Genomic DNA, 116,027 nt, shown 5'->3' with positions numbered 1-116,027 from the left:
TGTTCCTAGGTGATATAAGAGCTCAGAGTGTGGCACCCAGAGGACCGGGCTAGCGTCAAGCCTGCTTAGAATTAGCTAGAGCTCCAGGGGGTACGTTCCAGCTGCCACAGAGAAGGCAGAGAGCTCACTGGGCTGGCCGGCCTGGGGGCCTTGGAGAAGGAGCAAGATGCTCTGTGTTTGTGGAGAAGTTCTGATGGCATGGAGGAGGGGTTTCTGGGCAAGATCAGGGCCTTGGCTAGGGCGCTGACCTCAGGCTGGGCAACAGGGTGACAGCTGGTGGCCTCCCAGGGGAGGCTGAGAAGACTCGCATGGGCCATGCACCCAGTTGAATCCAGAAGGCCTCAGCCCCAGCTCCGGCTCACCCCTCTAGCACTGGGTGAACCCCAACCACTCACCGCGTCCCTCTGAGCCTCAGTCCTTTTTTCCATAAAAGAGGAATAATTACGTTACCTGCTTTATTTGTGCGAAAGTGCTTTTCAGGTTGTAAATCACTAGACAGATATTAGTGATGGGAAGCCTCTGAGCATTTTTGAGCAGGAGGCGGAAGGATCTGAAGGATGCTTTGGAAAGACCATTCTGTGACCCTGTGCAGAGTGGACTGGAGGAGGGAGAGGTAAAACAGGAAGACCTGTCTTGGCCAAAGAAGATTAAAAGGCAAACATAAGAGGAAGCTGTGGGAACCGAGAAAATGGACGAGAGAGACGTCACATGGGACTCCCAGCCTCCTGGGCCCGTCACGCAGAGCAGCCAGGGAGGATGGAGAGGCGATGACTTGGATTTCTAGCTGGGGCTCCTGGGGAATGCTGGCAACTGTGAGATGGACACGAAGCAGGAGAGGCAACTTTCAGGGGCTGGGGGCAGGAGGACAGGTTGGGTGGGATCGGCCTAAGGGGACATCCAGGCGCAAGGGCCAGCAGGCTTGTGGAAATGGCCCAGGAGACAGTCAGAGCTCCAGCTGGGTCATCTCAATCAAGGTGGCAGTCAAAGCTCTGGGGGAGAAGAGATCACTCGGAGGGAGCATGCAAGAAAAATTGGAATGAAGCCGGCTCTGCCCACGGCACCGGGAAGAACAGCCCGGGGTGGGGGGTTGGCAGGCTAGCAGGTGTTTCAGGAAGAAGGGTGCTGAGTGGTTCAAGCCTGGAGAGCAGCAGTGAAGGATCTGAGGGGGAAGTGGTAGGATTTGGTGACAAGAAGGGGGAGGAGCGGGGGTAGAAGCACCATCTCCAGAGTTAAACGCTGGAGCAGGTAGGGAAAGGGGGGGTCACGGGTGCAGACAAGGCTTTGAAAGAGCTTGGCAGGGAAGAGAATAAAAGATGGACTGTTAGCTGCAGGAGAGTGGGGTCAAAAAGAGGTTGGTTTTAGGCGGGGAGATCTGAGCATGCTCATAGCCTGAGGGAGTGAAGCAGGGGCAAAGAAGAGATGAATCAGAGGGAAGAGAAACTGAGAACAGACCCCACTTGTCAAGGATCCTAAGCGGTTGATGACAGCTGGCTGGGCACAGAGCTCTGGATGCTCACAGACCTGGAGGTACTAGCTTCCACCATCTCCAAGCGCCTCTCCTCCCGCCCCCACTGAGTCTTAAGGGCAGGCCCCTGGGCCTCCTGCCCCAGCCTGTCTCTCCCCCACTCCCCATCCCCCCCCCACCGCCCCCACCAGACACATGGCCAGCAGTTTGCCCTGCCACATTGCACACCGATTAAAGAATTAGCCTTCTCTAGGCACCAGCAACCCCTCATCTGGCAGCCCATGGCCTGGCTCCACCCCTGACCCCAGCCCACAGGGCGCCAGCCATGGATTTCTTGGCTTCTCTGGCCCTGATTGCAGCCAAAGAAGTACCTCTGTGCAGTCCACCTGGCACCCCAACACTGCCTGGAAGATTCCCGAGTCAGCTCCACCACGTAACAGACTCATTAGAGCTCCCTGCACAGCCCACCCCCTCCCGCCATTCTCCCCACCTTCCTGGCCTCCCCAGACACCATCTCAGGAATGCAAGGGCACGTAGCCCCTGCTTCCTCTCCTCACAGTGGGCAGAAGGGGAAATCAAGGCAGGGGAGCTCCTGTGGCTTCCGTTGTAGGTTAGGCAGGGTGGCATCCAGACTCCCTAATGCTTCCTATCCCTTCCCAACATCCAACAGTGCCTTGCCCCTCAAGAAAGAGAAGTATGCCCATTACCTTCTGTATGTTCAGAGAGGGAGAAGAGGGCCATGAGGATTGGGGGAAAGAGGGAAGGAGGGGCAGAAGAAGAGTTTCTAGATTAAATTCAGAACACCCAGTTGCATTTTTTAAACAGCTTTATGGATGTGTAACTTACCTATCATAAAGTGCACCCACTTAAAGTGTACAACTCAACGATGTTTCAGCATAATTACAGAATTGTGCTGCCATCACCATCATTTAATTTGAGAACATTTCCATCACCTTCCAAAAAAACCTTGCACCCATTAGCGGTCACTGCCTGACCCCTATCCTCTCTTACTCAGACCCAGGCAGTTACTAATCTGCTTGCTGTCTCCATGGGGTTTCCTGTTCTGGAGCCTCCATATGAACGGAACCATCCAACGTGTGGTCCTTTGTGGCTGGCTTCTTTCACTTGGCATAATGTCTTCCGAGTTCCCCTGTATACTACATGTGTCCTTTTGAGGACTGCGTAATAGTCCAGCGAGCGTCTGTACCACACTGTGTTGATCCACTCATCAGTTGATGGACATTTGGGTGGTGTCCACTTTGAGGCTATTACAAATAAGGCTGCTGTGAAATTCGTGTATGAGTTTTTGTGTGAACATGTGTTCTCACTTGTTTTGGGGAGATGCAGACAGAAGGAGGGGCCGGACCACATGCCTGGACCTTTGTCTCATCTATCCGAGGTATTGTCCTGCTGTCTGGTGCAGAACACAGAGGCTCGGAGGGAGGCCTGGGACCACCAAAGGCTGGTACTGAAACATGAGCTCAGGCCTCCCATTCCTGGTCCAGGTTCTTTGCAACACATCACGACGAGCCCCTCTCAGTCTGCGGTCCACCCAAGGGAACAAAACATCCGGAATTTGAAAAGCAGTATAACCAGTGTGAACAGTCACCTTGTCACGCTGAATTCCTCATCAGGTGCTTTGGGGACTGCGTCCAGGGGTGGGGGGTTGCCGGCTGAAGCTGAGGCTTCTTGGAAGGAGCGAGGTGGAAAGCCAGCCACACACACAGGCTTCCACTGTGATGGTCTGATGGAAGACCCGCCCAGCAGGGATGGGAGCCAGGAGCCCAACCACTAGGCAACGACTCCATCACACTGCAGCATCCAAACGGGGCCACATTCCTGGGAAAAGAACAGACAAGAGACCTTTGAAAAATCTCAGGCTTGGCCACAGCTTCTGGCTTCAGCCCATTCTCTCAGCTCCAGTCTTACCCTGATTTTAAGCAGAACTCTAAATGCTAGTCGGGGATTACTCCGTTCACATTTGCCTTGCCCCTCTGCCCTGAGCCCAAGTCCCTGTCACCAGAGAGCCCTGGGGTGTGAAAGGTCTTTGCACTAAGTGCATTTTCCTAAAGTCAGGGGGAGAGGTGGGCTGTGGCCTGGGCTCCCTGCCTCCTCTGCGGGCCCACCCTAAAGTCCCAAATTCCAGGCCAGAGGAATAAACAGGAGCTTGCTGGACGTGTCCACCTACCCCCAAGAGCCACCCACTCTATCTGGTCAGGGGCTTGGGAGGCACAGAGGAGCCCTCCAGTTGCCAAGCTTTTCCATTTTTACCACTGTCCATGGCCCACAAGTTAGACAGGCTTCATCCAGGACTAAAAATGGGTTTCTAGTGCCTAGGAGAGTTCAAGAAACATTTATTGAATGCTGAATGAGCAGAATAACATAGTACAAGAGAACAAGAAGAAAGTCTAGCAATGGTTTATTGTCTAGAACTCATTTAACTCTGATAGCATTGCTGATGAGTAAGTATAATTATTTTCCCATTTCTCAGACCAGGAAACTGAGGCTAGGGTGGTGTGTGGATCTGCGGACCCATAGCAACCGGAGCCAGAAGAAGCCGCCCCGCTCAGGGCCGTTGCCTGGGCCTCGGGCTCCCCCTGCTGGCCGGACGGAAGTCTGGGCCTGGGGCGAGGAGCTGGCCAGGGCCGGCCCCCACTCCCGCAGCTCCCGCTCCCAACCCCAGCCCGCTCTGGGCGGGATTCCTGAGGCTGGGAGAAGGAGCCATATCTGGGGTCAGGGGTAGGGCGACTCGCAGGTGCACTGCGCCAGGCGTCAGGTGAGATGTTCCACCGGCAGAGTGCACCAGGCCAGAGGGAGACGAAGTCCCTGCACCACCCCCCAGCCCCCCCCCCCCCGACCCCCGGAGTCTTTGTCTTTGTCTTGCCCATACGGAAAGCTGTAAGACCAAGGGGGGCTGGGGTCTAGGAATGCCAGCAAACCTGCCCACCCAGAGGGAATGGAGAGACTCCTATCTCCTGATGCTCAACCCAAAGTGCTGGGTTCCCTTTTTTCCAGGCCAAGTCTCCTAAACCAGCCCAAAGGGATGGGATTGCTCCTATTTGGAAAAAAACTCCATAGAAAAGGATTTTCTAGCTTCCTTTACCTTCCACCCTACCTCATCTGACTGCTCTCAGTTCTGACAATGAAAAAGGCTCACTTAGGCCCATCCACCTCTTGCTCCTTCTGGAAAGGGGGACTGCTGGCTCTCAGCTGAGCAATTTGTTCATTCAGTCCTCCTCAAAGGTTATGAGTCTGGTCTCTTGTGTCAAGCAAATTTGACATCAGATCTTACTTCTGTCCCTTCAAAGTCAAAGTGTCTGACTTTGAGCACATTACTTAACCAAGAAGCCTCAGTTTTCTCACCTGTAAAAATGGAAGTTACGGTACTTTCACAGCGGGCTGTTGGAAGGGTACAGTGATAAATTACAAAATCAAAAGCCCTGTGCATACAGTAAGTGTTCTGTAAATGTTACTAATAATCATCACTATATTCACAGTTCTCTTACCTTTCCTACTCTTTCACTTAACTAAAGAGAAATGGGGTGAGGTGTGCCGTAGGCAGATGGCAGTTCTGGGCAGAAAAGCATGGACTGTCCTGTCATGTGTTCGTGACTTCCCAACCTGGTCACCTCCTCGTGCTTCTATCCCTTGTCTGCAAGGGGCGGGCGGGGCAACTGCTTTCCTCCCCCGCCCCGGCCCTGACCCAGCCAAAGGCCTGGCACAGCTGCTGGAATGGTCCAAATGCCTCGGGTTTAGGGCTAGGTAGAGGACAGCTGGGGATGGGGGAGGAGGGTAAAGGGGCAGAAAAGGAACACTCTCCTCCCTCACCATGTCCACTCATCCTGCTGCTCCCTAAGCCTTTCAGGTCAGCCTGGGACCTCTGACCTCCCTCCCTCCCGGGTGGGCAGGAGGAATTCTCCCCCTTTCCCTCCCTTAACCCCTGCCCTCTCATGCCTCCTCTGCGTGGCGGAACCCACCCACCCCAGCCCACCCCCATACCCCTGCTCCCTCTCCCGCCCACGTGCCGCCCAGCTGTCCCCAGCCTGGAGCTGGGCACTCCGCCTGCCTGCACCACTCATGAATCGCCAGCATTCACACTCTGGCCCCAAAGCCTCCACCTGTTCCCCTCGGTCTGAGCAGCAAGGCTGTGTGGCCCCATCTGTCGTCCTCCATCCAGGATTCAGTGCAAGAGACTACACTTCAAAACCCTCAGCTTCCACCTGCTGGGATGGGGGTGGGGAGGACTGGCTGAGAGGCAAGGACTGAGTCAGGGGCATCCTCATCTCTTGGGAGAGCTTCCCCACCCTGGGCCCACCAGTACTGTCTGAAACAACCTACATACCAATGTGGGGGGGGAGGTGAGCAAAAAGCCCACTCTTCCCAAAAGGACATTTGCATATTTAACAGCATACTCTTATCACGTTCCATTTCTTCCCGGACAGCGCCTGAATCCGGGCTGGTCAGTGTACAATGCAAACAGAAAGACACAGCGGTGGCGACATTCATTTAATTAATTTTTTTGTTATACAAGCAATATGTGAATACATTTTCCTTGATTAAAACAAAAATGAAACCACTGCAGTTCAGGCTCCGATTCCCTTTGATCGGTCCCCCAAATCCACACCTTTTCTCCTAAACAGAGAGGTGATCACTGTTACCAGCATGTCTGTATATATCCATAGAAAATATAAGGTACTATCATGTGGGTTTGGGTTTTGCTGTTATTTTTTTATATAAATTGTAACTACAAATATTCTGCAACTAAATTCACTAAAAAAAAAAAAAGGCTTATCTACCTAAGTTGGTACATACAGGTCTACAACAATATCTTTATATTTTTTAGATTTTATTTATTTATTGAGAGAGAGTGTGTGAGAGTGCACAAGGAGGGGGAGCAGAAGGCAGAGGGAGAAGCAGGCTCCCCGCTGAGCAAGGAGCCAAATGTGGGACTCGATCCCAGGACACTGGGATCATGACCTGAGCCGAAGGCAGACGCTTACCCAACTGAGCCACCCAGGCATCCCCACAACAATCTCTTTAAATGATACATAATATTCTGAGCATGGACATATCATGGTTTATTTAGCTATTTCCCTATCAATAGACATTCAGGTCATCTCTCTTTTTCTTCCATTACAAACATTGTGTCCCTGTCATAGGCTTGAGCCTTCTCTCATAGTCCTGCCTAATCCTATGTTCCTACCCCTTGTGGGCAAGAAGGTTTACCATTTACAGTTTTAAGGGTACAAAAATAGCAAAAGTGACCTTGGGAGCATTTTATAACCAATTTGTAGTAATTTTTTCCCCCAAATCCTGGGTTCTGGTAAGATGATTTCCATATCCACTTGGGGGCAAATTACTGTTCTAGGAGACAGCTGTGGTCAAGGAGGTAGAAGGAGACATGGGAGAGAGTGAAGAGAGGAGAAAGTGAAGAAAAGTGAACAGGGAGGAACAAGGAAAAGAATTTTGTAAAAGATCCTGTGTATTACGGCACGCTCTGCAACAGGGAAAAACTGGAACCGTCCAGCAGAAAGGAAACAGTTAAGTAAAACTTGGCGTATCTATTCTACGGAATATTATGCAGCCATTAAAACAATAATTATGAAGACTCTGTAGGAGCATGGAAAATGCTTCTGATATTAAGTTAAAAAGTAGACTACAAAATTAAAACTGCATTATGATTACAACTCTGCAAAATGATGTGGGCATACAAAGATGGGAAGGGAATCTAAACAAATGAAAACAATCGGATTTGTTGTGGAGGCAGAATTGTGGGTACACTATTATTATCACTTATTTCCATTATCATTGCTATAATATTGTTTTGTGCAATATATGATTAATGCTAAATAGCAACAGGCAGAAGGAAGGGAAGGAAAATGAATAAAAGAAAAGAAGAAGAGAGGGAGGGAGGAGCGCATGGACGGAGAGATGAGGCAGGGAGGCTGGAGTAAAAGCCCGTGTTCTGGGGGTTGGACCATCTTTAGCAGCCATGTCAGCCACAGTGTCGACTCGGGCTCTTCCTCCAGGGTCTTTGGGCTGAAAGCAGTTTTCACTGCACACAGATGTACACCTCCCCCCTGCTGCCCTCCAGTATTTTTTAAAGCTTACCAAGGAGTTAGGAATCCCAAGCTCAGGATTCTAAGGGACTCGAGCTTAGCAGGTAGGGAGAGAGGGGGGCATAGATACGTAAGTAATGACAATCAACAAATGCTCAACCAGAGATCTAATTCTGTGAAGCTGGAGGCTCTAGAGTCCCAGAAGTCCTCACAAGCTGGCTCTCAAAGGATGGCAGGAGATTGGCAGGTAAAGAAAAGGGGGTAGCCTCCCAGGTGGAAGTCACATGTGCAAAGGCAAGGAAACCTAAACACACACACACCCACTGCACATACACTACCATTTAGCCTGGCTAACTATAGGGCTCAGGAGAAACAGAGGCATGTGATGAGACCTTGAATTATTCAAGGTCAAAGAGAAGCACTGCAGTGTTTAATCAGAACAACAGCACACTCTAAGTTGCGCCTTGGACAGATGTCCCTTGAGAGGATGAGGAAAGTGGGCGGGAATAAGCCTAAGTGGAGAGAAGGAACATCAGTTAGGAGGTGACTTTAAGAGTTCTGATGGGAAAGAGCAGGAGCCTCAACTGGGGCAGTTAATGGGACGGGGACAGAGGGATTAACTCAAGAAATTCTTATGTAGAAATGAAAGGACATTATTCATTTATGCAATGAACATCTTTTGAGAATCTGCTATGGCATTGAGCATTCAGAGATGGAAGACAGTCTCTGTCCTCAGAGGGGAAGATGGACAGGGAGAGAGATGGTTCCAGATCGATGTGAAAAGTGATGCAGTAGAGGTAAGCCAGTGAGGGAGAGACCATGAGGGGCCAGGAGCGGATGGGATGTGGGAAGGGAGGGAGGTCCTTTGAGGTCCCCACCTCAGATGTTGGCTGGACAGTAGAGCCTTCAACTGTGTCAGGAAGTGCAGGGCCAGGGGGTGTCTGCAGGCAGATGATGGCTGTGACTTGGACCTCTCACTCTTGCTTTGCTCCTACCCCATTGAGAAGAGCCAAATGTGGCTTAGGCTGCTTCTTGCCTTTCCAGTTGAATGAATCACATGGAAAGCATCTAGAATAGTTCCTGGCACAGAGTAAGTGCCCAACAAATGCTAACTTAAAGAAAACAAGCGAAAAGTGCGGAAACTGAAAACAAGATTCACGCTTAGCAGGCTAGACTTTTTCCATGAGACCAGGGAAAGACTTTGCCCCCCGGTCCCAAAAGGCAGTCCACCAGAGACTTATGACGAAACCAGACCTCAACCTCCCAAGAAGAGGTTGTTAAAAAGAGTGTGGCTATAAACATGCAAAAACAGAGCTCACTACAGATAGCTAGGCAAACAAACAAAAGAAAAGATGGCGGCAGAAGGGGCTCAGCAGTTTAGTCCCATTGAAAGGAGTTTGCATGGCATCATTTGTTTGAGGAGTATGGACCTTGTGCTTTGCAAAAATCACATTCACTGCATGATTCCATGGAGCAAGTCACCAAAACTGTGAATTTTCTTTCTTTGTGGGCTTTTGTTGGTTTATTGGAAGTTTGGAAGAAGATGAAGCAGAGTGTGGAGACATTGTTTATGTTGATGCTCTTGGGTGATGACATCATGGAAACTTGTCGGAAAGATTTACTGAACTGCTTTCCCACCACAGGGAATTAAAAGGCTTTGAAGGACGCAACTCATCAGACCTCAGGCAGCTCACGTGTTACTGATGTGACAAGACCTGTAAACACTCTCATCTTGAAAGTAAAACCCTGGTGATGTATTAGATGGAGGAAGTGCTCACACTGAACATAAGCTGGAACCACAGACAAAGTGACTGACCACTGACCAATTTCTTATTGCTTGACTACTCTGAGTACAGTGAAAGCACCAATGGTAAAGAAATGCAGTGCTGGGGCACCTGGGTGGCTCAGTCGTTAAGCGTCTGCCTTCGGCTCAGGTCATGATCCCCGGGTCCTGGGATCGAGCCCCGCATCGGGCTCCCTGCTCAGCGGGAAGCCTGCTTCTCCCTCTCCCACTCCCCCTGCTTGTGTTCCCTCTCTCGCTGTGTCTCTCTCTGTCAAATAAATAAATAAAATCTTTAAAAAAAAAAAAAAAAAGAAGTGCAGTGCTATCTGATGGGCATGACATCACATTTTAGGAGAAATTCTTGGATTTTGCTAAGTATGAGTTTTGTTTTAAGTTTCTGGAGGGTTTTTTTTTGTGGGGTTTTTTTTGTTTTTTTTTTTTACCTTTTTAAAGTTAACATCTATCGAGTGCTTATATATTCCAGGCACTATTCTTGGTGTCTTATGGGCACTTATTCATACACACTGCACAACAAATCTGTGGGATGGTTTCTAGAATTATTCTCATTTCACGATAATAAAACAGAGACACAGAGAGGTTAAGAAGCAAAACCTTTTAAGTGGGGGAGCCTGGACTCTGACCCTGGCAGTCTGACCACAGTGCTCTTGATCACTTTTCATAAACTAGAGGATAGATCCAAATCATGGAACATCAGCCCCATCAATGGGGCTTCATCTCCAGGGAACTTTTACAATGAAAGTGAATTACGCTCACGAAGAGCACTTACTCCTCCTTGAATTTTAGAATGCACTGGAAAATGCACCTATTGTGTGGTCTAACTCTAGGCGATGTTTGGCTCCATTTCCTTCTTCTCATATAACAACTGAGACTACCCCTGAAACTGTCCCTAGCGATGTATACTTGGGGTCTGTGTTGACACGTGCCTGGACTGAAGGACACTCCACTGCTCCCTTTGTTAAACACCTGTCCTCACGGTCTTCACTGATATTCTCAAAACTGACCCACATCTAGCGTAAGTGCACAGGGGTGTACTTCTGTGTAAACTGTGTTAATTCAGTTTGTACTGCTTCTGTGTGGCTGCTAAAAATCCATACATTTGTTCAGCTAGCTTCACTATTGCTAATAATTTTTTTAAAGTGGTGGGCTTCAGGTTCTAAAGTATAGCAGAGGAGTTTACTGATTGATCCTTTCACTAAAGACAACTAAAAATACTGGATAAAATCACTGAAAACCTCTTTTTACTCTGCCTCATCTACTGTGAGAATGAAGACCATTCTCAGCAAAAGACTGCTGACATTCCAGCAAATGTTGACATCACTCTGATGCGCTGTTACTCTGAAGGGCCCCAGAGGATCCCTGCAAAGGGACTTCGGTCACACTGATGTAGAACTCAGTCTCCTTGGAAAGAAAAAGAAGAGGCTCCGAGCTGACAAATGGTGGGACCTAGAAAAGAGCTGGCTACCATTCGCACTCTCTGTAGTCATGTACAGAACACGATCAAGGGCGTTACACTGGGTTTCCACTACCAGATGAGGTCCGGGTATGCTCACTTCCCCATCAATGTTGTTACTCAGGAGAATGGTTCCCTGGTTGAAACCCAAAATTTCGTGGATGAAAAATATATCCACAGGGTTTGGATGAGGCTAGATGTTGCTTGTTCAGTATCTCAAGCCCAGAAAGATGAGTTAATTCTTGAAGGAAATGACATTGAACTTGTATCAAACTCAGCTATTTTGATTCAGCAAGCCACAACAATTAAAATAAGGATATCAGAACATTTGGGGATGGTATCTATGTTTCTGAGCAGGCTGATGAATAAGATCTAATTTGTCCAGCTACAGAAACAGCAAAGTGCCAGATGACTTTTCAGACTTATTTGTGGTATTTTAAAGACTCAATAAAAGCCATATTGATTTGGGGCTTTTTCTTAAAGCAAACCAAACCAACCAACCAACGAAACAAACAAAAACAACTCTTTTTAAATGCATCAATTGACTAGAAAAGAATGAAAGGTGAATTTGGAAGCCTAAAGTCGTGAAAGCAGGAGCCAGAGAGAATCCTCATACTGATGTCAGCATTTATAATGAGCTTCAACTTTCACAAACCTCACAAGGCATTGGAGGGCTTGTCAAAGGTGAGGAGTCTAATAGGAGTCTGCACTCCCAGCATAAACCTATAAACCTAGAGCCCAAAGATTACAATTTATTATAAGAGTGAATTCAAAATAAATCCATGCTCTACCTACTTGCCAAAATAAATCCATGCTCTACCTCTTTGCACTGAACAGAAGGCAGAAAAACATCTCTCTTGAGAATTAATAACTACCAGCTAGCCATTGTGCAGAGTTGCTGCCCAAATTCACACTACCTGGGTGGCCCAAATAATCACAACCAAGAATTTACTTTTTTGCGATCTTGAGCTGCCAGTGCCCTCAGGTGCCTGGCAGTAGCAAATGAAAAACAGTCCTGGAAGAAAACACCTTCAACCCAGGCACTGGAGAATTTCCACAGGCATAGTTCTAAGAAACATGAGCTTATGGTAAAAACAAATCACAAAACACAAGGAAACAAGACCCCATGAGTGAGGTCCCAGAAGAAAAAAAAAAAAGAAAGCATAGTGGTTCACAGTCCAGGGCAATTTTGCCCTGCAGGGGCTATTTTTGGTTGTCACAACTGGAGAGGGAGAAATGTGTGCTACTGGATCTAGTGTATAGAGACCAGGGATGCTGTTAAACATCCTACAATGCCCAGGACAGCTTCCCACAATAAAGATTTGTCTAGCCCATCATATCAACAGTGTCAAGGTCGAGAAGCCCTGAGACAAAAGAATCAAACCTCCAAAGCTTCTGTTTTGGAATTATCAGAAATAGTATATGCAATAAGTAAAAGTGCAGACTTGAAGACATTTAACATATGAGTAAAGAACAAGGGAGTGTATTGTCAAGCAGATTTGAAGAAGAATCAAAAAAATTCTCAAAATGAATTAAGTAAAACAACTGAAATTTTAAAATTAGTGGAACAACCATTCTGGAAAATAGCTTTGAATTATCTAGCAAAATTGAAGATATACACAATCTGTGACCCAACAAGTTCATTCCTAGTATATAGCCTAGAGAAACTCCTACATGTGTGCTCCAGCATACATATACAATGGTGTATACATGTACAAATACATATGCCAATGTTCTTAGCAGCATTGTTAAAAGTGGTTCCTCCTCAAAAAGGGGGAAGAACCAACCCAACAAAATAGAGTGAAAATGCATAATATATTCATACAATAGACTACCTCACAGCAGTGAAAGTAAATGAACCATTGGTACAAACATGGATTAACTTTCAAACAGCATGTTGAATGAAAGAAGCAAGACTCCAAATATATACAGATTATTAAAGAGAACAAACAAAAATGGACAGAGCTGATAAAACTATAAAGAGAAGCAAAGACATTAATTACATTGAAGTCAGAATGGTGGTTACCTCTTGTGGAAGAAGGGGTTAGAGATCATGAAAGGACACACAGGGGCTTCTGGACTATTGGTAATGTTCTATTTCTAGGGTGATTACTTGGAATTTGTTTTATAATTGTTAAGATGTGTGTTTATTTTTTTCACACTTTTCTGAATTGTGTTGCATTTTCCCAATTAAAAAAAAATGTTTTAAAAATGAAGTGGCAGATTTAACAGCAAATTAGACAAAGCTGAAGTGAGAATTATTGTACTGGAAGACAGATCTGAAGAAATTATCCAGAATGCAGTTCAGAGACACAAAGAGATGGAAAGTATGACAGAAAAATTAAGTTGGAATTCTGGAAGACATGAGAGAGAGAAGGAGTGACTTAGTATTTGAAGAGTTAATAGCTGACATTTTCTTAGGACTGAAGAATAGATAACTGATAACCGTCCACTAAATTGGGAAGCCCAGCTAATCACAAGCAGTATAAATAAAAGGTAATCCACACCTAGACCACATCACAGTGAAATTTTCAGAATGCCTCAATTTTTTTTAATTCAAAAGAATGAAAAGATATTAAAAGCAGTCAGAGAGAAAAGATATATAACCTTCAAGTAAAGGACAATTAGACTGACTGCTTTTTTCATCAATAGTAAAAGCCAGAGGACAGTAGAGTTATATCATTAATATACTAAAAAAATAACTCTCATCCTAGAATTATTATTGTTAGTGAAAATATCATCCATGAAAGAGATATAAAAAATTTAATAATTCATAGATTAAAGAGTAAATTATAATGGAAATTAAAAATATTTACAAAGCTTAAAAACAAAAACACTACATGTCAAATTTTTAAAATACAATTAAACTGGCACTTTAGAAGCAAATCATAATCTCAAATGCTTATGTTAGAAAATAAAAAGATTGAAAATTAGGGGCACCTGGGTGGCACAGTCAGTTAAGCGTCCAACTTGATTTCGGCTCAGGTGGTGATCTCAGGGTCGTGAGATGGAGCCCCACATTGGGCTCAGTGCTCAGTACAGAGTCTGCTTAAGTTTCTCTCTCCCTCTGCCCCTACCCCCGCTCTCTCATTCTCTCTCTCTAAAATACATAAATAAATCTTTGGAAAAAAAAGATTAAAAATTAATGTGTTAACCATTCAACTTCAGAAATTTAATAAAGAACAATAGATTAAACTCAAAGAAAGTAGAAGGAAGAAAACAATAAAGATAAGAACCAGGATTAATAAAATAGAAAATAGAATCAATAATGCCAAAAGTGAGCTTTTTTGAAAAGCCTAATAAAATTGATAAAACTCTGGCAAGAATGATAGTGTAAAAAAGAGAAGACACAAAAAAATGAAGAATGAAAAAGGGGACAAAATTACATAGGCTACAAGGATTTTAAAAAGATAGTGAGATATTAAGAAAATTTCTATGTGCAAAATTTTGGAACTTCAGGTGAAATGGAAAAATTTCTAGGAAAATATAATTTACCAAAACTAATCCAAGGAAAAAAATCTGAATAGTCTTGTAACCAATAAGGAAATTGAGTCAGTAGTTTTACCAAAAATTCAAGAAATAAATAATTCCTATCTTAAAAAAAAAGCTCTTCTAAATATATAAAAAGGGGAAAAATCCCCAACTCATTTTACAAGCCTAGCATAACCTTGATACCAAAACCAGATCCAAAAAAGTACGAGAACAAAATTTTATAGGCCATTTTTCTCATGAATATACATGCAAAATCTAAACAAAATATTAGCAAACCAGATATAGCAACATATATAAATATAATACATCTTGACCAAGGGTTTATTCTAGGAATGAATGTTGTTCCATCATTTTTTTAAGAAACCAATTAATGTAATTCACCACATTAACAGATTAAAGGAGATAAATCATCTCACTTGCTACTTAAAAAAACGTTTGATTAGGGGCGCCTGGGTGGCTCAGTCGGTTAAGCGGCTGCCTCCGGCTCAGGTCATGATCCTGGGGTCCTGGGATCGAGCCCCACGTCTGGCTCCCTGCTCAGCGGAGAGCCTGCTTCTCCCTCTCCCTCTGCCTGCCGCTCTGCCTACTTGTGCTCTCTCTCTATCTGTCAAATAAATAAATTTTTTTAAAAATCTTTAAAAAAAAAACATTTGATTAAATATCTGTTCATGATGAAAACTCTTTTAGCACACTAGAAACAGAAGGAAATTGATAAAAGATAACCTTTAAAAAACTCACAGCAAGCACTATATCCTAATGGCGAATCCTTGAAATATTTCCTATAATATCAGGAACAAGAAGAGAATATACATTATCATCCCCTGGAAGTTCTAAGCAAGACACAGAAGATGGGAAAGGAGAAAAGGAAGGGAGGGGAAAGGTTATAAGAATTGATAAGGGATAATCAAAATTGTTATTTTCCACAGATGATAAGATTATCTGTATGACAAATCCTAAAGAATGCACAGATAAGTAATTAGAACAAATTGAAGCATTTTGCAAGGTTACTGACCAAAAATATCAATATACAAAAATCAATTTCACTTAATTTTATTTCCATGAACCATCAAAAACAGATAGAGAATACAAGTTTTAAAATTATGGTCATTCAAAATAACATCAAAACATAAAGTAACTAGGAATACATCTAACAGAAGATTGCAAGTTGTTTATGAAGAAATATTTAAGACTTTATTGGAGAACGTTAAAGAGGAATTATTATTTCATATAACAGTTGTGCAAAACCCACTACATATCAAGTGCTTCTAATGCTTTACAATTATTAACCTACTAATTCCTCATAACCATCCCTATGAGAAAGACATTATTATTATAATCATTGCATTTACAGGTGAGGAAACTAGAAACTATCACAAGGTCATAAATCTATCGAGTGATAGAGCTAGGATTTGAACCCAGGCATTTTAGCCACAGAATCCATGCTCTTAATCTATTATGTTGCCTTTCTTTTAGCAAATTGAATAAATGGAGAGAGACATCTTATTTATAGTTTGGAATACACAAAATTATAAAGATGTCAATTCTCCGTGAAATTGATAGTTTCAATGCAATTCCAATTAAAATCACAGGAGATACTATAGTGGTTCAGGTGCAGCATCTGCCCAGATTTTCAGGTTCACTTGCAATTTCTGAGGCAAATCACATCACTAATGTGACCCATGTAGAAGCCAAGACTGGGCTGCCCCATCTATTAAGCACCTGCTATATTCTAGTCACTGCTCTAGAAACTAGGATACAGTGAAGAACAAGATAGACATTGTCCCTGCGCTTATTGAGTTTTCAATCTGAGGGAGGAGGGACTTTTGCTTCTACTTATAAAAACATAACTGGTATCAGATCATCCCTCACACTGAGAACTTTAAAAGCTAGATAAAATGTTTGAAGGCATGAAGCCATGGCAGCCATCTCGGATGAAGGGCCAAGGTCCTCAGCTGATCCCAACATTCTAAAGACAATTTTCCAAGTAATTTGCCTAAATTGTGCATATGTAAGGCAATGCTTCAAGAAACCAAGTAGAAATTTTGGCAATACTGTGGTTCAGGAGACACAAATTAGAGTTCAGGGGCCCCGGCTTTCAATTTAGCCACTGGAAGAACTAGATCCTAGAAGTAAGGGTAACATGGAAACAGACCAGTCGCAATTGAATCAAGTTAATTTGATCATAATCTATCTGCCTGCCAGAAGAAAATTAAATCCTTATCTGGAGGAAGTTAACATCATCTAGAGCTTCTACAATTCATCAGAAACAGTATCTAGCAATCAATCAAAAATTGGCAACACAAGAGATTGAAAGCCAAGAGGAAAAAAAAAAAAAAAGACCCTTATCCCCAAGAGGAAAACCCAGACCCATATGTGATTCAGATTTGTTATTTACCAGATACAGACTTTAAAATAACTATGATTAACGTATTCAAGAAAACACATTAAAAGATAGTATATTTCAGCAGAGGAATAGAATCTTGAGAGATTCTCTTCTCTTGAAGAGATCCTAGGACTGAAAAATAGAATAACATAACCAACCACAAATAATTTATTTGATGGGTCTAACAGCAGATTTGACAAAGCAAAAGAACGGATTGGTAAACTGGAAGATGAATCAATAGAAAAAAATCAGATTAAAATTAAAATTCACTCTCCCAAAAAGGTGGAAAATGTGTAAGACACATAGTATATGGTTAAAATCCCAATATATGTGTAATTGGTGTGCCAGAAGAAGAGAAAAGAAAGATAAAACAGATGCAGTATTTGAAGAGATACTTCAAATATAAGCATTCCAGGGCACCTGGGTGGCTCAGTCGGTTAAGCATCTGCCTTCGGCTCAGGCCATGATCTCGAGATCCTGAGATTGAGCCCCACATTGGGCTCCCTGCTCAGTGGGGAGTCTGCTTCTCCCTCTCCCTCTGCTCCTCCCCCCTGCTCACGTTCTCTCTCTCTCTCTCTCTCTCCTCTCCTCCTGCCAAATAAATTTTTTTTTTAAATCTTAAAAAAAACAAAAAAAACAAATATAAGTATTCCAAATCCTAGAACTTTCCAAAATGGTAGAGGAGGTGGGTAGGGGGATGGGTGAAATAGATGAAGGGGATGAAGAGTACACTTACCATGATGAGTACAGTGTAATACATAGAATTGTTGAATCACTGTATTGTGCACCTGAAACTAATATAACACTGTATGTTAACTATACCTGAATAAAATACACACACACGGGAAAAAGAGAAATGAAGAAAAAACCCAAAACAACAACAACAAAAATGGAGCCATAGACTCAATAATATCCATACTCCTCCCATGCAAAAAAAAAAAAAAAAAAAGAAATACATCATAGTAAAACTGTAAAACTCCAGTAAAACTGGAGAAAACAAAAACAAAGAGAAAATCTTAAAAGCAGGCACAATAAAAAGACACATTGTTGCAAAGGAGCTAATAGAGTTAGCAAACTCTTCAACAGAAACAATGAAAGCCAGGAGACAATGGAGTAACATCTTTAAAATTCTAAAGACAAATAACTGCAGATTTAGAATTTATAAACAGCAAACACAACTTTGGAGTGACATCAGCAAGGTGGCAGAGTAGGGGACAGCAGGCTTTGTTCCCCCACAAAAAACAACAGACAGCTATCCACAAACAAAAATAGCCCTGGGAGGTCTCAGTAGTCCATTTAGAACCTATAGCAACACCATGAAGCAAAAATAGAAAATACCCACAAAGAAAGATCGCCAGGGACATTGGCTTACCTGACACGTCTGAAGAAGAAGGGTGCGGGCTATCAATATCAGCCATATGGCAATGTTGTCAGGGTCCCCAGTAGCCGGCTCTGTGGGGACACCAGCAGCCTCACACTACAAACGAAACTCAGTTCAGACATAGAGACCTAAACGTGAAAGGTCAAAAAAAAAAAAAAAAACCCACTTCTGGAAGAAAACAGAAAAAAGTATCTTCATGACCTTGTAATAGGCAAAGATTTCCTAAACAGGAACAAAAATCCTTAACTCTAAAGGAAAAGAAGCAAAAAGACAGCTTAAGAGTGAAAAAGGAAACCAGAGTGAGAGAGGATATTTGTCATACTTCTCTCTGACAAGTGACTACTATCAAGAATATGAGGGGCGCCTGCGTGGCTCAGTCAGTTCAGTGTCTGACTCTTGAATTCAGCTCATGTCTCGATCTCAGGGTTGTGAGTTCAAGCCCCACGCTGGGCTCTGTGATGGGCATGGGGCCCACTTTAAAAAAGAAAGAAAGAAAGAAAGAATATGAGGAACTCCTACAATCAATAAGAAAATGATAAACAATCTAATAGAAAAATGGGCAAAGTACTTAAACAGGAATTTCACAAATGAAGAAATATGAATGGCTGATAAATATCTGAAAAAATATTCAACTTTACTAGTCATCAGGGATATGCAAATTTTAACCACAAGAGATGCCACTTTGTTTTATTTTTAAAGATTTTATTTATTTATTTGAGAGAGAGAGAGAGCACAAACGGGGTGGGGGTGGATGGAGGGGCAGAGGGAGAGGGATAAGCAGACTCTGCTGAGCGGGGCCAATCCCGGGACCCTAGGATCATGACCTGAGCAGAAGGCAGACGGTTAACAGACTGAGCCACACAGGCACTCCAAGAGATACCATTTTAATCCCTCCCAATAAACAAACAAAATTTTTAAGTTTGACGATATCACTATTAGTGGAAGTGTAAATTGGTGCAGTCACCTTAGAAAACAGGTTTTACGTTATCTAACAAAGTTAAGACGTATTTACTCTGTGAGGCAACAATTCAATTCCACCGCTTTGTATACACCCTAGAGCAGCTCTTCTGTGGAGAAGAACATCTGTTGCAGTGTAGCTCCCAGAACTCCCAAACTGGGAAAAAAAAAAAATCCATCCTTTCCATCAGCAATAGAATTGAGAAATAAGTTGTGGTATATTCACGCAATGGAATCCTGCACTATAATGAAAGAAAAAGTGAATAGCAACACAACACAACACCGACGAAAGAAGCCAGTCTCAAGAGAAGATGTGTACTTTGATTCCAATGATAAAATATTCAAAAACATATGAAATCAAGCCATGTCTCATTTTGGGATAGAAATGTGATAAAACTGTAAAGAAAAGCAAGGAAATTTTTTTTTTAAGATTTTGTTTATTTACTTGACAGAGAGAGAGAGACAGCGAGAGAGGGAACACAAGCAGGGGGGAGTGGGAGAGGGAGAAACAGGCTTCCCGCTGAGCAGGGAGCCCGACGTGGGGCTCGATCCCAGGACCCTGGGATCATGACCTGAGCCGAAGGCAGACGCTTCACCGACTGAGCCACCCAGGCGCCCTAGAAAAGCAAGGAAATTGTAAGCACAGAATTAATGATGAGGGTTACCTCAGCTCAAGGAGGGAATGGGTAAGATTAGGGAGGCATTCAAAGGCAATACTGCCATGGGCTGTTCCTTCAAACAGCCAGACTGTGAGTGTTTGTTGAATTTTTATTGTTATACATTGTAACTTATAAATATTACTTTCTATTTAGTAAAATGTGATACATTTAACACTTTCTGTATCTCACATCCATATGGATTTCTGATCAATTGGCTTGTGGTGGAAGAAACATGGCTGCCGCTCGCCCAGGTCTCAGCTAAGAAGCAGACCACAGTCACTGATGCTGTCTCCAGGAAGGCCCTGTTGAAATGCTCTTCCTGAGAAAAGGAAGTGTCCTGACCAATATGTTTATATAGTGTGTCAGTCAGCTCAGGCTGCCATGATAAAATACCACAGACAGAGTGGCTCAAACAACAGAAATTTATTTTCTCAGTGTTCTGGAGGCTGGGAGTCCAAGGTCAGGGTGCCAGCATGGTCAGGTTCTGGTGAGGGCCTCCTTCCTGGCTGGCAGACAGCCTCCTTCTGGCTCTGCTCCCATGGCCTTTCCTCAGTGAGTACATATGGAGAGAGGGCAAGCTCTCTGCTGTCTCTACTTAAAAGGGCACTAATCCCATTATGAGGGCCCCACCCCCATGACCTCTTCCGACCCTAAGACTCCATCTCCAAATACCATCACACGAGGTGTTAGGGCTTCAACATCTGAATTTGGAGGGGTGGGGGTGGGACAAAAACAGTCAGTCCATAGCATATAGCCACCCAGATTAGCCAGTTGTTATATTTAGCTAATATTTATTATACCTAGCTAATTATTGCAGGTTGAGAGGGGCCGGGGCACACAGGACTCCTATGTGTTTTTAGGGGGCAGGAATGAGAACAAAGGAAGGGCCCAGGGATTCTCACCTCATCACCCCCACAAGGTTGAGGGTTTGCTTAGCTCTGGGGACTCCAAGAGCCACTGCTTCTGAGCCCCTCTGCTGTAGGGGGGCATCTGCCTCATAGGCCCGGCAGGTTTTCTGTGCACCTTCCAGCCGCCGTGTAGCCGCTGACCCTGCCCGGCCATGGGCGATTCTTTAAATGGGCATTTCCTTCCAAAAGAACCATTCCCCAGAGAGTTCCTCGACATCTGCAATGATGGAGAATTCACACACAGGCTTGGGAAGAGCTTTAAATTCTAAAGCAGAGAAAATAAAAGTCCTGCCAGAAACAGAAGAAGATGGGTAAGGATGGAGACAGGGATCTAGGAAGCTTCTGCTTTTGGGCTCAGTATTGGGGTTTCATAGAACAGATGGCCAGGGGTTATTTATAACTCGCAACAGGCAGAGCTGAGATCCGTGAAATGCCACGGGCTTGTTTGACAATGAATGGGGCCAGGGTAGGGACTGAAACCTCCCTAAGGACTCCTAGAATGCTAGTCTTGTGTGTGTGTGTGTGTGTGTGTGTGTGTGTGTGTGTGTGTTTGGTGGGGCGGGGGAGGGGAACCCATCATGGAAAGTTTCTGGAACCCCAGCCCCATCTCTCAGCTAGGTGAGAAATCCCCCAGAGAACTGCTTTCAGGAATAATGGTCCCACTAATAATAATACATGGGAACTAACACATTATTAGCCGACTGGGCGCCAGGCGCCAAGCTAAGTGTATTATTATGCCCATTTTCCGAATGAGAAAGCTGAGGGTTGGTGAGGGTAAGTAACCAACCGAAGGCCTCATTACTCTAAGCGATGAAGCTCTCTGCCTGGTGCCCCGGCTTGTGTGGGAAGGAGGAGAGGTCAAGGGTCTAGATATCTTCCACTGTCACATCAGCCCGTAGCCACCTAAAGGGGCAAGATCCCAAGGGGCAGAAATCTGGCCCAGGAACTTTGATGGGGTAGACGGGGACAGTGAGCTGGCAGTACCGAAGGGAGGCTCTGGACAACGTGTGTGTACACGCATGCGTGCGTGGTGTGTGTGTACACCCAGGTGATCACTCAGCGGGAGGCAGTGTGATCATACATAGAAGACATTACATGTATATTAAATGACTATTTCCTGGCTCTCAAAGACAAGGCAGGCAGGCTGCTAAAGTCCAATATGGCTTACCCCACTCTACCATCTGTCACCTTAGGCAAGTCACTTCCTCCTCTCTACCTCTCAGTTTTTCCTCTTTAAAACGAGACAGTTGGTCTAAGATTCTTCCCAGCTCTGATCATCTATGCAGCTCTGGTTTCACTGGAGTTAGCAAGTGTGGGGGAGGGGGAGGCTTGGGGTTGTCAGAGGTCAGAAGTCAAGTTTTTGGCTACCCACCCCCCCAGCCAAGAACCAGCCCTGGCAAGGACAGCCAGCAAGAGCAAAGCAAAAGGAAGACAAGTCAGGAGGCTTGTCTCCATCAGCTCCACATGGCAGGGAATAAGGCACAATGAGCATCACTGATCATGCCAACACCCACTCCCAGGGCTACAGGCACTGGGGCCAGGCGTGCCCGCCAACAGGTAGACGGAATGTTCCTAAATTCATGACTCTAGGAGCGAGGCTGTCTGTCTCAGAATAAGCAAATCCCCAGGCAGCTCGATGCAGTTCACCGTTGCTGCAACAGCCCTTCGGAAGGTCGAGGTGTCCAGCCTCCTGCCTCAACCTGTCTACAGTTCTATGCCCCTCTGCATGACATTTTCACTTTTCCCAGTGGGCACCACCAGCACCCAAAGAGCCAGGAATTCACCCCAGTTCACAGAGAATGACATTCAGGTCAGCCCAGAGAAGGAAAAATGACCCGGACTCTCATTCTGTGCCAAAGAAGGGACTTGCTTTGATGACGAGGACTCCACTGTTTAGCTGTTTAGCTCAGCTAATCAGTAAGTATGTAGTGAACATCTACCCGTGCACTTGCTGAATACCTACTGTTTACCCACTGTAAAGAAGAGTTGCTCACCAAGGTCGCCTAAGGCTGGAGCCTGAGATAGGAGACATTCATGGAGGAGACTGTCCACCAACTTTGGAGTTTGCCAGGTTGGGTTCTATTCTTGCCTCCACCTTCTATTAGTACTGTTAACAATTTCTTTTTTTTTTTTTAAGATTTTATTTATTTATTTGACAGAGAGAGACACAGCGAGAGAGGGAACACAAGCAGGAGGAGTGGGAGAGGGAGAAGCAGGCTTCCCGCAGAGGAGGGAGCCCGATGTGGGGCTCGATCCCAGGACCCTGGGATCATGACCTGAGCCAAAAGCAGACGCTTAATGACTGAGCCACCCAGGCGCCCCCGTTAACAAATTTCTTAACCATGACTCCCAGTCTGAAAATTGACGTAATAATACTTACTTCATAGAATTATTGTAGGGACCAAATAGTTTGTGTGTATAAAGCATTTATCACAGTGCCTGGTAAACAGGAAAGTCCTAAATGGTGAGGTAGTTGTTGATGATGACCTAGGAATGACAGTCACATTGTCCCCCTGAGTCAATCCTGCTCTGGACCCAGGGTGCTTCCCCTGACCAGCCAATGCCAACCAGGCAACATGAGATGGAGAAGGCAGCTGCCTCTGGGTTTGGGATTCTAAGAAAACATTGCTCCTCACCCCTGGACCAGGAAGTGTGAGAGCTCATTAGCCAACAAAGGAAACAGTCTCTTTTAAAAATCTGGTTCCAGCCAAGAAAGATGAGAAATAGGCAACTGGAGACTTGGGAAGCCAGACACAGTGTTGGGAAAGCAGCCCTATTGAAAGACAGGGGTGGGGAGTCCAGCCCAGTTGGGGAAGGGTGGGTGCATGAGTTCCTGTCCCAGCCCGAGCTCCTGACCCACCTCCCAAGGCCTCAACTTGCCTATCTATAAATGCAGAAAAGCAAACCATAGGCTGAGAGAAGCCATGGCTAAAAATCCGAAGTCAGGGCTCTATGTCCACTGCAGGGGAGCCAAGATGGAGTGAGGGCATGGAGCATGCGAGTTAGTGAACTCCATCAGTGGTCTGAGGGTGCAAGGCTTGGCACTTTAGGAATGAAAACAGCCTACAGAGGAAAAATCCCTGGGCCTGGGAAGCAAGTCCACTCAACCCCACCCCTACCACCAGGAGGCCATCTGCTTTCAGTCGCAGAAAAGCAAATGGGTCCTGCCTTGGGCTGGCCCAAGCCCCCACAGAGAGGGGAATGCAAACAGGCAGTATTGCTCAGGGAAAACACTCCAGGCACTAGGGCCGGAGGGCAGAACGCAGTGTTCCCACAGCCCGCTATTCGGGGAACGCAGCAGATGGATCTGCCCCAACTACAGGGAAACATTTGGTTTCTTGTCTCACACCAACTTACTGAAGAGGATTGTGAGGAGGGCCCAGGGACAGACAAACAAAAGAGAAGGTCGGGGAAGGGCAGGGAAGCCAAGCCAGGAAGCTAAGTACCAATTTCCTAAGAACCTTCCAGAGGTCTTGAGCAGGGGGTGACAAAATGCCAAAGCTGGGAGGGACCTTCCGGAACACTGAATCCAATCCCCTTGTTTTACAGATCAGGACACGGAGGCCCCTAGAGAAGTCAGCCTAGCACCATGGAAAGAAACTATGGAGTCAGAGACAGGAACTCCTCATTTATAAGCTGTGTGATTTGATGCAGGTTCCTTAACCTCTCTGAGCCTCAGGTTTCCCTTAGTAAAACAGGGACTCTGTCTTCACTCCACATACTTGTGAGAAATGAGGGAGGTAACGTACATAGACCACTTAGCACTGTGTCCAGCGCACAGTAGAGACTCAGCAAATACTAGCTTCCATTTCTCAAGGCCACATAGGAGTTAGCTGCAGAGCTAGGAGTAGAATACAGATGTCCTGACTCTCAACTCAGGGAGGTACACCACATTCCTCATCCCAGCTACAGAAAAGAGTCCATGACAAGACACGCCTATGATGTGCCCTTAAGGGTGGGGTAGGGAGGGGGTGAAGTGATGTTAGAAGGGATTTTCTCATGGCCAAAGCATGGGAATGCATTCCCAAGGGTTCCATTTTGGGAGCTTATATAAGTGTGTGCCTGGGATGGATTAAAGGCTGGGAATGGACTAAATGTCATCTCAATGACCTGTTCAGCCCGCAGATGCTAGAATTCAACTTACCAGAAGCCTGGCTGGTTGCACCACTCCCTAACCCTTGCCCCCAAAAGAAAGGAAACAAACACTCATTCATTCATTCATTCAACAAACATTTACTGAGTATATGATATGCCCGGAGAAACAGGTTTTCTAATTAGCATTTTGTCTGTGAAAGTAAGCCTCCAAGATAGTAAATGAATAAAAGGCCACACAACTAGCAAGCGGCAGCGCAGGATACAATGGCATCTCGGGCTGTTCTTTACCCCATGCCAGCCACATTTCCCATCTTCCGATGGAGAGAAAGGAATAAGGTTGTGCCGAGGGCTGATGACCTCAGTGGTGGACATGGACAGAAGGTTTTGGGATAATTCCTGGCTGGTCCCTTCCTGAGGACAGAAGTAACCCTTGGAGGCTGCCTTGTGACGTCATTCCAAGAGCCGCCCAACTCTCTCTGGGGGCCACCCTGCCCTGGGTAGGAATCTGTCTACGTGGCTCCCTCAACAGGGCCCCTCCCTGCAATATCCTCACCTCCTGGGGGCTCCCCTGGGCCTGCCGCATTCACGTCCCTGTCCTGAGAACAGAGGGGCAAGCAAAGAGGGACATTCAGAGCCTGAGGACACAGACACAGTCCCTGTCTAATGGTAGAGACACATTTTGTGCCCTCGGGGAGCCCCCGGCTCATTAGGGAAGATGCAGCCCCTCTCCCCAGAGGGCTCCCAGGATGATAGAGTGATAGAAAAAAACACTACTGCTGCTCTCAGGGAGCTCCCAGTCTGATGGAGGAGACAAGGACCGAAGGCAGGCTCAGTAATAATAACGGACCTAAATTAACTGAGTAGACACTAAGTGCCAAGCACTTTATAAATATGAACCCATTTAATCTATACAACAATTCCATGAGACAGGTCCTATTTTTATCCTTATTAAAAGAATTCCAAAGTAGAGGCACAGAGAGGTCAAGTCACTTATATAAGGTCACAAAGCTCAAAAGTGACAATGCCAGGATTACAAGCCAGGCAGTCTGGCTCAAGGTCTCCTAAGTAAAAGACCAAGAAAAAGCAAGCCACTGAGCAGTGCTGGACAGTCTGGGGATACTCTGATCACCGTGGATTCCAGGCGACTGGCGACAGTGGGTCTGGTCTGAGAAGGCTGTCCGAGGAGCATAGTGTCTCAGGTCTTGCTTGGAACTGAGTGCCCGGGGATAAAGTTCCAGAAAGGCCTGAAGCAGAGAGCAGGCCCACTGAGATCAGGATGGGGGAGCCAGGATGGGGGCGCCAGGAAGGGGGCACCAGGAGGGGGGCAGTAGAAGTAGGACCCCTGGAAGAGGAAGACCAGGAGCACTTGGAAAGAGTTTGGGTGGAGCACCTGCAAAAGGCCAGTGAGGTTGCCATGGAGAGAGCTGGCTGGGGGCAGGGGAGCCGAATTTGGGTGGGCAAGAGCACAAGGGAACATGCAATGTGAAACTTTCCACACGGAAGGTTCTTGAGCACCAAGCCTGGGGGTGAGACCGGGGATGGGGAGCTGAGAGGAGGCAAGCAACCTGTGAACAGCACAGCCACGCACCCCCACCCCAGGCCCAACAGGGCTCTCCCAGCACAGTGCTATTTGGGGTGTCCATCTCAAATGCTCTAACGAGTTGACTGTTGAAAACATAACTGATTGTGAGCTGGGCTTTGGCATGAGACGGATCTGAGTTTCTGGTCCTGGCTTTATAATTTACCAGCTGCCCACCCTCTCTGGGCTCCGGATCCTCATCTGCAAAATGGTGATAATAGTAATTATTTTGTGGGGATTATTGTGAGGATTAAGTGAGACACAGTTTACCTAGCACTTAGCACAGGGCATGACAGAAAGGGATCAGTAAGTAATGATCCATGGGTTATTTAAAAGTTTAACTTCCAAATATCTGGGGGGATTTTCTAGAAATTTCTGTTACTGGCTTCCAATTTAATTGAATTGCGGTCAGAGCACATGCTCTTTACTATGGTATTTTTAAATCTACTGAGACTTTCAGTGGCCCAGCATATGATCTACCTTGGTCAGTGTTCCATGTGCCACTTGTTACAAACATCAGTTAGCAAATCAATGGAATGAGTGAAGTCTTCTATTTCCATATTAATTTTACCTACTTGTTCTGTGAATTACTGAAAAAGGATCTTTGAAATCTCTAACGAGGGTGCTTGGGTGGTTCAGTCAGTTAACCATCCAACTCTTGATTTCGGCTCAGGTCTTGATCTCAGGGCTGTAAGTTTGAGCCCCATGTTGGGCTCCACGCTGGGCATGGGGCGTACTTAAAAAATAAAAATTTTTCAAAAATGAAATTTCTAACTAAAATTTTGGATTTATCTAGTTTTCCTTTGTAGTTTTATCGTTTTTTGCTTCATCTATTTTGAAGGTCTATTATTAGGTGCACAGACATTCAAAAATTAATATGTCTTATTGATGAACTGACCCCTTTATCATGTACTGTCTCTCTTTATCCCTGGTAATATTTCTTGTTCTGAAATCTACTTTTTCTGGATACAAATACAGCCACTCCACCCTTCTTTTTCTTTTTTTTAAGATTTTTTATTTTAAGTAATCTTTACACCTTAACATGGGGCTCAAACTCACAACCCCGAGATCAAGAGTCACACGATCCACCGACTGAGACAACCAGGCACCCCAATACTTCTTGATTAGTGTTTGCATGGTATGTGTTTTTCCATCATTTTACTCTCAACCTATCTGTCTTTACATGTTAAGTTAATTTCTTGTAGACAGCCTGTAGTTGGATATTGCTTTTTATCCAGTTGTACTATTTACATTTAATGCAGTTATAGATATAGTTGGGGGTAAATCTACCATCTTGCAAATTGTTTTCAATTTGTCCCATCTGCTGTCTGTTCCTCTTTGTCTCTTTTCCTGTCTTCTTGTAGATTAACAGAATATTTTTTTAATATTCCCATTTAACTCTAGTATTGGCTTATTAGCTGTAGGTCTACATTTTATTTTTTAGAAGTTCCTCTAGTGTTAACAATATGCATCTTTAACTTCTCACACTCTACCCTCAAATAATACTATACTTCTTCACATATAATGTAGAAACCTTATAACAGTATAATTCTATTTCCCACCTCCCATTCTCTGTGCTATTGATCTCATACATTCTATTCTTATATTATATACCCTACAGCACAAGGTTACTATTTTCGCCTTAAATAGGCAACTATCTTTTAAAGAAATTTTTAAATTTCTTGGGGGTGGAGTTTAATTCTTTTCATATGACCCACATGCTCAGCACTTCTGATGCTCCTCACTCCTTTCTGCAGATTCAAGTTTCCATCTTGTATCATTTTCCTTCTGCCTAAAGAACTCCCTTTAACATTTATTATAGTAACTATCTCCTGGTGATAAATTCTGCCAGCTATTCTCTGTCTGAAAAAGTCTTTACTTCACTTTCATTCTTGAAAGATATTTTTATTGGATATGGAAGGCTTTTCTTTTCATTTAGCACTTTAAAGATGCTGTTCTATTGTCTTCTGGCCTTCATAGTATCTGATGATAAATCAATATTGATTCTCCTATATATAGTGGGCCTCTTTTTCCTGACTGCTTTTAAAATTTTCTCTTTACCACCAGTTTTTGGAAATTTGATTATGACGTGCCATGGTGCGGTTTTCTTTGTGTTTATCCTTTTGGGGATAAATGATTTAGATTTATGAGTTTATAGTTTTCATCAAATTTGGAAAATTTAGAGCCATTATTTCTTCCAACATTTTTCTGCCCCTTTCTGGTACTTCAATTACCTGTATGTTAGTCTCCTTGATATTGTCCCATGGGTCAGTGAAACTTTTTTTATATATTATTTTTCTCTGTGTTTCATTTTGGATATTTCTATTGCTTTGTATTCAGATTCAGTGAACTTTTTTCTGCAACATCTAATCTGCTATTAATATATAATGTACTGAATGTTTGTGTTCTCCCCAATATTCATATGTTGAAGCCCTTGCCCCCAGTGTGATGGTATTTGGAGACAGGGCTTTGTAGAGGTAATTAGGTCATCAAGGTGAGAGCCTTGTCTGATGGGATTAGCAACCCTTCCAAGAAGAAACACCAGAGAGCTTGATCTCTCTCTATATATACACACGTGCACTGAAGAAAGGCCATGTGAGTACACAGCAAGAAGGCAGCCTTTTGTAAACCAGGAAGAGAGCTCTCACCAGAACCCAACCATGTTGGCACCCTGATCTCAAACTTCCAGCCTCTAGAACTGTGAGAAATAAATTTCTGCTTTCCATTCTGTCTATGGTATTTTGTTAGGCAACAAAAGCAGACTAATCTATAATCCTATCCAGTGAAACTGTAATTCCTTTTTGTATCTTCTAATTCTCTCTTCATTATGTTCATGTTTTTCTTTAAATCCTTAAACATACTGAGCATATTTATAATAGCTCTTTTAATGGCCCTACCTGCTAATTCTATCCTCCCTATCATTTCTGTAAAAAAAAGAAAAAAGATCGATTTACTTATTTGAGAGAGAGAGAGCACACATATGCACACAGGGGGAGGGGCAGAGGGAGAGAATCTTCAAGCAGACTCCCCGCTGAGCGAGGAGCCCAACGCGAGGGCTCCATCCCACGACTCTGAGATCATGACCTGAGCCAAAATCAAGAGTCAGACACTCCACTGACTGAGCCACCCAGGTGCCCCTCTATCTTCCCTATCATTTCTGAATCCATTTCAATTGACTGATTTTTCTCTGTGGGTCACATTGAAATAAAATCTTTAGAGAAGACAAGAGTAAAGGGATTAATAGCACAGGGAGAGTTCCCAAGTTCCTACAGTTAACAGGTGGCAAAACTACCTGCTGTTGCCAGGGAAGACATTATTCATCACCCACATCTTAAAGATAGAAAAATAAAGCCCAGAGCGACTTGGGCTTCAAACCACACAGATTGGGGCTTGGCAGAAGAGATCTTATCCCCCACACCCAGCCACCTGACTTTCTATCGCAGAAGGCTCCCTTTGTATCAGTCTAGAGCCTGGGCCACTCCTGTAGAAACGGAGAAAAAGCTGGATGTCTGAGTTCCACAGAGGGGAATGCAGGGAGGGTCTGCCAGCACATTCTGGGAAGGGGTGGCTGTTGGGAGAGGTATTGGGGAGGAGAAGACAGAGCCAGGAGAAAAGCAAAGGCATCTCCACCCAGGCAGCAGCTGCTCCCAAATATGTCACAACTTGTCAAAGAGGCAGAAATAGAAGCTGTCCATGGAGTGGAAGGGGGTGGGGCAGCTTCTGAACCCACAGGGAGGGCAGAAGGCTTCTGAATCCACAGAGAAGGCAGAAGCGGGGGGGGGGGGGTGGTTACTAGAAAGGAAGGGGGCTAGGTGGGGGGCTAAGTCTGAGGGCAAGTATGACAAATATATGCCAGCCAGTTCTAGGGAGACTGAAATGAGTCCAGAGAACCATCTGGTTGCTTTTCAGTGAGACTGAGTATGGGAGCAGAAGTGGAGATGGGAAAAGGACAAAAAATCCAAGGAAACCTACCCTCTCTGATCCTACAAGTCCATTCTCTAGGGCCAGGCCCAGTTCAAACAACTCTCCAAACAGTCCTACTCTGACCCTATGAGCACTTCCTCCAGACCCACATGCTGAGTCAGAAAAAGAATGTTAACCTCTCAAAGGATCATTTGGATCATTCAGATCAGCATCTTGATTTACAAATGGGGAAACTGGGAACCAGAGAGGAGAAATGACAGCATTGTGCCCTGACCCTTATGCAGGGTTTCTTCTTCCACTTGCCCTTAACTTCCTCACAGTCTTTGTCTTAATCCAGAGCTGAAGGCCCAGCTCACATAGGAACATGGAATACTCATAAGAAATCCTCACCCATTTTTCCAAAGGCCCTCAGGTTCACACGGTCACACACTCTGCTGAAACCTGGTCTGGTTATTTTTAAACCTAGCTCTGTGCTTTGTGTCCAACAATCACCACCCCCATGACCCCCACTCCCTGGGACCCATTCCCTTCCGCCTCCAGGCCCATACCTTCCCCCACCCCAAGGCCAGAGATTCTTGATGAATGAGCCTGGCTCTGAGCTCCAGATTCCAGGCAGGGACGGATTTCCCAGTGGTTATCTGATGCTCAGTCCTCAATGGAAACAATGTGTGGCCTCCGGAGGCCTAGGGCCCCCCTGCTCCTCACCTCTCAGTTGGGGCTCCCATCTGCCTCTAGACCTCTCCTCCTGTCTCAAACCCCCAGGCTTCCCTCGGTCTCCCCAGCCCAGTGTCTCACCCCCTTTTCCTGTCTTCAACTCTCCACGTCTCCTGGACTCTCCATTCGAAGCCTAGAACACCTCCAGTTCCCTCACTGTCTCCCACCTGGAAGGCATGTACTCACGTGAAGCATGTTTCTCACCTGTCAGCCTCAGGGAGGGAAAGGAGACAGCTGGATTCAGCCTCCAGGCCTCAAATCAGGCAGTCCAAGAGCCAAAACCCTTCACACTTCTGATACTGGTGCTCTGTGCACCCTTGGGCAAGTCACATCCCGCCTCTGGGCCTCAGTTTCCCAGTGTGTAGAAGAAAGAAGGTGGACTAGCTAATCCTTAGGCTACCTCCTAGCTCTGACATTCTATGATTCTGTGATGGGTTCTCACCCTGCTGTGAGGTTACTGCTCCCCAAATAATCAAGCTGTTTGGTGTGCCACATTCATGCATCTAGGTCCTAGAAATGTACACACATTCCTGCCACCAACCCCCACCTAATTCTCATCCATAACACCCAGAGACGCAGACTAAGAAAACAAAAAGTGGGGCCTGTTTGGAGAAGCCAGAAGCCCCCACCCTTTCCAGACTCTTCTCCTTTTTGCTTCTCTATTGCCAGGCACTTGAGACTCCAGAATGGGAAACTCGCTTTGATGTTGGCCAAGCAACATGGCAGCCCAGGTGAGCCCACCTGTCAGGTCAGCAGGGACCGGAAGTCAGAGAGTAGGGCTGGGTGTGTAGCAGAGGGGGAAGGAAGGACCCGAGAGGCAGGTGAAGGGGATTTCTGGGCATTCTGAAACCCAACTACTACCATGCAAATGAGATCAGCACAGCATGCAAATAGACAGAATTGAGTTGAGACAGACAGGGTGGGGGCACAAACAGCTTGGCCCTGGAGCCCCAGCCAGGGATAAGGGCTTCCTCTGGAAGGAGCAGGACGGCTGGAGGAGGCTACAGTTGGGGCAGGGGGCCCTGTGTGCCCAAGCCAGCAGGGGTGGGGATTAAGGCCCGACGCCCTGCTGTCAGGTTAGAGCTGATGGATCACCACTGGTGGCCGAGCACAAAGGCTGTTCTGTGCTTGGCACCAATGTGTTCCCATCCATCAGAGGGCAGCCTGCATGGGGTGGACGAGTGTGCAGGGGAGGAAGGCCAAGCCCCTAGATGCGGCTGCTCCACAGCTCAGCTATGAAAGAGGAACAAGGTGGGTAGAGGACCAATTCCCCCATCAGGGTTCTGAGGTCAGAGATGCCTGGGCCACTCTATCTTCTCAGTCCTAGGAGGGTCTGTGCCCCACAGCTAGGCCCTGACATGGTCCTCAGGCCACTTACATGGACAGACATACACAAACACATCTACAGACAGGGCTTCATTGAAACCCAGACACAGAAGATCACCCTAACCTTCCAACTCTGCCCTCACCCTTGGTTAGAGACGAACATCACACACACAAGGTTAAACTCACACCTCCACCAGAGAGTAGGTACTGAGCCTATTTCCTGCTCTCACCCAGGTCCGGCCCCAGCCCCGGGGACTGACGCAGAGTGGGCCCCTAGGAAAATGGGTTCAGCCGAAGAAGGGGCGTAGTTAGTAAATTCTTTCTCTGGATTATAGCATGGCACTTTTTACCAGCTAACACTGCCTACCTTCGTTAGATAACTTCGTGTACTCCTCTTCCTTACTCAACTGTGACTATGCTGCAGGCAGAAAGACCACCTCTTATTCACATCGGTGACCCCAACACCCAGCACAAGGTGTGAAACACATGTTTCTTGATTGAAAGAGTGAGTGAATAAATAGATACACACCTGGGGTAGGGCCAGGTTCTCCCTCCCCCACTCCTGCTCTTCTGGTCCCCTGGAGGCGGTGACAGCCAGGGCAATAGCCTGGGATACAGGCCAGGAGTGGAGAGGACAAAGCAAGGAAAGGGACCGATATTTATCGGGTGTTTCCATGTGCCAGGTGCTCTTTCATTACTACAAAGACCATGGTCCTCTCGCACACAGGCGCACGCACGCCCTCTGCCAGCTGAAACACACTCGCTCTCCTGGCGGAATCCATCCTCCCGCCTCTGAGTGGGTTGCTCGAACCTTCAGCACCTCACTCCTGGATCACTGCTATGGTTTTCTATGGCCTCAGCTTTCGAGTCCACCCATGTCCAGCTGGGCCTCCTCCCATCTTTACAGACTTGTCGAATCGCCTACTTACCGGAAGCCCGAGAGCTGTGCAAACCCTCTGCCCAGAGCCACCTTCCCCTCCTCTCTTCTCATCTAAATCCCACCTGTTCTCCAGGAGCCAGCCCAGCACTCTCCTCCTCCTCAAGCCTTCCCCGGAGACCAGACTTTGGTGATTTTGACTTTCTATAAACTCCCAAAATGCTGGGTTGATGAGCCCACTCATTTGCAATCGATCACGGCCCCCATGTTTCCTGCTGAATTAAAATAGCTCTCTCTTACATTACAGTTTAACATTCACATTTCGGCGTCCATGCTCGCCAACTAGATAGTAAGATCCTGGAAATCAGAACAAGCCCAGCTTTCCTGCTTCCATTTTTAGAGGATGTGAACACCTGTTTAGGGGCAAGACAGATTGTATCCCAAAAGGACCAAACGATGCAATTTTTCGGTTTCCATAGTAACTTCCACATCACTTCTTTCCTCAGGGCTCATAGGACTAGGGTGTAAACCGAGGCAAGGTTTTTCTTTTCTCTTTGCTTGGCGGGATGTGTGTTAGAAATAGCACTTCTTCTTCAGCCCAGCTGGTCAAAGCAGGGTCAAAGCAGAGTTGAGAAACCAGAGCCCCCCCTGCTGCCACATTGGGAAGGCCAAGAACCCAATGAAGACCTCACTGCTTCCCTCAACATGCTTGGGTTTTTTTTATTGCCCAGCTGCGACCCCTCCTCATCTCTGGTCCCTACCCCAAACAGACACCAGCACTTTCCCGGCTCCTCACCATAAACCATGAGCGGCAAGAAAGCTGGCTCCTTCAAGCTCCATATGGGTCTCACCACCCCTGAGAAGTCCTCTCTGAGTCCCCAGCACCATTCCTCCTCCTCTTATTGCCACCGGTTGGAACTTACAACATCAATCTCAAATGTCAAGTGGAGGAGGGATTAGACTTAATCCACAGGACCCTAGAGAAAAAACGGGACCAAAGGATTTTTGGGGAGCACATCACAGTCCAAAATCCAGAAGGCCTCCCTGTGGCCAGAGCTGCACATCAGTGGAACGGGCTGCCCTGTGAGGTCAGCAGCAGCTGGGCAGTGGCCACCCGTGAAGGGGATTCAGGCATCATGGGTTGGGGGGAACTAGGTGACCACTGGGGTCTACTAATGGTCAGGTCCTTGAGGGCAGAGACCCTGCCTGGGGCATCCCTGTAACTCTTCAGCCCTAGGGCTGAGCTTGTTCACTGCTGGTCTCTCAGGCCAGCCCACAGTCTTGGGAGCATTGGTCCTCTCAGACCCCAAACCCTCTGCTGAGAGGTGACCATGGACTGAGAAGCCTGAAGATGTAGTAGTCCTTCCTCCCACCGACATTTGAGACCTACATGCTACGTGTAAAACTGATTGCTTAGACGAGAAGATGCAGAACCACCACACCAGGTGGTCAAGGAGAGGCGAGATTCAAAGTGAGTCTGGAGGGCTCTGCTTTCTCTCCCTCCCACCCCACCCACAGTAAGCAGCCAGGAAGAGCTGGGTGCCCAGATGGGACAGTAAACAGAGTTGAAGAGGCAACACAGAAGGATGGATAAATGATCCAGAGGGAGAGAGGAAGGAGACAGAGGATTTAATAGATCCTGACCTTGCTCCTGCGGGGAAGGTGGCGAGGGGTAGCCTGTAAGTCCTCATTCTTGCTCTGCCCCTGACCAGCTGTGTCAAAGGGAAAACTTCTGACCCCTGCCAAAAGGACCAAAAAATTCTTCTTGCCTCAATTTCCCCCGTTACAGGAGACCTATGAGACCTAAGATGTCCAGGCTGCTTTGGAAACCCAGAAGTCCATGTTCCTTCTCACCCTGGACATTGAGCCCCCAAACACGCCCCGAATTTGAAGTGGTCTCATGCTTCTGATGGATGGATGCTGGTTAAGTGCTGTCAGGAGGCAGGGGGATGGACACATTGACTTCTTCAGTCCCCTTCCAGCCTGAACCCTGCCCTTCCTTTTTCCCTCCCCTCGGCTCCCCCCCCCCACTTCTTTGGGACTAGCAAGGGGAAAGCAGGCAGGCCGCCTGGCTAGGAGTAATTGAAAGGAGCAGATGAGAGGAGAATGTGTGTCCTCCCCCACCTCCCCTGCCCCACGGGGGCTGCTGAGAAATGAAAACTAATCAAATTACACCGACGGCCTCCCTCCCCGTGCACAGGAGCCAGCCCAGGCTGGGGCAGGCAGGCTGGGGGGGGGGGGGCTGGGGGGAGAGGGAAGGGAATCACATCTAATCCACTGTAAACGTCTTGATGTGCAGCAACAGCTTAGGGGGGGCTCAGGTTTCTGCGGCATTGGCTATATTTATCTCTGGTTCCATGCCAGCAGGGAGGGTTTAAATGGCACCCAGCAGTTGGCGTGAGGGGCTGCAGGAGCTTGGGGGCCAGTGGCAGGAACAAGGCTTTTCCGACCCCATGGAGCTCTATGAGACATCCCCCTACTTCTACCAGGAACCCCACTTCTATGACGGGGAGAACTACCTGCCCGTCCACCTCCAGGCCTTCGAGCCGCCAGGCTACGAGCGGACTGAGCTCAGCCTGAGCCCCGAGGCCCGAGGGCCCCTCGAGGACAAGGGGCTGGGGACCCCCGAGCACTGCCTGGGCCAGTGCCTGCCGTGGGCGTGCAAGGTGTGTAAGAGGAAGTCGGTGTCAGTGGACCGGCGGCGTGCGGCCACACTGAGGGAGAAGCGCAGGCTCAAGAAGGTGAATGAGGCCTTCGAGGCCCTGAAGAGGAGCACCCTGCTCAACCCCAACCAGCGGCTGCCCAAGGTGGAGATCCTGCGCAGCGCCATCCAGTACATCGAGCGCCTGCAGGCCCTGCTCAGCTCCCTCAACCAGGAAGAGCGGGACCTCCGCTACCGAGGCGGGGGCGGGCCCCAGCCAGGGGTAAGTGGCTGTCCCACCCAGGTGCCCCAGGGGGAGGGGCACAGGAGGCACCTGGACGGCCTGGGGACCCCTGTGTGGGGCTCGGTCAGAGAGTTGGAGTAGGTGGCAGGTGGGATCTTACAGGGGCCACAGGACCCCCTCCTTTGTCAGAGCTGGGCTGTCCAGTTGACCTCCGGTGTCCCTTTGTCCTTTCAGGCCAAGCTAAAGGCAGTGGGGAGAAGCAGATGTGGAGGGGGGTGGCAGAGGACCGAAGGAGGGATCCAAAAGCAAGTCCAGAGTCAGCCTGGGTGGGAGTGAGAATTAATCCCAGCGCCTGGGGATGGGGCCTGAAAGTGGCCAAGTGCCGCTTTGTAGCCCCCACCCCACACCATCCTGTGTATGTGGCTGAGCAGAGAGAACACCTACCCAGTGTCTCTCCCAGAGCCCCAGCCAGCCTGCACTTGCTTCCTTCACCCTTATCCTCCACCCTTATCCTAGGGTCAGGAAAACCAGGGACCCCTTTATCCTGGGTGTCCTACCAGGACAGAATCACCACCCAGGATGGAGGACAGGAAAGGCCTGGAAGCAGGGGCTCCTGTGGCCAGGCGGGGGCATGAAAGTTGCTGATTGTGAAGATCCTGAGGCTGGGGGTGCCCTGGGCTGGAGGGCTGCAGCTTACATGCCACCCTCCAACCCCACAATGGGAGCTTTTGCTCATTGGAACTGGACAGAGAGACACCACCAAAAATGGCCTGTGCTCTGACCTTGGGCCTTCACCCTGTCTTGCAGGTGCCCAGTGAATGCAGCTCCCACAGCGCCTCCTGCAGTCCAGAGTGGGGCAGCACACTGGAGTTTGGCCCCAACACAGGGGGTAAGTGAGACCCTCACCCTCAGAACTTTGGCTCAACCCCATCAGCCTGTCTCTAGGCCCAGTTGTCTCCTTTTACCTTACTTCTGCTCCAGCCCTCTTCCTTTGGTCTCTCCAGGGAACTGCTGAACCCAGGGCCCCAAATGGTGGGCCGCAAGGCCCTATGCCTCCTCGAGACCTTGACCAGCTAAGGATCAGTCTAGGCCTCCTACAGCTCCCCAGCCCGTGCCTGGGGCCTGACCTTCTCCATGGAGAGGAGAATGTCTCTGCCCCAGGGGTCCCTGGGAATTGCTGAGTCAGTGCAGCACGACTGGGCCAGCAAAGGGCAGTTCCAGTCTCCAGGATATGCCATCCTGGCTCCACCTCGGAGTAGCTGCTTTCAAATTCTAACCCAACTAGGGGAGTTCGGAGAGGAGGCACACGCGTTCAGTGCACACACGCATGGCACTGGGAAAGGCATGGGCTGGGGAGTAGGATTCTTGAGTTTTGTTCACCTATCTGTCTGGGAAAACCTGTGCCAGCCCCAAAGAGCTCACTCCCTGTCCTGGGTCTTGAGACCCCCTTCGTCACCCAGGTAACATCCTCCCCCCTTCTCCTTACAGATCACCTGCTCACAGCTGACCCTACGGATGCTCACAACCTGCACTCTCTCACCTCCATTGTGGACAGCATCACAGTGGAAGATGTCTCTGTGGCCTTTCCAGATGAAACCATACCTAACTGAGACCGTCTGCCAGGCCGGGTGTCCGTGGGACCCCCACACTGGCCACAGATGCCACCACCTCGGCAGCACGGGCTTCCTAAGCCAGGCTGTCCTGATGCCAGAAAGCCAGCCCTGGGGCTGCCAAATGCCAGACTAGCCCCTTCCTCCTCCATATAAGGTTAACTCGCCACCCAGAGAGGGAATGGATGCTCTCATTTAGCTGACTCCTTACAGCAAGGAGCATCCTGTTTCCAGGGAGATAAAGCAGGGGACCAGAGTGCCCCTCGCGTGGGCCCCGTCAGGGGGGCAAACTCAGGAGCTTCCCTTTGTTCATAATGCAGCCAATTCCACCCCCTCAAGAGAAACAGTCTGAGAGCTGAAGACAGTGTCCTGAGCAGGACGGGCTGTGTACATCTCCTGTTCTTGTCTCTTCCCGATGCCAGCGGCTGGGCTGGGCCTGCCCTGAATCGAGGGAGAAGAAAGGGAGAGGAACAATCCTCTGTTCCCAAGTCCCTGGGGGGCCAAGCTTTTGCAGTGAATCCTGGGAACCTTCCAGTGGTTTTATGTTTTGTGTTGTTTGTAAAGCCGCCATCTGACCAAGGTCTCCTGTGCACAAGTTGCCAGGGATAGGCAGGGAGGGGGGCAGGGGCTCTCGGGGTAGTTTCTTTTCTTAACTAAGCATTGTGTGGTTTTGACATTGTTTTGTAATTTTTTTTTTTTTTTTGCTAACTTATTTGGATTTCTTTTTTAAAAAATGAATAAAGACTGGGTGCTAGAAGAGCGTCTGTGATGATGTGGAGGGAGGGGGTGGCCGCCGCTCCTGCCCCTCCCCCTCGGTGGTGCAGACAACCCCCTCAGGTGCCTCCTAAGGACTGGACCTGGTAGGGTTCCAAAAGCAGCTCCAAAAGATAGCTGAGCAGCTATCTTGCTGGTGGTCACCAGGTGCTGGGAACCCTGCTCTTTTTACCACCATGAAGGAAGCTGGGTGTGGTCCACCGGCTGGGTGAAGACCAGATCCACAAACACCTCGAGATCCAGAGGAAAGCCTGGCCAGCATTCTGTGGCACGCTTCCTTACTCATGGGCACTGCAACAGTCTATGTGCTCCGTCTTAAATCCCAAGAGGTCCAGTCCCTTCCAACTAATGAACATGCTCTCTGGCCAGCACTCATCCCACCACCAGCAGGCGGGGTTGTAGAGTGGGAATTTGTGGGTTTCCCCTCCCTAATCCCTGCCTCTCCTCTGGTGTGACATTACCAGGGGCCCTGCAGGAAAGTGGGAGGTGAATAAATCAGCGTGATTGAGGTCAGACACTGTCCATTCCCTGCAGGCCAACCAGCATGTCCCCCTCGCCACACCCTTCCATCTCTCCAGGCTGAAGGGGATCCTGGCCCCCTGCCCACAGTTCAGAGGATGAAGGCAGTTCTGCTGGGGGCAGAGGGAGGGCCTCACAAAGAACAATCAAAGGAAGAGAAGCTGGGGTTCTCTTCATGGGATGCTGTATCTTCCAACTACTGGCTGAAGGGAGAAGGTGGGTGGAAAATTGAGAAGATTCTGGACATAAATTACATAAGGACTAGCTGGGGAGATAGCAGGAGCTAGAATTTGAATGGACCATGAACATCTACTAAAAATTTTATTAACTCCAACTGCTTTAGGCTGAATTTGTCTGATTTCTTACAAATTATAAGTTTCAGAATCATTACAGAAGTCTGGGGATTCGGAGCGTGATACATTCTAGCCCCCACCCAATTCTTCCGGGCCCCTGTTTGGGACTTCGCCCAGTTTAACCTTCCAGGCTCTGGGACCCATTCTGCACTTGCTCTGGGCTTAGCGGGACCATCTCTCCCATATCTGCCCTCCAGACTTGCTCCTGAAGAGGGCTGTCAACTCCCCACTCCCAGAAACTCTGCCTAAGGAAGAGAAGGAGGAAGCCCCAGAGTAGGCTCACAGACCAAGGTAAGGGTGCAGAAGGGAGCAGCCCCCCCGCCCCGGGGCCTATTTGTCTCCAACAACCAGTCAGGGTTAGGCCTATTGGGAGTCACAGACTGGCTTCATCTGCCCTATCTGTGGGGTTTTCTTCTTGAGTCTGTGTCCCTGTGTTTACAGTCTCACCTTCTTGGAAGGGCCGGAGAGGAATACCTATGTCATTTGCATGACTCTTAGCTCCCCCTGACTCACTGCCCTTGGAGATGAGGAGATCCCCACAAGCCTGGGTGCAACACCTTGGCTCTCAAGTCTACATTCACTCCCTTACTATCCACTAAAAACACTAAACTACACATTCAAAGGGGGGGGGTCTGCTCCCCTCAAGTTCATTTCCTCTGTCCCTGGTGCCTCCCAAGCTCCTAGGTGGATACAATCCCACCACCTTCAGTTGCCCTGCTTCTCACTGGGGAGCTAGGGGCAGTAAAGGACAAGCGTACTCGTCTCTACTACACAGCTGATAGGCTCTGGAGTGGCTGACATATTTTCTAAGTTTATTCTTCTTCACTCATCACGTCAATTGGAAACTGAGGTTCATATTCCTAACCTGGTTAGAATGAACAGTCCTCAGTAATGGCCATCAGGGTCAACTGTTCCTGATCATTGTCAGGGGTGGCCATTGTCTACCTATTTTTTCTTTGGTCTTTAAGTCCTTAAGCTTCCCACCAGAGCGACAAGCTGCTGGGATCTCAAAGGTGTGAACAGCAAACTTTGCCAAATGGAAGCCCAACCTCACCCATTATTTGCACAGAATAAACGACTGTCATCAAAGCACTGAGCCTTTCCTAAAATAAATGCTTAGCCTTCACAATTAAATTACAGATAAGACTCCAATTAATGAATAATGAGTGGTAGTTCTTTAGGGAAATTAGCTTAAATCCGGTCGCCAGTGGAAGTACCTGCAATAAATCAAACCGGGTTAATCAAATGTTACCTAATAATGGACTTTACGTCCTCTAGAACGTAAAGATAAGAATTACTGGGAATTGGCATCCCAGTTGTCAGTGTGTAAATAGGAACTTCTTAGAGTGTTTAGCTAATTAGCGTGAACTGCAGACTGCTTCCAGTACTATTTGTTGCTTCAAGTACCATTGGTTGCTTAGGTATCCAACTTCTCAAGGTCATCTATCTGGTCAGCTGGAAAACGATTTCAGTGATGCCGGTATAGTAGCTGGTAGGAACACCTGGAGAAGGAGGTGGAGGGGGGACAATGGAAGGTGAGAGGAGAGGAGCCCCCTCAAATCAGGCGTCTGTTGCATGGATAGAACCCTATCACCAACATGTCACATCCCTTGGACTTGTCTGACTTCCTGGCTTCTGGGCTCCAGGCTGGAGCTGAGGTGCCCGGTGGTGCACCAAAGCTCAAGAAGGACTGAAGGTTCCAGGTTTGGCTGGGGTCTTGGCTAAGGACCCATAGGCCAGGCCTGGGTGGGAACCCCAAATCTCCACCCCATGGCAATTCTGGCTTTGCCTCTCCTCCCAGCCACAGGCAACCACCAGACACAGACTCTGCCTCTCACTCTGCCTGGAACATTCCTAAGGGAGGCAAAGGAAAGTGCTCTAGAAAAGAAATCTAGAATCTTCTTTCTTTTCTACAAACGCTAACAGAAACATGATGTTGGGGTCTCATCTCAAGTTCAGCATGTCTATAACTAAACTCACATTTCCACGTACGCTCGCTCCTTCCACATTCCCCATCCCAGTGGATGGCAACACTGGGAAACAGTTTTCAATCCAAAAAAAAAGTTTTTCTGGATTCTTTCAGATCTCATCCTGTAGCTAGCTGGTCACCACGGCTGGTCAATTCTACCTCCGTGGAGTGGGTGGGAAGGGACCCCCAGAGGCTTGCAGGCACTAGGCCAGCACCTTCCCTCCTCTGTGTGCCCTTCCTGGGTCACAGGTTGCCTTGTCTTGCTCCCATCCTGTCACCTGTGCCCATGGACCCTGCCACCCTGTGCCATCAGTGTTTGGGACAGTGGTAGCCCTGGAAAGGATTTGGTGTATTATGCTGCTCTCAAGGAATCCACAATTTAGGTGAGCAGAAGAAACGTAGTCCACAGAAGCCAAGTGCCACATGAGTGTGGGTTTGGGAAAGGGAGCTGGGGCAGGGGGGCCAAGGGGCAGAGGCTTGAGCTCACTTAAAACAGAAGCAAATAAAAGAGAGAGAGAGAGAAGCAAGTAACATTTGGTAGGCAGTCCTGGCGTTGGGTCAGAAGTTCTAACATACATATTGTAGTAAAAGGACAAGCACTGCAGTCAGAAGACTTAGCTTGGGAACCTACATCTGTCTCTCACCAGCTGTGTGGTCTGAGCCTTACAATTTCCTGTTCTGCAAAACAGCCAAGATAACACATCTCAGGGCTGTGAGGATTAAATGAGCTAATACATTGAGCATGCTTAAACGGTATCTGGCACATAATAGTTCCCAATAAATTTTACCTTAATAATAATCCTCCTAAAAACCCTCTGAGATAAGGTTGATTCATTTATTCACTCGAGTGTGTCCATCTAGGGACCCGAAGATCAATAAGACAGACCCAAGGGCCTTCCTCACAGCCCCCTGTGGGAACGGACGAGGAGAAAGGCTGCCTAGCATGGTGGGGTGCAGAGTGCCAGGGAGCAAAGGGTCGTTGCTTATCTAATTCGGCTGGGGAGGGCCTGGTCATGCCTCCCAGGTGATGCTCCAAGTGGGTCTGGAAGGTTCGTTGCTGCAAAGGGAAGGCGAGAGGCACTCGTGTTGCCTTCTGGTGATGGGGCTGAGGGACCGACGTTTCTGAGTTTGGTGGACTCAGACTGGTGAGTGAGGGGGCGCCAGAGCCAAGTCACAGGCAGCCCGTCACGCTACATGGAGGGGGTGGGCCTCTGATTGACAGGCAGAGGGGGCTGCTGCAGCGTGAGCCGAGGGGTGATCTGAGCAGGGGCCGTGGAGGGGCAGTGGCCCTGGGAGCCTTGTGAAAGGCCAGGAGGAGGGCGGAGCTGGACCAGGTGAGTAGAGAGGAAGAAGAGGAAGAAATCAAGCCCAGCATCAGGGCTCCTCACTCCTTTTCCTAATTCCCTTGGCACAAGCAACCTAAACATCAGCCTTTCTAGCAATCCCATAGTTAGGTAAGTAAACAGAAGGTTCCGGACTTTATGTCTTTAAAACTCGGATGTTTACTTCCCAGAGGACTGTGGAGGAAGCTGGACAGGTCAGCTGAGCTCTAAGTTTAAAAAAAAAAAAAGACCAGAGCCATGTGTAGGTTGTCTTAAAACCAGGCTGTTTATTGATACGTACACACCCACACTCACACTCATCCACACCCGCACACCCATTCCTGATGCACTGAGCCGGTACAGTACTGAGAAGGGAACCGACAAGATACAGGAGGCTGGTGAGGGGGGTTCGGGGCACTGGCGACTCTCCAAAACTACACTGACTGTGAGGCAAGGGAGACACCAGGATAACAGCCTTCCATCACTGTATCACGAATTCTCTTGTCCGTCACCTCCCTGCAATACTCCCCAGGATGCCCTGAATAGACCCAGGTACATGGCCAACCATGACGGGGTGAAGTTGTGGAGGAAAAGCTGGGGCTGAATCTCCCACTTGGCCAGTCCATCAAAAGTGCCCGGATGCAGACAGAGGGCCTGGTGGTCCCCAACTCCACCAATCTTAGGAAACTGGGGTTTCTCCATAATCCTAATATCCATTACCCAGGGATAGGGGCCTTTTCTCTCCATCCAACTCATTTGCTGCTCAAGAACGCCTCCAGCTCCGTTCGCAGCAGCCTGCTGGGCAGCGAGGGCCAGGAACAATGAGGGAGAATCAGAGCAGCTGACTGCCGTGCCCACACCTGGGGAGCCCCCTCGGCCCCACCACGGGTGGACCTCTTCTCTACTGAAAAACAGCAGAAGGCTCCAAGCCCTGGCACCTCCAAGCCCTGGCATCGCTCCATCACTCCTTCTGGCCAGGGTGCTCTGACCCACTATCCCACCTGCTAGCCGAGCCCCTGCCCAGAACCCAAGTCGATCAGGTTGCAAACCAGCTGCTCAGCCACCGGTAGGAAGGCTCGGCCCCGGCGCTTCTCCAGGAAACCTGCTCCAGATACTCTTCCTCTCCTCTCACTGGGGTCCATCACCTCACCCTGAACTTGGGTCCCAACACTTCCAGGCATTTTGGCAGGATGAGGAAGTGGCTAAGGAGGAGGGGTTTCTTGGGAATGACATTCCGACAAAACCGGGACCTCTATCCCTAAGCCCCGGTTGCCACCAAGCAGCTGAGGAAAGCAATTAAAATGATGGAGGCTGGGGGGGGGGGGGTCTCCGGAATTTCTGGAGGAGGCAGTCCCTGCACACCAAAAGAGCCCTGAACAAGGAGTGGGAGATTTAAGGGCAAGCAGGAGAGTGATGGCCTTCACCAACATTGGATTTCCTGGACCTGGGATAAGACTCACGGAAGGGGAAGCTTTATTTTCTTCCCAAGAGATCAGGGGAAGAGAGCCTCACACTACCTTTTCCCAAATCTGATTTGGAGGTCAATGTATCTTCAATCCACCCATCGTGTATATTCTTAGGGGCTGGATTACTAAAGAGGTAGGGCAGAGGAGGACAGCAGGGAAGGAATACTGGGAGCAGAGTGGTCAGTGCCTGGGTAGTTCTCTTCTGCCCCAGAGCCAAGACCCCACACAAGCCCCCAGCCCTGCCCCAACAGCAGCTCTCCCGTACACCTTATGGCTGGGGCAGGACAGGACGCATTCCCCCTGCCTTTGGAGCTTCACACTAACACAGGCCATTGGCTCTCCGTCTAGCTGGCCGGCCTGCACCTCTCCCTGGGCGGGAGGGTTGAGAGTTTCCCCATCCTTAACCTTGGCTCAAAGCTCAGGGGGCCATTTTTCTCAGATTTTTCCCCAAATCACGTTTGGGATTCATCTTAAGCAAGGGCCTGGAATCACCACCTTAGCCTTCCTCCTCCCCCAGCCTCACCATCCTGAGAGAGAACGGGGCCTTCTGCAGCGCCTCCCAGCCCCCAAAGAGGTCCTGGACACAGGAGCTGCCCTTGTGGAGATGAGGTGGGAAAGGGGTGACGCTGGGAGTGCCGAAACCAGATGTCAGACAGCTGGGATGTGCACAGGGACCGGAAGGCCCAAGAGCCTGAGCAAGGCAGAGTCTGAAGTGCCATTTTCTTGGAAGGGCCATCCCCAGCCCTTGGCACATGTCCCGGTCTCTGGTGCAGGTCGCAGTCCAGACCAGGCCAGGTCCCGAAGAAGGAGGGTGAAGTCACACCCGGCCCTGGGCTACTGCTGTCCTGTCCCTTCTGCAGAATCCCAAGCACGGACAACTTGGACACCCAGCCACAGCCACAAGAGACTTACAAAGGACACACGGTGGGACTCAGGGTAGTGGGATGCCGAGGGGGTGGACGAGTATATTCTGAGATCCAGGGCAACTGGAAAGTCACCGACGAGACTAGGAGCCGTGAGAGGACGGGGAACGAGCAGGAGGGGCCAGGGCCAGCTGAGCCTGTGAAACCCAGCCGGAGGACGCTGGCCCTGGGGGCCGTGGCTAGTCCCGAAAGGCGGAGAGCATGTGTCCGTAGAGATAGTGGGAGCGAGCTGAGAGAGAGAGAGAGGGAGAGAGAGAGGCATTGCGCCGTGAGCGGGGAGTCGTCCCGGGGGGCCAGGGGGTGCAGAGGCGTGAGCGCAAGCTTGCAAGCGCCAGGCGCCCCGGCAGCGGCGGAAGCAGAGGGGGGCAGGCCGGGCGGGAGGCAGCGCGCGCGAGCAGCGGCGGGGGGGGGGGGCGTGCGGCGGGGGGGCGGGGCGTGCGGCCCGGGCCCCGCCCACTTACCCCGCACCACGGGCACACCCCCGCGAGGGCCGGGGCGGGAGGGGGGGGGTCAGCAGGAGTAGGTCCGAACCGTGGAGGGCTCCAGTCTCGGCGCCCCCGCCGTCCCGGCTGGGAGGAGTCGGCGGCCGCGGGAGAACACAGGGCGGCGGTTAGTGCGCGCGCTCCGGGGGCCCGCCCCGCCGGCCCGCCCGCCGGCCCGGCGGCAGCGTTAGTGCAGCGGCGCCCGCAGGCCCCTCCGGCGGCCCGTCACTCACCCTCCGGCGTGATCTTCTTGGGCGGCGCGGGCGGGGGCTGCAGCGGCCCCAGGCTGGCCACGCGGAAGGCGGCCGGGAGCGTCTCCGCCGAGGCGCCGAGCAGGCCGCCGTGCGGCTCCCGCGGCCGGAAGCGCTTCCTCCAGGACGGCGCGCGCCGGAACACCTTGTCCTCGCCCTGCACGCGACACGCGGAGGCCCTCACTCCCTGCCCGCGCGAAGGGCCCTGGCGGCCGCTTCCAGGGGTGCCACTCCCGGCCCGCCCGAGGGCGGGGGGCTGGGGGGGAGGGTCACCTCCCCTTTCGGGCTGAAGGAGACGACTCCCAGGGGCCCCTGCAGGCTCCGAGACTCCCCGCCTCCAGGTGGGGTGGCGTCCCCGCTGGTCCGACCTGTCACCATCCTGCAGCATCCTGGAACTGTTGCCCTGCCCAGCCCCGTCATCTCAACCCGGCCTGCGGAGGCCCACTGGCCTTTCAAGTATCCCCCCCCCCCCCCAGCCTCATGCCATGGGAAGTGGGCAGCGGCCAGCCCCCCCCCCCCGCCCCCCACGCCTCCTGCCTTCACTCTGGCTTCGGCCCGGTGCGCTGGAAGTGCACCCGGCCAGGAGTCGGGAGACCCGGCTGCCATTTTACTAGCTCCGTGTCCCTGGGCAAGTTAAGGGACCTCTCTGAGCTTCCGTTTCTGTAAAATAGGAAGGACATCATCTGCCTTATCTCTTTCTCAGGCTGCCTATCCCTAATGGGATCGAGTGAGAGCACCTAGTGACAGTGATGGGTCAGGTGGCTGGCCGATCAGAGGCAGGCTCCTCCAAAGGCCTCTGCCATCTACCAGCTGAGTCTCCAAACTCTCTCTGCCAAAGGGCACCCAGAGCCATAACCCTACAGGACGCCCCTCTGCACAGGCTTCCCCAGCCCACCCTGAGGAGCCCACTTCCACCCTGCTTGGCAGCCATGTCTAATCTCCCCCACCCCCAAGCCAACCCCTGTGTTCTCAGAACTGGTGCAGGCAGAGAGCTGCCAGAGGAACAAGGGACACTAACCCACCAGTTCTTGCCTCAACAACCCCTCCCAGCCCCAAGCCCTTGGGGTTTGCTGCTTGGGCCCTGCGGAGGCCAAACGCTCCTATCACTTCTCGGCACCATGTGCCTCTGTCCCAGCACCCACCCTAGTATCATTTTTTCATGTACTTATGAGATTATTTCATTAAGCTCTCCCTCTCCTTCTCCCTCCACTCCCTCAACTCTCTCCCTCTCACTTTTTTTTTTTTTTTTTTTTAAGATTTTATTTATTTATTTGAGAGAGAGAGAGAATGAGAGACAGAGAGCATGAGAGGGAGGAGGGTCAGAGGGAGAAGCAGACTCCCTGCCGAGCAGGGAGCCTGATGCGGGACTCGATCCTGGGACTCCAGGATCATGACCTGAGCCGAAGGCAGTCGCTTAACCAACTGAGCCACCCAGGCGCCCTCCCTCTCACTTTCAAATTCTGTGCTCCACAGGACAGAGACCATGATCTTTTTTGTTCCAACCAGTGTATCCCCAGCCCCAAAGGTAGTGCCTGGGAAAATTGTACGCACTCAGTAAATATTTGTTAAATGAATGGATGGCAGCTGGCTTCCTATGCAGGCATCCCATCTGTGAGTTCATCAGGAACTTTCCTCATCATTTCTGTCCGCTCCATGATCCTGCCCTTAACCTAGCCCAGAGTGCTTTCCCTTTCTCTCTCTCTCTCCCTCCCTCCCTGCTTCCTTCCCCCTCTCTCTCTTTTCATTTCCACCTTCTGCCAACCCTAAGACTTGTGTCTGTATCGCTTGTCCCCTAAAAGATATCCTTCCTGCTCCTCTCCTCTTTTCCCTGGAGTCCTGCTCTCCGTGTAGGGGGAGAATTCGATGCAACCCTCCAGGGCCTTGAAGCTAGAGAGGGGAAACTGAGAACCAGAATTGACAGAGGAAACAGTTCAAGAGACCAGCTCAAGGTTGCTGATGCTGTTAGATGGCTGGACAGGAAGCAGGCTCCCTGGATCTCTGACCTCCCCTGCACCCACCACCACCAAATCCCACCTTATTCCCAGAACCTGGCCTTCGACTTTGAGCTTCCTGCAAGAACCAGTCCTCTGCAGCCCCACACCTAGCTGCATCCCAGAAATCCCTCTGTGCTGCCAAGATGACATCATCTACTCAATAACCCCACCCCAGTGTCTGAAGCCAGAGAGGCTGGGTAGCTCTACATGCTTCCGGGAGGCAGCAGGATGTGGGGGAGAGAAGAGGAATCAGATACACTTTCACCCATCCCTGCTCTGCCGTGCATCGGCGTGTGACAGTAGGGAGGTTACCTCTTTGAGCTTAGCTCCTCATCAGTCAGTCCAATGGGATAATAACCCGTCCCACATGATGAGTGTGAGCATAAAATGAGATGTCTGTCACCACTATACCCCTCTGCCTAGGCCAATGCCTGGCCCAGAGTAGGCCTTCAAAGAATATTTTTGTAAGGATGGAAGGAATAAATAGCTTTCTAATTAGAAAGCACCACACTAAGATATATAGGCATCATTTTTCCAAGCAGCATCAAAGAAAGCTAAGATCCTAGGTGTGTGGAGAATAAGAGGAGGGTTCCACGTAGCAGGGGCATTGGGAAAATTAAGATCTCTGGGAGTGGGGATAGCTGGTGGGGTCTGGCAATTTATCTCCTTGACAGGAATACATACACACACACACACACACACACGTAAATTATGTGTGTGTGTAAATAACACACTCCAAATTTCAAGGTACCTCTGTGAAGAAAATACCCCTCCACAAATTCTGTGTATTCCTGAGTGTGTCCTATCTACTGAAGCAGAACAATCATTCCACAAAGGTGGACTTTAGCCCTGTTAAACCCGATGGAGAAAGACTAATTGATTCGTAGGTAACACTAATGGGGTCCCAAAAAAGAGGCCCAAAAGTCTAAACAGAGGCATTGGTCAGGGCAGGGGTGTGTAGAAAGGGACGCTACACAGACCTTGGAGAGCAGAAGAAACAGATCTGATTGAAGATGGAAACATTAAAAATAAATAATCTGGGCTCTTTTTTTAACTTGTTTGGAGCCAAGGCAACCAAGCCTGACCAGATAGGTAAAGGCACGCAAGGCTGGTGATGGGAAAGTGGGGGGAGGGAGGAGGGGAGGGGGAGGAGGAGGAGGGCTGAGGAGGGGGCTGCCTCCTCAGGAGACAGGTACCTTTGGGCAGGCATCTCCAGTGGGAGCATTACAGCTCAGGACATCCGGACATTTAGGACAGCCTAAACTCAGGGAAAGGCCTGACGAAACCCAGGGGAAAAGGCTGGTTTTTCACTGGCCAGGGGGGCCAGGAGAGGAGGACCTTAACTTGGCTTGTAGGTAACTCAAGAGTAGAACTGGAGAGGAAACTGCACTGATAAACATCTGGACCAGCGTGTCAAACCGCACAGCTGAACCAGCAAGCAGACCCTTCTTTTAAGGACCTCAGCATAACGCCGACCTCCGAACAACCACGCTCTGACAGATGGGAATCCTGAGAAGCAGGCTGGAGTCATGCTGTGCCAAGAGCACTGAGAGATGGGGTCTGAGAAACGAAGAAAAAGGTGTGATCCCAAAGAGATGGCCTTTGGGGGGAACCTTCAATCCTGTGTGGTTAGGAGGGCAGTGGGGCACAGAGTTGGAAGATGCTAGAAGTATAACACATAAGAGCCTTTAGTTTTTGTACAAGGAGTTTCATGGAGACTTCCCTAGGCCTATTGTTAGGTCTGGCCCTGCCCCTCCCCACCCCGAACTCCCTGACTTCATCCCCAACCCCTCCAGCTCTCCTCCCTTAGGCCACCCCACCAATCATCAGCCCAAGGAAAGCACAACTCATGGATTTCAACCCAGCGAACCAACAATGCCCAAATCCCAGAGGCCCCTAATTCACAGCCAAGTACTCACATCATCCAGCTTCCGGTCTGTGCCCAAGGCCAACAGGTTGTTGAACTCTCTTTCCATCACCTGGCGTGCCTGGAGTCCACAGGGTGAGACACGGAGAGATAGGAGGGGTATAGTTAATGACCTCTATGCCATCTTGCTCCTGTTAGGATTCTTTCATATGGAGCACATTAGAAAACTGTAATTTGAACAAAGTAGGACCACAGAATGCATGGATGTGCAGGATTCACTTACTGGGGGAAAGCCCCATATTCTGTCTATACGAGAAAATCATGCATTCCTATCTTTCTGGAGGGGTAAATAAGCATGTAGACCACGGAAAATAAGGATTTAATTTATTTAGATTAAAGAAACATATTTCATAAGGCTCCACATCAAAAATTTAAGCCAGGAGGACTGCTCAGTCATAGATGTTGGTGGCCCTTGGGCTGACTAGTGCCTATAGGCCTTGACTCAGCCTCCCAGGAGCCTCACTCAGCAGGAGATTTGGGAAATGCCAGGAACAACAACGTTTTCGAAACTGCCACCAGGTATTTTTAACCATTGTTGATGAAGAATTCCACGCTGGGTCAGCTCCCACTTCCTCTAAGAGCTGAGCTAAATGGACCAGTCAGGAAAACCAGAAAGGTTAGCAAGCACCAGAGAGGTCCCCGCCAGCTCTTTGCAGATGCACGGCTAGCCGCAAAACCCGGGCACATTTAGAGACAGGAGACCAACGACAGAGAAGAACAAGCCCATTTCTGGGTGGAAAATGTTAACCCCAGAGCTTCGGAAGGCCTGCCTCCTAAGTGATGGGAAAGGAGAAGCACAGTCAATTTCCAAGTATCCGGATGACACTGCCCCTCGGGGCAGTGAGAGGTGAAGCTGACGCAAACTTCAGCAACGTCCCCCCAGGCTGTGGGAGCGGGCGAGAAAGCAGAGGAGGTCGGAGATGGGCACGTACAGAAAACCTCATGGGGGGCAGGGGACCTCAGCTCTTAGAGAACAGGGGATCTGTGCCCTCCATTCTAACTGGTTTGGAGGGGTCACCGCAGAGGGCCTATGGGACACACTGGCCCTGCGTGCTGCCCGACACCTCCAAAAGGCCAACGCGCCCCCCGGAATTACGAGACAACACCGCCAACCCTCACCCAAGCCAACACGCATCTGCTCCCGGAATAGCTTGTGCGGCTCTGGCGGCTGAATTTCAAGAGCCCTGACAGCTGCAAACAGTCCAGACAAGGGCGGCTAAAATGATCAGGGCACGGAGGCGCGTCTATATGAGGAAAGCCTAAAAGAATTAAGACCATTCTGTCTGGAGGGACAAAGGCTTGGGCCCCGAGGCAACACAATCAGCGTCGATGAAATGACCAAAGGTGAGGCCGGGTCAAACCCAGTCAGTGAGGAGGAGGCGGTGCCCTTCCGTCCCCAGCGGGAGCCTGACGGGAGGCACGTTCAGGACAAATAAAATCGGAAAGTACTTTGCACAACGAGAGTCCATTGCCCACGGGAAGTTAGAAAGGCCAAACATATAAATAGGTTCTAGAGAGTTTAGCTATAGTCTTGGATGACAGCTCCATAATAATTATGAAATGTAACTTAAGGAGATGTCTCATCTTTTAAGCTGGTGACAGGGAGACAAACCCCTGGCACGGAGAGGCTCGGGGCTGTGTTATTTGGTATGTTTAGCTTTCTCAAGCCTGGGAGCCCAGGAGCAGATCCTTAGGGTGGGAGACAAAGGAGACAGTGGGCTCTCTGATCACCTCAGACCTCGGGGCTAGTTCTCCTCTAAGAAAAGTCGGGTCAGAAAAGCAGGGTGAGGAAAAGGCGCAGAGTGTCAAAGGCAAAGATGGGGTCGGGGGAGAGAAAGGGTGCCCACGGCAGGGAGGGGATGAACACAGTGTTGTGGGCGTGGGCTGGGTGGGCTCTGTATGTCAAGGACACTGGTTCCCTGGGCAGCTTGGTTATGCACCGGGACCACTTGGGAGGTTTGAGGCCATTGTGATTCCCCTCTGAGACAGGCCCTAGAATGGTCCCCCAACAAATCCATAAACCCGTGTATGTGAGCAGGAGAGAGCGGGAGAGTGGGGCAGAGGGGGAGCCTGAGATTGAGACTGATTGATGACAAGGATGCCCACCTGGGTATTCTGCGTGGGGATCTGGAGGACCAGGGCCAGCGTGTTGTGGTCAAAGTTCTCATCCAGGGCCAGCAGGGCCCCATGCACACCGCTCTCCTGCAGGTTTCCTGCGTAATCCCGCAGCCCAATGGACTGGACCCAGTGAACCACCTGGTCGTTGGTCCAGACAAGCACATCTGGAGGGCAGAACAAGAAAAGAGGCAGGAAGAGGCAAGAGGTTTGGCCACGCCCCCTCCGGGGACAGATATGGGGCTCCCTGGAACCAGAGTGCCAGTCTACCCTGCTTTCTGTCTTCGGTCTGTCTTCCCTGGCACCTGGGCTCCTAGAGAACAAGCCCCACTTCCCTCCATCCCTGCCAGCCGATAGGACCCAAGGCCAGGCCGTCAGGCTCCCAGCTTTCTCCCCAGAGCCCTTGCCTGGGCCCTCTCCTGCCCCCAGGCTGGAACGGTCCTCTTATTTTTCCACCTTTGAAGGGTCTTCTAAGACTTGTCTCTCTTTCCTGCCCAATGCCACCCAGATCACCAAGTTCCATGAGCACTTTCCCATACCAGTCTCTAGCGCTAGTAATCCTAGGGGATTCACTGCATTTGTCCAGTCGGTGGCCATCGTTGGGGGGGGGGGGGCGGTTACAGCTGACTGGGCAGGGACTGTTTCTTCTCCACCAGATGGCAACATCCTTTGGGCATGGACTATGTCTGCCTCATCACACAGACTGGGGCTGAGTCTTCCCTCTTGGGTTTGGAGCTTCCCTGAGGCACAGAATGCCTCCTCTCCCTGCCACTCACCCAGGGCAGGGAACAGCAAGGTAGGAGCCTGCTCCCCCAAGGCTGCTCCATGCCTTTCAGAGGAGGCCCGCTGAGCTTGACCAGCTTACCCTTGATCTCGTGCTGGCTTTCCTCCCGTCTTTTCTCCAGCTCCTTGCGGTCATAATTCAGCCTCTTCAGACACATGATGCCGTACTGAAGACTGGTTCTGCAGGCACATAGCCCTCCCTGAGCCAGAGTCTCAGTGGGGCCACATTCCTGCCATCTCTGCTCCACATCCACCACCAGCCATAGCATGTCCAGGCCCATGTCTTCCAGCTCAAAGAGCCTCCCAGCCTACTCACATTCCTCCTTCTCCCAGGGCTTACATGTGACCCAGCCCAAGCTACTTCCCCTCCTCTGCCCAACCCACGTCCTCCCTCTCAGCCAGGGTATGGGTCTGACAGATGGAAGGAAAGTTCTCTGAATGAAGCAACAGCCCCCCACTCTCTAGGCTCTGGAATGACCCTACAGATATCTGACCCATACAGTTAGGACCCTACAGAAAGATCCCTACAGATATTTCTTTGATACCCCATTTCACTCAGAGTCCTTACAATGACCTACGCATGCTACACGATTTGCCTTATACACTGACATCTCTGTTCTTCCTCAAACACAGCCGGCACGCTACGCCTGCCTATGTGCCTCAGGGCCTTTGTACTAGCTGCTCCCTCTGCTTGGAACACTCAGTCCCCAATCTGTTGCATGGCTCACCCCCTGTCTCCTTTAAGTCTTTGCTCAAATACCATCTTCTCAATTCAATGGTCACCTTGTCCACCTGATTTAAAACTACAACATCACCATCACCACTGCAGCCCATACTCCCAACCCCCTTACCCTGGTCTAATTTTTTTCCTAGCACTTTTTGTCTGTTAACATAGTATATATATACAGTATAGATAGATTAATGGATGGATAGGTGGATGGATGGATAGATAGATAAGATAGATAGATGATAGATAGATAGATAGATAGATAGATAGATAGATAGATAGATAGATAGATAGATACTATCTACAGATAGATGATAGTTCCTTGTCTGTCTCTCCCAGTTAGAATGTAAACTCCATGAGGGCAACTCTGTTTTGTTCACTGATATATCTCAAACCCCTGGAATAGTGCCTGGCACATAACACCATAAATGCTTAATGAATGAAATGAAATGGTTCACAGAAAGTACTAAAAGTACTTAAACAGTACCAGGTGCAGAGTAAGCCTTCAATAAATAATCACAAGCCAGGCCAAGAACCACAGAACCTGCAGGTTAGAAGGGACCCCACAGGCCACCAGTCCAAGCCCCCATTTCACACAGGCGTCCCCTGTGTAGCATCCTTCTGAGCAGTGTGAGCACCTGTACTCAGCACCTCTGAGACAGGGAACTCACGACCTCTTGACGCAGCTCATCCCACCTTTCATTAGAATGTTCTTCCTTCCCTTGAATACTGCTTTTCATTCAAGCCTCTCTGGGTTTTGTCATCTATCAGATGGAGGAATAGACGTTCTCAACTCTATTATTGAGGCATCGCCTTGTGAAATTAAATTATGCTGCCTACTCCCTCCTTCTCTCCCCTCAGCTCCACCCAGGCAGCCCTGCTTCCTAGAACAATCCCTCACAGCTCACAGACACCACTTCTAGGAACCCTTTTCTGGCCCAAGGCAACCAATCGTTGCTCAAGCCACTGGTTTAAGCCTTGGTCCGCTGGAGGCGGCAGAAGCACACACACCTCCTGACCGGAAATGCCTTCTGTCTACTTTCGATCTCACTTGCTATCATTTTCTGTCCAAGTCCTAGCACTTTCAAAGCTGTTGCATTGCATGGAGAACATTTAAAGTCAGATCAACCTAGGTCTGAATGCACCTGTGCCACTTCCCGCCCGGTGGCCCTCAGCACATGGAAATGAGGCCACCCCTCTCCTGCAGTGCTGCCATGGGCATCACAGGTGGTCGTGCGTGGAAGGGCTCGGCCTCGCCCCTGGAGCATCCAGGCACCCGGCAATGGGACCACTATCAGGAGAACGCTGCCGATGATGGTGTGTGCCGGTTCTCCTATCAAAACAGCCGGTTCTCTAGGAAAGCTGCTCAAGAGAACACGATGCTCCAAGGAAAAGAGCTCAGAAATCGATGTCAAGAAAGAAGGATGTTGGCCCCAGTCTGTGTCACCTGGTGACACTCCTGGTCTCTGTCGGGCTTGTTTTCCTCACACAAAGGAGGGTTTTTAAATATGTTTTGCCATAAAAATTATGATAATTTTTAAAGACTTAAGAGCATGCTTATGAAATGTTAAGGGGAATAAAAACAGGTATATAAGTAGTCGAGGTAAGGAAGAGGAAAATGCTTTAGAAACCCTGAAGTACTCCAGACTTAGAGCTGAATCTGGAACCACGTGTGCAGGCTGAGACTCTCCTGGGGCCTTTGCAGAGGGTCACCAGGAGGACCTCCAGAATGCTGGGTGGGGCCGGGCTGACTGATCCCCTGGCCGACCAGGCACATCCCAGCTCGGCAGGGGAGTAGCCCTTCTCTCCCCAGCCCTATCAATCACTGAGGAGGGGACAGGTGCAGCCAGGCCTGGCAGCCTCTGGGACAGAGACAAAAGATTCCCTTTCGGCCCTGGGAAGGGGTGGGGGAGTGCCGAGGGAGGCCACAGTAGGGAGTTCTAGCGTCACGGGCTCTGCGGTGTGGTGGCAAGGGGGCTAGACTTGGCTACCATCCCTGATGCTCCTTCCCATGCCTCAGTTTCCTCCCCCATAAAACGGGGAAGCTAGCTAGATCCCTTCCAAATTGAACCTTCCGTGGTTGATGAGTCAGAGAGACCAAGAGACGTCCACAGAGCCCCAAGAGAACCTTGAAAAGCCACACGCTCCCAGCCCCAACATTCGTCGCATTATCCTCTCATTCTCCTCGGTCTGAACACCAGCTGTGCCACTTTCCAGCGGAGTGGCACTCAGAATACGCGAGGTGGGGTCATACCTCTCCTGCAGGGCGGCTGTGGGCATTAGAGGTAAAAGACAAAGAACCTGGCTCAAAGAGCGAGGTTCCTGTGTGATTTGAAGCTAGACGTTAAAAAGCCTTCCTAGCGACTGTCAACCCCTGGAATGACCACCCACCTTGCTCCCCCGCGCAAGTGCCCCTGCGCTCAAGCAGGTAGCGCAGTGAGTGAAGCAGGATCTGGGGACTGCGCCTACCTGTGGCAGGAGGGCGGCCACCACCAGCTCCAGCTGGCTGTCTCCATGCTAGAATGTGTCAACAGAGCTTCCAGTTTTTTAAGAGAAGCCAGACATCCAGAATTTTGTGTAAAATTTCCTAGTGTTTAAATGCTGGCAACTAAATTCATAGTCTTTAAAATACCGTGTCAGCCAAACAAAACACAATTGTGGGGCCAAATTCTGCCCACAGGCTGCCAGTCATGGAGACCTCTGCTGCAGACACTTGCGAACAGAAGACCTTTTCAGCAAAGGGGAGGAGAGACTTGGATGGCATCCCGTATACCAAAGGGCGTGGGTTCAAAGCTGAGAGGCTCAGATCTGGGATGCAGGCAGGACTAGGGCCCAGAAAGACCTTTCCTCTCAACTTAGAAGGAATTAGAGCCCGAAACAGGACACTGGTTTCAGTTTGAGGCTTCCCAGGGTGAACAGAGAAACTTCAGCAAGCCCAAAGACAAAGAAATGAAATGCAGACCTAGGAGGGAAATCTCCAAGAATGTGAAGCTAAGGAAGAATGACTTGCTATGTCTTAAGGGCTGGAGGTGAGAGGACCGAATCCTCCCTCACATTGCAGAATGAGACGAGGATCCGGCTTTCGCAAGCGGGAGACCCATTAGCGCCCAGACGGGCCACACAAGGAGCTGGAGGCCCCTGGATCCCTGCAGACAGACCCCCAGGGCTGGGGGAGGCCCGCGGCACGCTCTGGCCTTGCTCACCGGTGGAAGCTGTCCACCATCTTCAGGTGGACCCGCAGGTCCTTCTTGGTGAGGTGGTCCAGCATGCGGGCGTCCACCAGGCACTCCATGAAGTAGCTGCGGTACTGGGGGAGCCCCAGGCTGGGGAGCCATTCGTTCCCAATCCACTCGTGGTTCATGTCCCCATAGGCCAGGGTCTGGGGGGACAAGGCAGAGCGGCTATCGGGGAGGAAGGCAGTGCCAGCCGGCCACGGCCGGCATATCCCGTGGAGAGAAACCTCCCTCCATCCGCCGTGGCAGCTGATTTTCACTAAGAAGCTGGGAGTGGTAGGAGGTGGGGGTTTTAAATGGCACTTTTTAAGATCTCAGAATGATATGGTTCCACTCACAGATCAATTATCTACACTAATGAACAGAAGCAACTATCCAGGCAGCAGATAATACGAGGTCCTTCCTGTAGGCTCAGGAATGCATTTGCGGTGTCGTGTGGCCAAACTGCCTTCCTGGTTCTCCGCCGGCCTCTAGCCCACTGGGCCCAGGGGACAGGCCCCGTTACAGAGGACCGCAAAGTGGCCTCCCACATCTATCCAAGAGTTACATATGGACTAGAGAAGTCAGAAGCCACGGGTGAAAGCCTGCACCTGAAACACTCAGCACTCTGAGCTCTGGTGTCCAGTCCAGGAATTCCCCAGGCCCTCTGCTGCTTTCTCCAGCACCCTACACACACCCCCGGCTGCCCCCCCTTCGCGCACCACCCGCGCCCCCCCAGCCGCCCCCTGGCCGCCCCCTCCACCCACTCTCTTGCCACCTCCTGCCGACACAGGGGCTCCTGTCCACCTATCCTTAGAAAGACTGTAGGAACAGCACTCCTCCGTCACTCTGGTTCCTTACCCTACTTCCTTTTTTTTAGATTGAAACACTGATTTTATCTTTTAAAACGAAATCGTTATACATATAAAAATAAATGTAGCACAGGTTCGTTATTAAGCATAAAGAAGTTAACATCGATGGACACCAGCCGCGCTATCCCACGGCTGTTGTCGCCCCCATGCTCGCCTTCCCCGTCCCATCCCCTGCTGCCCCTCTAGAGGTGACCACTATGCTGAGTATTCTATCACGCCCTTGCTGGAAAAAATGTTTTTACAGTTTTTACAATCACCAATGTGTATTTCTCTCAAAAAAAAATTTATTAAGTTTGCTTATTTTTGAGTTTTAGTATAAAATTCTATGAATCTTTTGGGCTTTGATTTTGCACTTGACATAATATTTCTAAATTTCGTCTATTTCCTCTGCTGAAGGTTTCACTGTGTAAGTATACTATGACTAATCTGTCCAGGACCCGGTTGGGTTTCCCTTGAAGTATCCACAGTGCTACTCCACTGTCCTTAGAACCACATGACATAGTGGTCGTGGGTGTGTTTGTGTGTTTCTTGCCTGTCTCTCCCTTAGAATATGAGTCCACTTCTGTATCCAGAGAGCCTAGAAGGGCCTGACACCTCGTAGCTGCTCAATAAATATTTGCCTACTAACTAAATGAGTAAAAGGTCTTTGCCCAGCTCACCAGGGGTGCCCCCTGCAGGATGCGGTGAGGAAGAGGATTTGTACCCATCTCGGTCTCATTATTCCTGGGACGAGAGGGGAAGAGGCAGGTGTGCTGGGGACACAGCCCTCTAAGGCTCCCCATCGGCCATCCTGAGAAACCAGAACAAGTAGCTGGAGGGGAATGAGGAGGGAGGGGGCCTCAGCGGGAGGAGAAAACCTGTCCATGGCTTTCCGTGCGAAGAGGGGACATAAATAGACTGGGACTCAGGGAGTCCTGTTGGGCAGAGAGCCTGTTGGGAAAATACTGCCCTGAACTCCTGAGAGGTGGTTCTGGACAGAGAAGGGGGTCTTACCTGAGCCCAGCTGCCCTCCTCACTGTCCTAGCGGGAACGAGTGCAGCGTGTCAGGGGAAACAGGCAGAGTCAAGGAACCTGGAAGCGTCCACCCCAGGCCCCATCAAGCAGAGGGAGCAGACACCCCAGTGGCTGGAAGGGTGACTAAGGAGGGCTTGTTGGGATGGTCAAGAGAGAACACAAGGCTGGTGCGTCTGTCTGTGTTTGCGCTGAGGCGGGAGCAAATGTGTGTGTGGCAAAAACACACTCCCACACCTCGCAGACTTGGCTGGAAGCCCCACAAGGGCCAGGCTCTCCCATTCCCTGGTCCCCCACCAAGCATCAAGCACAAGGGCAAGGACTCTGTTGCCCAGACCAGGGCAAAGCACTCCCCATCCCCAAGGCCAGCTCTTCTCCACTGCAGCGCACCAGTGGCCCAGGGTGAGCTCGGGACCCCCTGAGACGGATCCCCCAGCACACACAAACTGTTCCCAATCCCACTCCTCTCCCACCAACCCACCACCCTGAGAACAGAACCCAACACACATCAGGGATACCAATCTCATATTAGACCGACTGCAACCCCCTCTGACTTCCCACCACCTTCCCCTCGTCCTCATGGGGGTCATCAGCCCCAACCCAGGCCCAAGGCCCAGGGCCAGACTCACTGTTTTAGTGGGTGTTGCCAGAGTTTCCATCTCTTCATGGGTGACCCAGACATTCCCGGAAGACTGTAGGCAGAGAGGAAACCTAGCAGGTCCTGCATGTGGGTCCCCAAGATTCCCTTGAAGCTGGGAACCCCAAGGACAAGGACAAACATTCCTTCCCCTGAGTCCTCCCACAGGCCCAGCCCGAGCCCCGCATCCTGTCTGGCTCTGAGCAACTCCCCGTATCACTGTAGCCGCGCTGCGCGGCACAATGCCCGACACCTAGAAATGCTCAACAAACGTTTCCTGAATGAATACGAATGAATGGCACCGATCGTGGAAAATGGGCTGATCCCAATCAAAGAGATGGACAGCAGTGAATGATTTTACCCTGAGGCTCCATGGACTAGTCTGCACTCTGATGGAGAGGTTGGAGGACGAGGACAGAATTCACAAATGCCCTGCCTCTCTGCCTCCCTGAGTCCAGCAACAACACAGAACCCCTGGAAGCCCTGTCCTTGGAAACTCTGCCCAGAGATCTGCAATTGTTGGCAGAGTGGGTATAGGGAGATGGGGCCCACTGGTGGTATGTGAAGGCAGGGAACGAGGCTGCTGGGATCCTCCTGGAATCAGTGTCAGCCCCTCCTGGAGACCAGGTTGAGCCCTTTGAGGGACCAGAAGGGGCAGGAATCAATGTTACCATCTTCCCAAAGACCAACGGGAAACTTCGCAAATACTATTCCAGGACTTCCGAAAAACGTCCTGGGTGAGGGAGACGCCACTCACAGTCCTGGAGGTGGGTGGGGCGGAGGGGCTGGTCAGCGAAACCATCTCCTGGATGGCCAGCCGGAGCTTGAGCCGGTGCAGGGCGTTGCTGATGCCGATCTCACGCTGGATCTCCGTGTCCGACAGGGCCGACATGATGGCACCGCTCTTGACGTTGGCCCGGCAGGCTGCCACGTACCAGGCAGGCATCCCCACCCAGAGCTGCAGATACGGGCACAGGGGGTAAGTTCAGCCCCTTCCCCAAGATCTGGGCCCCGCTGCCAAGAGCTTGACAATATCAGGGAGCAAGGGCCAGGCCTCATCCATGGTCTCAAAAGAGCAAACACAGAGCAGAATTCAGAAATGTAGAGATGACAATCACCAAATGCCTCTCTTGCCCATTTTACAGATGGAAAATCTAAGGTCCGAGAATGTGAGGGGATTTTCCCAACATCACATGAGTGACCAGCTCCTGGGGACAGCCTATAGAGGGAGTCAAATTGCCTGTGAAAGCCTATGGCTCGGTGATACTTAGTTCCCCTAACCCAAACCAAGCTACCCGTGAGGCATCAGCCGTAAGTGGCATCGGTTCTGCCCTCCACAGTAACTGGTACGTGCATTTGCTGGGGAAGGGAGTGGGGCTAAATGCCAGGCGTGCCACATGTGTACTTGGCAGGGGAGAAACAAGCTGGGCAAGTTCTAGGGACACCACCCCTCTACCTACCCGAGGAGTCCTCGTCCCACACTGCACATCCTTCCCACCAGTCCCCTGAGTAGACTCCCTTTGCCTAGGCTTACCTCCAGCCAGGAGACCACAGTAGGGCCATCCCACTGGGCAAAGGGCGTTCCTTTTCTGCGGGCGTCTTCAAGCAGCTGGTGTCTTGCGGGAAGAGGAAGAACAGACTCACTAGTCTCCTTTTCTCCCAACCATGCTTACTCCTGGGGCCATGGGCTGTGCTAAGCGGGACTCCCACAACCCAACTCCCCACCACTGGACTGCTACCCCTGCTCCGTGCCTGAAGCAGTATGATGCCAAGACATGGGGCAGGACTCTTCTCCATTCCCAGAGGGCAAGGGGCTCTGACTTTGTTTGCACATGGCCTGACCCATAGACATTTCAGTCTGCTCTGCCAGAGACCCACAGGTCCTGGGTCACCTTCCCACAGCCCCCCAGCCTCCTTCTCCCTTGGGTCATAGTAAAAACCACCTCCTAGTCCCTGCTGTGCCCAGGGGGACTAGGCCAACTCAGTTCAGAAAGGGCCTTGATCCGGCTCTGGCTGCCTGAGCTCAGTCCCATGGCACCTAGAAATGCTCAGTCCCATGGCAGGCCAAGGGAAGGACAGTGGGTGAGGGGCTGGGTGCCATCCTGGCCTGTGGCTCTTACTTCTTCTTCAGCCGCCGGTCCTTCTCTGCCTGGGTCCCCAGCTTGGCAGGCACCATGGGCTCCTGCAGACCAAGCTCGGAGTCTATTAGCATAACTAGAAGGGAAGAGATGACATGTGAGCCAGGCCCTCTCCTTTTCCTCCCTTGGCCTGGGCCAGGATGGGGAGCAGACCCACAGGAGGCTCCCAAATGTTTAACAACCCAGGAGGCCTGATGGGGCCATCCATTATTCCTAGAGCCTCCGCTCGATGTCCCTACATCCAGGTGGCCCCACAGTGGCATCAAACAGGTCCCCTAGCCCAGAGAGTCTCCCCAGGGGAGCCTCAACCCTGGAGGCATTTTCCAGCCAGATGGACCGAGGCTGTCCTACCCCTTCAGCAGCAGAATCCTAGACAGAACATAGCTCTCCTCCAAACCAAGGTGCAAAGGAAACCTGGAGAGCCAGACGTGAGTGGGCTCCGGGCTCAGAGAGGATTATCCTGACCCGGCTGGGGGTGTGAAGATGGGCACACTGAGAGACGTGCCCCCTGGCCTCTTTTTCAGGGAGCACACTTGCACGAACCCCATGGGGGAACATTCCTAGCTCGGTCTTCTTCTATTAAGGATCTCCTGAAAAGGACGCCAGACCCCTACGGAGTTCATGGCAGGCGCCACATCTTAGAATTCATCAAGTTCCAGGCACGCCACACAGCGCGGCTGGCCGGAGGTGTGGGCGATCCAGAAGCCGAGGTGAGATGCTGTCTTAGGGTTAGGTGCCGCCGGGGTGCGGGGAGCGGAGAAAATCCTAAGACTTCCCACAGAATACCTCTTCCACAGATCAGACCTTCCCGGCGCCCTCCCAGCCCCATCTGTGTCAGCTCCTAAGGGCTGGGGACAGGGAGCTGTACCTCATTCCCCACCCAGACGAGAGGTGCCTTTCCTCCTCCACCTCCTCCTCACTCAGCTAGCTAGCTTCTGATCCACACCTTCTCTGAGGTGCAGGGAGGTCTAATTATGCCTTTGGGTTCAAAGGTTCCTTTCTTCTCATCGATCAGGCCCTCCCCCTGCACGCAATTGTCAATGCTCCCGCTGCCTTGGGAGAACTTCTCAAGGCCCTTCTGAGCGGGGCCCAGCCTAGGGTCCACAGCCACTCCTCCACTCCTCCCAGCCTCTCTCTCCCCCGCTCTGAATAGACTCGATTGTGTACAGAGCTCCTGCCCCCAGAGCCTGCCTCTCCCAGACCCCCGGTCCCCTCACGCACAACTCTTCTTGGCTTGGCCACGTCCTACGCAGCCTTCCCGCTTCGGCCCAGTGGTTGCCTAGCAGAGGAAGCCACTGCTGGTGTCCCTACCACTCCACGGCTGAGTTCTGCGTTCCAGAAGCACCTGAAGCATACTGCTATCATCACACCGTTCTGGAATCATCTCTTTATATATATATATATATTTTTTTTTTTTTTTTTTCCTTTCCAGGAGACACCAAGCTCCTTGAGGGAATGGCCTATTGTTCCAACACCCAACGCTGAGCCTTGTATACAGTAGTTACTCAATAAATGTCTGTTGAACAAATGACTGGTAGATGAGGCAAAGAGGAGGAAGGGAGGGGAGGAAGGAAAGGAAAGCAGGAATAGGGGAGGGCGGAGGAAGACGGCTGACATTCATTGTGTACCTGGCAGGCGCCAAGCACGCACAAGAACTTTATATTAGCACAGAAGTGGTAATGCTACTCCTGCCCAAGCATTTCCGCGAATATCTATGAAGCCATCAATAGGCATTATGACATGTTGCGTCCTGGAGACCAGATGTACTAGAAATAAGTTCTAATCAAGAACCGATTCTCCTCAAGAAAGAACCCAGAGATTCCTCCTGAAGGTCCTGAGCACGGTACGTCAGAAAACCTTCAAACTGCAAGAAACCTCAGAGGTCCAACCTCTCACTCCGTACAGGAATCCCTTCCACAGCATTCCAAGTACAGCCACCCACCTGCAGCCGGACGCTTCTAGTGGTGGGAGCCAGCGGCTCCTGGGGCAGCCCGTGGCCCTGTGAAACAGCTCTAACCCAAACCACCTGCCTCGCCTCTCCTCTCCGGAGCTGAAATCTGCCTGACTTGTGGCTTCCACCCACAGGCCCCCGGGAGGCAGGCGGAGAAGGCTGGATCCCAGGACTCCCTCCTGCCCTGGCCCCTCTGCTTGCACCCATTCGCTAGGACGTGGACAGACACCATGGCCCGTGGCTCCATCCCGGCTCAGCTGGATTAGCCGGCCCTTCTCCTTCTTCCCGAACAGGCGGCCGATGGATGACTTGATGCCCTTGCGCTTGGCGCCCTTGTGCAAGGAGTCCTGGCTGCCGTCGCTGCTGCTTGGGTTGCTGCCCGGATCCTCCAGAGCACTACAGGACGGCCACGAGGGGGTGGAATGAAAAGAAACATGGTTTCATTATAACAGGAGACCTGGAAGTGAGACCTCGGGAAGGACTTACGGTAAGTGGCAGAGGTTGGGCGGGGGGGGGGGGGGGATTATGATCAGAGCAGGTGACCAAAGGAGACATGGGAATGTCCTTCCCTGACAGTGTTTCAGAGAGAAGCAAGATGTTTAGACACCTGGACAGGTGAGCCTCCGTCCCTCCAGAGGCAGGGAGGGATGAGATGACCTTGGGGGTAGAGGGACTCAAGGTGGGGCCCGTGCCACTTACCTTTTGCCTTCTTCCTGGCTCAGGGCTGGATGGCCAAGCTTCTCTAGCCGCAGCGTCCTGGGTGAGGAAGGAGGAGAAGTCTCACATTTTATGGTGGCTTTATCCTCTCGGTTCTCTTCCCGAGACACTGGCGACTGAACAGACAGTGAAGCCGTCAGGGGATAGAGGGAGAGATCTGGGGCCTGCCTACCCAGCCCAGTCGAGGCAGAGGAGCTTGGAGAAACGCAGTGGGAAGAATGGGGCCCTCTCTGAGCCCAGACTCAGACTCAAGGGCCCAGCCAGGGGAGAGAAGCCAAAAGGGAAGGGCCTGGGAGAATTCACCCATTAGTACCTGGGTCATCGGGCAGCACTCACCAGCAGTTTCCTCCTATGCTTTCTCAAGTCACTGGGCTGGAAGAGAGAGTGAAGGGTGAGCTCAGCATCACCCTCCGGATGCCCAGAAGTCCACCCCAAGTGGAGCCCGGTGGTCTTAGGAGGAAAAGATAGGATTCAGTGCCTTACACAGGCCGACAGAGAATACCCCAGCAGAAAAAAGCTGGCCTGGAAAAATAAGTCAGGGCCACCTCTGGAAGAGGGGGAGAGGTATGGGCAGGGGGTGAGTTTCTTAAGCATTCTGCACTTATCCAAGAGAGAGGGTTGAGGAAGACATGACGGGCCCATGCCAGAAGAACATGTTGGCAGCCTGACATGCTGGGGTCTGCACACATCATGGGAAGAGGATGCTGGGCCCAGCTGAGAAGGAGTGAGCCCTACCAAGCCTTCGCAGCAACCCTCGGCCAGCCCCCAAAGCAGAGCCCAGAGTTGACTAGGGTTGTTCATCAACTGTCCCAAGGCTCTCACCAGGGTCATGACCCCCATGCGGTCCAGGTCCTGGGCAGCACTGCGGGAGGTCAGCTTAGGCGTGGAGCGGCCGCTGAGCGGAGGGGATGCGCTAGCCAGGGACAGGGCAGTCAGAGAGGTGGGCATGGAGCCGCGTTTGCGCAGCTGGGTCAGGTTGAGGGCCTCCATGCTGCCGCTGGTCACTCGAGTCTCGATCTCCTCGGCACGCAGCTCCGTGGACTCCTTCTCTTCCTGGATCATCCTGGGAGGCGGGCAAAACCAGACGTTACGCTGGCCCCAGCGAGGCCCAGCAGGGGGCAGGTGCCGGCACCGCACTTCCCACTCTGGGAGCCCAGGCAGCCGGCGATGCCCAGGGGAACGCCGCACTGTTTCTGGCATCGCTGGGACACGCAAGGCCTCGCGGACAGAGCTCGATCTTCCCACTGCAGCTCAGAAACATTTCTCTCTCTGTCTTGTTAGCTGACTTCATGTAACAAAACTCCCCAGCTCAACAAAGGAGGCGTTTAGTCAGTGGGATACAAACCATCCTGGAAGGCAGAATTCTTGACCTACCACTGACTACGCGGGCCACCTGGAGTCAGATTCTTTGGCCTCAGCTTCCCACTAGACCCAGGCGATGTCCAAGCCAGCCGTCCCCAAACCCAGGTCTTTAACTGACGCTGACCCCTGATGGAGTTTTCCCTGTTCCATGAAAAATGAGAAAACCCACGATAATCCTGTGGGGGAGGGGGGCGTGTGTAGGCAGCCTCAGGCACACGCACACACACGCATGTGTTGATGTGACAATGCCAACTGTCCGTTAGGAGCCGGACTTGTCTTTATTCAGAGTCTGTCTTTCCAACGTGGGGGGTGTTAAAATGCCCTTTCTTTTGCAGAATGGTTGTGATAGGGGACAGCAGTTACTTTTCATGGGTTCCTTTGCAGAATAAAAGTTGGCGGCCCTAGGTTACTATCCTTCTCTCGTGTGTGTGTGTTTTCTTTCTAACTGCTCTGTGAAATCCAAAAGTGTGGGAACCATGGAACCAGATGTCCCATATAGCCCTATAAGCTCTGAGCCCTCTGGCTCAGATTTTTCCTTGCCGCTGGTCACAAACATTCACAAACCTCCTACAAAGGCAGGGTAAAGTCCAGGTCTTGATCGCTTTCCCTGCCACTGGTTTCTGTTTGACACCTCATTAGGGATGGGAGGAATGCTGCAATACACAGAGTATAGACCTGAATGTGAATCCTGGCCCCGCCACTTACTGTGGGGCTTCGGGCAAATCCCTTAAACTCTCTGGTCTCGGTTCCCTTGGCTGAACAATGGGAATAATGCTGCCTCCCCGAGATGCGGGGGCGGACTGACGGGAGCATCTACAAAGTTCTCTCCCTGACGTGGTCTCGGTCGGGGGGGCTCCAGGCTCAGCCGCAGAAGCTGCAGGAACACAGCCTCCCCAGCCCCAGGAGGGGAAATGAAGCCCGAAAAGTCAGGCTGAGGTCTCACCCCTCTCCATCTGGTATGGGGCCTGATGCCCCGCCCGCACAGAGTCCCTAGACTGAGCACTCAGAGGTGCAGCTAGAAAAGACAAGCAGATACACGTAGAATTTGTCCTGCAGTGCCCGAACCTAAAGGGGCCCCTGTCCTACAAGGCGCCTCCCAGACCCTCCGCCCCAGCCCGAACCTGATCTCCTCATTGATGGCATCCAGCTGCTCTTGCAGCATCATGGCCAGGGTCTGGGCATCCGAGTGGCCGCTGGGGGAGACAACATCCACGGAGCCCACCAGACCCCCTGGCTCATCCTCATCCATGTCGGAGATCTCGGGGTCACTGTCAAAGGCAGGAGCGGCTGTGGGGGCCAGCACCCCAGGCAGTGGAGAGGGCTCCCAGTCCTTAGTAAAGGAGGGGAAAAGAGTAGGAATAAGATACACCAGACCGCTGAGGAGCAGGCCCCTCCCCACCTATCCCAGCAGCACTGGCACCTCCTGGGGACTCGTTAAAAGTGCAAAATGCCAGGCCCCACCCCAGACCTACTGATTCAGAATCTGCATTTTAACCAGTTTCCCAGGTGATTTATTTGCCCTTTAGAGTCTAAGAAATACTACCCCAATTCAAGGAGCCAGGTAGCAGAGTGGTTAGGAACAGATTCCAGAAAGAGACTGCCTTGCTTTGAAACCTGATTATTAGCTGTGCAATGGAGGTAAAACTGTTTAACCTCTCTGGGCCTCAGTTTCTTCATCTGTAAAATGGGGACGGTAATAGTACCTACCTACGTTGTAGGTAATGAGAACAGAGTGAGGACATGCATGGAAAGCACTTAGCACAGTGTCTGGCACTATATAAAGGCTATCCCTTTCCATGAATACAAACTCTCAAAGAGTAACTAGATCCAGGGCACCAGAGAAGCCAAGCAGTCCTGTCTGTCGTGCGTCTCCCAGGGTTTCAGCACATCGCAGGACCCTGTACCCAACCCTGAGAAGTGGTGGTCTCAGAAGTCACCCTACAAACCTCTTCAGTGGATAAAGGCCCAGAAGAGGAAAGAGCACAGAAGTGGGCTGAGCGAGCCAGAAGAGCAGGGGGGCCAGGGATAGAGAGGTGCTCTAACCCCATCCTCTAGGACCCAGACCCCCAACTTCCCATTAGGGCTCTTTTCTAGCTCCTGGGCACCTGCTGTGTTCTTATCAACAGAAAGAGGAAAGGGTGAGGGGAGAAAGAGATGCCTTCAGACTGTGACCCCATCAGACTAGGGCTTTCCTAAGGGCAGAGATGAATCCTCCCCCGTCAGGCTAGGAGTTCCCTCCTTCTCCACCCATATCTTGCAGTGCCTTAGAGCATGCAGAGGACCTGGGTTCAGGGCAGAGCATGCTTAACAAGTATGGCGCTGGGATGGAATCACATTTCCCCAGATAGAAGATGAGGTGGGTCCTGGTCCTTTTCTGCCCCGTTCTTTCCTGCTCCCCCTCCCAGCCCCCCAGGCAGTCTCAGCAGGAACGCAAAGCTGCTTCTCAGAAAACTTCAGGTGCCATCTCCCCAGGGCCACTTAAACCTGCCATCCCTTCCTCATCTCCCCCATAAACCACAGCTTGTGTTCCAGAAAGCTGGCCAATTCCATCTCCCACCCTGACGGCCAGAACACACGCCTGCACCCCCAGGCACACGTGCACACGCTTCAGTAGGGCCTCAGGGACTGGCTGGCCGCCCGCCAGCCCCACCACTTGCCCACCAGGAGGCCAAGGCGAGGGGGCACAGCTGTTGCAGCTAACAATGGCCCAACCCCAGGGCTGCAGCTGTTGTCCACACGGGGGTGGGGGGGGATTTGCACCGCACACCAGCCGTCTGTGAAACTGGAGCCAGGCACGCGGCCGAACTGACCCCAAACTCCCTGGGGAGACCCCTCCACACTCACCCCTCCACCCCTCACCTTGGCAGACTCCTCCCGCAGAGCTGAGTAGTGGCGGTGCAGGCTTGAGGGCACGTGGGTGGCTGCGCTCAGGGAGAACCGCACATCCGCTGCACTGCCCATGTGCGACCTTGAGTGGTTGGGGGGGTGCGGGGGGCGGGGAGAAAAGACCAGCCCTGAGGACTGAGAGCCCCATCTCACACCCAAGGTCCAAAGAGTTAAGGGATCTTTGGCTTGGCGAAGAGAAGTCTTAGCTGGCAGAAAGCTACTGGAAATGGTTTAAGGGCTGCCGTGTAAACAAGAGATTCGATTTATTCTCTGGTGCCCCATGGATCAGAATGATCCAGGGGAGAATGTTCTAGGGAAGCAGCTTTTCATTTAACGTAAGAAGCACCTTCGGATGGTAAGATTTGGTTTATGATGCAACTGGTGGCTTTTAAAGAGCTGAGCTCTCCATCAGAGGCATTCAACCCCGGCTCTCGGGCCATCCGACAAGAATGGTGCTGGAGAGCTCCGGGCACTGAGGGACTTTGCAAGGGCGGGTCTCTAAAGGTCCTTTTAATCTCTAGGGTCTTTGTCTCTTCGTCTTCTCCTCAGCAACTTTCCCTGGATTTCCCCATAATCTGGACTGAGTTCCTGGCCAAAATTCAACCCAGGCCGACTCCCTTTCCCCCAGGAAGCTTCAGGAGGCCCTGACACTCTATCAGAGACATGGGCTAGAAAAACCACTTAGATGCCCCCTGGGTTTATTCCAAACCTGAGACTTTAGAATCCCAGTAATGATGCTCTGGAATGTCTGGAAGCCTTCCCTAGTGACACTTCTTCCCTATGATGCTTCCCAGTTTGGATACCATGAGGGGGCCCAGGGCAGAGGGACAGGGCAAGCCTACAATGGATAAGGGAAATGGAGCAGGGAAAAGGGAGTTTCTGCTTATCCCCCTCTTCTCTCCTCCAACTCAGTCCCAATTCCATGATGGGTCCAGTCTTTCTATGGTCAAAGCCAAGAATTCTCAACCATTAAGGAAAGCAAGCAGTGGGAAATAGCTTGGTGCACTCTGAGTCATGAGTCGTATTCATTGGGGGGTGGGGGGGTTCTCTTTGGAGAAACCTATGGAAAGGGAGAAGTCAGAGGGATCCCAACTACTATTCCCTGTCTCTGTTCCCTGCTTCTCTCCATGCTGTCCTAAACAATAATTCCTGATGAACTTGAAGATGGTACTTAAGTCTCTACCACCCCAGACACCCACGGGCTTCTCTTCTTCAGGTTCAATGTCCCTTCCCCTAATGCAAGCCCTACCCCTCCATACAAATGTGTATGTACACATTTCCTGTAACCTCTCTTCAGGGAAATGGATCCCTATTGCCCTGACATAGCAAGAGCATGACTGAAGGGAACCTCAAAGACTCCCTTCTGTGAGACTTTGGTTTGGAGAGAAAACAGCCAGGAGCCATGAACCTTGAGGGGCATCTCCCACTAGTATCCTCAATCTTCACCCTGCCTCTCTGGGCAGAGAAGTGGCGGCAGGACTGAGGTCTGAGTTCAATGTCAATTACTTCACAGAATGTGGAGAAAAATCCAGAAGTTCCCTAAAACATGGACCTAATTCCAGCAGTAGGTGAAAAGCGCCACTCTCCATCTCTTACAATGTTTTCAGAAAAAGGGAGGTCACAACCATGATGTGGCCTCTCAACTTCCAACTGTGAGGAAGTTCTGGATGCCTCATGTCAGTCTCTCGTGCTGCCTTTCTGCCCACTGCCTGCTGCCTGAACCTACATGGTCCTTAACTCTCAGGCATCAATCCTCCAGAGCCCTAAAGATGGTATCTCCGAGGAACTAGAATGAACCAGACACTCTCCATGAGCAAGTCCTGTGGGACATAGGTGAGCAAGTCCTGTAGGAAATAGGTGAGCATGTAACTCAGCAGACCCCTCTCAAGGGCATGTCCTCTTGTCAAGGAATCAGGAAGCACGGCCTGTGTCCCATGGCTCTGGGGAAGGAGCATCCCATCTTTACTTGCCTCTCAGCATCCCTCAGAGGACAGGTGCTCCTTCTACGCTGCCCAAGTGAGCTAGGTGACTTTGACCAAGTTCTGGGAGCCTCAGTGTCCCACCCTGGATAGGAGGAGGACCCTGAGGTCCTGGGTGGTCTTTTGGTGGGAGGAAGTCTCCTTCCTCAGGGTCCATCCAGGACCCCATCCCAGCACGCCCAGCCTCCCGCGCTCCAGTACCTGGAGTGGACGCCATCCACAAACGGCCCCCCTCGACCCTTCAGCTGGTCCACCTCTTGGCGCAGCTTCTCAATCTCTTCAGACAGGCGGCCCTGTGCCAGGCAGACCCGGGGTGGGGGTGGGGCCAGGGAGGGGCGGAGAGAGGAGAGAGGGACAAAGAGGACGGCAGAGTTGGGGAGAAGCAGAAGAATGTACTGCAAAGTCCAAAGCCAGGGGCCCCCGGCCAGGCCTACAGACAACACCGAGAGAAGAGGTCCAACTGGAAAGTGAGCAGAAGGGTGGGCAGCGGGCAGGCAGAGGGGCAGGGCCAGGAGAGGGTCTGTCTTGGTAAGGATGCTACTGGAATAGGGTTTGCTGAGCCCTCACCACCACACAAATGCATGGCGACGGAGGCTGGACAGCTGAGGGGAGCAGGGTGCCCACCCAAACCTCACAGACGGGGCTGAGGCAGGACCAGTGACGAGTCCCCTCAGAATCACCGGACGTCTCCTGCCTCACCTGGCCTGAGGCCCCAACAAATCGTGCCCTGGGCCCTGCCTCTGCTGCCCACCCTATGCCCTATGCTTATGGCCTCCGTTTCTTCTTTACATGTGGGTGGCGATGCATCCACCGTGCCGGGCGCTAGCGAGGATCAGCGAAATCACGTCTGTACACAGACTAGCGTGGTGCTGGGTGTCAGAGCAGCTGCATGAAACACAGGCATGTTCCTTCCTCACCGCAAGCCCGGCCCTCCCAGGCCGGCGGGCTGGCCAGCAGCTGGGTACCTTGTGATGGTGCTGCTCCTCGATCTGCCGCTGGGAGCTCTCCAGCTCCTGGATCAACGTGTTCTGGGGGAGAACAGCTGGGAGCTAGGGACCCCGCCCCGGTTCCTCTACTCCGGCGCCGGCCCGCGCCTTCCCCTCCCTGCCCCCACTCTCCAGGCCAGCCCGCCCCTCCCCACCCCTCCTGCTCCTCCCTTCTCCAGCCTCCCCAGGTCCGTCCACCCAGGTCTACGTCCCAGACACGCCCCGCCCCGGACTAACCTCTCGCACCCCAACTCCTCCCCTCGGCTACACCCACACCCTCGCCCCGCCCACCCTGGCAGCCCCGCCCACCCAGGCCCGCGACCCACCGCACCTTCTCCTCCAGGGCGGCCATTCGCTCCTTGAGGTGCAGCTGCAGGCGCTCGTTGGACTCGCTGAGCAGCCGGTCCACGGTGTCTGACAGCCGCTTGTTGTGGTCCTCGTTCATCTTCTCCCGCTGGCGTACCTGCAGAGCCGGCACACCTGGTCCCAGGTCACCCCAGGGCCGCGCATTCCCGCCTGGCTGCACCCCACTCACCTGTCCCCTACTCGTCCTCCCGGAGGCCCTCTCTCCAGCTCCCCGGACCACCTCCTGCGGCCCCTCTATGGCTCTGTCCCTGGCCAGGCCCCTCCCAGCTCCCACTCTTCTCAGGCCTGTCCACACGCCATCCTGGGAGGCTGCCCTGGGGACAAGGAGGGGGCCTGAGAGCCCAGCGCGGTGCTCTCACCCTCGCCAGCTCCTGGTTCTTCTCCTCCAGCTGCCCCTCCAGCTGCCGCAGGTGCTCCTCAATGCTGCCGTGCCTTTCTTCAGCCTGGAGGTGGGCACAGGTCAGTGTGGCCTGTAGATCCCCTGCCCTCCTGCTCAGGCCCCGCATCCCACACACCCTGTGCCAGGGGGCTCTTCGGGGTTCAGGGCCTCAGTACCAACGAAGCCCAGCCCTCGGCCTCTCACCCTGGAGCAGAACTGCCAGCACCACTGCCCTTCTTCCCAAGCACTCTCTCCTCCCTGCCAAGTGTTCTTCCTGCTCAGGGCCTGCCTTAAAACATCCTGGGGCTGGCAGCCCAATGGACTCCCCACTTCCAGAAAAAATCTCCACTTGAAAGCAAGAGCTACCATAAATCTCCTCTATGCCTCCAGGTAGATGGACCTGCACTTAATATGAACGCAAGCCAGACTGCCTGGGTCCAAATCCCGGCTCCCTCTCTTCCCCTGTGTGTGACGTCGGGCAGGTTATTGGATCTCTACGTGCCTGAGTTTCCTCAACTGTAAAATATGGAGAGTAACAGCCCCTATGCCCGTTGGACCATTGTGAGGACTACATGAGATAATCCATGGCAAACACTTAGGACGCAATAAACACTCAGCAAATGCCAGCCATGGTTATTACCCACCCAGGCAGAGTGGGCTCCCTTCCACTCACATGTCTCCAGAGATGGAAACCCCATGTCTCAGCTGGCAAGATATTCCAGACTAGCACACAGCCTACAGTCAGGAAATCCCTCCTTAAAGCCCCCTACTATGACTCATTTGAACATCTGAATCACTTCAGCCCATCCCCTCCTGTCAGTTTAGGGAGATATGAAAGCTGACAGCTCAGCATCCCACACGTGGCATCCTCTACTGCACTTAAACCCAGCACTGCATCCCTAGGAGCGAGAAAGACCTTTGACACCACCAAGTCTAACCCTATCATCATAGAGATGATGACATGCTCAAAGCAGCCAGCCTCTATCCTCCAGAGGCTCCGGGGCCTGCTGCTTACTCACTGCTGATTTCCTTCTCTCCACGGGTTGGGGGAGGGTAGCTATGGTGACCCCACGTGAGGCCCCCCCGAAAGCATCCAACCCACTGCAAACACTCCTAAATGCTCTTGATTAGCCCACCGCATGTCTAGGTGCGTGCATTTACCCAGCTCTTCCAGCTCCAACAATGATCTCAGCCTGCCTACCTCTTAGAAATTATTCCTCCATAAAGTTAACTATCCATCAGGTACAAATCTATCCCCTTTTATTAATCCTAAAGCTGCAGCCTTCAAGCAACCAGAGTTGGTCCCTAGATCCAGAATGCTTCAGTTTGATGGAGAAAGGCATGCTCGGCCTGCGCTCCCACTGCCCACCCCCCACCCACTTTGATCCTCTCTCCTCCTGGATTTCATCTTTCCAGAGATGAAAGTCCTAATTTTTCCACTCCAGCCCCCAACAAAAGCTAGTATTAACACAATAGTGTAAATGATCATCAAAACACTTTGCTTCGGCAAAGTCTCGTCTACTTCTCCGTGGACTTCTGCAGCCCTCCTCAGGAGACCGTCACTTCGCTGAGGGCTGATGAGGGCAGGGATTACTCTTCCAACAGACGGACACAGACAGGGTGCTTCCCGGAGTCGTGCAGTGAGAGGCAGTTTCCTGGCTCCCAGCCCTGCGTGCCTCCCACTCTCTCCACGCACCGCCTGGCTCCGTAAGAGCTCGGGAAGCAGACCCAGAGGCAGATCCCGGGGCTCTGGGCCCGCTTGCCTTGGTGAGGGCTGCAATCCTCTGAGCCAGCTCGGCCTCCACCTCCGGCAGCGTCTCGGCCTTGCGCATCGTCTGCTGCAGCTTCTGCTCTGCCGCCTCCAATAGCTCCTGCAGGTGCCGGGCCTTCTCCTCACACTGGCACCGTGGGGGGGGGCCGCCAAGAGTCAAGAGGGAGCCCCAAACCTCCCCCACCTCCTGGCCCCGCCTCAGGAGGGAGCAGGTGACAGGCCAGACGAGCCAAGGACAACCTGGTTCTTGGCTGCCCACGATGCACGGCCTCCCCTTTCCCAAGGGGACCTGGAGGGCCCCCGGGGCTCCTGGGCCACCAAGGGAAGGTTCCAGCACGATCATCAGGACCGCCAGGGTCAAGTACAGTGCCTGCCCCCACACCAGCGGGAGGAGTTACCTGGCGGTGCAGGGACTCCTTATTGGCCAGCTCATTCTCCAGTTTGTCATTGAGGTCATGGATGGACGTGGCCTCGCGCTGTGCAGCCAGGTAGCGCTTCTCTAGTGTTGTGATTCTCTCCTCCATGTCTTCCTTCTGAGCCAGAGCCTAGGGCGGGAGAAGAGGGGACGGGAGGGAAGGGCATCAGCTTCTCCCTGCCCCCATCCTACCTGCACCTCCCCTCCAACGCCTGGCTGCCTGTATCCTCCCCATGCCTCCCTGCCAGTTTCTGACCTTGACCCAGCCCTCCCGCTACTCCTCTGCACAGTGGACCCCAGTGTTCAGTCTTAAGCTCCCCAGCCCCGGCCTACCCCTCCCTCCAGACCTAGGGCATCCTAGCAGCTGCCCTCCGGAGTGCTGAGTGCCCGCATGCAACCAGATGGGGGCGGGCCGGGGCCCTAGCTCACCTCCCGGAGGTCCCGCTGATGCTTGCTGCCCAGCTCCTCCGACTTGATGAGGTCCCGGCGGGCCGTGCCCAGGTCCTCCTCAAGCTCGGCCACTGTTGCCGTCAGGGTGACCAGTCGCTCCCGAGCCTGGCTCAACTCAAAGTTCTGCTTCTCCAGGAGCTCCTGCAGCTCCTCTACCCGGCCCGTGTCATCCTCCAGGGACAGTGAGCCATCAGTCAGTCATCGGGGCCCAGGGCAGCCCGCGCCCCTGGCCCACCCCAGGGACGGCACCCAGAGCAGATCACAGCTCCGCCTCCAAAGTCCGCACACACCTCCAGCGCCACTGTCCTTCGTCTGGGCCCCAGGAGCTCGCTCCAGACGGGGACCAAACAAAACACCCTTGCTCCCCTGCGTTTCTTTTGAAAAACAGTAGTTTCTAGTTTACCTGCTGTCTCAGAATCTTGTAACCCAGGAAGGGGCATGACTAAGGGAACAAAGGCTCGGGGAGAGAAAAGGGATCTGGCCTGACGCTGACACACAAGGTAGATGGCGCCTAACCCTTCAAGTGGACGACATATTACGTGCCTAGCAGCATGTAGGGTACACACACAAAATATCTGCCGATTTCTTCGCAGATGGGGTGGGGGAAAGAAGGAAAGAGACATTGGAATATTGGAGAAAGCCCCAAATTTCATTCAAGCATTTGCTCGCCTGAACGAATTCAGGGTGGGGCCCTCGCGTCCCGTCTGGGGGCGACCCTGCCCCTGCCACGCAGGTCCCTGTGACCCACCTTCCACAGGCGCTTCGGTCCCAGCTCCACAGTCCCCTCCTCTTCTGCCACTCCCTCCCGAACCCCGGCCCCCTGCTGCAGGGCAGACACCTGTGGGGCACACCACCCAGGGCAGTGAGTCAAAGAGAAGAGAACTTCCTGTTTATTCCAGACCCTTCTGAGTCCCCTGCCTCCTCCCAGCCTCGGGTTGGCTAGCGGTCTCCAGCCATGACCGGGGAAGAAATCCAATGCACAACAGAGTGGGGCAAAGCAGTGAACCCTCCTTGGCTACCGGGAGCTGCAGTCTGCAGGTGGAGGGTGGGCAGGCAGCTTACCTGCTGGTGGGCCCCGGCGAGCTGCTCTTCCAAGGTGGTGACTCGCTCCAGGGCCGCCCGGAGCCGCTCCCGCACCTGCCAGAGGGAAGGGGGGGATGGATGAAGACACAGGGACCCCACGGGACTCAAGCTGCAGGAGCCTGGCTTGATCTACCAGCACTGGGGCATAAGGCAAAGAGAGGGGCCTGCCAAGAGGCACATCTCTGAGCGGGAACCTAACAGGAGGACCTGGAAATTAGGCCGGTGGGAGGAGGGGCCAGTTGCGAAGCTAGAGGGCAGTTTTCCCTCAACACGGGGTGCAGAAATCGCCGAGGAGGGACACACGGAGGCGAGGCTGGATGGTGGGGTGGGCCAAGCGGCGGGCCCCGCCGGCTACCTTCTCATCCAGGGCCTTGTGGTGCTCGAACAGCGACTTGAGGGCCTTTAGCACCTCCACCTCACTGGAGACCCCGGAAGGCGACTGGGCCTGGCGCTTCACCACAGTCATCCGCAGCGACCGCTCGTGGCGGGACACCAGGCACTCCAGATGTTCCAGAAGCAACTGGCAGGGCGGGGGGCAGGGCAAGAGGGAGGACTGTGAGTACGTGCCCCAGAGGCTGGAAGCAGGGCCCACGTGCCCGCCGAGGAGCCATGAGTGGGGCCGTGCGCACCGTTGTTAAAATGTTGAAATGCTTCATGCTGGTAAACTGCCGCTGCTCCAACTGAATACCTTCCCCAAGCCAGCAACCCTGGCCTCTGTCCTAGGACCCCGACCTTCCCAGGGCCACCCCCATCTACGGGTGGAAAAACCTAGCACCGACCCCAGAACATAAGACAGGAAGAGGTCAGCATGGGGCCTGGGATGGGCCCTGGCCACGCCCTTGGTCAGGGGCTTCGCCCCCCAACACACACACACCAGGTCACCCCACTTACCCTTGTGTTATTCCGCTCTGCTTTCAGCTCTGATATCTCTTCCTCCCTTTCTAGAAGCTGTTCCCGACACATGCTCAGCTCCCGGGTTAAGGTGGCAAATTCCTGAAAACCCCCAAGGCCCCTGAGTGCTCGAGGATTTGCCCCCTGACCAGTGTCCTGCATGCCCACATCAGTGGTGGGATCTTCTCACGCATCCCTTACTTCTGGCACCTGCTCCCAGAACAGCCCCCACCCATCCATATTGCAGGGCTACAAGCCGCAGCTAACATGCGTGCCCCCAGAGGGGTCCCCGTCTCTGGGGCCTCCGTGCACTCCAAGTATGTGTTAGGGTACACGGGGACAGAGGTGGAAACAAGAGTGAGAGAGTCACCTAATCTGCTCTGCAGCCCCTTCCCCCTCAAGCCAACAATATAACCCAATTAGATCTTTTCCCCTAGTTTGTATTTCTGTTTAATGACATTATCCTTTAGAAACAGACGGAGGGGAGTCTCACCTCTGGTTTGGCATGGTGAGGTCCCGACAGAGACTGGTGGATATTAGACAAGGAAGAGAGGCGGCTTTGAAGCGAGTGCCCCAGGGAGCTCCCTCCCACACCCTCCCCAGGGCTTTGCAAGCTACAGGTGGCCGGTGAAATAAGGACCCACGTATGTGAAAGCAAGGGAGCCTGCAGACCTGCCCGGCCAGCCATGTGGCTCTAGCGCACATCCCAGGGATCCCCGCTTCCTTAGTCCAGGGCTGCATCCTGGTGCCTGATGCCAGGGCACTCGCTCTGGCCTTACCGAGTACCCGTGCTCAAAGTGTCCCTTCGAGGAGCCCTGCTCCCACACTGTCAGGCCCAGACACGCAGAGACACGTTTCCAGCCCACCCATCTCAGTCAGGACCAGCGTACAAGGGTGAGAGGCTGGCCCCACAGTTCCAGGTCCATCGTATCCTATTTATTCAAGCAGACATCACCTCATTCCAGAAAAGTTCTCAGAGACGTGGCCCAAACTCTGTGGATGCCCAGGGTCTGGGAGTGACTGAACGGTGGCTGCAGTCCTCTCCGAACTGAAGCCTCCTTCATCCACCAAGGACTCATGACTGAAGGAAGAATTCCAAAGCAACCCCCTCTTATCGCTCCAGATCGGGCAACAGAGGACAAGAAGGGCTGTGGGAAGGGGCCAAGGGACCCAGGAATGCCAGAGCCTGAGAAGCCTCAGACCTCTAACCCTGTTCTTTGATTATTGCCTTTCTGTCAAGGCCATGGCCAAAGGAGGCCAAACATCTCACCCCCAGAAAGCCAGGCCTAGCCCCAGTGCTGCTCCACTCCTCAGGTTCACACACACACACGCACGCACGCACCACAAACACACACATTTACTCTCACACGCACACACACTCATTCTCACACATACCCACTCACACACGCACCACGTACACTCGCTCACACTCACACACAGTCTCTGTCACACACACACACGCACACACACCCACTCACACGCACCACATACACTCGCTTACACTCACACACATTCTCTCTCTCTCACACACACGCACGCACCACGTACGCTCGCTCACACTCACACACATTCTCTCTCACACACACACTCACACGCACACACACACACACACACACACTTATACCCAGAGACAGGACTCGGCACGCCCCTAGCCCCACACCATGACGCCCCCACCAAAGGACCTGTGCTCTGTTCCCCCCCCCGGGCTCCCCACCCCAGGACATCTGCCTCCTCCCCAACTCTAGCCCATCTGACACACTGCTGCCAGGACAATCTCCCAAAGCACGGCGTTGTCCACAATGTTGAATAGAAGCTTCCTATCCTGGTTTTCAAGTTTCTCTCTCATGGTTCCTTTTCATACATCCTAAGACCTGGTCAACCTGGGTCACCTGCTATGTCCAATCACCAGCAAGCCATCCTGATTCCATACCATTGCTCAGTGGGCTACCTCCCCCTGGAAAGCCCAACCCTCTGTCACCACCTGATGAAATCACATCTATCTTTCAAAGCCTGTCTCAAAGGATACACCTCCTTGGGACCTTTCCAGACTCCCCCGTGGAAGGCTGTCTCCCTCCTCTAAGTACTGTCTGGAACAGAGCTCAAGAGCACCAGCTTAGGAGCCCATCATTCAACCACAAGTACTATGAGCACCGACCATGTACCAGGTCCTGTGCTCCCCCCTGGGGACACAGTGACAAGAAAGACATAATCCCTGCCTTCCTGCAGCTCCCAGTGTGGGGCTGGAATCAAATCCCAGCCCTGTCCCGTTAGCTGTGTGACCTTGGTCGAGTTACCTAGCCTCTTTGAAGCTCCGCCTCTATCTGTAAGATAGAAGTAGAGGCCTCCCTCCCGTGTTGCTACGATGACTAAATGAGCCAATGTATGGAAAGCACTTAGCACAAATGACTTTTACCATCGATGCTGTTTTAACAACCTTTGAGGCCACTCTTCTCTTCCCCTGCCTGGTCTTCCGATCACTCGGCTTTTTATCTATCTCCTTTCTAGTCTGTGAGCCCCAAGGGCAGGGCTTGGCTCCTTCAATCTATGGCTTGTTCGGGGCATCGTGAACCCCATTCTCCAGCAGGGCTCCATATCCCTGTCGATGAAGCATTACGAGACCCTGCCCCCATAACTTCTGAGCCTTGGGCAGGAGCTTTCTGCAGCCCACCTGGGTTCACCCTGATTCTTCTCCCCACATGTGGGGAAAAGGCATGTGTGTGGCTCCTCACGGCTGCCTCCCCGGTCCCAGCAGCAACCCCCACTCCCATACACACACACACAAGATGGGCAACTGGCTAATCTCCTCAAGCATCACCTTCCATCATTTGTAAAATGGAGATGATGGTGGTAATAGTACCAACGTCATTGCTGTGAGCATTTAGCAAGGTAAACTGCGCACAAAGTGCTTAGTACACAGACAACACACAGAAACAGTGACTATCATTGCTAGCAGTAGTGTTAAGGAGGGCAAGACAGGTGTCAAGATACCTGGCTTCTAGATTCAGCTCTGCCTAGAATTTTCTATGCAACGCCTCTTGTTTTTCCCATCTGTGCAATAATTGGTGGACTAGATGATCTCCTAAGGCTTCTCCATTTCCACCCTCTGCTTCCCCACCCACCACCTCCAAGAATAGGGCGCTGATGAGGTGCAGGCAAGGCAGAGGTGCCTTTCCAGTCTAGGGTGCCACCTGCTGGCCGCATGGGCTCACTGCAGTGGGCCGCTACGGCTGGGTTTTCTTCCAGCACCAAAGTCCATCCCCTTCTCCAGGTGAAGCCAATTCCAGGCTGAGGAGCTTGGGACTGACAGGGAAAGGACCCATGTAGGGAGATGAAGGAAAGTTAAATGCTCTGTGAATTCCATTTGTTGATATGCAAATAGATGCAGATAAGCTGAGGGCCCAGAGTACGCCGGGCTGGGCCGGGCTAGGGGAGAGTGCAGGGGCTGAGGGAGGTGCAGACAATGTGGCCTTACCTGGGGGAGGGCGGAGTTAAGGTGGCGCTGGAGCTGGTCCCGTTCATGCAGGGCGTCCTGGAGCCGGCTCTGCGTGGCCACCAAGGTCTCCTGACTCTCCCGAAGGGACTCCAGCAACTTCTCCCGCTCATCCAGCATGTTCACCATCAGCTGCTCGAAGTTGGCGTCAGCGTCGGCGCCGTGGGGGGGCCCCAGGGGGTCCCCCTCATTGATTGTGGGCATCACCTCACACATGGTGGGGGTGGGCAGGGCCTTCTCAGCGTCGGGGGACAGGGGAGGAGTTCACAGGATTGGCACGTCCAGGGGGACCCAGTGCATGGGTCTCAGAGCAGGCAGCGCCAGGCGAGTGGACAGGTGGGCAGGGGCTTCTCCCATGGCATCAGTTGCCCTTGCTCTGAAAGGGGCCTGGTGCCCGGGGCGCCCCTGTGGAATGGAGCCAGAGGGCCTGGCTTAACCTCTCAGGGCTGGGGCTGGGTGCCCTATGTCCCCAGACAAGCGGGCAGCAGCCGAGTGTGGCCATGACAGGCAGACGGAGCAAGGCTGGAAGAGGGCCCTTCGCTCAGGCTGAGTGCTGGAGCCTGGCCGAGTCCCAGCTGGGTCTAGCGACACCCATCGTTGCTGGAGGGCAGCGGTCTGTGGAAGAAGAGCCTGCCGTGAGGACCAGCTGAGTAGAGAAGGGCATCCAGGGGCGGGGGTGGGGGCAGGAGACAGGACCCGGACCAGCGGGTGGGGGAGGAGAGGGAGGGGTTGGCACATGGCCCTGCTCCAGGCTTACTCACTCAGACGGCGCCTTCCTTACTTCTCCCAAGGAATGCACGAGCCCGCTGCCTGCCTAGCCTCTGCCTCCCGCTCTCCCCACCCCCAGCTGTCAGAAGTGCAGCCGCAGTGGAGTGGTTCCCCACCCACGTGCCTCACTGGCCAAATATAGAAATGATTCAGTCAGTGGCAAGGGAGCAGCCAGCAGGCTGCCCAGAGTCCTCCTGAGACCAAGGGGTGGGAAAGTGGGGGGCGGGGGAATAGGGTCTCTGCCCCCACCATGGCCTTCTCCCCAACGCTTAGGCCCAGGTAAGCACAGAAAGGGTTAAAGGGCTCTTCGTGGATGGGAGTCCACACCAGGTGGGCTAGTAGGGTCATAGGAAACAGGAGCAGGGTGGCTCCTACCCTGACCACTGACACAGTCTGGTTCCTTGGAAAGGCATGGGCTGGACCCTGGGGTGGCAGACAGCCCTGACCTGCTCCATGCCCATCATTTGGAAAAGAGGCTCTGGCTCAAACTATCCCCACCCCTGAAACCGGGTAAAGAGCAGGCTTCCATGCTGAATTCATGGCCCACCACCTCTGTGTTGGAGCAGGAACTGAATGATGCGAAGGAACCTGGGGTCACGCGGGGGTACGGGGTGTCACTCTCCTGATGTGCACGGGCCCCGGCTCATGGCTGGGCATCTTCTGTGTAATTGTCCATTGCTGGCACTGCCAGCTGTCACCAGCTAGGGCGGTTAGCGTGTGCACAGTCTGGCTCATGTGACTCCTTGAGCCTGGCACAGGGAAGCCCAGTGATCAGAGCAAACGAAGGTGTGCTGGGGAAGGCGGCTGCAGCTGGGGGTTTCTCTGCCCGCCATCGGCCTCCAACCCCCCTGGCCACTGCTGGAAGGCCAGCATTTGATCAGTTTTCAGAGGAAGCTGTCTTCAGAGCTCCTGCTGCATGAGAAACAGGACGAAAGGCCGCCAGCACAGCCCTGGGCACACAGGAGATGCTCCATAAATGGTGCTTTCCTCCCTTCCCTCCTCTCCCCATTTGGGAGACACAGGGACACCCCGCAGGTGGCCGACCGGGCAACAGGCAGGCTGGGACGGTCAGGGAGGGGACAGGAGGTATCGGGACCCAACGTGAGGAGTCAGAACCTGGGCAGCCCCCAGCCTGTGGCAGGGCTGAGCCCAGCAGGGGAACCAGAGAAGGGTCAAGCCTCCTCCACCTGAACCTGTCATCCCCCCAGCCGCCGCCCCCCCGCCAAGTACTCAGGATCCAGGCAAAATGGGAGCAGCAGGAGGGAGGCTGGGGAGGAATGTGGGCCTGGATCCGACACAAGCTAGAGCACCAGCTTGAGAGCTCCTGAGCTCACCCCCACAGCCCTTCCCAGAGGGCCCAGGAGTTCAGGCCGGCACGGGGGTACGCCCACACACGCATACAGGCAGACGCAGAACCCTGGGGACCTGGGACATATGCGTGCGGCCACACACATGCTCCCAGACAGACTAGACACAGACACTAACCCAGAGGATCCTTTCCCCAAGCTGGACAGCCACTGTGGAGGGCAGGGTCCCAGCAAATGACAGAGGTGAAAAGTAGCACCCTGATCTGCACCCTCCCTACCTCAACATCCCCGCCCCACAGAGCAGCAGGGAGTGGACAGGACGGGCTGCCAGCCCAGTCTTGCCAGGACTGGTAACTCACTGGTGCTGATATCAGCAATTCCTCCGGTTCTCCCACCCACTGTGTCCAGGACCCTTCACCCTGAATGCTCCGATCTGTGAGGCTGAACGCCACGATGGCCCCCCCAGACCTCTCCAAGCTCATCAGCAGCCAGGCCCTCATTCCTCCCACTCCCCCACCCCACCCCAGGAAAAAATGAGAGAGCAGGAGTGAAGGCCAGGCTGGGGAAGGGGCCCGTTGTGGCAGAATCTGTCCTTTGGAGAAGAGGATAGCGTGCTCAGGAACTCAGGGGCCTGGGAGCAGCCTCAGCCCAACAGATCCCCAGGCATCCCGCAGTGTAGTGTAGAGCTGGGACTCTGAACACCTAGGCTGCAGTTCTGCCACCGATCAGCTGGATGACCTTGGGCCTGTCACCACCTACTGGGAGCTCTGCTGTCAGACAGAACCCATGACCCTTGTTCTGCCCACCCTCAAGGGAGGAGATCACAGATAACCAGAGGCTGGCAAAGCAGAAAGCAGTGCAGGATCGCAGGAGCGCATGAACGACCATGAGTGGTGGGCAAAGGCAGGCCTATGGGAGGGGTGGTGCTAGCTCCTTACAGGGAAGGGGTTGGGAAATTCTCAGGAAGGGAGAACAGACCTCAGGCCGCCCGCGGTAATGTGCTAGCTATTGGGTCCAACTTGGCCTCCCCAAATCCTCCTGATCATTCTGGCAACAGAGAAGTTGGCTGCCACCATCCCTTTCCCAGCCTCCCTCCCAGCCAGGTGCCAGGGAGCCACTCTGCTTCCCCTAGTGAAATGGCATCGTGGAGAGCAGACTGAGGACGAGCCCGAGGGTGCTGCCAGGCAGATGCCCCGAGATGGCTGGCCGGGGCCCCCCCACCCTGGCCCCGCTGGTGCAGCATGGAGAGCAGAAGGGAGCTCTAGGGCAGCCACGCAGGGACACCTGGCTCCTTCTGGCTCCGGGGCCAGCTTTAAATAGCACAATTATCATCTCAGCCTAACAGAAGTCTCCTCGACTCCTGCACCATTTCTAAGTAACATTCCCAGGTCCTGATTCCGAGGCAACAGCTACCAGCCCCCAAAGTGAGCATTTGAGGGGCTTTGCCAGTGAGGAGTGTGGGGAGGCTGTGAAACAGAGGGAGGGGGCTCCAGAGAGAGCAGACATGGGGGTGAGTGTGCATGTGCGTGCGCATGTTGGGGGCGGGTGTCAGACCCACACCAGGTGTCTGGCAAATCGGAGGCCTCTCTGGTTTCTCAAAAGTCACCCCCATCTCTTCCCCGCAAACAGGAGGGTTGTGCACTTGGGTCTGATGCTCTGGCCAGCCACACACGTGCACGCATACATGAGCGCGCGCGCGCGCGCACACACACACACACACACACACACACACGGGCTGGCTCCCCACTGCCCTACCAGATGGCAGGCTGGCCCCACTTTGGGGAGGGAGCTCGTGGAGGCCAAAGGGCCAGGGCAAAGCTGGCTGGCGCTGTGCTCATGTGAGGGGGCCATGAGCTAGGCAAAGAGGGGGTGTCAGGGTGGAAGCCCCCCGGAGCGATGAGGTAAGAGAGGAGGGCTGTGCCCCCACTTGACCGGAGGAAGGGAGGTATTTTCCTCCAGGAAAATAATACCGATTATGAGAGCAGCTCTGACTTATTGGCTATTTACCGCATGCCAGGCGCTGTGCTATCTGTTGTCATATATTCACTTACTTTAATCCTCACAATTCCTCGCAAGGAAGACTCAATTCTTCCCACTCCGCAGATGTGAGGACTGGGTCTCAGAGTCATGTGCCCAAGTCTACAGAGCTGTGAAGAGGAAGAACTAGGATTCCATCCCAGTCTGTCTGACTCCAAGGAGGGGATGGAGGTTGAGAAAGGGGAAGAGCGGCCATGACTCCTTCACGATTTCTCGCCCTCGTCCAAGGCCATGGCAGCCTAGGGACCGCTCATCTCGGCCCTCCTCCACCCGTCCCCCCGGGGAAGGAAGATCTCTGCACAGCTGCCACCATGCTCCCGAGCAGCCACTTTTCCACCGGAAGCGACCCACGCCCAAGGCCTCAGCCGCCATCCCCCTGAATCTCTCCCTCAACCCCATCCCCCGTAGGGGCTCCAAACTGAGTTGTGAGCAGTCCCCTGGGCCCCGCACACCACACCACATTCCTGCAGGAACTGCAGAAACAGCCCTGGGCTCCCCTCACCCTGCGTGGTTTTCAGATACTACAGTCCCAGGGCAATGACGTTCAGCAGCCACTCTCCTTCCCTCTAACCCAGAAGCTTCTCCTCCCCCGTCCCTCTCCCTGTTCAGCCCACCACCCCAAAAAGCCTTGCCCTCACTCTTCCTCTCCTCTGAGAGCCCAGTGAGCCTCCTCCTCTGTTACTCCCTACCCTGCTCACTGTCATGCTCCCTGGACTGACTATGGCTCACGACCTTCTAGCATCTCACCCAGCCTGCCTTAGTCTCCCCTTCCATGTCAGCCTAAGGAACTTCCCATCACCCTTCTAAGCCCACCTCAAACACTACTTCATCCATGGAGCCTTTTCTGATTCCTCCCTAGGTAAGATCGACCCTTCCATGGACCCAGCACGGCCCTTTATTCCTACCTCTCTCTGTGACACATCATCTCAACTGAATACTCAGAGGTGAGAACCATGTCCTACTTATCTTTGGACGCTCCAACGCACGGTCACAACACACATGGAACTGAACAGACACACGTGACAGGGTCGTCTCTGGGCAGGCCATGCCTGCCCAAGTTCAAAGAAGAGGAACTCCAAAATGGTAAAAACTGGCTCAAGGCCTGGGAATAGGTTCATTTATCTTGCCCTCTGAAAATTAAAGCTTCTTGAGAGCAAGACAGGGGCCACTCCTGCTTTGCAAGGCAGACTCTGGAGCAGACTGATGGGTCTGAATGCTGACTCCTCCACTGACCACTCATGTGACTCAGGAAAGATACTTACTCTCTCTGAGCCTCAGTTCCTCATCTGTGAAATGAGCCCAGAGGGGATGATAGCAATGCCCACCTCAGACAGCTGATGAGGATCGCTGGAGTTAATGTACACAGAGGGCTGGGGTCCCGGCCCAGCGTTCAGGGGTAACTCTTAGCACCTTAGGCTCCTAAGGCACCTCAAGGCCGGGCCCACTCTGAACACAGTAAGAAAACTAAAAATCCATATAGCTAGGGGAAGCCACCGCCAGAGGAAACCTCTTGGAAAAGCTCTCCTGACAGTTTCTGATGGCTGCACAAATCCCTTCAAAAGCACCCAGTTCTCCAGGCCCCCGAAAAGACCAGCAGTGAGACTTTATCTCTCTGGGCTTCGGGTTCCCAAATCTGGAAGATGAAGGTCATAACACATAACACGCTCTAGTGATCTTCTAGGTCATCATGAGGGTCCAAGGAGATAAGACAGAAACTGATCTGAGGAGTATAAAATGCTACCAAAGGACCCGTGGGCACCGACGGCCACCCAGGCCCTCCATGTCCTCATGCCGCGCACATTCAAGTAGGCACAGGGAGCGAGGTCTCTAACAGGCTCCCCTGGGCCTGTTTCTGTGAAGCCCATCTCCCCAGCTGCTCCCCAGAAGTTAGGTTTGGGCCACTTCTTCCCGAGACATGGTCTCCCACTTGGGTGAGCATACGACTTACTGTCCAAACAAGGCCCTTCTTGAGAATGAATGGAGGCACTGTGAACAATCACACCAGGACTCAGGTGTAAACTGAGACACACCTGGCTGTATGGTCACCCTCACTATCACCACCCCAGGGGGACTAACGTCAAAGGCTAGTGGGGAAAGGAGGACTGGGAGTCTCTTCTTCTCATACTTCCTCTTCTAAAATACCCAAAAGTAGAGCCATCACAACTACCTCTTTAAATGAAGATGGGAAGGGGCACCTGGGTGGCTCAGTCAGTTAAGCATGTCTGCCTTCGGCTCAGGTCATGATCCCAGGGTCCTGGGATCGAGCCCACATCGGGCTCCCTGCTCTGCGGAGAGCCTGCTTCTCCCTCTGACCCTCCCCTGCATGCTCTCTCTCTCTCTCTCTCTCTCTGTGTGTATCAAAGAAATAAATAAAATCTTTAAAGAAATAAAAGAAGACAGGATTTGCAGACTGAGAGAGTACCTTTGGGGGCTGCTCAGGGACGATGCCGTGGCACAGAGGGGAGGTAAAAGCAAAGGACTCCGAACTCCCTTTTCTTAATTTCCAAATCTGTCAATGTTTCTGAACATCTGATTAAGGTTTCATTTGTATAAAAGGGTTCCAACTCTAAAAAGCATTGTAAGTTAAAGTACTGTCTCCAGAAGGCCCCTGTTAAACAAACACACCTGTTCTCTCGGAGAGTCTGCACATCAGTGCCACAGGGCGGTCAGCCTGAGAAGGCTGCACAGGTGACACTGGGGGCCACCGACTGCTTCCCATATTCTAAAGGTCTCCCAGAGATCATATACTTGCATCAACCAAGATGAAGCCCGCACCCCTGAACACAGCACATGGCTTTGGCTGAACTTACCTCATTAAGTTCAGTAACCCTAGCCAACTTCTGCTCATCAGAGCCATTGGTTAATCCTCATATATGTCCTTACAAATTGTTTGCAAAAGAAGAAACAAAGTAATCAGTGTGGCATATTTGGAGAATAAAAATCTTTCAAAACTAGGGGTCCAAAACTGTGGGTCAAATATGGTTCTTCTGGCATTGAAAAAAAAAAAGCTCAGAAGTCTCTGCATTAGTAGATCAGCCCATAGATTAGGGAGCTGCCCCATAGCGGAAACCAGAGCCGCCCGGAGGGGCGTCAGGAACACAAGAGGGAAGTGCTGTCAGGTGCCAGGGCATGAAAGGCCCAGAGTACTCAGAACTGCGTCATAAAGTGTGTGTGTACATGGTCACAGAGGGTGTGGGGGGTGGTTATGAGAGAGAGAGAATGTGTGGGGGGACATGTGCATCCATGCAACAGCATATAAGAGTAGAGTCATGAGAATGTGTGGTGTGTACGGATGGCCATGAGAGCGCGTGTGGGTAAGAGTACGGTCATGAGAACGGGGTCCTGAGAGCCTGTGCGTGGGCAGTGAGTGGGTGTGCATAATGGTGGGTAGGTACGCATAATGGCGAGACAGATTGTGTGTGGTCATATGTCAAGGACTCATGACGTATGTCTACAGTCATGCCAATGGGTTGTGTGTGTACAGTCATGAGAGTGAACATGTGTGGTTATGTAAGCATGTGCACCTGGGAGTCATGAAGTCATGTGTACTCATAAGAGCACGTGGGCACCATGAGAGCTTACACGCGTGTGTGATCATGAAAGCAGATACAGCTGGTCATGAAGAGTGTACGTGCATGCGTGGGCTTGAACCTGTGTGAGAATGTGTGAGAGGGAGAAGAAGGAGGGATGGAGATGATAAAGAAAGAATGAAAACCTCATTTGTTCCGGGTACTCTGCCCCAAACAAGAGCCCAACATTTTGGGTACTCCGCAGTTGGCCTGGTGTGAGCTGAGGTCAAGAAACTGCACCCAGCTCACCCTTCTCCTTACCGCCACCCCTCAGAGCTGCACGGCAGGGTCTCCCGAGCCCAGGGCTCCCTGTGCATTAGAGATGGCGGCAGTCACCCCATGGATCTCCCAGCATGTCACTCCTCATAAAACAGCCCAGGCCAAGGTCCTGGTCCGGACCCCTCCCGGAGCCCTCCAGTTTTAGCATCCTCCAAGCCACACAAAGGAGAGTCCTCTTCTGGAGCGGCTGCCAAAGACCCCTACCATCCACTGCCTACCCCACCTCATCCCTTACCTAGAACTGCACATTCCTACTTGGAAGGACCTTCTCCGAGGTCAGGTAGGCCAACCTTCCACACCTCCCCAACAGCTCAGTCTTTATTTGATTATCCTTCAGGAACAGGAACTCACTACTAAATGAGGAAGCCCTCATTGTCCTAAGGAAACTTCTTCTTCAACTGAATGGAAACCTAGCTCCCCTTTGAAGTGACAGTTATCTATCTGAAGACAGTGGCCATGAAGTCACACGGGCAGCATATTTTATCTACGAGAATTCAACTATCTTGGGTGAGCAAAATAAGCAATAAAAGCCTCTAATGCAAACCAGCTATTTCATCTGACACTTAACTACAAAATTATATTGTATGTAAGTACTTTTTAAAATCACTGTACACATTATATAATTAATATATAATGTGTATAATGTATACCATATCTGTACATTAACATTATTGTTCAGCATTAGAAACCTAAAACCATATACCATGCTTTATGGGAGATTTAGGGATTTTCACTTTACCTACTTCCTATAGAATCTAATTCTCCCACTGAGATGTAACACCACCATACTGGGTCCCCAGACACTTTTCTGCTCCAGGTTAAATATTTCTAGTGGCAAGGAGGCCCTGCTTCATTGAATTCAGGGAATCAGAAGACAGACCTCTTTGATCCAATCCAACAATTAACCTACTGAGTAGATTTCCATGAATCCAATGCTGAGTTAAGAGTTGTTATGGATACAAAAGGTAGGTAAGATATGCCATCAACCCTCAAAAAGTTTACAGTCTACTTGAAAGAACACAGATAGAGTGGTCCCCCCCCCCAACCATAGCCTCATTTTCTGTGATCTCAGTTCCCAGCGGTCAACCACTGATGGAAGCATATGATTCTGACACATCAGAAGGTCAACAGTAGCCTAACACTACATCATGGTGCCTACGTCATTCCCCTCACTTCATCTCATCACATAGCCATTTTATCATCTTGCATCATCACAAGAAGAAAGGTGAGTACAGTAAGATATTTAGAGAAACCACATTCCCATAATTTTTATTCCAGTAAATTGTTATAATTGTCCTATTTTATTAGAGAGAGGAGATTCCTCTATTTATAGTCCAATAATTATCATTATTGTTGCTAATCTCTTACTGGGACTAACTTATAGATTAAACTATCATAGGTGTGTAGCCTGGGGAAAAAAATAGAGTATGTATAGGGTTCCACACTATCCGTGGTTTCAGGCATCCACTGAGGGTCTTGGAATGTATCCCCTGTGAAAAGGGGGACTACTATACCCACGCAATGGTTCGAAAGCTACAGGGAGTAGCATGTGACCAAATATCCAGTGTCTGGCACAGCCTGGGGGTCAGCACCGAGCACTACTTGGAGTCTGACCAATTGAATTAACCGGTGGCAGTTTCTCCTCCAGCTCTCTCAGAATGAAGCAGCCCCAGCCAAGGCCTCTCAGCCCCACAGGCAGGAAGCTGCTCTGTGTTAGAGCTGACTTCACTCAAGGGAATAGAAGACACTTGATGGTGGTGGGGTGGGGGGCGGTCTGCTGCACCCAACCAAGGCTCTCTGAGAGCCAAGCAAAGAGCTGGGCAGCAGTCATGTTTCCTGTGTGATTGGAGGGCCATTGCCAAGGAGGAGAGGGCAGTCCTCAAGCTCCGCCCAGCCCTGGAGTTTCACACCATGCTAGCTCAGAGCTCCTTCTCCCACTATTCCCCCGCCCCCGCCCCCCCCACACCAGTCCTGCCCCCATGGCATTCTCAGTTCCCACGGGACCCTCCCAGCACAACAAAGACTGAGGGTCCCCTAGAAGCTGCCCCTCTCACCACGGCCCATCCCAGTACTTTTTACTCCACTGGCCACGCAAAGTGCCACGCTCTTGTGAGCCAGCACCGTATGCCCTCCAGAGCTAATTATAGGTCAGTGAGCTAGCAGGCCAGAGGGGGGACAGATGGTGACTTCATGTGGCTGCAATACACACCACCCCTCCCCCTGACCTCCCCTCCATTTCTCCTGATCCCATACCTGGGACCTAGACTCTGAGGCAGCTTCCACTCCTGTGGTCTTCCCTGCTCCTTACCAGCTCCTCTCCAGGACACACATGCCACATGCAACTCCGTGCCAATCGGAAGCCACACCTTGCTTCTACAGCAACCCATCCAAGGGCCCAGAGCCCCAGGGGAGAGTGTCCCTGACATAAAAAGGCCTCCTCTAGTGCCTCTATCCTAAAGACTCCTGACCCTCCCCCAGCTCCCTGGCCCTTCAACCCTGACTCCTCCTCCTCTCCCCAGCTCTCACCCTGCTATCCTCAGAAGCTCTGAAAGGACCCACTGAAGTCCCTGATGACTCTTGCCAACTCTAAGATTCTAGCAATCAACTCAGAAAAGAGACCCAGGAGCCTGGTCGCCTGCCCTGCCCTGCCCCTCCAATCCCTCCTTACCACCCAAAGGCTAGACCTCATATACTCCACAGTTCTGACATCATGACATGCTCATCAGCACACACCCAGATATCCCTGGACAAGGTTTCACTTCACACCCCCTTCCCCCACACTCTCCTATCTTCCAGAGATGGTATCTCCCACTGTGCCGGGTGTCCGGGGCATTCTTGGCCCCCCATAATCATCGTGCTATTCATCATCTCATTATTTTGAGATGCTATTTATCTCAGGCAGCCTTCTCAGGCATCAGGACAAAGTCCTAGAAAATAGCCCAGGGAAATCCTTCAAACTGTTCCTTTTGCTAAGGCAGCTTCTCTTGGGGCTACCTGGCCAGTTAACAGTGGTAGGGGGTGGATGGGTTGGGATCCAGTTTAGACAGCTGTTTGAAAGCACGTGGACAGGGCTCTGCTTTTTTATCATTTAATAGCAATGTAACAAAATGTGGGGGCAGGGGCCGTTAAGAGAGTGCCTACTGTGTGTACTTTTCAGCTGCTCCATGGCCCTAAATTGCCTTCAGAAGACCCAGCACACAGCATAGGGCTTGGCATATAGTAAGTGCCCAATAAATGTTTGCTGGGTATTGAACAAAGTACTAGGTATCAGTTCCAACACCTCTGGAAAGACGGAGGGAAGTCCCTGAAACCTAGCTACTGGAGGGGCCCCTTAAGCTCCCACCAGGAGGGGATCTCCATGCTAAGCAGAGCCTCCTCCTTAACCACTTGCTCACCACACAGAACAGCAGAATAGCAGCCCCAACTCCCATATCCCTCTACTGGGTACTACCAGCATCCCTCTCCTCAAAGGTGACATCAGCACCTAGTGGCACCTTGTCCTGGATCCCTCCTCCTTCTCAAAGAAAACCACCCACACCACATTTCCAAGTCCTCCAACCCGACCTCTCTCTTCCAGCCCACCATCGAACCCTGCAGGATCTATACCGGAAAACACCCCTACTGCGCGGTCCAAAGTCAACTCCCCACTCCCACCCTCTCAGTTCAGGAATCTATTCCAGCTCTCTTTTCCGCTTGCGCCCACTCTCACCCCCACCCCCACCAGACCTCGGGTTGGCCGCTCCTTCCATCCCATCGCCCTGGCACTGCGGAGACGGGGGCATTTCTGGCACAGACTGAGACTGGCAGTTCAAGGAACACAGCTAGCGATATTAAGAAGGGGTGTTAGTAGCAACGCGGGAAGGATTAAGACCCCCGATAAGCGCGAAGATCTCAGCACCGCTTGTGCCCAAATGAGCGGAGCTGGCCCAGGAGCTAAGAGGTGCTTTTTTCTCTGACTCTCCAGGATGGGAAATGGGGCGCAGTCCATCCAGCTCGCACCGGGAGACTTGCCACCTCAGCCCCCCTCCTCCGAGGCTGATGGAGCTGAGGGCGAACTCCACGCCCTCCCGCAAGCCGGGCATTGCCCCCCATTCTCACCCCCAAGGGCACAGGGCACTGCAAAGGCCGGCGAGGGGCGGCGGAGGGAGCAGTATCTATGCCAGGCGGAGACGACACATCCGGAGTAAAACGGGGCTGTTTTCCAAGGCGCGCTCTTAGACAGAGACCCCTCCCCAAACTGGAGGGGAGCTGGAGGTGGGAAAAGAGGCATCCTTTTCCCACCTCCAGATTCTGGACGCTCACCTGCCTGCAGTCGTCGAAAGCCAGGCAGCTCAGCTCCGAAGCGGAAGGGAGCCGCCCCCGACCCGGGGAGCCCGACACGTCCTAGGGAGCCGAGCGGGCGCCGAGGTAGCTGCAGCCTCCGCCAGCGCCGAAGCGCCCCGCCTGAAAGCCCCGCCCCTGCCTCCCCGGAAGGCCTCTGGTCCCACCCCCAAGGGCGGGGCCTGGCCGGCTCCCTCCAGGCCACGCCCCCGCCCCGGCACATGACAAGAGGCACTTTGCTACTGCGCGCCATCTTGGCTTGGCCTGGAGAGTCCCTGAGGTGGCAGAGAACCATTTTACCCAAGAGGACTAAAGTGTCGGGGCTCAGCGGCGCCCTCTCTGCTTCCCAGTGAGGCGCAGCACACATCCCGTCCATTCGACCTCCACCCTTGTTCCTCATCTAACCACCTGTCCCTAAATTGGCCTCAGTCCTGGCCTTGTCATCGTTGCCAATGGTCTGTCACCTTTCACACCTGCCCTCTTGGGCCCATTTATTACTTTTCTTTTGGCCGCATCTATTTCTTAAGTGGAGAATCTTGAAATCCAGATACATTTCCGTAGTGTGCGCTTGAGTGAATTGCTCGCCTGAATTCAGGACCTTGCTGTGCTAACGCTGTTACTAGAATATGAAATGTTTGTTACATATACATAGTATGAAGACAGTCTCAAAGCCAAATTCCCGACTGACAAATTTTAGTTAAACCTCTCCATTTTCCTGAATTGCTCCTTACCCTGTCCCGTGTGGCTATGAATTGCATCTTTCCCATCTGGTTTGTGAAGTGTCATCACAGTGCCTACTCAATCCCTTACAATACCCAGTAAGCGCTGTTACAAGTGCAAAGAATTTTTATATACACGCAATGTGTACATATTTATAAATATACAGACAACATGTTCTGTATCTTCTGCAACAAACGCTGTATGTAGTTGAAATCAGTGGCACATACAACCTTTCATTTATTTTTTCTTCTTCTTCCCAGTATATTCACCAATTGGCTTCGTTTCCTTGTATCTTCAGCAAAAGGCAGAAAAATCTGAGTAATTCTGATTTATTATGAGGGTGAGAAATGAAGCTAAATTTGTGTTATTTTGTTTGTCTGACCCTGAGAGCAAAATCAAGAGATGTATTTTTAAAAGTGAAAATTACAAAGCAGTTTTTACAAAAGTAGTCCAGAAAGTTCCAACTCTTCTCCAGGTTCTTGGGGTTCTTCAAGAGGAAATCTGAGACACTTCGCTTATCCTTTCACTAAAATCAATCATCCTAGAAAAGGCAACTCAGTCAATGCAGAGGGAAGGCTGAAGCCATAACACACTTTACCAAGTGTCTATCAATATCAAGCTAAGAGAACAGCTGAGACAATACCTAATATTGTACCTATCATCATCATAAAGTTTAATATGAAAACTCAGAAGTTGAGTCAGAACACAATTATTAAACCAATTAATTTCACTCCCCTTTTAAAGGTACCTCCCAAATGGGGGAGGACATCGATCCACCAGAATAATTCCCTTCTACTTCATGGCATCTTCAGTCCAGGGAACCAGAACTCCGTGCTTCTCTCCTTCTGCCTCAAAGAAGCAACTTTTGCTTGTGAAAGGTACTTATTGTCCAGGGTGCTTATTGTCTTTGGATTCTTTTGTTTCTTACCATTTACATGCCCAAATTCTGATTTTCACTGACCAAGGCTCACTTTCCATGTGAACAGCTTTGAGTACCACCCTCAGTGCGGGGTAACGTTTAACTGTTAGCAGCAGTATTAAGCAGCTGCTTCCTAAGAATATTCTTTAAATAGCAGGGGTTAGGGAGGATGATTAAGGAAAAAAAAACCACACACTAATTTAACAGCTTGGTTTGTGATAATAACTGCCCCCACAAGATTTTCATGTTTTAAGAATATATTAATGCCCATCTCATGGCAACATCCAGCTAATATCCAGCTCACTGGCTAACTTGGAGGGCTGAGAAGGGAGGACAAGTAGCAAGGTTACCTTGTTAGCAAACACAAAATAAAACCAAAATCCCACCCGTGATCCTCTCCTCAGAGTCCACCAGCTACAGCAAGTCCTCTGACTAACAGGACATTAGCCTTTCTGCAGGGATGAAAGGCCAGGCTCCTGTAGGCACACAGGATGACAGGCAGCACAGGGCCAGGCAGAGCAGAAGAAGGTCACTAAGTGCTTATAGTTCAGGAGGCTAGTTTCAATATGGGATGCGTTTTTTTTTTAAATGACCTTCAGCATAATGCCTTTCTAACAACTCAATGAAAATATCATTATCCTTCTTATCCTTCCTGCCTTTCTTGGTTAGCTTTACAATTTACTTAGAAACACAGATTTCAAAGACTCTTTCATCAATCTTATATACCCTTTAGGCTGATTAGGGATAAGGTAATATCACGATCAAATTTTTACTCACCCTTTTACTTTCTTATCTATGTACACTCTGCCTACTCCCTTTTGCCACCATCTACCACAGGGAATGAAACTGAACTTTTTTAACTGTGATATAGCAAAAAGACCTGGCCATATGGCCTTGGGTAAGTCACTGATGCAGTTTTCTCAACTACAGAATGGGAACAGTATCACCCACCTTGCAGGATCATGAGAATTAGAAATATTACGTAAAGTTCCTAGTACAGTACCAAGGGCACAAAGTCATCACCACCACTATCAAACCTCATGCAAAAAAAATACCTAAAATCCAAAATCGGCAAAAGAATATTTATGCAATAAATATCCAAAAAGTATTTTTAAAGAAAGATACACAAGTCAATCTTGTAAGATTCTGAAAACCCTGTCACCTGCTTTATTTCTGGAGAAGGGTAAAGGGAGAAGAGAAAATATTCACTTGAATTTGAGGGGCAGCTTAATGGGAAGCAACAGTAGCAACAATTTCAGGCCTCGAAGGCTCCTCTCTGATCACAAGGGAATGCTGAAACTTCCTTGTTTGGAGATGGATGAGTTTAATTTTTCCCTAGAGCAAGATCATCCATTTTTGCTGGGATAAAAGAATAAAGAACAACAAACTCAATAGCACCAAATGGGGTTTAACACAGAAAATAGGGCCAGGTTTCTCCTTTCAAATGCAAATTTTTACATTAAAATATGTTTATAAATCATAGTTGTTTTTCCTCTTGATTCAATCCTTCTCCTTCCCCTAACAGGAGCCCCGGGAACCGGAAGAGCATGTGCATTACTAACCAGATATACAATCCAGACACCCCTTCCAAACTGGAATCTGATTACTAATGGACTGGCCTAGCTCAGGGCTGCCCTCAGGGACAGGAAGCAGTAACTAGGCTCTCAGGGAGAACGGATACTGAGGATGCCACCAGTCAAAGAGTCGAACGCTGTGCACTGGGTCCAGGATGACTTGCACACCCTGTTCACTGCGCAGTTTCCGACCACCATGGACAGGAGAATCTTGGAACACCAGTCTCACACGATGATGCCGCATATCCGTGCTCACATTGATAGTAAACTAGGAGGGAAAAGCAAATTCAGTACCCAAATTAAACAACCTTGTTTTCCCACGGCTCACTCTGAAATAAGACAGTCTAGACAAAATTTACACTGGCTAGGCCACAAAATGAAATTCTTCATATTTAAACTATGCTAAAGAAAGCCTCTCAAATGGCTGAATAAATTAGGATACATGCACACAGAATAGCACTGAAGCCAATTTTTTAAAAACTGGGTTAGAACTATACAAAATGACTTGAAGGGGTTCTGATGAGATATTGTTAAGCGAGTCAAACAAGATGCATGAAACATACGTTTGATCACATTTTTGGTAAAATAAACCACAAATTCTCTAAATCTGTTTATGTATATGCTGGTCTGAACAGAATTATATGAATATGAAGTCTATGGAATATAAGTATATTACTAGGTCACTAATGTGACTTAACCTAGAGGGAGGGGAAAGGTGCCTAACAACCAAAACAGCATATATGGTATAATCTCAATTAAACAAAATCATTTAAGAGAGTGGGTGTATACAAGTACATAATAACAGATACATTAAAGAACAGTTCCCTAAAGGGCCATAGTTAGAGGCCAGTAAGAGTCTAGGTCACCTTTACTTTTTTCATGTATTTATGTATTATTTAAATTCTTTCCATGAAGTATGCATTATTTATTTTACCATTAAAAAAAGAATAAAGCTGGGCGCCTGGGTGGCTCAGTCAGTTAAGGATCTGCCTTCAGCTCAGGTCATGATCCTGGAGTCCCAGGACTGAGCCCTGCATGGGGCTCCCTGCTCAGTGGGGAATCTGCTTCTCCCTCTCCCTCTGCACCCCCCACCTCAGCTCTTGTTTTCTCTCTCACTCGCTCACTCTCTCAAATGAATGAATGAATGAATAAATATATAAATAAGAACAAAGCTATTTTCAGTGCAGAGGGGGGAACCCCATGTATCTCTGAACATAAGCCTAAAGGACAGAGAAGATAAACTGCATATACTCTCAAGTTATCAATCCGGTTAAAAATTTTAAAAACCTGGAAAATATGCCAGAGACATATTTGTTATTTACTAATCTAATTCTTAGCTAAGGCTTGAATAGTCATCATCACATAATGGACAGAGCTGGTCACCTTACATTTTAGTATTCCACTTACGACACCACAAGCAAGCCTCAAGGTCCTGAAATACAGTGCTCATATATAAGCCTCATTATTATCCCTGAAAGGATACTGTTTCTCAAATATTAATGATCACTACAAAGAAGATGCAAAAACATTCCCTTTACTATAAGAAGGAAACAGAGATAAAATATCCAGACATAATTAACTCCATTCCTAATATACAAGTCTGCTTTCAAACTTTTTAAAAAAATTATACTTCAAAGATTTCTTCCTCAATGGTTAAATTTACAAATTTCTTTCAAAACCTAGGTATAATGAGAGTCTACGAAAGAACTAAGGATGGCATTCTGTTTCCACTTACCAGGGTAAATATCATTCCCATGACAATTGGAATAAAGATGAAATTGAGGGTGGTGACCTGCAGTAGGCAGCAGTCCTGGTCTGGGTTGGTATGAACATCTTCATACTGAATGGGAGGCTGCAACCCTCCCACACACTTGCTCTTTAATCTAGGGGACTAAAGAGAACTGAAAATTACTCGAACGGCTTAGAGGAAATGTTGATGGCTCTAAGACTCCACCAGTGAAAATCCTATGGTTCTCTTTATATACATATTGGTTTCTATACAGATCAAGGAAAACCTGCCCTTTGAAAGAAGAGGAAACACATCTGGATAAGCAATGTGGTAGTCGGTATATGCTTCATTTAGATGGTATTTCCTGCCATCTGGCAAGAAATGGAAACTTATACTTCTATCAGAGGCTCCCCAATGTTTGAAAGATCGCAAACTCCTCGTGACTCGTCGGACTCCAAAGAACATCTGCTGCACAAAAGGGATAGAAGCAGAAGTGGCCATCTAATTCTAGGCACCATAAATAAAAGAACCACAAGTCTCAGAACTAAAGAATCTGGGCATTCACCTTCCTGCAGTTAATTCCGCTCTCAGCTTGAACACTGCTGAGACTGCCCTGCAGCCCCTTCCCAGAAAGGTCCTATGGTGGATTTACCACCACCATCTAATGGATATTACAGTTGAAGACATCTTATTAAAATCAAATGACTAGAAACTAAAATTCTTCCCTAAAGCCATGTTTATGAAAAATCAATGGGGGGTGGGAGGATGGGTTAGCCTGGTGATGGGTATTAAAGAGGGCACGTTCTGCATGGAGCACTGGGTGTTATGCACAAACAATGAATCATGGAACAATACATCTAAAACTAATGATGTAATGTATGGTGATTAACATAACAATAAAAAAATTTTTTAAAAATCAATGGGAAAATATGATTCACTTTAATTACAAACTTATCTGTAACTCATCAAGTGAGGGATAACTAATCTTATTTGTAATGTGTCTCCTCAGTGAGATACTAAATAGGGGAGACAGAAGGAAGAAATGAGCTGCTGAGGATAAGAAGTAAAGGCAAGCAAAGTAGATCCTCTCTGTGGCCAAGATCTCAGGTACAGTCCAAGCAAAAGGCAGAAACGGAGTAGGATACTATCTATTCTTCTTATAAACAGCCTCCTGGCGGCTGTCCCTTTCCTCATGACTTCCCTGAACTGCCTCAGGTATAAAACCATATAAATTATTGTTGTCTGCAAATACATTTGCTTTGAAAAACAAAAAAATTATAGGCAAATAACCTCAGTACATTGTTAAAACAAGTTTTCCCCTTTTTCCCATCTTTAGAAAGTCTTCAACTATACAGAAAGTTAATAAAATAGTGCAATAAACTCCTGTATACCCTCTACCGTTGGACATTTCACCGTATTTGCTTCCTCTCCTCCCACCTCTCATTTTATGTAGAAGATGGTAAAGGGGGCAAAGCCATCTGAAAGGAGCACTGACGCTCCACCCTTATTCAGCATGAATAAAGACACTTACATATAACCACAGTATCATTATCACACCTGAGAAACTAAATAATTTCATGTCATCTAACATTTACAGCATACTCACATCTCTTGAATTGTCTCAAGTGTCTTTTACAGCCCTTTGTTCCCCGCTCCAGTACCCACTCATTCAGCTAGTATACTGTTGTGTCTCTTTCGTACAGAATAGTTCCTTCTACCTTTTCTTTTCATGGCGTTATCGTAAATTTTGATGTGTACTATTTGATTTCAATAAGACAATTTTATGCCTAGTGAAATTTATTAGAACAACATACTACCTGAAAAACAAAGAGAAGATATGACTACATACCTGTTTTTTGAACTTAAAGTTGAATTCCCACATTGGTTCCTGTCTGTTCCCAACAATCTTTCTGCACCAGAAAAGTAAGCACTGTAAAAAAATAAAAATAAAATAAACCAAAAATAAATAAATGATAGAAAAGGAAAAAATCAAAGTAAGGTAACAAAAAATAATCAGCAAAAACCTGTCTGACAGCTCCAAGGCCAGCCACAGTCCCAATGCTGAGATTTTACTCTGGCACAGATAGAGACCCCCCCAGTTTGACACTGGTGCAACATGGAAAGAGACAATCCCAGGGCTATTCAGTAAAGAGAAGAGGGACTGATATAAGTCAACCTCAGATGCTGTTGAGGGCAACCCCCTCTGTTCTCATCTTTAAAGACAGAAACATGGTCTCTAGAGACTGGGACATTCTCTGAGTCAGCGAGCCACTCCTCTATATGAAAATATAAGGGCAGCCAGTAGCCACCAGGCAAGATGATAACAAAGCCGTAAGGCAGGCAGAGATGGCCATCCCTGGAACAGGAGCAAGCCACTCAGGACCTTCTGGGAGCAGAGAGCCGGTGTGAAAACGACAGAGCTGGGCTGAATTGTCTAGAGTAAGCCCCTCCATGAAACTCAGGCTACAGCTAGGGTTAACACAAGAAGTTAAGTACCTCCCAGGGGATAAGGGGTGGGTCGTCCGCCGTGCCAGCTGTCCTGCCCTTCAGACATGCCCTGTACGTCCCGCTGTTCCATCAAAAATAATGGGCTTGGCTTTAAGGGGCAAATACTTCTGCTGCCATCACAGCGGCTCCAGTGTCCCATACAAGCTATGCGATTGAAAAGAGAGAGAGGGAGAATCAAATACGAAAAGCTGGAGTCCAGGAACCTGGGACAACTTCCTTAGGCATGCTGCCAACTCCCTGAATGCCATGCGATTGTGGTTATACAAGTGGCAAGGCCATGCATGGGACACCTGTCACTGCAGGTCCCATATCCTCTCCAGAGATCTCTAACAAGGCACAAAAGCAGCAGCCAGGTGGCCTGGACTTACTGTCTGGATTAAGAACTTAGTTATCACCACCTTGGTTTTTATAATCTACTTTTAAAAAATTAATATGCAGTGACAAGAACACGAAGACACGGGCATTTTCGATTTAGGCAGTAGCACTTGCATTGTGCACTGGAGCCGCTAGGATGTGTCGAGCACGAGGAGTCTGCCTAATGCTGCTCTACTCCCAGCAACTGATTCATACCCGGCATGGTTAGCTCTGGGATGATCCCCACCTCATCAGAGCTGGTCTGATACTATCAAATGTTTCTGGGGAGGGAAACTGCAAATGTGAGATGATACACTGTCCACTCATATTACTAGCAGAAGCAGCTGCTAGGTGAAATGCTACTCACCACACATTCTACTCCTGCCCTAAAGCCACCAGCTAGTGTGATACTGAATTGAGCTCAGCCCATGGCCCTGACCATCTCAGTTTGCGACCCTCGAAGGAACCCTCATAATCTTGAAACCAACAGTACCCTTTCAGTCAATATGTATCAGGTGGAATATTATCCCACGGGAGCTAAACTAGGGGAGAAGAATCATTACAGAACATCCAAAAAACAAAATAGAAGAGAATAGAAAGTGCTATAGGACACCAGATTTGGGGTAGGAACAGAGTAATAAAAATTACCAACTCAAAAGATACAAAATTCAGACAATGGCATTAGTTGAAGGAGAAATAGGCTGAGACATCAACTTGCCTAAGTAATCATATCTGTTGTACTGGTATAGCTTGGCAAAGGTAGGTTCACTGGATGCTTCATTATGGAGAAAAGGAGAGAAAGGATCAAAGGCTAACAGACCTATTTACAAATCAGAAGAATGCCAAACACTTGAATACAATGTATGAATATAAGCTACAGGGGAAATCCCAAGATATAAGAAATAGCCTAGGATACAGGAAGAATTTGAGAGAGCTAAAGTCTGTGAGTTATAGTCTCTGAAACAACCTAGCCCAGAGCCTAGCAATAGTTGGCACGTAGCGTATGTTAAAGTCTATACCAGTATCTTTTAAAGAGGTCAACAAGAAAGAAGAATCCCAGATATCAAGGTCACGTTAGGAAAAGAAAATTACTAAGGTGTTCATGTTATATCTTTGCATCATGATTTATAGCACCCTGGAAGATTTACAGTTTACATCTACCATTTGAGTTGTGCTCTTCCTAACCCAAACCATCAAAATCATCTGAAGTGGTCCAATGTACAATGCAGGAGAATAAATTAAAGAGAATAAAGAATATGCTAAAAGCACAAGAAAGCTTTAAGGTAAAGAGAAGAGAAGCCAGCCCAACAGAGCAGGAATGTCTTAGAGAAGTGAAACCCTGAAAGTTTGCATTAGCCCCCTGGCAGCCTGGGACCAACAGCCCTTGCCCTCCCCATCAAGGAAGCCGGAGACAAGCCATAACAACAGGCCCACCATACCATTAGTTAGGCCCCAACAATAATTCTCACTTACTTTGGAATTCTTTAATGTGCTGGGAGTGCTTTCTGGAATGGCTGGATTCTTGGAGATTCGAGCAGCAAACGGCTCATACATATGGTATAGAGATCGGATCACACATGCCCGGAGACAGCGCAGCTTCTCCATTGACTCTGGTCGCAGGCGCAAAGGCAGAGAGGCACCCAGCGTGTAGTGCCTGAAACACGACACATTACTCCTACCAATATGTGACCTGTCTCTCCTGCTCTAGCTCAGTCTCCTAGGACCCCTGGTCTCTGTGTCCATTTAACTATACTGTTCTACTGGCCAGTAGTTAGCTTGTCCCCAATGTTCTCTCACTCACACTCACACACACACACACACACACACACACAAATCACACCTCCTTCATTTCTCAGCTACTTTTGCTTCTTTGCTATGCAAAACCCAATTCACATATACCTTATAATCCTGCCCTCCATCCATGTTAAAATTTTAAATCCTATTTTACTCTAAAAAACGGCAAGTCTCGGACTTGACACCAGTAGAATATACTTCAGTTGCTCAAAAGGAATGTGTACTGAAGAACCACCAGGTTCTCCCACCACGGGTCTCAGCAAGTTCTCTACACCCTTCCACTTCAACATCCCTTCCCACAACATTCTGACAGTTTATAATCTTCATTACACTTCTGCACCCGGTATCAAAAGCTGTCTTATTAATCCTATCATTCACTCTCTCCTCACCACTACAACTAAACACAGGGCAGCATGAGTACAAAAACTCTATGATACTTCATGGTAACTACCCAACTAAGAAACAACTAATCCAGTTAGAAAGATAAATAGATAGGCATCTACAGCTTTCGAAAATTCTAGCTAAGATAAACTTCTGAAGACAAGTCAAACACAAGTTCTTTTTAAGACCTGAAGCAAGACTTTTTGCTGAAAGTGGATACTGGATGGGAGGAGGGGGCAACCAAAGGGAAGACAATTACCTGGACAAATTAATAATACCAAACTTAAATTAGAGAGGGGCTCAAGGAGTCCAAAGCTAGGCTCATGCCCAGGCATGGAGTAGAGAAAATGAAAAGAGGTCACCATCCAGGGAGTAGCTCCAAATCACAAACAGCAATGAAATCAGCTACACAGATAACAGAGTGAGTCTCTGTGGTCGCACCTTCGGTACAACCTGGTCCAAAAGGCAGCAGTGCAAGTGACAGTCCAGGCATTCTTACAAATCAGAGAAAAATTCACAATGTCCTCAGGACGGATATAGGAGGCCAGCAATAGCCAAATATCCATGGGATACTCTTCTCCTCCAGCCCCGTCCAGGTCTTCTGAAACAGAAAAAAAAAGAACTATATGCTTTGACCTTCGATTATGGACATATCTAAAGATCCCCAGTCATTTCAATTCTCCCAGGGCTTGCACAGTTAAGAAAACAGTTTTAAATAGGTCCAATGAAGCCTCTCAGACTCATCATTTCCTGCTTCTTCTAGCTGCTGGAAACTTTTGCTTCCTGTTGCCCAAGTGACCGGGTCTCATTCTTAAGGCCTTTCTTTAACAACTATTCACATACTATTTTGAAGTTTTCAAAGTTTATCAAAGTTTTGCACACTTTACTATCATTCCATTCTAATAATTCTTCAACACAAATAAGGAAAATATTACTGTGCCCATTTTACTAGTAAGAAGACATAACCTTGCCACTAGTTAAGGTAAACAGACCCAGGTTTCTACTGTAAATTCCAGCTTTGTACTAAAAACTCTGCCCCTGATTTCCCTCATGGTCCCCTTCCACCAAACATTGTCTTCAGTTCAGTCATTTAAAACAACTGATTTTAAGATGGTATGAGGAAACCTCAAAGTGCAAGCTCAATAAAACACCCAGTAAGTTGTGGTATATTTTCATTACTCAGTAAATGCCTGTAGACGTTTCTTTCCTTCTAGTTCCTCATTTCATTGCCAGTTTGACCTATGATCCCAGCCATGAGTGTTCAGTACTCAAAGATGCCCTTTGACAATGTATCCCCACCTCCTTCTCCTCAGACTTTGTTAGGATTCATTCTCTTGACCCTGAGGTCCACTCGGTGTCTCAGGTCCAAGTAAAAACTCACACTCCATAAAGACACTTGCATCTGGGCAAACCCTACTTCTAACCTACAGTTCAGACCTAGTCACAGAACTATCCAAAAACCAGCTTTCTTCTTTCTGTTTCCTGGGCAAAAAGATCCTACACTAGCTCCCCAAAGCTGCCTCTACTTTTCGAGCTAACTGCAGCAGTACGACTCAGACAGGTTATTGCATTAGGTTCTTCATAACAGAGACCAGTACCTCTAAAACGACATCCTCTTTTCTGGTTCCTCATCTTCCCTGTAATCTCCAGTGACCACTGAAGGCTTAGTCCTAACATATTTGAGCCCCATCTTCTCCCACATTAAGTCTCTCTCTGAAGGAGAAGGTAAATGACTATCAGAATTTCTCCCGAGGGGCGCCTGGGTGGCTCAGTAGATTAAGCGTCTGCCTTCAGCTTAGGTCATGATCCCAGCATTCTGGGACTGAGACCTGTGTTGGGCTCCCTGCTCAGCAGGAAGTCTGCTTCTCCCTCTCCCTCTGCCCCTCCCGCTGGCATGTGCTCTCTCATGCTCTCTCTCTCAAATAAATAAAATCTTTAAAACACAACACACACACACACTGACAATTATTCAAGAAGTTAAACTAGAGTTATCATGTGATTCAGCAATTCCACTCCTACCCAACAAAAATGAAAATGTATGTCCATGTAAAAACTTGTCCAAGGGTGTTCATAGCAGTATTCAAAATAGCCAACTGAAAAAACACTGAAGGACTGACATGTCCTACAAAATGAATGAACTTGAAAACATGCTAAGTGAGAAAAGCTAGACACAAAAGGTCACATATTATGTGATTCCATTTATATGAAATGTCCAGAACAGGCAAATCTATAAAGACAGAAAGTAAATTAGTGGTCAGCGGCGTGGGCCAGGGGAGTGGGAGGGTTGGGAGAGAATGAGAAATAATGCTAATAGGTCTGGAGTAATAGAAATGTTCTAAACTTAAATCACGTTGATAGCTGCACAACCATGTGAACATACTAAAACCACTGAATTGAACACTTTAAAAAAGTGAATTTTATCTCAATAAGGATGTTTTAAAAGTCTGCAAGCTGTTCTACGGAGTGTGCCCAAGAACAAAACAGAGCAAGATAAATCTCTAATAGCATGGTGATGATGAGCAGGGATTTCAAGAAAGAAATTAAAAAACGAAGTATGAAGAACGTCAACATTAATTTTGGCCTTCTGGAAAACAATGGTATCACTGACAATAATTGGCATAATTGCAAAGCGATGGCAGTTCATTAATTATCAATTATTTCAATGTATTTCAGTAAATACAAATATTTGTTATCTGACTCTCAAGTACAGGTAAAAGTTCTGGTAGATCTGAGACCAAAAATATATATATCACTTATTACATTAGCTTCCCCTAACTCTAACTGATCACTAGAACCACTTTAGCTTTAATAGCTATTCTGGGTACTACCCCAAGAAAGTCTGATTCATTAAGTCTAGAGCAAACCACTGCATGAAGGTTTGGCATATTATATACTATTAGCTTATTTTTCTTTGTTTCACTTGTGTGAGTTTTATTGCCATTAGGTATAAAATCACATACTTTTCTATTTCCCACAGTATCTATTAGACATAAAGCAGACATTAATAATTGCAGAGCACTTAAAAGTCCATAGTAATATCTAGCTTCAGCTGAAAGGAAATCGGTTATATACAATCCACATACTTGGGAAAACATTTTTTTGTCACATCTTTGATTCCTTACCTGTTCAGAAATCCAGAAATGCAAAGGCTTTTTATTTTCATGTTACCATATGGGTTTTTACCTAATAATGACATGTTCTCAAGGAATGGCTACTATAGTTGAGCTTACAGCTCCAGAAATCTACTGGACTATCTTACCTATCTGACTCTTACCTATCTCCTTTCTTCTCATTTTTAGACAAAACAGAAAGCCCTGGTATATTAAACCTGTCCCACTACTAAGATCCAAACCCTGGTTCTCCGCTGGTATCACCTCTTATGCTACTGAGAAAGTGAACAGCTTCAAGTTATCACCACAGACAGGACTAATCCAAAAGCAAACAAGCCCTATACCTTTATGCCTCTTGCTTTTCTTTTTTCTGGAGACGGTTCTCTCACGGATGCTCTCCTCCTGGGCATCCATCTCATCACTGCTGTCAATGATGTCACAGGGCTCACCAACCCCAGAAAGAGCTTCCACTGCAGGAACCTGGGAGGCTTCCAAGCCACAAAGAGATTTTACTAGAAGAAAATAAGGGGAGAATGATATGGCAGAGTCCCATCCAGAAATACAAATGACTTAGACAGGGTATCAGCATCCATGAGCATAAGGAAAACGAGGGGGGGAAAAAAGCAATAGTGTGAGAGAGTCTGCTGAAGAAAGGTGAGAACTAAAAAGAAAGAAATTTTAGCATTTTAAATACTAAAAACTGGAAAGCAATAGGCAAACTGACCCCAAAGTTGCAGATTGACTCCTTAAAAGTGTCAACTTCAGACCTGAAGAAAAAGGGAGCGCATTATTCTCCCACTATAAACCCTGCAGGATAAAAACAAAAAGTAAATGCTATTCTCATTTGTATAAATTCTGAGGAGCAATGTTTGAGAGAAAATGAAGCCAATTTGACCCTGTTCCTTTGCTGGAGACAGTAGGTGTCATAAAAACACAAGTCTCAGGTACCTGTGAGTAAAAAGCTTGAAAGTAAGAGAAACATGAGAAAAGGAAAAGCATACCTCAGGATTATTACACAAAGAAACAAACTGCAGAGTAAGTGGGGAATATATGTGAACCACAGGAAAAAGATGAATAACCAAGAAGAAAGCAGTGGAAACTACAGAAGAGTACGCAAAGATTTTTTTTTTTTTTTATGCAAAGAAAGAAAATATTTCTGCTACAGAAAGCGCTACTGCTCTTGGCTAATCCTCCCTTCCCCCTCCTCCGAATACATGAGGGGCCACTGAAGACAGCAAACACGTTTGTGGGAAGATGCCCAAAGGATTTTGCAAGAGAAACACTGAGGCGGAGTTCCAGGAAAATAAAACACCTATTTCCGCCTCCCCGGCCTGAGTCTTTCTTTCGGCAGCCTACCTTCCTGCTGCACAGCATTGGCGACGGCTTTCTTGACCCGTCCAGACCTCACGACCGCCGGATCCGAGTTGGCATAATCCGCCACGGTCACTGAAATACAGCAACAACCCTCAAAGGAGGAAGCCTTCTCTCCGTCAGCGTCCTCTCCGCCAAGACCTCCTGCTCACTGCAGGTCCCCGGCCCCAGCGCGCTCCCATTACAGGCAAGCGAGCGCTCGCCTCGGCGCTGTCCAGCCCCCTCCCTGCCGCCAGCACCCAGTCTTTCAACGCCCCCGCCCCCTCGCCCACCTCGTCCAGAGCAGGCGTCGTGGGCCCGGAACTTGAGTCGCTTCCCTCTCTTGGGCATGGCGACCGCGTCGGGGCGAGGCCGGCCTAGGAGGCCGGGCCCCCGGGCCATGTCTTGGGCCGGAGAGCCGGCTCCGGGAGCCGCGCGCCAGCTCCGCCCGGCTCAGCGGCCATCCCGCACCGGAGTCCGCAGCTCTCGCGAGGACTGCCCCGCGTCGCGTTAGCAGCCGACGCCCCGTTCGTAAGCCAATCACCGCCTGGTCTGCGGAGTACGTCATCATCCAGCGCCTACAGAGCACCTGCAGCGGAGTTCGGTAGGGGTCGACCTGTGTCTGGATTGCTGTTGTTCTGGGTAGTGTGGAATTTCGCCGCACCTCTTGTGAGGTGATTGGTGTCCCAGACCTGGAACCCATGCCCGCGTTGACTAGAACTGAGTTTGCACCCTGGTCTCCACGATTTTTCAGCTACCGCCTCTGTCCACACTCCAGGTTCACTTCAGCACCCAAATGTCCGTACGTTGCCGCCTTCGTGCTTGCTATTCCGACATGAGTCTGTAAGAGTCTTCACTCTAATCCTTATACAAAAGCTATAAAGTTCTGAATTCTCAAAATGGAGGGAGGGGTTCTCAAAAGTTTTTTGATGTACCATCATCCTCCAAACAAAACACTAGAAGGATCGATGAGGAAAGAAAATGGTCATTCCTTTGTATTGAGAAAGAAAAAAGTCACTGAGCGTAGATTACAGAACTGTGAGGGAGCAGGACCCTGGACTGGTGGCGCCAGTACGAATAAGAAGCTGTTTAGTGTTCTGAGTTATGTTCTTTGTCCTAACTTCCTTTCTGTTCTCAAAAGATGCTTATCCAGGTCTTGAGAACCCAGACATCCAACCTGCTGGATCCACCCTAAGAAATTTAGGAGACTCCTGTTTTTAATGACTAGTGATTTTAGTGATTTAGTGATTGTCTAATACATAAAAGTTCATTAGGAGCAAACCACTGCCTTTTACTAACATTGTGCTAATAGGCTTGAATCAATTAGGAATTATAATTGAAGCTCAATATAATCGGTTATAATTGTGAACCATTCAAATTTAATTTATCTAAAGGCATAACATAAAACAAGGGTCCAATAGACTGTTAACTAAAAGAAAATTGTTTCAAATAATTTTTCCATGTATACATAATTCATGTTTGTTGTCAAGTTCAAAGTGCAACTGGTAAGCACTGAGCCTTCTCATTTCACAATGTTATCAATAAAAAATTAATAAGGCCAGTGTTCATGTAGATTTCTGCTGATGTGGCAATTTGCTGAAAGCACTCAGGGATCAGGACTCCAGAGGGAATGAAAGGTGCAAAAGATAAAAATCCTATTAAAATGCTGTCACTGTTGCAAACTTAAAGGTTTTAACTGAAATGTTCTCATTTTCAGTGGTATGCACTACTAGTTTAATGCATTGGAATGAAAGAAGTGCTAATCCCAAAATTGTTTATTTCACCTTTCAAAATTTCAAGAATGAGAAATAAGGCCACTCAGACTGTTAAGTCCTTTGCCCACTTTAGTGGAACAAAATGCCTATAGATCTTTTATTCCACTTTCTGTTAAAAAGCAACAACTTTTAATTAATACCACTGTTAGTTTCCAGATCCAAAATACAGGTTCTTTCTAGAAAGACAAGTTGTAAACGTTACTAAAAGAGCTGTTACATCTAAATGCAAGTAGCATCTAGCTCTTCCCTCTTGCGGCCATCGCTGAAGCGCCAGTGGCCAAAATGAAGTTTAATCCCTTTGTGACTTCTGACCGGAGCAAGAACCGAAAACGGCATTTCAATGCACCTTCCCACATTCGCAGGAAGATCATGTCTTTCCCTCTTTGCAAAGAGCTGAGACAGAAGTGCAACGTTCGCTCCATGCCCATCCGAAGGGATGATGAAGTGCAGGTTGTGCGAGGACACTACAAAGGTCAGCAGATTGGCAAAGTAGTCCAGGTTTACAGGAAGAAGTACGTCATCTACATTGAACGAGTGCAGCGAGAGAAGGCAAACGGCACAACCATCCATGTAGGCATTCACCCTAGCAAGGTGGTTATCACCAGACTAAAACTGGACAAAGACCGCAAAAAGATCCTTGAACGTAAAGCCAAATCTCGCCAAGTAGGAAAGGAAAAGGGCAAATATAAGGAAGAAACAATTGAGAAGATGCAGGAGTAAAGTAATCTTATATGCGACTTGAAATAAAAACTGTTAAAATGAAAAAAAAATAAGTAAATGCAAGTAGCATCTAGCTATTAACTTAGTATTAGGAAGAAGGAAGGAGAATGTTTAAAGTCTTTGTCCTCAACAAAGTGGAAAGTTTAAGGACAGTACGAATGAATACATATAGCATTAGGATGCTATCTTTCTAAGTTATATCCATACTACTTTGGGGGTATTAAGTCCTCCTTTATTTTGGACTAATAATAAATGATAGTGGTAGTGGTTGGTAGTTTGAGGTCCTTTCTTGTCAAAACTTAAAAGTGGCAAATCTATGCTGTTTATCAGAATCTTCTTTTAAATTTCAATATCCTGTGAAGTCCTAAGACTAGGAACCATTGTTTTGGAGACACTGGAAGATTATTCCTTCTGATTTGAAGAAATACATAACAGTAGCATTTCCTATAGGAAGCAGTATAAAGCAATATAGAAAAGTAATAAAGAGTGTGGATTCTGAAGCCAGACTTACCTGGGTTCAGAAAATATCTTTGCCACTTCTTATCCACATGACCTTGGAAAAGTTACTTAATCTCCCTGGGCCTCAGTTTCCTGTCTATAAACTAAAGATAGTGATAACTCCTGCTTTATAGGGTTATTGAAATAATTAAATTAATCCATTGGAAAGTATTTAAGATAATACATAGTAGTCACTCAATAAATGTCAGCTATTATTGTGGTGGTGGTGATAGTTAAAATTGTAGTGTTATTTTTATTTAAAGGCACCTTAGATGACTAAGGTCCTTTTTGCTTCTGCATGAAGAGAGAAATTGAAGCAAGACACACATTCTAGTTGATTAAAATGCTAGAAGACTAGCTGATATTTACTGAGTACTTACCATGCAGTGACAGTGCAGAATTCAAACTGGATTCTTTGGCTTCAGGATTGTCTGGCTTCAAAGCTCATATGTAAAATCACTGTACCATATTACCTCTAAAATAAAGGAAATCATATGAAAGCTTTGCCTTTGAATAATATTAATAGCCTAAACAGATGTGGAGTCAAACAGTGGCCAAGAGGGGGAAAATCTATAGGACAGAAAACAAACTGAAAGGGTACTTAATAAATTTCTGTAATGTGCCAAAGCTGTAGACAAGGTATGTGAAGAATCTGATTCAAAATAAGATTCAGTGGCACTAGAAAAAGTACATTAACTTAAATCTGGAGAAAAGTGCTTATGACTTTTTATATACTTTATTTAAAATACAGTGTGTGGTAAAATAGTTTAAGATGGGGTTTTTTTTTCAGTTAATAATAAATTGGGGTGCCTGGGTGGCTCAGTCGTTAAGTGCCTGCCTTCGGCTCAGGTCATGATCCCAGGGTCCTGGGATCGAGCCCCACATCAGGCTCCCTGCTCCGCGGGAAGCCTGCTTCTCCCCCTCCCACTCCCCTTGCTTGTGTTTCCTCTCTCGCTGTGTCTGCCTCTGTCAAATAAATCAGTAAAATCTTTAAAATAATAATAATAATAATAATAAATAGAGTAGTCTAGTAATGGGGAGCTCAGTTTCTAGAAGCAGATGTCTGGGTTTAAATCCCTGTTCCTCCTTTTAATAGCTACATGACCTTGTAAGTGAGGAAAAAAAAACTTTTCTTCTACCCTCTTAGGTTCTGTTCCTGGAGTCTTGCAAATTAAACTGACAAAAGACAGATTAACATGAGGTAAATATCGGTTTATTTACATGTGCAACATGCACACACATGAGAGACATCAGTGATGAATAACTCAAAGAGATTATTAGGTTTGGGGTTTATATACCATCTTAATAGGTGAAAGGGAGGAGGAGAAAGGCACTTAGAGGAAAACAAATGACTTTTTGGAAAGATAAATGGATTTTCAGGAGAACAAACAGGAAATAAGAAAGTTTGTGACAATGGTTTTCTATCTTGGTCTTTTTGTCTCCTTTCGGACCATAAAACTTCCCTAAATAAAGGATTTAAGGTAGGTTTTATTCTCATTCTTTTTTTCATTCTCATTTTCATTCTATTTCATTCTCATCCTTCCTTCTGGGAGTAGATCTGTCCTCAAGAAGAATTTATGGTAGTCTTATTTCCCAGAAGTTGTTGCTTTTAGTCAGATAAGGAAAGCTCTAAAAAGCCTTTTTTTTTCTGCAGCTGTTGAATCTCAAATACCCTTAGCTTAAAATAATCTTTATGCCAAAATGGCATATTTGGGGGTGGCATATTCTGTACCCTCAACCTTGAACAAATTACTTAATCTCACTAAAATTCAGTTTTCTTATCTATAAAATGGGCATAATAATTGTACCCAATTAATAGGGTTGTTGTAAGGATTAAATAAGATAATATTTGGAATGCTCTTATTTATATTTAAAAATTTTATATTTAAAAATATAATATATAATAAATAAATAATAAATAAATAAAATATAATATAATATAATAACCACTTGATGAAATTAGTTATTATTTGTACTTAAAACTAGAAATTTACTGGTTTGAATCAGTAATTCTCAACCTTGGTTGCACAATGGATCCCTGATGGGATTTCACAAAGTACCAGTTACCTAGCCCCACAACCAAAGGTTCTTATTCAATAAGTCTGAGGTAGGGCCTGGGCACCCACATTTTTTTAAAAAGACCCCCAGATAACTTTAATGTTCAGCCCAAATATTGAGGTTTAGATCAAGAGTGAACAAACTAGTGGCTACAGGACAAATCTATCCCCTACTTACTTTTGAAAATAAAGTTTTAGTGGAACATGGTCACACCCACTTGTTTATGTATATCTGTGGCTACTTTTACTCAAATCTAAAATATTTACTGTTTACAGCAAGTTTGTCAATTCCTAGTTTAGAATGAAGTTGCTGGGCAGCCTATACCACATGGGGGCAATATAGCCTCATTATAGGATCAAGATTTTGGGGACTAATAAAACTTGAAAATTGACTGCTAAACTAAACACATCAGGAATTATAAAAAATGAATATATTTTTCCTATCTATAAGCTCTTTTCTCTAGTTTCCAATCATGCACAAGTCTATTCTGTATTGAAAACATCTATGCCGGGGTGCCTGGCTGGCTCAGTCAGTAGAGCATATGATTCTTTATTTCTGGGTTGTGAGTTCGAGCCCTGTGTTAGGTGTGAAGATTACTTAAAAATAAAATCATAAAAAAAAAAAAACAACCCTATGCCAAACACTGATCCCTCCTCTGTCTACCATTCATGCCTAGTAAATATAGCTTTTACCCGTGGCCTTTCTTTCTTTAGCACCTAATCATTTCTGGTGTCTTTGAACTCGGGCTTCAAAGCTCATTTGTTCATTGAAGGTTACTCTCCAGGGTCACCAATGACCTCCTAATTGTATTTTCTGAGTTCTCTTTCTTGTATTTCTATGGAGATCCCATCCTCCTTGAAACCCTCTACTCCATGGCCTTTCACATTCTCAGTTCTCTTATTATCTGGCCACTCTCACAGTTAAGAAGCTCTTTGTTCAGGGCGCCTGGGTGGCTCAGTTGTTAAGCGTCTGCCTTCAGTTCAGGTCATGATCCTGGGGTCCTGGGATCAAGCCCCGCATCGGGCTCCCTGCTTGGCGGGAAGCCTGCTTCTCCCTCTCCCCACTCCCCCTGCTTGTGTTCCCTCTCTCGCTGTGTCTCTCTCTGTCAAATAAATAAAATCTTTAAAAAAAAAAAAAAAGCTCTTTGTTCTTCTCCTTTAACCTGTATTCTCTTAATATGCTCTGTTTAGGATGGGTATCAGTCCAAGTAGGTGCACTACTCTGCTTTTGTAAATTGTTATTAGCCCTACAAAGTTTGGGAATTGGGTTGCTAACTTACTAAACCATGGTTTAGTACAAAATGGGACCAGATAAGAAGGAACTGATACTAATGGAAGAGGTTTGATCAAGCATCATGTCCAAAGGGCAGACCACAGTAAGTTAGGGGGTGGACACAACCTTCCTTAATCTCATAAGCCCAAACTTCGTGACTCGGTCAACTTTGAGGGCTAGACTCAAGTCTAAACTTAGAAATCTTTATACTGTTTCCTCCATTAGGGAACATCTGCTCTGCTCCTTTCTTCTGGGCAACATAGGAGCCCTGTGGGATGCAAAAAAAAAAAGGAAGGAAGGAAGGAACTGCATTGCTACCTGTAAACACTGTACTTGCAACTTACTATAATTAGCTCAGAGCTCTGAGAACTACACTTAAAAATTCCTAAGCTACCTCCCCCTATAGCTACTGCCTAACTACCAGAAAATATTACTACTAGACTCCCACTCAGTAATTCTTTCCACATACTACTATAGATGGAACACTGGTCCCCATATACAAAAGTATGAATATGTCATATTGTTTTGTTTTGTTTTGTACTTGGCAGGATAAGTGGAGCCAAATAACCAGACTGGTCTTTGTATTCAGTGGCCTCCCGCATAAAAAATGGCTAACAGTGTCATCCGTAGATTGGGAACAAAGGAAGGATGGTGGGTTATTTATTAAGCCAACTAACTGTTTCTTCCTTCAAATGATAAAGTAGAATAGGCCCCTTTTCAGGAAAGCTTGTACTAGAACTAAGCCAAAGCTATTGAGAATCACAGGTTTAGATTGGGGCTCAACATAGGTAGATGGGAAATAGAGGTTATAACCACACAGAGCTAAAAATAGCAAACTCAGAGCGCCTGGGTGACTCAGTCGTCAAGCGTCTGCCTTCAGCTCAGGTCATGATCCCAGGGTCCTGGGATGGAGTCCCGCATCGGGCTCCCTGCCTAGCAGGAGGCCTGCTTCTCCCTCTCCCACTCCCCCTGCTTGTGTTCCCTCTCTCGCTGTGTCTCTGTCAAATAAATAAATAAGATCTTAAATAAATAAATAAAATAAAATAAATAAATAAATAAATAAAAATAGCAAGCTCTACCACTCAGTGAATGCTAAGAATAAACAGAGCTACCAAAAAGGGCTTTGAGGACCAAGTCTTAGCCACATGTGAAGAGTTGACAACTCCATCTGTGCATGTGGGGGAGAATGTTGAAATGCTGGCCACATTTCCCCTGGACCCTCAGACTTTGGCTCAAACCGACAACCACATTATTACCTAAAATACCTAAACCTTCGACTTTACCTCACACATCAGCTTACATACTCTGCAAATCGAAAACAACCTCCCTATCCTGCCTTGTTATCAGAAGCCTAGATAAATAAATCACATACCAGGAGATGTTTATTAACTTGAACTAAAAGAAACTGATCCTGACATCTTAAGTATGACTGGATACACCTGGTTCTAAGGGACTGCTTTCCCTGTCAAGTGGAGAAGGTTTGTATCTAAGAAAGCTTATCTGGCAAGAAAGAATGAAGCAAACTCTCCAGGAAACACAGCACCTGAGATGAAGATGGTATTTCTTAGATTTCTGACTCAAACTGGGTTTTCTGTGTTCTTATTACAGTTCCTCTTGAGATCCAGGTGCATTCCTTCCCTCGTTTTCATGAGACACCCCTGAGATCTTAAGCTACTTTGAGTTGGTTTTTTCTGTTAGTAACTAAAGAATCCTGACTGCTTTGCTCTCTAAGCCTGAAACCAACCTGTACCAACTTGCAGTGCAGCTTCAGCAAGCCCCTGGCTCCCCCTGGGGAAGGGAGGGCAGCACATTTTGTGAACAAGAAAAACAAACATCCAGTTTTTAAGATTGCTACAGCTTCAACAGGATCACTCAACAGGACAGCAGACAATTTAAACAGATCACCAACATTCTGGACCATCTCCACAGACCTTTGATTTTAATGAATTTCCATTTCTCGGCATTAGCCAAAAGAATATGTTGGGCTCTTCTGACAAATGACCTTGTATTCTTCATAGGTCTAATGAATGGATTTCTCATAGCCTCATAGAATAGTTGTCATCTGTTTAGATGACATCTTGATTTATATGCCCATTTAACCTCTCATGAGTCCCTGCTCTGGGCCATAGCACCTCTGACATAACCTTGAAAAATTTATAGTTGAAGGTCCAAAGGGAGAGCTCTTGAAAACATTCTGTCCTCCCAAGATGTTTATATGAAGCTGGACAAGTTATCAGTGGTCCTGGAGTAGCAAGCCTCTGGATAATCAAGGCTATCCAATAATTTCCAGAGAATACTTAAGAATAGCAGTTCAGCACCTATTCTTTGCTTAAAGAACCCAAAGTCCAATGGACAAGAAAGAGAAGGGGTTTACCTGGTATCTGACTGTAGCAGGGACTGTCTCACTCCTTTGATCCAATCTTGACCAAGCCCAACCCCATAAGATACTTCCAACACAAGGTAGAGTCATAAAATGATCTTTGGGTCTACTTCAATATCTTTATGCCCAAGGTCAGAACCACAGGTCTTGGGGTGCCTGGGTGGCTCAGTTAAGTGTCTTCCTTTGGCTCAGGTCATGATCCTAGGATCCTGGGATTGAGCCCTGCATTGGGCTCCCTGCACAGTGGGGAGCCTGCTTCTCCCCCTCCCTCTCCCTCTGCTGCTCCCTCTGTTTGTGGTCTCTTTCTCTCTCAAATAAATAAATAAAATCTTAAAAAAAAAAAAAAACACAAGCCTTATCTCAGAAGCTGGAACACCAGAAATGATCAGAAGTAACCCCACTAAGAAATAACCCTGTCTATTGCTTCTTATTTTTGTATATTACAGTGAATATATTTTTTAGTTTTAATTTATAATTAGTTCTTTTTCATGGCTACTCAACCCTAATTAATATCTGCCTCTTTTGTAACCTTTTGTTTTAGCTTTAAGGATGGTATTCGTTTATTTATCTCTTTAAGGATCTTAATCATACTCATTTAAAGCCCTCTTTTTGATCCATTGCTCAATCATTTACCTTTACTCAGGAGTGAATTCTTATGTCCATTGGGTTTGTTGGATATCTTTGATCATATGCTTTGCACTTTGAGTCTGCAAACTCATCTGAGGTAGTTTCCCTTTCTTTAAACATTAGTGTTTTATTAAATGTCTGGGTACTACAGCCTAGCCAAGTTGATACATAGAATTAACCATTACCCCAATGATAAGACTTAGTATAGA

General features: G+C 49.6%; 3 protein-coding genes and 1 pseudogene across 14 annotated transcripts; 2 read left to right on the top strand and 2 right to left on the bottom strand.

Moving 5' to 3' along the window:
• Positions 1-19,418: 19,418 nt before the first annotated feature.
• PPFIA4 (PPFI scaffold protein A4) lies at positions 19,419-92,167 on the bottom strand. 10 transcript variants are annotated; one of them, XR_013449926.1, is made up of 31 exons: positions 92,032-92,167; positions 79,752-80,384; positions 76,280-76,381; positions 75,744-75,908; positions 75,368-75,442; positions 75,054-75,143; positions 74,285-74,476; positions 73,839-73,985; positions 73,433-73,567; positions 71,650-71,733; positions 71,256-71,387; positions 70,904-70,966; positions 70,140-70,231; positions 67,933-68,041; positions 66,195-66,403; positions 64,534-64,774; positions 64,048-64,083; positions 63,694-63,827; positions 63,224-63,390; positions 61,026-61,119; positions 60,440-60,521; positions 59,663-59,863; positions 58,898-58,960; positions 58,251-58,277; positions 56,377-56,552; positions 52,529-52,626; positions 51,655-51,830; positions 49,541-49,609; positions 45,610-45,784; positions 20,553-20,846; positions 19,419-19,608 (listed from the first exon to the last, which is right to left on the bottom strand). XR_013449926.1 is itself a non-coding variant. In XM_036079572.2 (31 exons), the coding sequence occupies exons 2-30, from the start codon at positions 79,983-79,985 to the stop codon at positions 45,405-45,407; spliced, it is 3,627 nt and encodes a 1,208-aa protein (XP_035935465.1). In that variant the 5' UTR covers positions 79,986-80,384; positions 92,032-92,167; the 3' UTR covers positions 42,769-45,123; positions 45,356-45,404. The 10 variants fall into 10 exon arrangements, 8 of the variants coding, with proteins under 8 accessions (XP_035935465.1, XP_035935471.1, XP_035935466.1 ...); XR_013449925.1 differs by having other exon boundaries at positions 20,553-20,775; XM_036079572.2 differs by lacking the exons at positions 19,419-19,608; positions 20,553-20,846 and adding exons at positions 42,769-45,123; positions 45,356-45,463.
• Positions 35,527-37,772, top strand: MYOG (myogenin). Its single transcript, XM_036079597.2, has 3 exons — positions 35,527-35,997; positions 36,766-36,847; positions 37,447-37,772. The coding sequence occupies exons 1-3, from the start codon at positions 35,527-35,529 to the stop codon at positions 37,566-37,568; spliced, it is 675 nt and encodes a 224-aa protein (XP_035935490.2). The 3' UTR covers positions 37,569-37,772.
• A 2,657-nt stretch (positions 92,168-94,824) lies between the features above and the next one.
• TMEM183A (transmembrane protein 183A) lies at positions 94,825-106,993 on the bottom strand. 3 transcript variants are annotated; one of them, XM_036079586.2, is made up of 8 exons: positions 106,782-106,993; positions 106,495-106,584; positions 105,483-105,650; positions 102,470-102,626; positions 101,327-101,507; positions 98,841-98,921; positions 96,998-97,153; positions 94,825-95,530 (listed from the first exon to the last, which is right to left on the bottom strand). In XM_036079586.2, exons 1-8 carry the CDS (start codon positions 106,888-106,890, stop codon positions 95,345-95,347), a joined length of 1,128 nt encoding a protein of 375 aa, XP_035935479.1. In that variant the 5' UTR covers positions 106,891-106,993; the 3' UTR covers positions 94,825-95,344. The 3 variants fall into 3 exon arrangements, with proteins under 3 accessions (XP_035935479.1, XP_035935477.1, XP_035935480.1); XM_036079584.2 differs by having other exon boundaries at positions 102,470-102,629; positions 106,782-106,992; XM_036079587.2 differs by lacking the exons at positions 106,495-106,584; positions 106,782-106,993 and adding an exon at positions 105,863-105,882 and having other exon boundaries at positions 102,470-102,629.
• A 1,495-nt stretch (positions 106,994-108,488) lies between these two features.
• Positions 108,489-109,041, top strand: LOC118527668 (large ribosomal subunit protein uL24 pseudogene; annotated as a pseudogene).
• The last annotated feature ends 6,986 nt before the right edge of the window (positions 109,042-116,027 follow it).

The sequence above is a fragment of the Halichoerus grypus genome, chromosome 7, assembly GCF_964656455.1.
Source record: "Halichoerus grypus chromosome 7, mHalGry1.hap1.1, whole genome shotgun sequence".
Taxonomy (NCBI): Eukaryota; Metazoa; Chordata; class Mammalia; order Carnivora; family Phocidae; genus Halichoerus; species Halichoerus grypus.
Note: the sequence above shows the minus strand (reverse complement) of the source record. Positions and strands in the feature narration are given on the sequence as shown.

Bases quoted from the DNA above. Each gene is read 5' to 3' on its own strand.
- TMEM183A (XM_036079584.2), bottom strand. From the start codon at position 106,890: ATGGCCCGGGGGCCCGGCCTCCTAGGCCGGCCTCGCCCCGACGCGGTC. The intron at 106,585-106,781 runs GTGGGCGAGGGG...GCTGTATTTCAG, and splicing joins CGACGCCTGCTCTGGACGAG to TGACCGTGGCGGATTATGCC. The intron at 95,531-96,997 runs GTAAGTGGAAAC...TTTCCCTCCTAG, and splicing joins TGGGAATGATATTTACCCTG to TTTACTATCAATGTGAGCAC.
- PPFIA4 (XM_036079572.2), bottom strand. From the start codon at position 79,985: ATGTGTGAGGTGATGCCCACAATCAATGAGGGGGACCCCCTGGGGCCC. The intron at 75,443-75,743 runs GTAGCCGGCGGG...TCCCTCTGGCAG, and splicing joins ACAAGGCCCTGGATGAGAAG to GTGCGGGAGCGGCTCCGGGC. The intron at 73,986-74,284 runs GTGAGCTAGGGC...CTCCCGCCCTAG, and splicing joins ATCAGCGGGACCTCCGGGAG to GCTCTGGCTCAGAAGGAAGA.
- MYOG (XM_036079597.2), top strand. From the start codon at position 35,527: ATGGAGCTCTATGAGACATCCCCCTACTTCTACCAGGAACCCCACTTC. The intron at 35,998-36,765 runs GTAAGTGGCTGT...CCTGTCTTGCAG, and splicing joins GGGGCGGGCCCCAGCCAGGG to GTGCCCAGTGAATGCAGCTC. The intron at 36,848-37,446 runs GTAAGTGAGACC...TTCTCCTTACAG, and splicing joins GTTTGGCCCCAACACAGGGG to ATCACCTGCTCACAGCTGAC.